Source organism: Drosophila suzukii (assembly GCF_043229965.1).
Source record: "Drosophila suzukii chromosome 2 unlocalized genomic scaffold, CBGP_Dsuzu_IsoJpt1.0 scf_2c, whole genome shotgun sequence".
Lineage (NCBI taxonomy): Eukaryota > Metazoa > Arthropoda > Insecta > Diptera > Drosophilidae > Drosophila > Drosophila suzukii.
In genome coordinates, this window is record NW_027255896.1 from 8,119,948 (window position 1) to 8,264,126 (window position 144,179).

The 144,179-nt window shown below is 39.1% G+C and overlaps 1 protein-coding gene and 3 long non-coding RNA genes across 9 annotated transcripts; 3 read left to right on the top strand and 1 right to left on the bottom strand.

The window, feature by feature from the left end:
- Positions 1-30,392: 30,392 nt before the first annotated feature.
- LOC139354541 (uncharacterized) lies at positions 30,393-31,776 on the top strand. The gene is made up of 2 exons (XR_011605513.1): positions 30,393-31,287; positions 31,366-31,776. It is a non-coding gene; the product is annotated as an uncharacterized lncRNA (long non-coding RNA).
- Positions 31,777-33,165: 1,389 nt separating this feature from the next.
- LOC139354539 (uncharacterized) lies at positions 33,166-36,334 on the top strand. The gene is made up of 3 exons (XR_011605512.1): positions 33,166-34,130; positions 34,334-34,947; positions 35,230-36,334. It is a non-coding gene; the product is annotated as an uncharacterized lncRNA (long non-coding RNA).
- Positions 36,335-40,167: 3,833 nt separating this feature from the next.
- Positions 40,168-78,218, top strand: ap (apterous). Of its 4 annotated transcripts, none has more exons than XM_070998752.1 (8): positions 40,168-41,168; positions 51,728-51,939; positions 51,996-52,212; positions 57,889-58,028; positions 76,324-76,497; positions 76,550-76,806; positions 77,031-77,227; positions 77,275-77,463. In XM_070998752.1, exons 1-8 carry the CDS (start codon positions 41,130-41,132, stop codon positions 77,320-77,322), a joined length of 1,284 nt encoding a protein of 427 aa, XP_070854853.1. In that variant the 5' UTR covers positions 40,168-41,129; the 3' UTR covers positions 77,323-77,463. The 4 variants fall into 4 exon arrangements, with proteins under 4 accessions (XP_070854853.1, XP_070854851.1, XP_070854852.1 ...); XM_070998750.1 differs by having other exon boundaries at positions 40,169-41,168; positions 77,303-78,218; XM_070998751.1 differs by having other exon boundaries at positions 40,169-41,168; positions 51,731-51,939; positions 77,303-78,218.
- LOC139354511 (uncharacterized) lies at positions 42,328-43,479 on the bottom strand. 3 transcript variants are annotated; one of them, XR_011605471.1, is made up of 3 exons: positions 43,237-43,479; positions 42,722-43,123; positions 42,328-42,575 (listed from the first exon to the last, which is right to left on the bottom strand). It is a non-coding gene; the product is annotated as an uncharacterized lncRNA (long non-coding RNA). The 3 variants fall into 3 exon arrangements; XR_011605470.1 differs by having other exon boundaries at positions 42,352-42,886; positions 43,004-43,123; positions 43,237-43,475; XR_011605469.1 differs by having other exon boundaries at positions 42,354-42,951; positions 43,004-43,123; positions 43,237-43,473.
- Positions 78,219-144,179: the final 65,961 nt, after the last annotated feature.

The following is a 144,179-nucleotide window of genomic DNA, read 5'->3' on the forward strand; positions in this document are numbered from 1 at the left end:
GAACTGTACTTTGCGAGATTCTCGCAGCGAGTCAGTATGGCGGTACGTTGCCACTTTTCACTCACGTTGCAACTGGGTATCGAATACAACTTAGGAATACCGAGTGTTACTTAGGAATATCGAGTACAGAAAGGGAAAGGTATTTGATCAGTAGGTGAGACCGCTTCTAGTAGTCCTTGTCTCGATCGGCCCTCCTGACGCAGGATTCGTCCCGAATGACTTCATGTACTCTGCGACGGTTGATGTCTTATACGGCCATCTCCTACCCTTTCAACTTCGTATCTTCCATGGTTTCCTACTTTAACTACTTTATACGGCCCTAGGTACTTTCCTTTCATTTTCAAACCAGTATCATACTGGGTGCGTTTAATGGCTACTAAATCGTTTAGAACTTCTTCTCGACCTTTCTTTTTGCATCAAAAGCTTTCTTGTTTTCCGCTTGGATACTCTGAATGTTCTCCCTTGCTTCTTTCCTGAGTTTGCCACGTTCATCATCTAGCTCCGAAATTAAACAATCTTGTATCAATGACTTGAGCTGGACATCTCCTGAGATACGCATATCTAATCCTGTTAGCAGTTTGAACGGTGAAACTTTGGTAGTCCTTGGCTCAGTGTTGTTTATGATCTGCTGTACCTTACCTACATGCTTATACCAGCACCCTGGGCTTTCAAAGTTTAGTTTGGAGAGCATCGGAACAACTATTTTATGCATGCGTTCTACTTGTCCGTTTCCCCTTGGTACGCCTGTTGCAATCAGCAAAGGTTGGATCTTCTCCCTTTCGCAGTACTCCTTGAACAGGTGGGATGTGAATGCAGCTCCACGATCTGAGACTATCCTATACGGATTTCCAAAACAAACAGCCTGGCGCTCCAAACAAGTCACCACTTCTTCAACTCATGTACTTCGTGTAGGATACAACCATACGTCCTTGGAAAAAGCATCTACAATTACGAAGATGTGATTATATCGTTTTTTGGTTAACTCCATTGGCCCAACATGATCTATATGGTATGTGGCGAGCGGCTTGTCTCCTTTGTCTATCGGTGTAAGGAACCCTTCTTGCCTACCAGCCTTTGCATTCACAAGGATGCATTCTACGCAGCTATCGACCACTCGCGCTACTTTACCTTTTAACTTCGGAATGTAGTACGACTTCTCAATCAAATCCTGAGTTTTCTTGAATGAGAAGTGTGCTTGCTTGTGACTGTTCTGGATGATTTCGGATTCCATGAGTGAAGGAACTACTAGCAACTCTTTGTTAGGATCCTTGAACAGAACTTCGTTCACTATGTAGAAGTCTTCATAGCCTTTGGTCTCAACGACACTTTTGAGCACCTTCGACCAATCATCTGGGAGCTGTGCTTCCCGCAAACGATGAAACAAACTGTCAGTCAACGTATAACATGACACCCAACTCAACGCATCGACATGTCTCATCTTCGAACCCGACCTGTGTTCTATTTCGAAATCTTGTAGGTACATCGCCCATCTAGACACTCTGAGCGGAATCTCTTTCTTCTTCATGGTCATGGCAAAGGCGTTACAGTCCGTAATAATTTTAAGCTTTTTCCCTAGAACGTACACCCGCCACTTTACCAAGGCTCCAATAACTGCAAGTACTTCCAGTTCATAGGAATGATACTTTTCCTCACATGGCTCGGTTTTACAGCTCATGTAGAAAACTGGATGCCACAAGTTATCACAGGGATCTCGTTGAAGCAAAACGGCTCCAAATCCGAACTTGGATGCATCGGTATGAATTTCTGTGTCAAAACTGGTCGACTGATCAACGCTTCTTTTAGCTTTTTAAAGGCTGCAAATTGTTGGTCTTGAAACTCGAACATCACCTCCTTGCGCAACATGTCGGACAACTGTTTGGCAATTACGGCGTATCCTTCCACAAACCTACGGAAGTACGACGTCAAACCTAGGAATCTTTGGACTCCTTTCTTGTCGCGCGGAATCGGAAAATCAGACACTGCTTGAGTTTTCTAATTACCTGGCTTGATGGTACCGTTTTCAACGACATAGCCTAAGAAGTTAACTTTGCGCTTCAAGACCTGTCATTTACTCCAATTAATGCGCAAACCATTTCCTTGTGCCACTTTCAAAACTCGCTTTAACTTCTGCACGCCCTCATCGATACTCTTGCTCGAAATGATCACATCGTCTATGTATACAACCGCATCCTCGTTCTTAATCGAATCACGCATAACTGCCATGATAAGCCTGGTAAACACTGCTGGAGAGTTTGTTATACCGAAGGGTACAAACAGGAACTCATACTGACCACTCTGAGTTACGAACGATGTATACTTTTGGGATTCTGGCTTAACAGGCACGTGAAAGAAGCCATTAGTCAAAGCTAGAGTTGTAACAACTTGCCCAACTTGTAGCTTTTCGATCACACAGTCCATTTGAGCTGTTGGGAAGTTATCTCGGACAATCTTTACATTTAACTTTCTATAATCGCAACACAAGCGCTTCTTCCCGTTCTTCTTATCTACAAGCACCACTGGCGAAGCAAACTCGGATGTACTAGGCTTGATTATCCCTTCCTCTAGCCATTCTTGAACCTGGTCATCGACAATTTTCTGATCGCAATAAGCTAATCGTCTCGGATGTTGGAAAATAGGCAACTCGTCTGTCAACAAGATCTTCATCTCAACTGGGGAAGTTATATTTCTTTCTGGCTTATAATTATCGATCAATGACTCCACTTCAGAAGCTACTTCATGACTCAAATGCTCCAAATGTACTGCCGAAACTGTCTTAGAGTCTTTCGTGCTGATCATGCACAGACTTTCGATTTCGCTAATTAGCTACATGCAAGTACTTTGCCCTTATGACGATTTGAAGATATCTAGCTAATTTGCTCAATTTCACCAGCTCTCTGCTTACGCACTCCACGTGTTTTTGCCGAGGTGAAAGCTCTGTCGAAAGGTAGGCTATTTCCCGGTTGAGCCCCCAAAAATTGCAGGGTCCTCTTTTTAGAAAAGATAACTCTGACTTTAAATATTATGATGATATGCTTTATTCACATTCGACTGATTAGCTTAGGTTTTACAAAAATATACGTGTGCTAATGAACTGTACTCTGCGAGATTCTCCCAGCGAGTCAGTATGGCGGTGCGTTGCCACTTTTCACTCACTTTGCAACTGGGTATCGAATACAACTTAGGAATATCGAGTGTTACTTAGGAATATCGAGTACAGAAAGGGAAAGATATTAGATCAGTAGGTGAGACCGCTTCTAGTGGTCCTTGTCTATCCAGTACCGCATCCCACATATATATGATGGACGTTGATGCACTACGAGCAGTACAAACACCAAGCACTTGTTTGTTACGCGCGGGGCCCTTTTATCATTTTCGGCAAAAAATGCGAGTTCGCGAGGAAGATACAAAAAACAAAATAGAGACGGGACACAAATGAAAATAAAAGAAGCAAATAAGAATGAAGCAAATGAGTTAAAATATTAGTTTTTAATACCGGGATAGAAGTTGAAGTGGAAAGTAAATGATAAAGGTTCTTATAATTATTATATAGAACGCCAAAGGGCTCGTGGAGACAACAATTTGATGTACATCGTGTCAAATTTAGGGGATAATAACTTCGTGTTAGTCTAACAGGAACATTAAAAGTAAGGCGTCTTACAAGTTCTACAGAATCAATATCACCTCTTATAAAATTTTGCATATAAATTGTTCTACGACTTACTTGTATATGTAAATTAAGCAATAGTAATCTCCTCTGATAAGAAGGTAGCCTTACCTTTTGATTCCAGTTCCAACTACGAAGGGCAAAAAGAAGAAATTTTTTTGTACCGACTCAATATGCACTTGATATTGCGGACTCCAACCCGAAGAACAATATTCAAAAATAGGACGGACAAGGGAGGTAAATAATAATTTGGTTGTATAAGGGTCATGGAATGGAATAGTAAATTTATAGTCAGGTGGATTTTCTTTATGGATAAAAATTTGGTTCTTAAATGCATTTATTGGGGAGTAAGGCTGTGCCCAGAGCTCACAGCGCTGTTGTGTTGCTGTCAGTGAGTTAATGTCAGTACCCTTTGGGATCCTGGATAAATGCGACAGATACTACATTTTCCTTTCCAGGCTTAGAAAACAACTCTTTATTATATTCGTCAAGGTATTATTACGATCTTTTAATCGCAATTCCTCCTTTCCAATTACAATCATGTGTTAGAGGTTCATGATCGGTGTGAATTTTTACTTTAGTACCACCGTAAAGGTATACTCTAAGCGATTTTACTGCCCAAGATATGGCTAACATTTCTTTTATCGCGGTTTCGTTGTTTTCTTCAGTTTGGGATAAAGTTCTAGAAATACAAGCTATGGGTCTGTCCTTTTGCGAAAGTACGGCTCCTATCGCATGGTCAGAAGCATCAGTAGTTAATACGAATTCTTAATTAAAGCTGGGATATTGCAATATTACGTATTTTGATATAAGGGTATTTTTTAAGCTAATAAAAGTCTGCATGGCTTCATCATTTAATGAGTAGCTCCTTGATGAGGTTGCCTTTGAAATTCGCCCAACTTTTCCTTCAAATATAGTTGTGAGAGGCTTAGCTCATGCGGCTTAGCTCACGCGGTTTAGCCCATGATAAATCTTCTTTAATACCCAGATAATCCAAGAAAGATCTTAGTTCCCTATTGTTTTGGGACATGGATAGTTAGCGATCGCTTCTACCTTTGCGGGATATGTCTCGATTCTTTTGGCCGATATAAAAAATCCTAAGAACTTAACTTTATTTTTAAAGAACTCACTCTTATCCAGTTGGAACTTAATATTGGCGTTATTCAAAGTTTCAAATATTTGTTTCTAAATTTTTGGAATGCGATTCTTCGTCCGGGCTAAAGACGATTATGTCGTCGATATAAATGTACCAAATTTTCGCTAGATGTTCCCTAAGAATGTCATCTAGGGCTCGCTGAAATATAGATGGTGCATTTTTCAGTCTTGTGAACTAAAATTTTCCGTTTTTCACAGAAAAGGATTTCAAAGGATTGATTCAAAGGATTTGATGGAATCCGCTCTTGAGATCTTAGTTCTACAAAAACTCCATTAAAGTCTGGTATAGGGTATCTGTCTGCAATAGTTACACCCTTCAAATTTCTTTTATACCCGTTACTCGTAGAGAAAAAGGTTATACTAGATTCGTTGGAAAGTATGTAACGGGCAGAAGAAAGCGTTTCCGACCCCATAAAGTATATATATTCTTGATCAGGATCACTAGCCGAGTCGATCTAGCCATGTCCGTCTGTCCGTCTGTCTGTCCGTCCGGGTGAACGCTGAGATCTCGGAAACTATTAGAGGTAGACTATTGGGACTTGGCATGCAGATTTCTGAGCTTCTTACGCAGCGCAAGTTTAATTCAGCAGCATGCAACGCCCGCTATAACGCCCAGAAACCGCCCAAAACTGTGGCTCCTACAGTTTTGATGCTTGCAACGAACTGATTTTTGTGGTCTGCTCGCTACGAGATTCGTGCGGCTAGCTCAGTAGATTGTTTGTCCCACCAAATTTATATAAACGCGACCAACCCAGTAGTTCAGTAAAAAAAAAAACAGAATTCACGGGTTGGTAGTGGGATTATTGCGGGATATTATTACAAATTTCTTTGTAGCTTGGTTGGCTTTGACTTGCCCCTTGTGGCCTTCGGTACTTCCGACGGTTCCGACCTCTCGCCTTGTTGACTCGGTGCTCCAGTCCGGCAGCTCCCTGAAGATCCTTGCGGCTCCTGACGCGTTGACTCGGTGACTGCTTGTGACGACTCGGTCTCGCGAGGGGGATCAGCCGTGCGGGCTTAGGGAAGCGTCACCGTTTGGGTGAACAGAAGCTGCGCTCTCCAGGATCACTCCTTTTGACGCACCGCCGCCTGTCCCTTGCTCTGTCCCGGATGAGCCCACTGGGGCTTCTGCTCAGCCCGCGCGGACAGTCAAGGCTGAACGCCAGGAAGCTTCCTCTCACTTTATTTCGCTTCTACGCCTAGTGTAAACGAACGTTCCACCCTAGCCTCATCTTCTGCTTGTTTTCCGGGACGTTTCCGCGTGGCTCTCTCTGTGTTGCGTGGCTGTCGTGATGTGGTGGCTGGCTTGCTGCTGACACTATCTTGCGCGCTGCTCCTGGCGGTGCCGGCTGCGTGGCTGGACGTAGCGTGGCTTTTGGTACTCGTGACTCGAGCGTACGCCGATCCGGGACTACACGGATCGAAGCCGTAGGGCTCTCCTGGATAACTCCACTCGAGACCGTACCGATCGACCGCTCTCCCTTCTGGCTTGTTATACTCGTTATTCTCCAGGCGTAACGCCAGGACTTAGTTGACCTAGCCTCTGGACCTCAGATACCTGCGTCTCAATTCGGAGATTCCTGGTATCCTAATCCCGAACGTCTTGACGTAGCAACCTTGCTCCTCGTAGGCTCCCACGGAGCTGCTTTTCCAACGACTCGACTTGCTGTTGCTCCCTTGTAGATCATTTGGTTGACTGACTGTTCACTTTGGTATCTGATTGATCTTGACGGTTTGACTCCTCGTGATCGACTGATCAAGCTGCCAGCGCTCTGCGGCCTTGTATAGGGCCTCCGGGAACCGTTATTTCCCTTTTGCGCACGGCCCGCTGAATCTCTCCACTCCGGGTCCAAAGTCCGTGACTCCTGTTTGACCCACTTGTCCTTCACGTACCGCTTCCAACCGATGTTCTGCCCACTGCTGCCGTCCCGCTGGTTCCGGTGATGCTTGTGGCATGCCTGTGTGCCGCTCCACTGCCGAGATGTGGCACTTCTTCTCCCGGTCCAAAGTTCACGGCAGAGTCCAAAGTCCGGTGGAGTTCCGTTATCCCCTTTCTCACACGGCACTCTTGCTCTGCCCGCGAAGTCTCCAATCTCTCATTATCAGCTCTTTGGTCTCCAAATTCTCTTGTTCTCCATCCTTGGTCTCCAAACTCTCTTGTTCTCCGTCCTTGGTCTCCTCGCCGCGCCGTTATTACGCGAATTCGACGCGTATCTGGTAAGCAGCCGGCCATCTGTTGCTGCTGCTGTTTAGACTTGTGGTGAGTTATTCAACTCCCCACATGCTAGACTAAAAATTTTTACGGAGAAGAATTGTTCTTATCAATACCCATCGATTGGTCCAAAAAAAGTTTTCCACGCCCACTTTTACACCCACAAACCACCCACAAACGTAAATATGAACGCTGATATCTCGAAAACTATCTAAGATAGAGAATTGGGTTTTCAGATTTAGATTCCGTAGCCTTGAGCGCAGCGCAGGTTTGTTACTCGAATATGCCACGCCCACTCTAACGTCCACAAGCCGCCCAAACCTGTGGCTCCTACAAAAAAAAATTTTAACTGAAATGAATTAGTCTCGTCAATACCTATCGATTAACCCAAAAAACTGACTGACGGACTGCCACGCCAACTCTAACGCCAATAACGCTTAAATTTGTCTACCGCCCACAAAATCATATATTGAAATCAGGGGTTGGATGCGCAATTCAGTCTCGCTTTGCTTGCATATCTCCATTTCCCTTTTGTCCCTTTAGCTGAGTAACGGGTGTATATGATAGTCGAGGTACTCGACTAGAGCGTTCTTCCTTGTCTATATTGGATCCATCCAATTTTTTGGTATTATACAAACTGGTGAATTATAAAGTGATCGAGATGGTCGTATTATATTGTTATCTAAAAGTTCTAATACTTATCGGTCTATTTTATCTTTCAGTGCCAATGGATATTCATAAATCTTTGAATAAATTGGTGTGCGGTATTTTTTCGGATTTCAGCTTTCACATTTGTCGTATAAGTCAATTTTCATTGGGTTCAGCAAAGAGTTTTGGAATCTTATGAAGAAGCTGGTTTATTTCTATCTTATTTTTTGTAAGATGGTCTGTCCAAGGAATTATTACGTTTACTACGTCAAGCTTTTGATCTTTTATAGCTATGATTTTGCCATTTTTCAAGGACATAGTTTTGGTATTTGTGTTAAATATTGCTCCTTATTCGTTAAAGCTATAGTTTCCTAATAGGGCATCGAAAGATAAAAAGAATTTAGTTGTTGTGTTAGGGTCATCATATAGATTGGCTGTTAATTAATTAATTCGAATATATCCGCCAACGGAAATGGCGTTAAAAGGTGATTTATTCTCTACTGGAATTTTAACAAATCTTGGTAAAATGGAGTTGTTATTTGAACCGGTGTCTATTAGTATCTTCAAAATTTCTCCACTCCTCAGCTTACACTCGAAATAAGGTAATGAGGAGTCGGTTATTCTAAAAAATTAAGATAAGCGTAGTCGTATTGTTATTCTTGGTCGGCTTGGTCTATGGCTATCTACGATCTGTTAAGATTAGAGGGTCTTATCAACGTCCATTGGCTCAGGCCGTGGTTGTGGCTTTGCAGCGGAAGGTCTAAATTGTTGATGGGTTACCGTGGGACGAGCCACTACATATGGTGGGACAGGTAAGGCCTAAATGTTATTATTGAATTGTTGACGTGTTTGGATAAAAGCATTCCCAGTCTGTTTAGGGTGCAAAAACGAGTTTTGAAACTGGGCCTTTCCAGTTGGGAACGATCATTGTGGGAGAGTTTAAATGGTTGGCTGCAATTCTGGCACGGTTCGAAGAGGTGCATTTCGGAAAGTCGATTGCTGCTCTTCATTAGTGGCATGTAATGCTGGTGGCAAATCTGTCGAGTCCTTTATACCAAGAAGGTGAGATAAATTTCCACGAAGTCCGCGAACAAAAGTATCTAAGGTTTTACCCTATACATTTTGGTCATTAATTGCTCAGCTTCCCTTCATAGTTCCATGTATCCTATTTTATGAAGTTCCATGCTTCCTATCTTATAATGTTTTAGCGATAAACTGCCTGGTGGAATTCTACTACAGACTGGTGAGCACCCCATCATATTGTTTTCATCTGATACTCGAGCTCCTATTTGTCTGCGTAGTGTAGGGTACGGCACTTTGAAATGGCACCCCAGCTTAATGAAATATTTTAGGATTCCAATTAATTTATTTAATTAAAATTAAATTTACCGATCGGTTGTCGTCTTCAGCTTCCAAAATTACTTTGCGAAGGAGTCCCTCTGTTTTGACTTAAAATAGCAGCGGAGTTTCACAGTAATTATTAATTTGCGCGGGTCGAACATAATCAGATTTCCTCACATGGAGTTGCGCGAATTAATTTTTGCACTAATTAAACGAAGGACGTCCTCGCGCTAGTCCCTGTTCGGCCGCCAGTTAACTTCCAGGATATTAAAAACCAAAATTTAAGTTTCACATTGTATTTTATTTGATGTTCAAATTGGGACTGATTTTTCTTTACTTAGAAATACTCTGATCTAAGCTGTGGGTTAGATCAGCGCCGTCGCTGCAAGATCGGCAGAATTGGCATTTATGGATTTGCGCTGTGGCAACTGACAAGATGCTCGTGTTTTTGTTATTGAACTCTAAGATCTGACTCCCGACGAAATTGTCACAATGTTGAAATGTTGTTGCCTAACAATGTTGCAATATTTCATGGAAAATTTTATAAAATAAAGCTGTGCTTAACTTACACAACACCCTTTAACACTCAAATGCGTCATAGTTATGCGGGGGTTGACGAATCCGTCTCGATCTCCGGACCGGAATATTTTGCCTCCGAGGGCCTGTCTCTTTGGCGAAACGCCTGCGGTACAAAATGTGGCATTGGCAGGATCACGCGATCGAAGAATAAATGAAATGAATCGTGTTCTCGATTGAGCAACAACTCTGCTGCCAAATGCCATAAATGTCTTAAATTCTTCGGATGTAAAGGCGATTCCGTTATCTGAAACAAGCTCATCTGGAATTCCGTAAGTGGCAAAGGCTTCTGGTTTTGATTTGGCCACTCTAACCTTGAGTCACTTGGAGTAGGGATCAACGACTAAAAGAAAAACTTTGCCTTGAAAAGGTCCTGCGAAGTCAACATGAAGGCGGGCTTTTTAGGCGATTCCCAGAAATACCCTAGCGATTTGTGTGGATAATTTCTTGTTTCCCGACACGCCTGGCAGCGTTTTACTGTCCCCTCAATATCCGCGTCGATGTTTGGCCACCAAACATAGCTCCGAGCCAATGCCTTCACTTTTATGATTCCTGGTTGAGTTGCATGATTTCTTGTCGACTATTGAACGAGATCCCCAAAACTCCTTTGTTTGATGATATTTCGTCGCGTCGCATGTAGGGTTTTGATGCTGGGCTATCTCATTAATACCCAATGAAGTACTTTCTTGAGAACCGATTAAGTAAGCAGTACGAGAAGCGAGCATTTATGCGTTGACAATAACTTGTAGCGTTAGGAAGCCTAAAACAATAAATAATAATAATAATAATAAATGTCTTCATTGGTGGGTGCTTGTTTGTTTGATATTGGGCAGCAGCTCGAAAAGCCGGCATTACTTATTTTCGCAACAGGTCGATGAACTAGCGTAAAATTGTATTCACTCAGATTAATTGCTCTTGTCAGCATCTGGTTTGAACAAAATGCAATGGGCTTTTGAGCTCCGTTTTCCAGTTTGTAACTTAATACGGCTCCAATTCCGGGTGGTGATACATCGCAAACTAAAACCAAGGGTCGATCATGGCTGTAATGAATAAATTCCGCAACCGATACGATGAGCGATTTCTGCTTTTTTAATGCTTCCTGATGCAGTCGCGACCATTTCCATGATGCGTTTTGGTCGAGAAGGCGATGTAGAGGTTCTATAAGGGAGAAATGAATGATACAATATGGTTAGACCCAGGAATGCTTGCAGTTGTTTTTGCCTCGACCTTGCAAGCCGAGGGCCGTATGCCAAGTCATTGATTTATGAAACCTAGGGACAATATTGTAGGCACTCCGAACTGGCATTTGACTTGCGAAGGCGATGTCCGGCTTTATCGAAACAGAATAGGACTTCTTCTGTGGCATGACCGACAGTGACAACGATGTCATTCAAATTGGCAGCACACCTGGAATGGTTTAAAGGATGTTTTCTATGCATCTTTGGAATATTCCTGGGGCTGATGATAGTCCGAATTGCAGACTGATTACTTTCAAAGCTCCATTGTGTGTATATTGTTTGCATCATTGAGGACGGTCGTCGAATACATGCTGCTTATAAGCTTGCGCTAGATCAATATTTGCGAATATTGACCCGACTTCTATCGATGCCAGAAGTATACTTACGGCGGGAATTTAATGGCAATGTGGTTATTACCACCGCAATTTAAATCTCAAAGCCTGTTGCCAAATCAAGTTGGCTACGTAGGCTAAAATAGCAGCACCAACAATAGAATAATATGGTAGCGTAGAGACTCCACTTGAGAAGAAACCAGAAAATCAGTAACACAAAGTTTTTTAAAGCTCTTTACCATTTTTTAGTTTAAATAAAACCACTACATAAATTGGTCACCCTTAAACTGCTTGGCCTTATCATTAACATCGGTGTCTCAACATTTCTCTTAAAAACTTTCGTACAGTAAGTATTGGGAACTAACTTGCGAAATCAATAAAGGCACACACATACATATTTGACTACACATGCACATAAGTGTAAAAGCCATGTGTTAGTAAGAAGTTACTCTGTAATACATACATAGCGGCGAACGGAACTCGTGGAAATTCAACTAAGCCAGCAAAATTACCCTGGAACAAGTCCATACAGTCTATTTGCGAAAAGACTCGTGTCTCTGCGGCATTCAAAATTGGGTGTTCCTTCCACTTTGTATGTGTTTGAGTGAACAGCGCTATTGCGCAACTGGTTTGGACTTGCGCCTTATGTAAAGTTCCGGAAGGTGATGCGGCTTCAACAAGCGGACTACAACATTAATTGGAAAAGGACAATCCTTTCGACATACAATATAATCAAGTGAATTTGGATGCCTCGAAACTGCAAGGCTCTGCAAAACCGATTGTGAATCCCACCAATACAAACACACCATGTCAAAATTACTTAGTTCTGGCAATGCTGGAAGAAACACGAGAATCTGAACAGAGATACATCGAGCAAAAATACATATTGCTCTCCCAGACATAGGGAGCAAAGGCTATGTCAAGTCCACCATTATTAATTGAACCAACTGCGTCTGAACTAGCCGGAAGACAGATGCTATCTCCGGATCTTCTAATCTATAATGGAAACGCAGAGGACTAGCCAATCTTCATCAGCATGTACGAGAATAGATGCTCAGTAGCCGGCCAGAAAACATGCAACGGTTCCAGAAGTACCTCAAAGGGGTCTCGAAGGAGGTCATAACGGACAGCGGAGTGCAGTTTGTAAGCCGTATCTTCAAAGTTTCCTGGCTGGGATGGGTATCAGACAACAATTCACTGCACCATACACACCACAAGAGAATCCGACCGAACGAGCAAGGAGAACAGTCTAGACCATAGATGCGCAATTCACAGGGCAGGTCCAGAGAAACTGGGACGAGAAGTGACCGGAGATTATGCAAGCAGTGAACACGAGCACATCGGAATCCACCGGCCAGCGTTTCTTACCCAGGAAACCGAAATGCTGTACGGGCAGAACCAATTTGGAAAATTCAGTATTGTCTAGGGAAGGGGCGCCACGATTTGTAGACGGTCGATTGTCTCTGGACGATAGTGGCGTTCGATGGGCGCAAAAGGTGAAAATGTCGCCACGAGCAGGTGACAACGCTTCATCGTCGGTATCGGTAGTCGAAGAAAAACACCGATCACGCACGGATGATGTGACCGAACGGAGGAACCACGGAAAGGAGTAGGATGCAGCAATGAGCAGCGAGCTGAGTATCAATGTCCCAGTGGGAACATGTGAAGTATCGGAGCGGGAGATTTTAAGTTGCTACGATGAGGACGACCAGCGCTGTAGAAACTCAATGGAGTTAAAAGCGCTCGAGGGCTCGAAGGCTAGGATATGCAAGGAAACGCTGGAGAGTGAGAACGAGCTTTTAAATATTTCCCGAAGTAAGGGTTCCCCCCTTACTGTGAGGTGTTGAATAACTCCCCACAAATTCCAGCAGCAGCAACAATAGATGGCCGGCCGCTTACCAGATACGCGGCGAATTCACGTAGTAACGGCGCGGCGAGGAGGGGTTGAAAGTTTGGAGACCAAGGTGCGGAGAATGAGAGAGTGGAGACTTGGCGGGACGAGCAAGAGTGCCGTGTGCAAAAGGGAATAACGGAACTCCACCGGACTTTGGACTCTGCCGTGAACTTTGGACCGGGAGAAGAAGTGCCACATTTCGGCAGTGGAGCGGCACACAGGCGTGCCACATGCATCACGGGAACCAACGGGACGGCAGCTTTAGGCAGAACTTCGGTTGGAAGCGGTGCGTAAAGCACAAGTGGGTCAAACAGGTGCCAAGGACTTTGGACACGGAGTGGAGAGCTTCAGCGGGTCGTGCGCAAAAGGGAATTAACGGTTCTAGAAGGCCCTATATAAAACCGCAGGGTGCTGCCAGCAAATCATCAGTCGATCACGAGAATCAAACAATCAAGATCAGTCAAGATATCAAAGCGAACAGTCAGTCAAGTAAACTACAAGGGAGCCACAACAATGCGAGTTGTCGGATGCAGCTCCGTGGGAAGCCTACAAGGAGCAAGATCCTCCGAATTGAGACACAAGTGGCTGAGGTCCGGGAGGCATCACACGGCTAAGTCAAGGCGTTTAGTTTCCAACTTTGTCACGTCCGCACCCTGGCAAGTCGCCCGGCGGGTCTGTCAGAGTCAAGCGTAAGAGGCCTGCGGCAAGGAACTGTGAGCTCGGGGGGAAAGTTATCTAAAACCCAGCGTACATTGCCCGACCAAGCAGGACCTGGCGTGAAGGACGAGCGGTGATCGATTTGTGGTTTCAAGAGGCGTTGTCCTCGGAACGGCGGTTGCCCAAGGACACGCAAGACAAGAAACAGCGCCATCAGACATCACCGGCAGCCACGACACCATCGCCGCGCGGAGCTCATTGGGGAGCGCAGAAACGTCTTTTGGGAATTTAAAATACACCTCATAAAATAATAAATACTTTTAAAGCTCATTTAAGCAACTTCCCTAATATACTCTTGAGGTTTTAAGTATTTTACTTCTTTTATCACTACAATGTAAATCAATAAATCAGTTTCTCTCTAGTATTCACGAACGTGTACCTCATACGAAGAGCCTACTTGAAGATCGGAGAATTCGGGTATGTAGACAAAGGAGCCGGCAATGTCTTGGAGAACGATTGCGATGGCTATAAACTAATATTGTGTACCATAATTGTAGATTAGGTGGTGCGCAGTATCGTGACGCCCGATATATAGCAACAAATAAAAGGGTACAGATTACAGGGATTCCTAGTGGGAGCACTATCTCATCATCAACAATACCTGGCTATCAGACTCATAGCAACGGGGAAAACTTTCAGGTTGCGTTACCCCAACAGTTTCTCGCTCATCTGCTCCGAACTGAAATCGTGCTTTCGCCTTTCTGGCATGGTGGTCGGTAGAGTGGGTTCCGCCTCCTCGAGCATTAGGGTGAAGCCGGGTGAAACGTTCGTCTGTGCGAGGAGTAAAGCAAAGTGAGCGGCTAGGCAGCTTCCTGGCGTCAGCCTTGACTGTCAGCGCGATTTGAGCAAGAACCTAGCGGGACCATCCGGGACAGAGCAAGGGACAGGTATGTTCACCCTAGTGTAAGAACGGTGACGCTTTCCTAAGCCCGCAAGGCCGAACTCTCTGCGAGACCAAGGTTCGACAAGCGACCCCGAGGCAGCGCGTCGGCCAGCGAGCAGAGCCAGCCACTACGGGCATCCCCAGACACAGGAGCCAGTGGTCGTCAAGTCATCGCGTCGACAAGCCTAGCCACACCCCCGCTGTATTAATAACACGAGAATAAAACCCACTGTTACCATTCGAACCGTGTTTTTTCTCACTGATCTACCTGGCAGTCACGTCATATAAATTTGGTGGGACGAACACACAATCTTCTGAGCTAGCCGCACGAATCTCGTAGCCAGCAGACCAACAAAATCAGTTCGTTACAGCGTTATTAACGGGTGCCTTAAATGTTTTTCAAAACGTAATTGTGGCGTCGACTATTGGCAGTCGAAGCACAGCCTCCTTCTTCACAGAGAAGCACCGAAAACAGAACTCGTTAGTACCCAGGAAAGCGACCGCGAAGAACAATACTTCACGCTAATGGACGAAAATATTTTGCGATAGAGTATTCAAGGAACAAGTAATTCAAAGCGTCACATCTCCTTGCACCATTGTGACTGTAACTGGGCCGAAGTCTACAGAGATATTAAGGAAAGCTTCAATGTGGACCAATTCGCACAGCGGTTCACTGTGAAAATGACAAAAGGCTAAAGGTATTCTTCTCAAAAGGCTAAAGGATACTTGTAAAAAAGTAGCTTGCCTTGGCGCGATGAGGAGGTAACTTTGCCAGAAAGTTATTCTACTCCATTAAAATGCATCAACTGTCTACGAGCAAAAATTAACAAGGATCCTGACCTGTTTGATCAAAAACAAATACAAATTGACAATCTTATTTGAAAAGGCTACGCAGTCAAGCTTCAACCCGAGGATGTAGCTGCCAAATGCGATCAAGCATGGTATCTCCCAATTTTCATTACCTTAGATCCTACCAAGTCAAATAAAATAAGGCTTGTATGGGATGCCGCTTCAAAAATCCACGGAAACTCGCTTAATTATTTTATGAAGAATGGACCCGATTATCTGCACACTTTGCCTGGTGTCAACTGCAACCGTAAATTGTGTGATCCTTTTTGGCTTTTTGGGATGTGTTGTTGTGTTGCTTCCAGTCGCAAGCTCCCTTTTGCTCAGCTCCTGTTCTTTGCAGCGAGAATTGGGAAAGTTCAAGAGCTCCTCCGGAGTGGGTGAATCTGTCTCCATGCTGCCCTCAATTCATAATAAGTGATCTAGATAAGTGATCCAACAATCGCGCACCGTTTAATTCACCGCATCCAATACACGAACAATTTTTCTTACTCCGTCTGAGACCTTCAGTAGAACTGTTTCATCGATCTTTGTAGTGGTTGGCGGGCTCATAAACAGCTCCAATACCGAGCTTATAATGTGCCGAGGACGATTGTATCTTTCCTTAAGACTTTCCCAAGCAGTATTCTACGCAGTGTCCGTAATGGTCAAGTGTAGTACCAAGTTGGCAGCCTCATCAGCGAGAAGTGTTTTCAAGTGATGCAACTACTGGGTGTTGGACAAATGCTGTTTGTTATGAATTATGTTTTCATATATGTATACACTCTGTGTAGTTGCCAGAGAACCGTTTGAGTTGATTTTCGTACTCGCTCAGGTTTGAATTCACCGTGAGAACCGAGATAGAATTCGTTAATATAACGTCACCACCAACATGATCAGGCCTGTTCGGTGTGTTCTGACCTACAGCAAGTCGCTCAAATAGTTGTTGGTTTTGCGGCAAGAAGTTTAGATTCTATCGTTGTTTAAATGGATCCCGTTGTTTCCATTCGAACTGCTTGTAGATGTCCCCGGTTGTAGACCATTACTTCTTTCCTTGACTATGTTGTTTGCCCATAGGTATTTTGCTTCGTAGACCGCGTTGTCGATCTCCGGATCGGCAAAATCTTTCAAAGATCCAATAAAATATATATATATGCTTGATCAGGCTCACTAGCTGAGTCGATCTAGCCGTGTCCGTCTGTCCGTATGAACGCTGTGATCTCGGAAACTATAAAAGGTTCAATACTGGGACTTTTTTTTTTTACTAGACCGAGCACTTAAGTGTCTAAAATAAATAGATTGAGAAACAGTATCTTTGAATTTTCTATAAAGTCTGGACTTCTTATTTCATAGGTATGTAAACTCCTTACTGAACAAAGCTGGCTTGTTGGAGACTGACGGATAGTATGACGGATCACAAGAATTGAAAAACGAATTTACTGTACTATAAAAAATATATCAGGCTTTGATTGGTCCGATATCTACTCATCCCAAAATATGGATGATACTATCATCCATATTTTGGGATGAGTAGATATCGGACCAATCAAAGCCTGATATATAAAGATTTAGGCGCTGAAATTTAGTTTTGTGGAAACAGTGTAATCGCTTACTTGACTTCTCCGATTTTTCTTCTAACACAGCACCAGAGTTGATTGAGACCTCGAAAGCAGGATGATATGGATCTTTGGGTTGAGTAAGAGGTTCTACATTGGACAAAAGAACGCCTTAGGAATTTTTAGTGTAGTTAACTTGAGATAAAAATATGTAAAGCAAACCATTAGTTAAATCATTATGAGCTAAAGGATATATATTAAAGTCTCCCAGAACTTCAAGATCGTTTAAAATACTCCGGGAACTCAGCTGCCGACGGAATGTACGAGCAGGTGATATATATAAAACTACCATTGATCGACAGCTTTACACATACGAATCCAGTAGTATTGAATTCCTCAACACTTATCTTTTCCGACTTGAGGGTGGAGTCCACAGCCATTAAGACTACACTTCCTCGCCTGGACGGTCAATCTTGCCTATAAATGGTGTACCTACCAGGGAAAATCTCTGAGTTTAGGATATCCGGTTTTAACCAAGTCTCAGTGAACGCAAAAGAAGGACTATCCGAAAACAATTTAGTCAGCTTGGTATGCAAGCCTTTGGTTTTCTGATAGGATTTAAGTTGGGGAGTCTTGTTTCTACAGGTATTTTTCTTTTACTTGAGTTTCTTTTCCTAGTTTCGAACATATGGTTGAAAAGAGATCGTTTAGAACAGAGATCCTAAAAGACGAGGTGTCCCAGGCTTAGGTAAAATTAAAATTTTCCAGGGTAATATTTTTGGCCTTTGTTTTATGTTGAATATACTCCAACACCACGGAGGCCATTTGGTCAGGGGAAAGCCGAGAAACAATTATTTGTTTATTTGGCAAACCACTGATAAGGGTTTCGGTGCGGCAGATTGTGTTACTGCAGAGCCAACTTGTGCCGGTAGAATAGGCTCAGTATTAACTGACGGAGTCACGATATTTAGTGAAGGAGGAATTGGTGAGTAAATTCAGACGATTCAGATTGCGTTTGTCTATATCTTTTCTATCTGCTGATCTTAGCAACATTTGCGGACTTTTTGTGGTCCATGATGGAGCTCTGATCGTCACTTTCCGAGGGTTGCTGGGTGTTCTCACTAGGCTGCCTACCACCAGTGCCTTTTTTACGCTTTGGAGACTCATCCAATAGCTTGAGGCCATTAAATTGTGAATCCAGCGCTCAGAGTAACTCATCTGCTCGGCGAAAACTATCTCTAGCTACGCCGAAGCTATTAAGCCAACTTTAGTTTGGCGCATAAAAGATCTCATCTCGTGTGCAACTTCTAGACAAGGGTCACAACAATATAATAAGTTATCACTAGTTCGACCGGTATACCCGGCACACTTGGTATGACCCATTTTTTCACACAGCCAACACGTCAGTTTTGACTGGTCAGCTCTGATCAATTGGTGGCAGTTTGTAATAGAGCAGACAAAAGTATCCATAGTTAGTGTTATTCGGACCACTGTACCAGAGGAATATAAAGTTAAAAATGCCAAGCAAATTGTGGGAAGAACACAAAATCTGACCGGTAAACCTTTCAAATCAAGGGAATCAGAAAAAAAAAAGTTAAGAGAGGGAGTGCGAGAGAGCGGGAACGTAATGCAGTTGATGCGCATGCAAAAACAAAAACAGCACAAGCAGCTACGACGGACAAGGCACAAAAGAAAACAATAGAAATCACAGAAACAAAATGTAAAGTGCATGCAGAAAACAACAGCACAAAATAGCAATGCAGCTTTACAGACATTGCACAAAGCAATATAAATCACAATAAAAAAAAAAGAACATAAATCTTAAATTGTAAATGGATTTACTATGAATTGGTACAGAATAGAATAGACTCACTCGCGAAGCGAACGAAGTAGTGTTCTGTTCTTACCAATACCTATCGAATGACCCAAAAAAAAGTTTGCCACGCCCACTTTAAAAAATCGTAAATATGGAACTATAAAAGATAAGGATAGATTGGGACTTCAGATTTAGATTCCGTAGCCTTGTACGCATCGCAAATTTGTTACGCGAATATGCCACGCCCAGGCTAACGCCCACAAACCGCCCAAGCCTGTGGCGCCCACAATTTTCATGCTAGAAAAAATAATGTTTACTGAACTTTATTATTCTCGTCAATGCACAATAAATGACCTAAAATGCCTTGGAATATAGGTAAAATTGGCCTTAACCTGGAGGTAAATCCATGTATGGCCTAAAATCTAGGACTCCATGACCTAAAACTTTTAAGTCACTAATGGCTTAAAATGTAAGCAATTTTGGCCTACATTTTAGGTAATTGGGTGCCTAAAAATAGTATATATAGTACAAAAAATTTCTTGTAACTTACAAAAGCATTTTGCCACAATATAAAAGCATATGGCTCAATATAAAAGCTCAGGGGGATAATAGATAAGTGGTGCGTCCCGGCTTTTTATTGTTCACGGGGTTTGAAGTTCGAATCCTGCTGAGAACATTTTATTTTATTTTTCTTTTCGAATAATTTAATCTGATATATTTTTCAATACAATTATTATAGTTAAAATTGCTAAGGAAATATTTAACGTATCCCAAAAACTAGCAGGTATCAAATAAATAAATTATATTAATATAAGAGTAAACATTATATACTTTATTTTTAGGGCTCAGTTCGTGTTTCTTAAAATAGTAACTTAAATAATTGATTAAAAAAATATGAGCAATACAATTATTATTTGGTTAGGTTCAACATCAATAAACAAGTATTACAGACATATTAAGGTTTAAGGCCCACGATGACCTAAAATATTAGGCCATTCGTGATAGATAGATAGTGAATAGTAGGGCAAAAAGTCAAAAGAATTTGTAGGCATTTATTTTTCTGGATGTACCATAAAAAAGGTTGCCACGGCCACTCTAAGGCCCATGGCCGACATGGCACTTTACTTTAGCTGAGTAACGGGTATCTGATAGTCGAGGTACTCGACTACAGCGGTCTTCCTTGTTTTATTCTTGACAGTTGCGAAGCCTATTTGATACTACTTTGAATTTCTCAAAAAGACTCCGTCGTAGCAGCGTTGCCAGAGGCGAACAAAATATATATATGTCGGTTTTCTAACCTATGTAAAGGTTAAGTATATAGGATAGAGATGGCATTATGCGCCTAAAGGTGAGAGTTTATTAAAGACGGCAACCGATAACAAGCCGTCCGATTTAAATAATTAGTGGCATGTGATGGATATTGATCATAAAGTAAAGCTCATTTAAACTTGGACAAAGTATTAAAAAAATGTGGGCGCAAGAAAATTGTGGGCGCCATAATTCTGGCGGAATTGTAGGCGTAAGAGTGGGCATGGCAACTTTTTTTTATATCAATGGATAGGTAAGCCGTCTTCCTTATATGTTATTCACTTTGTTGCACGGCTTACATCAAATGGCTCCATGCTGCCAACAGCAGATATTGTTCGGCGTGGACTGTAGTGCGAGATTTAACAACTGGCTGTTCTTTTGTTTGCCTTCAGACCTGTTACTAGTTGTTGACGTTACTTCGCACGTTTTAAAATATTTCATCCATATCGCATATTTCATATATGCGCAAGCTTATATTAAATGTTTATTCAATAATGTTCGTAGCATAAAGGAGTAATATAATAAGGTATTCAAGAGAACAAGGCATAATAATGTAAGTAGTATTAAATGTTTATTTAATAATGTTCGTAGCATAAAGGAGTAATATAATAAGGTATTCAAGACGAAATGAGAATAATGCATAATAATGTAAGCAGCAAAGCGAAATTGAAATGCGCCACGATCTCATTATATGGTTATGTGGGCGATAGACAGATTTAAGCGTTATGGGCGTTAGAAGGGGCGTGGCAAACATTTTTTTGGGTTAATCGATAGGTATTGACGAGACTAACAAATTTCAGTTAAAATTTATTTGTTTTGTGGTCGTTAGAGTGGGCGGGGCATATTTGCGTTACAAACTTGCTGCGTACAAGACTACGGAATCTAAATCTGAAATCCCAATGCTATATCTTTGAAAAATTCCGAGATATTCGCGTTCATACTTACGATTATTGGGCGTTACGATTTGTGGGCGTTAAAGTGGGCGTGTCAAACTTTTCTTGGGTCAATCGATAGGTATTGATGAGAACAATACATTTCAGTTTCGGTTTCCTAATCCCAGTATTGAAGCTTTTATAGTTTCCGAGACGATTCGAGTATACCCTATTACTCTAGGAGTAAATAGTATAATGGGCGCACAAAAATTGATTATAAGAGAAACCGCAATTGTACAAGTAAAATGTTTCAATTGTTCTTAGATACATCTCAATTAAAATTCGTACCTTTTTTTGTGCTAATATTTATTTAAGCGTACCCAAACAGATAAAGTATTGAACACCATCTCAGGTGTAAAAGTAAAGCCTATCTTAAAAGAACATTCCGTACTGGGTAGAGCAATCGACGCTTATCGATTATTCGACCTTTTTCGTTTTGGACCAGGTCGAGTGAAGATCGTTCTCTCCTGATAAAGGTGTAAACAGTTAACATAAGTTTTATTATACTCAAAATAAATTCTTAAAATATCAGCCATACTCCGTCATTGCTGTTTTTCAAGTATTGAGTGGCGAGTCCCCGATTCTCATAAAAAAATGTGTTTATAGGAAAATTCTTGGAGGTCGACCTTACTTCTTCACGTGGATTAGGGCCCGATCCCTAATTAAGGGTAATTACGGACCAGTTTGTAACCAGCTTTATCAGCACCGTGGAAAACTCCTGAAAGTGCAGTTTAATTTTTATATTGGTTTCAGTTTTTCCAGAAAATTTCACAAGGAGCCAGCGCAATTATCCGTTGCCCACGATTTAACCCGAGGCACATATAACCACGTTCAGCCCTCAGCATTCATAGTACACAGAGTACACGTTCACGGTTTGACAGTGCTCAGGTGGGCAGGCCCAAGCTGGCAACACCCGTTCAGCACAGTGTGATTCTTTTTCTCAGTTTAACAACAATTTTAATATGCCAAGTCTAAGTGAAACGCAAGTCACAACATAAAATAATCAACTGTATGTTCTTTAAATTAGCTGCATAATTTACTTGTAAAACTAAATCCATATCAGTAAATATCAATAATATAAAATTCGAACTAAGGTCAAAATAAACTGTAGTAAATCTCAGTAAAATTAAAAAATAATAAGGGAATAGGCAATAGGCATTAGAGCAAGTATTATCCTGTGATCTTAAATTCGAAAACAAATTACACCCCATAACACAAAAAAAAATTAAAAATTAAAAAAAAATTACACAAGTCCCCCTGACTAAATACTTGCTCTAGTGATTAAATTAAATTTTGTACTTAAAATTAAATGAATACAATAAATTTAAAAATAATTATTTAGCTGTTATCACCTGTTAATTTGTTTACATTCTTACATACTTATTCAATAAGAAACTGACTCAACCATTTTTAGCATATTGCTTTGTAATCTTTATGCTTCTTCTTCTGAAAACTACTTATCTTATATTAAAACTATTGTATTATAAATATGATTTGGTACATTTTTTTAATGGATGCTTGTATCAATGAAATAATAAATTATTTTTGTTCTTTTGGTAGTTTCATTACATCTAAATCAAAAAACAATGCTAAAAATGATTTACTTTTGAAAAAAATAATGCCAATGAAAAATAAATTCATTACTTCGAAAAATTTAATGATACTTTAAAAAAAATATTTCCAATGGAAAAACCAAACATTCCTTTTGAACTCGATGAAAAACAAGAAGGGAAGTTAACTTAGGCTGAAATAGAAATAATACTTTTAAGAAGGTTTCATTCTGACAGCTTTAAAACCGAGAGACAAGTTTGGGTAGATACGGACAGACGAACATGGCTAGATCGAATCGTCTAATGCTAATGAAGATTTATTTATTTATTTGTACACTGTAGGCTTACTTATAAAAATTAAGCTACAGGGAGGGATGACAGCCATAGCTGCTAAGGCTTTCGGCTGATTATATATTCTTCTATTTCTTATTAATTTTATAAGATTTAACACTTAACATTTAGCTTACGATTAACAAATAACACTTAATTAGGAAACATAGAGATCTTAATTTTAATACATGATATTAGAAAGTAGCTTTAAATTCTCTTATTGTAGCCTTATAATTCGTTCATGATGTTGGCTTTTTTTAGAAATTTAAGAAGGATAATTATGTTTTCAGGTTTTGGATTAGTTAAGAAAGGGATGAGATCGGAGTTTGGGGTTTTGGGTCTAATATTGTGGAAGGATGGGCATTCGTTCAAGATGTGTATAATCGATGTGTCCGTGCTATTGCAAAATTTGCATTGGTTTGATGGAGGTTGAACGAATCTGTTTGCATGGGTCAGTCTAGTGTGTCCAAGGCGTAACCGAATAAGCTTGGTTTGTTCATTTCTGGATAGTTTAGAAAAGACCGGGTTTTTTGTGTAGTGGGCAATGTTAAGATGGCTGACATTCGTTGTTTGGTACCAAGTGGAGGTTTTATTAATCAGTTGTGGAACATAATTAAGCAGTGTTGATTTTAAGTATCTATTCCTATCAAATTTATTTATGTTTGCTGACGCTATTAAGGGGGAAATTGTAGCTGCTTTAGCAGCTTCATCGGCGAATTCATTACCAGCTATACCCATATGGCTTGGCACCCAAAGAAGTTTTATTTTTGGGAAGTTGTTAATTATAAGACTTCGAATTTTGAAGATAAGATATGTCGAGTTTTCTATGTTTTTTATACCTTCCACTACTGACAGGGAATCAGTGCAAATGCATGTTTTCCCTCTAGTTTTTAGACTTATTTCGATTGCGTCAAGGATTGCTGTAGCTTCTGCTGCGTACACTGAAGAGTACTCAGGGAGCACTCCTAGTTTAATAGTTGAGCTTTCTGTTGTTATTGCATAGCCAATTATTTCTTTGGATAGAGATCCGTCCGTGTATATAAGGGTATAGTTTTTTAATTTGTGTTTAGTTTCTAAAAATTCTTTTAAAAATATTTCTTTTGGGGTACTTGCTTTTCTTTTTTTGTTAAGGTGTGTGTCTAATGACTCAGGTTTTATGTGCCATGGGGGGTTGGACTTAGGTAGTTTTTTAACTGGGGTAATTGTCAGTCCTAGATTGGTGCAGATGTCGATACATTCTTGGAGTACTGAGTTTTTGTATTTTTTATTCTGTTTGTTTATAATTTTGTTTACTATGGGATAAAGGGGGGTGTCCTGGGAGTGTACTATTGTATTCCAAAGTTTGGCTTTCATGAACAGGAGTTTTGTTTCTAAGGGGCATACATTCGCTTCAAGATAGAGGTTGTGGGTTGGAGTGGAAGGGAATGCTCCTAACGCTGAGCGGAGAGCTGAGTTAATGTATGTTTTAATTGGCCTTAACGTAGATTTTGGGGCGTTTCCGTATATTGGTAAAGCGAATTCAATTTTTGATATCAAAAGACTTTTTGCTATTTGGACTAGTGTGTGTGGGTGACTGTTGTATTTGTAGCTTGATAGACATTTAATAATGTTTAACGGCTTGGCCAGTGATTTTTTTAGTTTGTTAATGTGAGAGTTCCATCTGTACTTTGAGTTTAAGGTTAGTCCTATAATAGTTGTTTCTTTAGATGTTTTTATCGGACATAAGCTTGTTTCTATTTCGCATCGGCAGTTTGTTTTCCTACATATATGTAAGTGGTTGCATTTATTTAGGGATAATGATGCTCCAGAGATTGAGCACCATTTGCTTATTTCAGAGAACAGGGCGTCTAAGTTGGGTCTTACAGATTTGCTTTTTTTTAGGTCAATTATAATGTTAAAGTCATCTGCATAGGCAGTGAATTTGAGATCTCTGTGTTTTTCTATTATGTCTGCCAGGCCAGATAGTGGGGATCCTTGGGGAATGCCGTTGTGAAGATTTTGTATCGATGAGTGTGTCTGGTTCGTGCGTACTCGGATTTTCCTGTTCGTCATAAAATTCCTTACATAGTTTAGGGTCGTTTGACCGCAACCCCAAGCCTTCAATTGACCTATTATAGTGTGCAATCCTATTTTTTCGAATGCCTTTTCAAAATCTAATGAAATTATGGATGCGTGTCGTTTTTCGGATAGGGCTCGGCTGACCAGAGCGTCTACAAACAGTAGACAGTCTGTAACCGATTTCCCTTTCCTAAAGCCAAGTTGGTGACTATTAAGTAATTTGTTTGTTGTAACAAACCACCATAGTCTTTTGGAAATGATTTTATCTAATATTTTAGATATGCAGGGATTGAGCGATATAGGGCGGTAGGATTCGATTAATGTTTTGTCTTTTCCTGGCTTGTGGATTGGTATTATTGTACTGACTTTGTATGTTTGCGGAATGTTTGATCTTAAAATGCTGTTGAATAAGACTATTATTCTATTTTTTAAAGGTTTTGAGGCGTGCCTAATCATTGAGTAATTGATTTTGTCGTATCCTGGTGTGTTTCCCTTAAGACTATTTAAGGCTGCAGAAAATTCAATGAAGTTTATGTTTTGTTCCATGAATTCTGCGTTTTTGTGCGGTAGGTCATGGGTCCAGTTGGTAAATATATCGTTTTTAGCTTGTAGAAAAAGAGTCGAGAAATTGCTGTCATCTGAATGGAGAGACCAATGCTTGGAAAATGCGTTGGCTATATCCCCCTGATCTGTAAAGGTGTGATTTGCGTTGTGGTCCTTGATACAATGAATTGAGGTTGCCTTATGTAAGCCACAGAAAGTGCGTATTTTATTCCAGATAGTTTCACATTTAGTGTCTGGGCTGATGCTAGATGTTAAAATTTGTATGCTTTCTTTTTTACAAGCTCTAATTTCCCTTCTGTACAGCGCGTTAATTTGTTTAAAGTTTATAAGATTTTGCGAGCTCATATTTCTGTTAAATGTTCTCCAAGCTGTGTTTTTTTTGTTTTTTAAGGATTCTAATTTTCTGTTCCACCATGGTACGTTGTATTGTTGTTTAGGGGCCTTGGTTTGGGGGATGCTTTTGTATGCACTCTGTAAAATTATTTTATTTATGTTACTAGCTTCTTTGTTGGTGTTGGATGCTATTGGTAAACTAGTGTTTAATTTGTTCGTAAGTGTTTCGTATTTATCCCAATCTGCTAGGTTCATAATGAATCTGGGTAGGTACCTATTTGTTTTTTTATCCTGAAAGGGAAACATTTGTATAATAATGGGGAAGTGATCACTTCCTTGGAGTGTATCGCTAATTTTGAAGGTAGAGTGGATTTTAAGATCTGTAGAGCAAAGAGTTAAGTCAACGTGCGTGTATGAGCTATGTGTGGAGAAATGTGTGGGTTTGCCATTGTTTAGGATTATATAATTGCTGTTGTGTATGAATTTTCCTAGCGTGTTTCCTTTTTTATTATTCTTGGGCGATCCCCACAAGCTATTCCAACTGTTGAAGTCGCCTGTGATTATGGATGGTGTATTATTGTTTGGAAACATTGTTTCCAAGTCAGTTTGAGTGAACTTTTGATTTGGGGGAATGTACGCAGCGAATATAATAAATTTTTTGGCTGAATGAACTTCAAGAGCAATGGCATCGAATATACGCCCTGTAGGGATTTGTGTGTGTTGCAGTGATTTGTGGATTAGTAAGGCGACTCCGCCTTTGGCTACAATGGATAATGTGTGGTAAATTTCAAAGTTTACTGGGGTAGGGATGTTTTGGTAAGGTGTTATATGGGTTTCTTGTATAGAGATAATTTTCGGGTTGTATTGTTTTATTAAGATTAAGAGTTCGTTATAGTTGTTAGTGTATCCGTTCATATTCCATTGTAGTATGTTAAAGGCCATTGTAAAGTGATAAATAGAATTTAAGAGGCTAGGTTAGTTGTTTTCTTAACTTAGATTTTCTTAACTTTAGATCGGGTTTGTATTGGGCTTTTTGAGCCGTCGTTTTTTAGTATTCTTTTTTCTCTTTTGGTTAAGTTTTTTGGGTAAACTAGGCAATTAGGATTCGACTTATCATTGGGATTTTTTTCCGAACTGATAGAGCTGGTGGACATTTCGTCGTCGTCGTCGTATGTGATAATTTTCCGTTGGTTGCTTGTTGATGGTTGCTCCAGGGTTGTTGATGGTGAAGGTTCGGTTAAATTTTGTTGTACTTTTTGTTCTTGATTTGCTTGGATTTGTGTAGATTTGGCAACTGTTGAATACAAAGAGCCGTCGTGCTGATGTCTCTGCTTGTAGATGGACCATGCTTTTCGGTTGTCAACTTTTTGTAACGTTTTTATCGCTTGTACTTCCTGATGAGTTATAAAGACTGGACATTTCCTGTCCCTTGGAATGTGATTGGTGTTAGGGTATTTATTCTCCATGCAATTTATACAGCATGGGGTTTCTTGGCATTCTTCTCCTGTCATAGCGTCGGTATGGATTTTGCGGCTGCACTTAAGGCATGATCCTTCTCTTTTGCAGAACTTTGCAATGTGTCCAATACGCATACAGTTCATGCAACGCATTGGCTGAGGGATGTATGGTCGAACGTTTATTTTCTCATAGCCGATGTTAATGGTTTCTGGTAGGGTGAGCAGTGAGTATGTAAGTATTATGAGGCCCGTTTCGCTGGTTACACCAAAGCTGGCCCTTTTTGTAATTTTGTGGACTTCAATTACTTTTTGGGACTTTAAGTTCTCTAATATTTCAGCCTCTTCGATGCCTCTCAAGTCGTTGCAGTATATAACTCCTTTGCAGGAATTAAGTGATCTGTGTTCTGACACTTGAATTGGGATGTTGCCAGGCATTGTGGTAAGTTTCATGAGTTTTTCCGCTTGTAGATTGTTCTTCGTTTTGATCAGAAGGTTTCCGTCTCTAGTTTTCTTGCATTCTGCGACTTCTCCACCTACGGCAGAGTCAATAGTCTTCTTGATCAAAAACGGTGAGGTGTTGCTAAATGTTTCGCTGTCCGATCTGGTGATAACGAGGTACTTCCCGTCGGGTGCGGGGGGCCTCTTCCAGGGGGGGTCGAGCATTTTGAGTTTTTTGGCGACTTAAGCTGCACTTTTTGATTGACGAGCGTGTGTCGGATTGTCTTTCGATAAGATAAGCGATCTATTAATAGATTTACGAGTGGGTTCACTTCGGGTACTTGAAGGTTTTTACTTGATCTGTCACAAGAAAAGCACAACCGTTCGTATCGACTGTCGAAATTGAACTGTGGCTAATGAAGATAATATATATACTTTATGGGGTTGGAAACGTCTCCTTTAATGCGTTGCTAACTTCTGACTGAAATCAATATACCCTCTGCAAGGGCTTAAAAACGCATTACTTTTGGAAACTAATGCTATTGAAAAATTTTTTTTAATTATTTTCAATTAGAAATTATAATGGTAACGAAAAATTGTATAAATAGATAGAAATTGAAAATTAATTGAAACTAACTTGTAGGCAATTAAATCTGAGGTTATGACAAATTTAAACCAATACAATTTAAAACATATTGGTACCGCATAAAGGTCACCTTTTCCTTTTTTCGAGTAATGGCAAGTGGTAATGGCTGGACTTTTCTCTTTCTTTCTGATTATAGTACTTATCTCACCATTTCAAATTTTCATTAATCTAAAGCTCGTGCATAATGTGAAACAATAAAATCTTTTCATAAATCTAATAAAGGACATATAAGGAATCAAATGAAGCCGTAATGCACCGGATAAAATAATTTGTTTTTACATTTGATTTCTGATTGCATAAGGAATGGGTTGGTGTCGTTAACATGGTTTACAAAGTAAATCTGCTCTAAGGAATACATATTCTATGGTAAATCAAAAAGAAACAGAAACAAAACTTCCAATTGAAAAATTTTGGTGGTATGTTTTGAATTGGGTGTTTCACTTGGATGGATCAAAACACATTCTTCCACTTCCGACTTTTCCCAAGCTAAATTCATCCTCTCACACTTCCCCCGAAACTTGCATTTTCTTGTCTACTGCGTTAAGTATGCCATTAAAATTGTTGCGGTGAAATCTTTTGCTTTCTAGGTATTCGGTTGTAGTGTTTTTGTAAAAGGATTTCAAACGGCGGCTTTCGTTTTGCGTTCAGGGTTACTCCTGCATTTTCTCTTGGACAGATTTCTTTCTTTGAGTGCAGTGCCAAAGCGTAGTACTTGCTTAACAAGGAAGCACACACACTCGTGGGACCCGACGAATGGAAACGTAATATCGGATTTTCGTATTTACGTAACTGCGGTTCCCCTCACACCCGCCGAAGTGAAGCCAGTCACTGAGCCACCGTTGCCTTCGCCGACAGTAGCTTGTGTTGCATTAGTATGTTCTTTGCATTAAAAGGATGCTTTATAGGACGCAGACACCCCAAAAACAACCACCACCTCACCCACACCCCACATAATTCTTCGCCCAATCTCCTTTCCTTCACGTAGCTCCGTAGCACCAACAAAAAAGCAACACACCGTGCTCCACGTGAAACGTAACCTTTGCACAACCATAACGAAGGTAAGAGCGAAAGAGGCAGGGGCGGGCTCATTGTTAACGCTGTGTTTTTGCTGAATTTCAAAACGAAGAGGTTTTTTGTTTTTTTATTTGGGCGACCTCTTTTCACCCGCAGGCTAGGTCGTGGAGTTTTCTCTAGCACCTTCATCTGGCAACACATCCATTAAAGTTAAATAGACAGAAAATTTAACATAATTTTGTGAGCTTAGATTTTTTAATTCGTTGCCTAGCATTAATGACAAATAGCCGCGAAAATAGCGTGCGTTTCCAGCCGTATGCGATGAAAGGCTGGGCTACCGGGTTCGGGGACTTGGCCTCCATTGCTGTCTGGGCGGCAAGGATCCCTGACGCATCAAAGAAGGGCTGTTCCTAGCACTTTTTTTGAGGGTGGATAAATCCGGATTCGGTATAACTCGATGTGAAAATATAAGGGATGATAGGGCGGAACCGAGAAGAAAGAAAATTAAATAAAAACAAGGAAGAATGCTATAGTCGAGTATCTCGACTATCAGATACCCGTTACTCAGCTAAAGCGACCAAAGGGAAATGGAGATATGCAAGCAGCAAAGCGTTATGGGCGTTAGAGAGGGCGTGGCAAATTTTTTTTTGGATCAATCGATAGGTATTGACGAGACCAATACATTTCAGTTAAAATTTTTTATCTAGCACGAAAATTGTGGGCGTCACAGGTTTTCGCGGTTTGTGGGCGTTAACGTGGGCGTGGCAAACTTTTTTTTGTGTCAATCGATAGGTATTGATGAGAACATTACATTTCAGTTAAGATTTTTATTCTAGCATCAAAACTGTAGGAGCCACAGTTTTCGGCGGTTTGTGGGCGTTAGAGTGGGCGTGGCACTCTACTGAAACAAACTTGCGCTGCGTAAGAAGCTCAGGAATCTGCACGCCAAATCTCAATAGCCTAGTTCTCATAGTTTCCGAGATCTCAGCGTTCATCCGGACGGACAGACAGACGGACATGGCTAGATCGACTCGGCTAGTGATCCTGATCAAGAATATATATACTTTATAGGGTCGGAAACGCTTCCTTCTGCCTGTTACATACTTTCCGACGAAACTAGTATACCATTTTACTCTACGAGTAACGGGTATAAAAATTCATGTTATTCATACAACTTTTTTTGCTTAAGTTTTGCAAAACGCTTACTTAAATATGCACAACAAATCACTTGGTAAAATCAACACGTATCAGGTATTATTCATTACTACTATTGCGTACTATTTTTCAGAAATATGCACCAACATTTTTGTTTAAAATTTGAAACAACACCATCTTTACAAAATGCAACTAACATGAAAGTGAAACAATCGTTAAAATAGTAGTTAGTAATATCAAATAAAACAAGGAAGAACGACTATTAGATACCCGTTACTCAGCTAATGGGACCAAAGAGAAATGGAGATATACAAGCAGCAAAACGAGATAGAAATGCGCCACCTACCCGTGATCTCAATATATGGTTATGTGGGTGGTAGACAGATTTAAGCGTTATGGGCGTTAGAGTGGGAGTGGCAAACTTTTTAATCAGTCGATAGGTATTGACGAGACCAATACATCTTAGTTACAATTTTGTATCTAGCATGAAAATTGTGTTCGCCACAGATTTGGGCGATTTGTGAGCGTGGCATATTCGCGTAACAAACTTGCGCTGAGTACAAGGCTACGAAATTTTAATCTGAGATCCCATTTCTCTATCTTTAATAGTTTCCGAGATATCCACGTTCATATTAACGATTTTTTGAGGTTTGTGGACGGTTTGTGGGCGTTAAATCGATAGGTATTGACGAGCACAACACATTTAAATTAAAATTTTTATTCTAGCACCAAAACTGTAGGAGCCACCGTTTCGGGCGATTTATGGGCGTTAGAGTGGGCGTGGCACTCTGCTGAAACAAACTTGCCCTGCGCAGGAATCTCATGAATCTGCATGCCTAATCCCAGTATTGTAGCTTGTATAGTTTCCGAGATCTCAGCGTTCATACGGATAGACGGACAGACTAACATGGCTAAATCGACTTGGCTAGTGATCCTGATCAAGAATAGATATTCTTTATGGGATCGGAAACGCTTCCTTTTGCCTGCTACATACTTTTCGACGAATCCCTTTTACTCTACGAGTAACGGGTATAAACACCTCTTAACGAGGTAAAAATCTAGTAAGGATCGCAAACAAAAGTATCAACTTTTGTGACTAAAATGTATACGATCTACTAAATAAATACAAATTCTTAATTTTTTGACATTCGGCACGCTTTATCAGAATCATACAGCTAAACCCAAGCATATTGAAAAGCAACGTCCCGAATGTAAAAAAATTAAGAAATTGTATTTATCTAGTAGATCGTTAGAGTGGGCGTGGCACATTACCATACATGCGCTTCGTACAAAGCTAAGCAATCTGAATCTAAAAAACTCTCTAGCTTTTAAAGTTTCCAAGGTCTTAGCGTTCATACGGACAGACGGATATGGCTAGATCGACTCGGCCAGTGATCCTGATCGTATATATGTATTTTTTTTGGGTCAAAAACGCTTCGTTTTACATTTTACATAATTTCCGACGAAACTAGTGTATCCTTTTACGATGCTTGCTATATATATTTCTGGCCTCATAATGAAAATGCGAATACTTTTCTTAAAAAATGGTTGTATTGTTTTTCAAAGTCCTCTCCAGCAAGCTCCAATCATGGATTTTGAACGCTTCAACTGGCGAAAGCTTCTTCTGGCGACAAAAATCGTTGACCACGCATTTGTTTCTTAATGTGCGGGAATAAACAGAAATGATTGAGCTGTACGGCGGATGACCCATCAATTTAACGTTTTGGCCGGATAAAAAGGCGCTGGTTTGAGCTGATGTGTGAATGCTAGCATTGTCAAGGTGCACAATGATCCGTCTTCTCTAGATCTTTCTTCGAATTTCTCCGAAGACTTTACGCAAACCAATTGTGGTATACCACTCAAAATTGACTGTCCTTCGTTGCTTAAGCGGAACAGTCGCAATATGACCAGTTTTACCTAAGAAACAAGCGACCATTTGTGCTTCATCCACGAACAACTTTCGATTGATTTGGCTCGTCTTCGAAGACTCACAAGATCGATTACTGTTTTGTTTTGGGCTCATAAGCATAGTTCCATCATTCGTCACTTGTGCAGATATTATAAACGAATTTTGAAACACCGGGATTGTATGTTTGCAAAATTTCTTTGCACCAATCTACACGAGTCTTTTTTTGAGCGTTTGTCAAATTGTGCGGAATCCAACGAGAACAAACCCATTTTACGCCCGAAGTTCATGCATTATCGAAAGTATGCTGGTGGAAGCAATGCTACTTTCCTACACAGAGAAAATTATGACGTTTTCAAATTGAGTACTTTTATTCTCAATTTGAGGATGTACTCAATTTAAGTACAAAATTTGTGGAAAAAACTCATGTTGAGAAAAGTGGCACTCATTTTAAGAAAAAGGTCTTGAATTGATCAAAAAAATTCTAGGCTTGAGGAAATGTGTTTTTCAATTTCCAACTTGAGAATTAATATTCTTATTATGAGTAAACGAAAAATTAAAAAAGGATTTGCGAATTCTCAAATTGAGTTCTAGATTATTCCGTTCTGCGAACGAGACAAGATATGAGCGGATTTTAATTCGTTGCGTCTATGGTTGTCTCTCTCTCTCACGGTTTCGAAATGCACCGCGCGTTAAGTGGCTGGTGCCGCATTCGTTTGTGGGTCACTTTCAGTGAGGTTTTCCAAGAATAAGACTTGCGGGTTGTCGCTTAAAGATCTTTTAGAGGAATTTTACATGTGTGATTTACCAAAGTGAAGACGTGCGCGTAACACAACCCAGTCGTAAGTTGCGGAACGTGTTTTAAAAAATCATAGTTCTAGGTCGTACCTTTTTTACGCAAAACAACACGCATGCAAATTTTCCAAGGCAAATGTGCGTGCTGGGTGCATTCTATTGCGGTGCCTTCTAGAAGTGTTTCAGAATAATGCATCCAGAAGCATGCCCAAACACCCGTTTTGGGAACGTATTCCGAAGGAAATAGTTCTGGGTCGTATCTTTTTTACGCAAAACAGCACGCATGCACATTTACCCAGCAAAATGTGCGTGCTGGGGGCAGTCTTTTGGGTGCCTTCTAGAAGTGTTTCAGAATAATGCATCCAGAAGCATGCCCAAACGGGATTTCGGGAACGTAAAAATAGTTCTGGGTCGTATCTTTTTTACGCAAAACAGCACGCATGCAAATTTACCCAGCAAAATGTGCATGCTGGGGGCAGTCTTTTGGGTGCCATCTGGGTGTATTTCAATATAATGCATCCAGGTGCATTTTAGTGGGAATGTAAAAAAACCAAACTCAAACCCGAAGGTTGCCGATGCCCATTTTTTTACAATCGTCTTTTTTCGGAACTGTTCTCTTGACAAACAAATAATAAAGACAAAAGGGAACATGCAAGGAAGCGAGCGGTTTTTCTTGTCTCTTGCATTTCTCGTCAGTTGCATTTTTAGTTCTGAAAAGTGAAGTTCGTGCCACGTGTTTTGAAAAAGTTTGTTGCTTTCTGCCACCAATTTTACATCAATATTTTCACAGGTAAGTAAAGTGTAGATAATTTAGTTCAATATGAACACAATAAAATAACACAGTACATGTACACTGAACATTCAAACTAAAAACATATTAAACAAATAAAATAATAACTATTTGTATGTAAATTGTACATACAATATAAACATATTGTATATTTGTAATGTATATACACATATTTCATATTCAATTTGCTTTATATTTTTCAGAAACGCAAAAAATGAATGGGCACACCAAGGACTGAACTGCGTAAATGACAAAAGTACATAAACAAGAAGGAAGCACCAAAGCACCGTACAGAAAGGGAGTTACTCCGATTAAAAATTAGTTGCGTTTTTGAATATTGAAATGAAAATAAATATGAAATTGAAATCCAGTTTTATGTATTCCTGGGGAAAACTTCCAGATATTTCGTTTTTGAATGCTTCTAGGTGCATTCCTGGGTACATGTTACAGGTGCATTAAAAAAGAGTACACCCAGAAGGAGTTTAGTATGTTGCTTCCACGTGCATTAAAAAATAATACACCCAGAATGTGTTTAGTATGTTGCTTCCAGGTGCATTAAAAAAGAGTACACCCAGAATGTGTTTAGTTTGTTACTTCCAGGTGCATTCCAGATATATGCTTCCAGAAGCATGCAACGGGTGCATTCTTTTATGTCCCGCAGCCGTGTAAAAAGAATGGACAGACTCATAACTTCCGGAACACCTTTTTGATGCCATTTCATAATGAAAGAACGCATGCTGGAATGCTGCCATTTACGACTGGGAAAGCTAAAAAACTATTTAAGTGAATTGGACATTAGTGAGACCCTACCTCGAGTGTAAGTTTTTTAATTTGAACTGTATTTATAATGTGCTAAATAATAATGCAAAAATATTGCCAAAGCGTGTACATTAATATGTATGTATGTGTTATTGTGTGTAAGTGGCGTGAAGCAGTCTAGTTTTGTTAGTTTCTTTGTACATTGTACATACATACATACACATATAATTTTTTAAATGCGTTTTAAATGTACATTTAATAACATTAAAATTTTATTGTTTCATGCTTATATATACATATATATTTACAATTTTTGCTAACAATAACGTTTTTTTTTCAGCCCCTTTGCTCTTCGCTAGACCAGACAGCTAAGGGAAAAAATATCATAGCCTAGAACATGGAACACAAAACTTAAATAAAACAAGGAAGAACGCTATAGTCGAGTACCTCGTCTATCAGATACCCGTTACTCAAAGGGAAATGGAGATATGCAAGCAGCAAAGCGAAATTAAAATGCGCCACCTACCGGCGGTAGACAGATTTAAGCGTTATGGGCGTTAGAGTGGGCGTGGCAAATTTATTTTTGGATCAATCGATAGGTATTGACGACACCAATACATTTCAGTTAAAATTTTTTATCTAGCATGCAAATTGTGGGCGTCACAGGTTTTCGCGGTTTGTGGGCGTTTAAGTGGGCGTGGCAAACTTTTTTTTAAGTCAATTGATAGGTATTGACGACACCAATACATTTCAGTTAAAATTTTTTATCTAGCATGCAAATTGTATGCGTCACAGGTTTTCGCGGTTTGTGGGCGTTTAAGTGGGCGTGGCAAACTTTTTTTTAGGTCAATCGATAGGTATTGATGAGAACAATACATTTCAGTTAAAATTTTTTATCTAGCATCAAAACTGTAGGAGTTACAGTTTTGGGCGGTTTGTGGGCGTTAGAGTGGGCGTGGCAGTCTACTGAAACAAACTTGCGCTGCGTAAGAAGCTCAGGAATCTGTACGCCAAATCTCAATAGCCTAGCTCTCATAGTTTCCGAGATCTCAGCGTTCATCCGGACAGACAGACGGACAGACGGACAGACGGTCAGACGGACAGACGGACAGACGGACAGACGGACATGGCTAGATCGACTCGGCTAGTGATCCTGATCAAGAATATATATACTTTATGGGGTCGGAAACGCTTCCTTCTGCCTGTTACATACTTTCCGACGAATCTAGTATACCCTTTTACTCTACGAGTAACGGGTATAAAAATATATTTATGTATATATATAACTGTATTAGAAAATAAAATGAAAAAAAACTATTTGTATCCTTTTTTCTGGGAATGGGTGGACCGGGTTAAAGCACCAAAGGTTCTTCATTTGAGAATTTAGAAGTTCACTATCAAGAACTTGTTTCTCATTTTGAGCGCTTGAAATTTCTTAGTATGAGAAAGGGGGATACTCGTTTCTAAAATTCAAGCTAAATTATTTCTTAAAATGAGTGCAGTTTGTACTCATATTGAGGAAAAATTTTCAAAAAAAAAAGCACAAATGTACTCAATTTAAGTACAATTTTTTTGAGAAATTTGTACTGAAAGTGATTATTGTGCACTCAAAGTTACAATTTTTGTTCATGTTGAATTTTTGTACTCAAATGAGTGCAAATTACTTGAATAATTCTCTCTGTGTATATGTACAAAGAAAAAAAAAGAATGTAAGACAAGTGCTGCGTCATGCAACTAATTTAAAACGTATGATGTTCTTCCTTTCAAATGTACATTTATAAACTTTATAATTTTTTTCGTATAATTTGCTTTGAATGTTTATGTTTTTGTATACATTTTGTATAGTCCAGTCATTGAAATTAAAGCAGGAACTGGAAGCATCCCAAAAAATAAAAGAGTTGCAACAAATGGTAAACATTACAAAAACATAACTCCTGGTATTATAACAAATATTTTAAAAAAACTTTTAGCACAAGACAGTCCAAAACACTTTGTCTACAGTAGCTTCCAAACGTTCATTATACCCGTTACTCGTAGAGTAAAAGGGTATACTAGATTCGTCGAGTCGATCTAGCCTTGTCCGTCTGTCCGTTCGTCCGTCTGACCGTCTGTCCGTATGAACGCTGAGATCTCTGAAACTATAAAATCTACAATGCTGGGATTAGGCACGCAGATTCCTGAGATTCCTGCGCAGCTCCAGTTTGTTTCAGCAGAGTGCCACGCCCACCGTAACGCCCACACACCGCCCAAAACTGTGGCTCCTACAGTTTTGATGCTAGAATAAAAATGTTAACTGAAATGTGTTGTACCTTAAAAAAATTTGCACGCCCACTTTAACGCCCACAAACCGCCCACAAACTTCAAAAAATCGTAAATTTGAACGTGGATATCTCGGAAACTATCGAAGATAGAGAATTGGGCTCTCAGATTTAGATTCCGTAGCCTTGTACCCAGCGCAAGTTTGTTACGCAAATATACCACACCCACTCTAACACCCACAAACCGACCAAACCTGTAACGCCCACAATTATCATGCTAGATAAAAACTTATATTATTATATACGCCCACTCTAACGCCCATAACGCTTAAATCTGTCTACCGCCGATAGGTGGCGCATTTCAATCTCGCTTTGCTGCTTGCATATCTCCACTTCCCTTTAGCTGAGTAACGGGTATCTGATAGTCGAGGTTATTGACTATAGCGTTCTTCCTCGTTTTTAAATGAAAACTTAGTTCTGAAACAGGTAAGAGCTAATTATTATGAAATGAATTGCTAACAACGATGGTTTCTTTTTCAACCTCAACGTTCTTATACTTACAGTTACGACCATGAAAATAGTAGTGCAACTTAGAACAACATTGGAAAGGAAGATTTCGGTACTTTTATCGTTATCCTTGGAACGTGTTTCCACTTTTTGCTCAGAATGGAACATAAGTAAGAGGAAAGAGGGAAAGTTCCGTTAGATTTGCCACGGGAAGAGTTTTTTTTGATTATATTTAGAATATGCAAGCTAAATTGGCCGCTCATTAAAATAGTAGTGCTTGATGTGAGAAGTTCTAAAAAAAACTTAAGAAGTTAAGAACGCCATTAGTAAGTTAAAATATGTGTTATTTTTTTTAATGATGAAAATTAAAAAAAAAACATTTTTTAGAAATTTAAATATTAAATTAAAAAATGAAGGTAGAACGTACAAAAAAATTGAAAACATATTTGGATGCTCATCTACCATGATATTTAACGCCATTCACTATAAATTGAAGCCAGAAAATCGGGGTGGAAAGCTTAAAACTACTGCGGTAGACGATAGACAGATTGTGCGATCCGCCACGATCATCCCATTTGCTTCTGCAGGGAAGATTAAAAAAGAACTAAATCTGGCGGTTAGTCTTCAAACACTTCGAAGACGTCTGGGAGATAAAAATTTATTTGCCAGAAGTCCAAGAAATGTTCCCCTTTTGACACAGAAGCACATAGTTGCAAGAATGGAGTTGGCGAAAGTGCATAGAGACTGGCCGGTTAACAAATGGCGCAATATACTTTGGACTGATGAGAGTAAATTTTTTCTGTTTGGTGGTACTGGTTCTATAGAGTATGTTCGACGTCCACCTAACCAGGAATTTCGCCCAAAGCTCACAAAAAAGACTGTTAAACACGGTGGCCTGAGCATCATGATTTGGGCATGTATTTCTTATGCTGGGGTTGTTCCGATACATAAGATAGGTGGCAATTTGGACAAAAATTTTTACCTTGAACACTGTGCTACCTTATGCCAGTTGGGAAATGCCCTTAAAGTGGACTTTCCAACACGATAATGATCCGAAACACAGAAGTAAGCACGCGAAGGCTTGGTTTGCATCCCAAAAGATCGACGTAATGACATGGCCAGCTCAGTCTCCGGACTTAAGCCCTATTGAAAACTTGTGGGAGGTTGTTAAGAGAGCTGTATCTATTATAAAACCAATAAGCGAAAGTCAACTAAATATTAGATTCTAGATAATATGAGATTATGACTTTTGGAGATTTTTTGGAGTTTTTAGTAAAGTTTTTTTATTTTTTGTAGTCACTACTATTTTCATGAGCGGCCAAATTTTGTGATTTTTTGTTTATAGGCCCGGAAGTGATAACTATAATAATTTATAATAACAAAATCAGCTGAACTGATAAAATTAAGTATGTAAATTGTTATTTTGAAAACATTGTTGAAATAAATTGTGGTTATCAATCGATTTTCCTGCCTAACGTGGTGAGCTCAAGTTCACTACTATTTTCATGATCTTAGCTGTATATACAAATGAAATTTCTTTTAAATTTGTTTTTAAGCTCTATAAAAAATAAATTAAGGAAGATGTTCTGTGTATATCTAAGTAAAAGTACTTTACAAAACAAAAAAAAACAAAATATTTTGCCCAATTTTCCATCTACTATCAAGAACTTTTTCTCAATTTGAGCGCTTGGAATTTCTCAGTATGAGAGAAGATACTCGTTTCTAAAATTCAAGCTAAATTATTTCTTAAAATGAGTGCAGGGTGTACTCATATTGAGGAAAAATGTTCAAAAAAGAGCATAAATGTACTCAATTTAAGTACAAATTGTTTGAGAAATTTGTACTGAAAGTGAGTATTTTGCACTCAAAGTGAAAATTTTTGTTCATGCTGAATTTTAAAGTACAAAAATTCTCAATTTGGGTGCAAATTACTTGAATAATTCTCTCTGATTAAGTTGATATTTTTTTAGCTTCCTGCCTTTGATAAGTTTATTGTTGTGGTGATGTCGAACAGAAGCAGCATCGGACGTAAGAGAAACAGTATTAATAAACAGACACCAAGTATATAACTAGTTACAAGCAAAGATTTTTCTGTGTTTGCATACATCCTTTGCGAGTCATAATTTCTTGAAAGAGCTCCACATGAATTCTTCCGCTCTGTTCCTGCTCCACCTGACTGCTGTCGTTGAAATATTTATGTTCGGCAGCCGGCCAACTGCCCAAACCAAAATGATGGGCGGGTCACTTGGGGTGGCGGTCTGGCGAGAGCGCCGCGGGCACACCACGCCCTCTCTGGCCAATGGCAGTGCGCTAGAGTGGGAGAGAGCTACTAACGCAATCAGTTGAGAGCGACGCCATTTGCCACTTCGGAGAGCTACCCGCTGAGCGTGTGTGCAAGCAGGCCGAAAACACTCACACAACATCGCGCTCGCATTTGCTCACACCGGCGCGCCCACCACACACAGGCGAATGGGGCGGTTTCGGCTTCTGTTTCTGCGCTCGCGTTGCTTTCAAACATTCCCAGTTTCTCAGCTGCGCCGACTGGTTGTCTCGCGCCTTGAGCAGTTCGGTTGCTTTAATCGGTAAACGAATTTTGAATGCAAGTCGGCTTTTAATTTGACGGTCTACGCGAGCAAAGGAATATCAATATCGAAGGAATTATCGCGGATCGGGATCTTGTGTTTCTTTGAATTGGCCTAATTTTTTGGATGGCCGGAACAAAACCTTGAAGGGTATACGGACCTTAGTAGCCTTTTGAGCTTAACGTCTAAAGTACCAAAAGAAAAGGCAGTTAACGGAGAAAAACTAAAGCTTGCTTGGGGAGGGCCTGGCCATATCGCTCTAATGCCTTATTTATATGACGCATCGTCGCCTGCCGTAGGAGACCCCGTCTAAAACTCAATTTGGATCTGAAGTACCGATCTCGTGCTGACTTGTAAATAAATGTAACAAATCGAAAATTCGAATCCCTGACCGCTTGTTGTCACCGCCCCGAAATCAGCTGTCAAACCTAGCGGTCGGTGCTAAAAAACGATCCCAACTCGAACTGTTCATCTTACCTGTCGCTAAGTAATGTGTTTGAGTGAGTGTCTTGTACATGCTCATGTGTGACCCTAAGTTTCTTAAACTACCTTGCTGCTGAAGCGGAAGTTAAATAAAAAGACGTCAGTAAATTAAATTAAATTATTCAGAAATATGAGGTGTCAATCTGTAAAACAACGATGAAGTGATGCTTGCCTGCCAAGTAGTAGGTAGATCTTGTCATATTTACACATACTCGGCAGCTTAAATCGGGTCAATCCCGTCAAGTGTCAAGTATCATTTGCATATCAAGGCCAGGGCCAAAGGATAAGCCAGGACAAACGTAATACCACAGACTAGGCCTGCACAACGTACCGCACAGCCTAAACAATCATACCACTCTCGACGCGTATCATCCTTGGAAATAGACCTCGAGTCATTCCAAAAGACGCACATGGGCGTCTGCACCGAGGAGCGCCCTGTGATGCATTGGGTAAGTTCTTCCCTGAGACTCAAATAAATATATGGCTGCCTGACTACCGCACGCCTCAATCAGTAGGATACACTTAGTGTTTTCAATTGCGTTGCAAAGGTGTAATCTTTGTAAGTTCTCTAGGCAAGAATTGTCAACGCCCTTATATACGAAATCCTTGAAGGACATTGACGCACAAAATAAAGCCATATTTTAATTTTTTATGTTGCACAAAGTATTCGTTAAAAGAGTAGAACTGAAATAAAGAGAAGGCTATGAAATTTTGCATCTGTCATTAAAAGAAATTTGCTTTTACACGTGTAAAATGTTCATTTCAACCAGTGTAGATGCTAGACCGCAGCATCCAGTGGATAAACAAATTGATGAAATAATGAAAGCCATTACGCTCATAAAATTATTTTTCTTAGTACTAGAAAAATCGACCTAAACATAGCCAATCGCCAAAGAAAATATTTATTAAGGTTATTTTTCTAAAATGCCAAATTTTTTAATGTTTTTAGTCTAATTGCACAGAGAAAATAAAATACCAAAACTGTTCATCAATCGTGTATTTTTATACCCTTGCAGAAGGTATTATGATTTCAGTCAGAAGTTTGCAATGCAGTGAAGGAGACGTTTCCGACCCCATAAAGTATATATATTATTGATCAGCATCACTATACGAGTCGATCTAGCCATGTCCGTCTGTCCGTCTGTTTCTACGCAAACTAGTCTCTCAGTTTTAAAGCTATCGGGCTGAAACTTTCCCAAAAAACATATAGCTGTCAAGGACACAGTCAGAGAAATAATGAAATACTTCTTTTTTTTAATATCACTGAAGCTAGCAACAATCCTTAAAAATTTACCATGGCGTTACTAACATTGACTATTTCTTATAACTGCAAGGGTATACTAACTTCCGCTTGCCGAAGTTAGCTTCCTCTCTTGTTGCAAATCAATTTTGGTCCCTTATGTTGCTATATCATATTGACATTTTTGAACATGTCAAAATGACATTTTCGAACACATCAATAGGGTATTTTTCATACCACTTGATTATCAAATTTATGACAAACAAAACCGGTACGGTATTTTTCAATATCAAACTGATATTCATTTGTAACTTTTCGTATCAGATTAATATAATTGTAATATCAATATTACACAGTTTTAATTTTACTTCTTTGCTTCTTGTTAAAAATGAAAATCAAAAGCCCTTTAAATTTGCTTAAATTATTTATTTTAAATACATTTTTTTTCAATTACAAACATATTTTGGGGACCTAGCAGGCAGATCACTCTTAACTCGAACCACTCATGTAGGTTAACAACAGCGCCAGGAAGTCCTTCTCCTGTCCTCGATAGATTTCTCCCAGCGAAGTGGTGGACAACAAATTGCCCAGCTCGGCATCCTGGCCAGCCATTTGACTTTGTGGTAGTGCAGTGTGTGTAGACCAGCCACCGAAATGCACGTTGCGGTGTCCAAGAAAAAAATAAATTTTAATTAGACAAAAATCAAGTACGGTTTAAATCGTATATTTTGGTTTATAGGCATCTCCAGGTCGCCGACAAACCTTAAAACGGCCATATGATCCAAATATATTATATATAGACTCGTCAGTGAAAATAACATTTCTCCAGAACTCAACAGGATGATTTTTGTAGGCTTTAGCGAATTCAAGTCTCTGAAGGCGTAAAGCACGGTGGAGGAGGAGTAATGGTTTGGGGTTGTATGGGGTCTGCAGGCGTCGGGAACATGGAATTCATTGACGGGGTTATGGATCACAAAATGTATATCGAGATCCTTAAAAGGAACTTAAAGCATAGCGCAGATAAGCTTGGAATTGGATTTTTACCTTTATCAATATAATGATCCAAAACACAAGGCCTTAAATACTCGCCTATGGCTACGGTATAATGTTACACCACCTCCGCAGAGACCCGACGTAGTTCCCATAGAGCACGTATGGAATCAACTTGAAAAAAAAAAATTTTAATAAAGGAGTTATTGTTAACTAAAGTATAAATAGTCTGCTGTATCATGAATTAAGTGGCACACTGTAAATACAATTAAATTTGAGATACTAACCATTTGCAAAATCAAAAAAAAAAACGGCAACAAATGTTCCACTTTCAGATAAAAACTTTTCGTTAAATGTCACACTGACTGCGGCAATTCTGTCAAAAATATCTTTAATACTAAATACCATAAATACACAAAGCATACGATGGCACAGTCGTAATGTTTTTTCAAAGCCTTTTCAAAGTTACGTTTGATAAGATAAACATATCAAGTTGAACGAATTTATATCAATGGTCGCGTTCAGCACAACAACATGATACCTGATCACTGATGGAATTCTGCTGAACGCACTATATTACTAATCATGATGCAAGAATTTTGCATCATGATTAGTAATATAGTGCGTTCAGCAGAATTCCATCAGTGAGCGTAAAAATAGTACGCTACCTTTTCGTGATCATTGATACATTGCTGCTGGCGTGTATCGATGAGTTAAATATCGATAAGAATTAACACAATTATTATTAAAAAACCATGAAGTAAGTTAAATTCTTTACAACTGTTCAGGACTTTTTGATTTTTACGTGTCCATGATTGGTGTGTGCAATGCTACAGTTGCGGTGGCAACCGATATCGTTTTTATAAACGCAATTTTAAGTAAATTTTCAACTAACCTTACACTAAAACTAATTAAAAAAGACATTTGAATTGCATAGTGGAGTTTTGCAGGTCAAAGGTTTTACTTTTTTAACTTCGTTATGTATCATGAGCGTTCAGCAGAACAAACTTGATCACAGTTATCATGTTATTCTGCTGAACGCAGCCAATGCCCTAAAACGGGGGTCAATGGCGACTAGGTAACAAAATAAGAGCAATATTTTCTAAAATAGTCAAGTATTGGTCTTACATTTACGGCGATTTTCCTAGATGTATAAAAAAATCGTGCTTGGACATGTTTTTACTGGTGCTTGGCAAACATTATCTGCGGTACTTTTTTTTGGAATTTTTGACATAGTGTCATTTCTTACTATAATTTGAGAGGGTGAAAAGGCCAAGCTATTAGTCGGCCGCTCATCGTGTTGGTAAACTACTAACTAGAATCATAAGAACTTAAACTAGTCATTAAAACAATTTACTTTTTGAGAAAAATCTTCGTGGTCGCTGCGAGAATCGAACTTACGATCACTGGGTCCGCAGTCGAGAACATTACCGCTGCACCACAAACACATTGCGTTAGGCGACGCGTAAAAAGGGTTCAAATCTCAATTTGTTCTAAGAACAAATTTTTGATTATATAGAATGCCCTTGTGATGGTATGTGTGTGCCGACCACTGGTTTTAAACCAGTGCACAAGGGCATTCTATTACCTGTAAAATGATTCTTTGATGACCGAATTCGGTTTATCAAAACTCGAGTTAGAAAATAAAAAAGGGAGAAAAGCGTTTTTTAACCTTTTGAAAAAATTGGTACCATAGAAAAAATTTTAAGTGTCCTTTTCTTAATCAGGGAGATATATCTTACCGGAAAACAAAGGTTTCCTGAAAGGCGTATTTCATCAATTTTTTTTTTTAAACTTGTGTAATAGAACAAATCTGCCATTTTAGAAAAATAAACCCCAAAAAAAATTTTTTTTTTAGCGATTTTCCCTATATTTAGGTCGATTTTTCCTAATTTTAGGGCGATTTTTCTAGGGTTTAGAAAAATAACTTTATGGGTGCATGATTATGTTTAAATATTATGGACAAACTGTCTTTATTTTTATTTTTTTTTTTTTTTCAAAAATGATTTCAGCTTAAACTTAAACTGTATAACCCTTGAGATTGATAGCACTGAATTTTGTACGTGCTTATCCAAACGATATTTTAATTATTATACCCGTTAGTAAAAGGGTATACTAGATTTGTCGGAAAGTATGTAACAGGCAGAAAGAAGCGTTTCCGACCCCATAAAGTATATATATTATTGATCAGGATCACTAGCCGAATCGATCTAGCCATGTCCGTCTGTCCGGATGAACGCTGAGATCTCGGAAACTATAAGAGCTAGGCAATCGAGACTTGGCAAGCAGATTCTTGAGCTTCTTACGCAGCGAAAGCTTGTTTCAGCAATGTGCCACGCGCACTTTAACGTCAAAATATCGTAAGTATGAACGCGAATACCTTGGAAACAATAAAAGATAGAGAATTGGGATTTAGGATTTAGATTCCGCAGCCTTGTACGCAGCGCAAGTTTGTTACGCGAATATGCCACGCCCACTTTAATGCCCACAATCCGCCCAAATCTGCGGTACCCACAATTTTTATGCTAGATAAAACATTTTAACTGAAATGTATCAGTCTTGTCAATACCTATCGATTGCCACGCCTACTCTAACGCCCACAAACCGCCCAAGCCTGTGGCGCCCACAATTTTCATGCTAAAAAAAAATGTTAACTGAAATTTATTAGTCTCGTATTGATTGGCTCCAAAAAAGTTTGCCACGCCCACTCTAACGACCATAACGCCTATATCTGTCTACCGCCCACATAACCATACATTGAGATCGCGGGTAGGTGCACTCATAGAAATTTTACTGTAAAATCGCCCTAAAAACAAGGAAAATCGGCCTAAAACGGGGGTCAATGGCGACTGGGTAACAAAATAAGGGCAACATTTTCTAAAAATAGGCATGTGTTGGTCTAAACAAAATTGGTCCCTAAAAACAAGAGCAAGTGCCCTAAATATTAAAACTAATTTTTACAAAAGAAACGTGTTTGGTTCTCAGCAAACATTATCTGCGGTACTTTTTCCAGGAATTTTGACTTAGTGTCCTTTTTTTACTATAATTTGAAAGGGTGAGAAGGGCAAAGGTTATTATTTGGGCGCTTCACGCACGTTGGTAAACTGCTGATTAGAGTCATACGAACTGAAAGTAGTCATTAAACAGAATCAGGGAAATAAGATAAATATAAAAGAACTTACTTATTGAGAAAAATCTTCGTGGTCGCAGCGAGAATCGAACTCACGACCGCTGGGTTCGCAGTCGAGAGCACTACCGCTGCACCAAAGACGCATCACGTTAGGCGACGCGCAAAAAGGTTCCATGTCTCAATTTGTTCTAAGAACAAATTCTCAATTTAATTCTAAGAAATTGTCTCACTAATGACAACAAATTATGATTTATTTTACCCAATTAGACTTCATCATTAAAAACGATTTTTTTAATGTAATATACATTTTTATACCCTTGAAGGAAACGTTTCCGACCCCATAAAGTATATATATTCTTGATCAGCATGCCTAGACGAGTCGATCTAGCCATGTCCGTCTGTCCGTCTGTCCGTCCGTTTCTACGCAAACTAGTCTCTCAGTTTTAAAGCTATCGGGCTGAAACTTTCCCAAAAGTCTTATATCTTTTGCAGGTAGTATATAAGTCGGAACCAGCCGGATCGGACAACTATATCTTATAGCTCCCATAGGAATAATCGGACAAAAAAATTTAAAAAAATTATATCTTTGGTGTTTTTTAGCATATAACCTCCTTGGAAATAACATTTTTTAATTAGTTTTGAATTTTGAATAAAAATTTTATCAAAATCGGACGACTATATCATATAGCTGCCATAGGAGCGATAGGAAAATTGGTGGGAAAATAAAATGAATCAAATTATAGCTTCGGTGTTTTCTGACATATATACTATTTAATAAATATAACTGCAAGGGTATACAAGCTTCGGCTTGCCGAAGTTAACTTCCTTTCTTGTTTTCAATGTCTTTTATTAAGTTGAGTGTGGTCCACACAATCTGTAGAAGCTAATCCTCTACATATTAAGTTGGTCCCATTTGTTTTGAAGAATGCCCAAAGCAAAAATATCATCTGCAAGGAGGCAGAAGGCCAGTATAACAATTTTGGTTTTCAGGACACTCCTTTGTGTTCTTTTTGTAAGTTTATTCAAAAAATCGGCACAGGAAAACCGTGGTTTCAAAATAAGTTCTATTTTGATCAAAAAAACAAAATTATATTTGATTTTTATTATAAAACTCAAAAATAATCATTATTTTTGAAAAATATTATAAAAAATTAAAAATTTTAAAATCTTGTGAAAACGGATAGGCAATCCAAAGAGAATCACTATGGTATTTTCCTTTTCCGTGTGTGTCGATCCTAAGCGAGTGATTTTTTATTCAAAAAAGAGATCAATAACCAATATTTACCGTCCCTGGTTTTCAGGACCCTAAAATATCGTTTTGGGACAAACTGATAAACAAAATACAATTTTCATTTTGGGAAGTCCCCAAAAATCTTGTTTTGCGTATTTCTTTTGAACGGAGCATCCGATATTGACAGTTGAGTTGTCATTCGACGCGTATTTTAAATGAGAATACAACAGATCCTATTTTCGAAATGATTAACTTTTGCACTTCGCCATCTTTTCCGCGCCATTTGCAGTCCAGCTCAGAATCCCAATAGGCATATTGGACCTTCAGGAAGTTGGAGCCGGACTGGGAACGTGGTTGTTCCGCCTGATGCTGCAGGAAGTCGACCAGCTTTCTGACAATGGCTGGTAATGGTTCTTCCAGATGCCCCTTAACAGGCACCCTTTTTTTCTCCTCCCTATAGAAGCCAGCGCGTCCGCCATATGCGCTTTAGCTGCCAAGATGCTGGTGGAGGTGGAGTCCTGAGTTTCCCCAATGGAGAGCTCGTTGGAGATAGTTCTGGGGGTTGTGCTAAAGAGATACTCTAATATTACAAAGTAACCAAATTCTTTTGTCCAGAACTTACTTTGTGAGGACACGCCCGGTAGATGTCTTACTGGGATCCTCTACACTCATAAAACTATTTTTCTAAATACTAGAAAAATCCGCCTACACATGAAATTGCCCTAACATTAAGAAAAAACACCCTAAATATAGGAAAAATCGCCATAGAAAATATGTTTTAGGGTTAATTTTTCTAACATGCCAATTATTTCCTTTTTTATCTGCACTGACCTCCTGCATGTGTTTTTGGCGTTTTCCTTCAATATTTCTACACGTTACTCGTAGAGTAAACTACATCCGTCGGAAAGTATGCGACAGGCAGAAGGAAGCGTTTCCGACACCATTAAATGTACGTATTCTTGATCAGGATAACAAGCCAAGTCGATCTAGCCATGTACGTCTGTTTGCCACGCCCACTCTAACGCCCACAAGCAGCCTAAACTGAAATGGTCTCGTCAATATCTATCGATTGATCCAAAAAAAAAGTTTGGCAAGCCTACTCTAACGCCCACAAACCGCCCAAGTCTGTGCGCCTACAATTTGCATGCTAGATAAAAAATTTTAACTGAAATGTATTGGTCTCGTCAATATCTATCGATTGATCAAAAAATTAGCCACGCCCCCTCTAACGCCCATAACTCTTTAACCTGTCTACCGCCCACATAACCATATATTCAGATCACGGGTAGGTGGCGCATTTCAATCTCGCTTTGGTGCTTGCATATCTCCATTTCCCTTTGGTCCCTTAAGCTGAGTAACAGGTATCTGATAGTCGAGGTACTCGATTATTTGAAATCTGAAAACATTTTAAATGCAACTTTGTTATTAAGGAAATGTAAGATATTATTTTATTATTATATAATATATATAATATATATATATTATTTAGGGTCAAATAGGATTTTTCATACAATGTAGTATACTTTTGAAACTTATTTAGGATCCCAATTATTTTATCCTAGGTGTAGTGTCATTTTCAACCACACTTACTATATTACCATTTAGGGGCTGTCCATATATTTCGTAATCATTTGGTGTCGGTCAAAAGGTTCATGTTTTAAGACAAATACTTTGTTCTTTGAAAGTAGTATTAAGTGGGAAAATGCGTGCCAAAACGCTTAACATTTTTTGACGATCTTTGAACGTCCCTCCCCCATTTAATAATTTAAAAAAATTTATTTATTTGTCTTATAACAATAACCTTTTGCCTGACAACAAATGAGCACGCAATACATGGACAGCCCCTTATGTAGTAAGTTTAGCCATTTCTAGCTTCTTTACCGCTAGGCTAGCGGGTTTGGCAAATGTTGTAGAACAAATGTTTTTTAGATCAATAGGTTTAATACGACAACAATTTTCCCAGGACTGTAACACAAACATAGTTTTTTGTCTTAATTTGAAAATGGTCTAGAATTTATTTAAATTGCATAACTTTGCAATGGAGTATCGTATTGCAATTTTGTTAGTATACCCATAAAAACAAATGACCTAAACTGCCCAAAACTTGCATAGAATTTAGGTAAAATTGGCCCAAACCTGGAGCTTAGTCCATGTATGGCCTTCAATTTAAGACTCCATCACCTAAAATTTTAGGTCACTAATGATGTAATAATGATGTAAGCAATTTTGGCCTAGGTTTTAGGTAATTGGGTGCCTAATAGCGTCTTCCCACAGAGATCCATCTACGGATGGTCTATAAGGTTTTGCCGTTCCGAAAATTTCCCAGTTAGTTGCCCATCGAAATTTGACGGACTCTTTTATGCGATAGTAAGGTGATGTTTGTTCGGCGCAACTCTGAGGTCTTCTTCTTGTGAGTGGAAATTGAATCATTCACTACGAACACGTAAACAGTGACAGGGAACAATCGAAAATGGAAGGCTCAGAAGCAACAGGCTTGGTTCGATTAGCCAGATCAGCAGTTATCGGACGGTAGATGGTGGATGTGCTCTGTTGGAATCGGAGTTTCACATTTGAAAATGGGAGGCGTAGAAGCAACAGGTTTGGTTTGAAGGTCTTCACGAAGAAGGAAGGAGGTATAAAAATAGTATATGTTGTACAAAAATAATTTCTTGGAACTTACAAAGGCATTTTGCCAAGATACAGAGGCGTAGTGACTCGGCTCAGGGAGATAAGTGGAGCGTCCCGGCACATTTTCGTTCTCGGGGTTCAAAGTTCAAGTCCTGCTCAAAACATTATATTTTATTTTTCTTTTCTAATAGTTTAATATGATATATTTTTCAATACAAAATTTACAGTTAAAATCGATAAGGCAATATTTAATGTATCCTAAAAACTTTTGACTTGCTTTGGGCCTAGCGGGTATCCGAACCGGGGTCCTTTCACATCAGAGGCAGACGCCTTATCCATTTAGCCATTGCACCATGGTAAGTAACGCATTGGACTCTCTCGCGGAAGACCCGGGATCGATTCCTACCGCAGACAAAATAGATTTTTTTGTTTTAGGAACATACAATATTATTTGGGAGATAAGCTAAAATAAAAATTTTTTATTATTATCACGAGTAAGCACTAAAGCTTTTTAAAAAATGTCAAATTTTTAGGGCATTTTTTGGCCTAAAATGTTTAATTTTGTAATATACGAATTTGGTTAGGTCCAATATCAATATATAACAGACATATTAAGTTTAAAAGGTTTTTAGTTCTCAAATATTTTTAGGTAAAATGCAATAATTTTTAAGCCCATGATAACCTTAAAAGTTAGGCAAAAAGTAAAAAAATGAAATTTTTAGGAAGTCCATGGCCTAAAAAACAACTTTTAGTCCATTTTATATTTTTAGGGCATGCATGACCTAAAATTTGGTTCATTATTTTTTTGGCAATTATAGCAAAGATAGAGGATTGGGTTTTTAGATTTAAGTTCCTTAGCTTTGTACATGAGCATGTCACGCCCTCTCTAACCCTCACAAGCTGCGCAAGACAGGGCAGTTTTATTGCTAAACAAATTTTAACAGAAATGTATTTGAATCGTCAATACCTGTCGATTGACCACGCCCACGTTAGCGCCCAAAACTCTTAAATCCCACATAACCATATATCGAGATCGCGGATAGGTGGCGCAATACAATCTCGCTTTGCTGCTTGTACATCTCCATCTCCCTTTTACTTCCTTTAGCTGAGTAACGATTATCTGGTAGTCGAGGCAATCGACTATAGAGTTCTTCCTTTTTTTTTATTTATATTTTTAGATGGTGCTACCACCTTGTTAAAGGTGGCTTTCATAGCTATTATCGAAATTGGTCTAACGACACTAATCAGCATGGTGAAGCTTTGGGACTAATGGGAATCCAAAATGAGCATAACGATTCCGGTTTTCATAAGTATACAAATCTCGATAAATGTTCAACTAAAAGTAGGTACGTGGTCCAAGCGTGGTGATAAGTCAAAAGTTATACTGACAATGAAATCCTTGCATTCCAAAAAGGGGTAGGTGGAAATGTATAGCCTAACATTTTCAATTTATATCCAACTAATCAAAAATATGTACGCTGGAGCGTCGATGGCTCGTGGCGACAGGTCCAGGCTTAGATGGCTTGGAAATGAATGGTGCGAGATAAGCTGGATCCGTCGAAAAGACTACTAGGTACACGCTGGGTGTCTTTCATATGTTGATGTTTCTCAAATGTCGCGCAGCGCTTTCTCGGAAACAGGAAAAATCCCTTTTCTTTTTATTGAAGTAAACATTAGACTCCCCCATTTATTTTTGGAAAACAGCCAAGCCTTTTGTTAGGCTGTAGGATTACCCCCCATATTTTTTAATGTATATCTACATATATAACTTTTTTTCCGATAAATGTAGCAGCAGAGCGCAAGATTTCTTGGGCCCGGCGCAAGGGATAAAAGTCCAACACCACCTGTAGCACATCAAGGGAGCAGTCATTGTGGCAGTGCTGCAGGTGCAGATAACAATCACCCATTGTTCCGCGCATGCACCCTATCCTCGTGTCCAGATGTTTGTGATCATAGTACAAAGCCATTTGGCAATGTTTACGGCTCGGAGTCATTTAAAAGGTAAAGATACTTTTTTCACCAATCTCTAACCCTTGTAATAATACATAATTCTGCAGCTATGAAATAGCGGAACACGCTACCTTTGAGGACTCCGCGGCCAAATTCTCTATCAGCCGCAGTCGTACAGATTGCACGGAGGTGTGCGACGAAACGGCTTCGGGTATAACATTCAAAACTGAACCCTTCGGACCGCCCAGCAGTCCCGAGTCTACCAACGATAGCAAAACTGCGCGCTATTTTGATGACTGCTCTGGCTGTGGGCGACAAATACAGGTAGAACTGCTCTATTTCGATTTCACAAATATATTTTTTTAATTATTATGTGACTTGTTCTTACGACAAACATTTAGCCAAGCAAAAACACCATTTACATACAAAACGGCAGCACGCATTAAGATAATACTAACAAATTGAATTTTTAATTTAAAATGCTATATTTTTAAAGTATTTAAATGTTTCTGTTTTAAGACCTATTTAAGGAATTTAGTTTAAACAAGAGAAAACGTTACAGTCGATGGGCTCGACTATTAGATAACTGTTACTCAGCTTAAGGGAGTGCGAGAGGGTTGGAGAAATGCTTAAAGCAACTCTGCTGTTTTTACTAACACACCTAGACTATAGTGCAACCTATCTTCTTCTTCTATACCGCCACTTGGCCTACAGCGTCAACTAGCTTATAGCGCCCCTACACTCATAAAATTGTTTTTCTAAATACTACACCTAAAAAAAATCTTTGAGTGTCAATTTTGTGAGTGTGGGTAAAAATGACACTACACCTAGGATCAAATTGATCCCAACAAGTAACTACTACATACTAAATTTTATGAAAAATCCTATTTGACCCTAAATAGTGTCATTTTGATAACAACCGTGTATACTTTGATACCGATAAAAGCTTTTTTTGATTGTTCAAGTTTCAAACTGCACTCAAGTATCGGTTATCATGGCATTTGAACTAAGCCCCCGCGGAATCCGTTGTGCGATAGACACATGGGTACACTCATAGAAATTTTACTGTAAAATCGCCCTAAACACAAAGAAAATCGCCCTAGAACGGGGGTCAATGGCGACTGGGTAACAAAATAAGGGCAAAATTTTCTAAAAATAGGCTTGTATTAGTCTTGCATTGAGGGCTATTTTTCTTTATTTATTTCTTTAAATTATGGTGACCTTCTTATTTTAATGGTAAATTTCTTTAAATTGAAGGCAATTTTTCTTGAATGTATTGTGCTTTTTTTGATTTAAAGCTAAAGCGCTCTAAAAAAAAGAGCAAGTGCCCTAAAATTTAAAACAAATTTGTATAAAAAAATCGTGTTTGGACATGTTTTTGCTGGTGCTCGGCAAACATTATCTGCGGTACTTTTTCTAGGAATTTTTGACATGGTGTCCTTTTTTTCTATAATTTGAGAGGGTTAGAAGGCAAGGCCGCTCATCGCGTGTTGGTAAACTGCTAATTAGAATCATAAGAACTGAAAGTAGTCATTAAAAACAGAATCACGGAACTCTAAACATAGATATCCAAACAACTTACTTTTCGAGAAACTCACGACCGCTGGGTCCGCAGTCGATAACACTACCGCTGCACCACAGACACATCGCGCTGGGTGACACGCAAAAAGGGTTCATATCTCCATGTAATAATTGTCGATTTTATTCTAAGAAAGATTCTCACTAATGACAAGAAACTATGTTTTTTTACCCAATTAAACTAAACACATGAAAACACTGTTTTTTTAATATACTATACATTCTTTTGTTTATATTTTTTGTTTATTTACATTTTATTGTTTAAGAATTAAATTCTTAAAACTTGCTCAAAAAATACAAATAAATGTTGACTCTTTGTGGGTTCGAGGCCACGCCATTTTGATTAGTTTTAAAGTTCAACGCACTAGACCGATAGGCCACCGATTATCAAATTACAAAGTCGATTTTGTAGTTTCAACGGCGATTTTAGATGACTTTTTGTTCTACGAAATATGGCGATTTTGCCCTAAACACGAAAAAACATTAATAGCATATGCTCGGAAAAATTCGACTTGAATAATAAAAAAAATAACACTTAAAAATATGCTTTATTTCCAAACATTTAGGCCGATTTTTTTAAATCTTAGGGTGATTTCTTTTTTAGGTTAATTTTTCTAGTATTTAGAAAAATAATTTTATGAGTGTAACACCAAAGATAGTATAAGCTACAAGATGAGTTACGGCCATACATCGGAATGTACGTCAAAATTTTTGGTGTCGATTTCGACGTGGATTTTCGATCTTGCTAGTGTGCGTTGTCCGTGTTAAGCTCCTTGGTTGTGTTGGTGTATCATTTCGTGTGGTCTGCTGCAACAAGGGCTCAATGTCGCATTTGACCAACGCTAGGTGTCAATGGCCTGTAGGCCAGGAGTCTAGTCGCTCAACCGCGGGAATTGCAGGTCGGAGTTTTTCAACTCCGACTGGGAACAATTTTTTTTTTTTATGCAACCGTTCTTTTTTTTAACAATTAAATAAAATGAAAATAAACAATCTCCAATTAAATAAAATGAACATGGTGTTCATGGTGTTTTAAACAATCTCCAATCTAAATATACTTATAACAGTATATACTTTGAACAGTAAAGCTTTAATCCATTTATCGAACATTAGCATTGTATATGGAAAACCTTTGATATGTAATTTACACAAAAAAAAATATCTATATCTATGCGCGTTAGAGTGGGCGTGGCAATCGATAGGTATTGTCGAGACCAATACATTTCAGTTAAAATTTTTTATCTAGCATAAAAATTGTGGGCGTCACAGGTTTTCGCGGTTTGTGGGCGTTAGAGTGGGCGTGGCATATTCGCGTAAAAATCTTGCGCTGCGTATAAGGCTACGGAATCTAAATCTGAAATCCCAATTCTCTATCTTTGATAGTTTCCGAGATATCCACGTTCATATTTACGATTTTTTTAAGTTTGTGGGCGGATTATGGGCGTTAGGGTGGGCGTGAAAAACTTTTTTTTGGGTCAATCGATAGGTATTGATGAACATTACATTTCAGTTAAAATTATTCTAGCATCAAAACTGTAGGAGCCACCGTTTTGCGCGGTTTGTGGGCGTTAGAGTGAAACAAACTTGCGCTGTGTAAGAAGCTCAGGAATCTGCACGCCAAATCTCAATAGCCTAGCTCTCATAGTTACCGAGATCTCAGCGTTCATCCGGACGGACAGACAGACGGACATGGCTAGATCGACTCGGCTAGTGATCCTGATCAAGAATATATATACTTTATAGGGTCGGAAACGCTTCCTTCTGCCTGTTACATACTTTCCGACGAATCTAGTATACCCTTTTACTCTACGAGTAACGGGTATAAAAATCTTACAGCGTACTTCTCATCGGCGCGTACTTGAACCGGGGACCTTTTGCATCAGAGACAGACACTTTACCAACTGCTCAATCGCACAACTGATACTTGAGCGCAGTTCGAAACTCTAATAATCAAAAAAAGCTTATATTGGTATCGAAGTATCTAAGATTGTTGTCAAAATGACACTATTTAGGGTCTAATAGGATTTTTCATACAATGTAGTATACTTTTGATACTTATTTAGGATCAAATTGATCCCAATGATTTTTTCCTAGGTAAAGTGTCATTTTCAACCACACTTACTATATTACCATTTAGGGGCTGTCCATATATTTCGTAATCATTTGGACAAATACTTTGTTCTTTGAAAGTAGTGTTACGTGGGAAAAAGCGTGCCAAAACGCTTAACGGGCTGAGAATAACATTTTTTGACGATCTTTGAACGCCCCTCCCCCATTTAATAATTTAAAAAAATATATTTACTTGTCTTATAACAATAACCTTTTGCCTGACAACAAATGAGCACGCAATACATGGACAGCCCCTTATATAGTAAGTTTAGCCATTTCTAGCTTTTTTCCCGCTAGGCTAGCGGGTTTTGCAAATGTTGTAGAACAAATGTTTTTTAGATCAATATGTTTAATACGACAACAATTATCCCAGGACTGTAACACAAACATACTTTTTTGTCTTAATTTGAAAATGCATAACTTTGCAGTGGAGTATCGTATTGCAATTTTGTTAGTATACCCATAAAAACAAATGACCTAAACTGCCCAAAACTTGCATAGAATTTAGGTAAAATTGGCCCAAACCTGGAGCTTAGTCCATGTATGGCCTTCAATTTAAGACTCCATCACCTAAAATATTAGGTCACTAATGACCTAAAATGTAAGCAATTTTGGCCTAGGTTTTAGGTAATTGGGTGCCTAATAGCGTCTTCCCACAAAGATCCATCTACCATCTGTTGAACGGATGGTCCATAAGGTTTTTCCGTTCTCAGTAAGTTGCACATCCAAATTTGACGGACTCTTTTATGCGATAGGCGGCGCAGAAGCAACAGGTTTGTTTTGATTAACCACAGGTATTCAGGGGGAAGGAAGGGGGTATAAAAATAGTATATGTAGTACAAAAATAGTTTCTTGGAACTTACAAAAGCATTTTTCCAAGATATAAAAGCATATGGGCTTGGCTCAGGGGGATAAGTGGAGCGTCCCGGCACTTTTTTGTTCTCGGGTTTCGAATTTCGAGCCTTGCTCAATATATTCTATTCTATTTTTCTTTTCGAATAATATATAATGTATCCTAAAAACGTTCGACTTACCGGCACTAGCGGGTTCTGAACCGGGGTCCACTCACTTCCGAGGCAGACGCCTTACCCTTTGAGCCATCGCACCATGTTACGCGCAAGCGTGTAAGTTTAAGTCATAAGTAACGCATCGGATTCTCGCGCGGAATTTTTTAGGAATATTCAATATTAATATGGAGATAAATTAAAATAAACAAATTATTATTATCATGAGTAAACATACAACTTTTTTTTATAAATACCCAATTTTTGGGGCATGTATGGCCTCACATTTTCCATTTTGTAATAATACGGCTCAGTTCAGTTTTCTTAAAATATCATCTTAAATAATTGATGAGCAATACAATTATTATTTGGTTAGGTCGAACATCAATATATAACAGCCATATTGCAACGCCCAATCTAACGCCCACAAATGTATATAGCGCTAAAACCCGCCTAGAGCCCTCATTTTAAATATTTTGTAAATATTTAACTGTGACTTTATTTTTACTATCAATACCCATATACATGCCAAATTAATTTAATCGGCTTATTACTATACCCGGGTATACTAGATTCGTCGGAAAATATGTAACAGGCTTGACCAGGATCACTAGCCGAGTCGATCTAGCCATGTCCGTCTGTCCGTTTGAACGCTGAGATCTCGAAAACTGTAAGAGCTACAATACTGGGATTAGGCAGGCAGATTCCTGAGATTCCTGCGCAGCTCAAGTTTGTTTCAGCAATGTGCCACGCCCACTCTAACGCCTACAAGCCGCCCAAAACTGTGGCTCCTACAGTTTTGATGCTAGTTATTGAGATCACGGGTAGGTTGCGCATTTCAATCTCGCTTTGCTTTCCCTTTGTACTCGAGGTACTCGACTATAGCGTTCTTCCTTTGTTTTATTATATTTTTCATATTTATTAACTGGCAAGTATATATATTCTTTAACAGGATCACTAGCCGAGTCGATCTAGCCATGTCCGTCCGTCCGTCACATTTTTGAAGATTTTGTAAAAGTTTAAATTGAAATTGATTTTTTGTTCGTACGAACTGGATTGCTGTTTTAATAGCTGTAACTTACTAAGTTCAACAGGCTTTGGCATGGTTAGTAGTACTGCTACCGTCCGCGTGGTGCCGTGGCGCTGCCATGTGTGGTGTGTGCGCTAAGAAAAAATGACTTTCTTTTAATTGAAATTCGAAACACGGTTACGGGGATCTGATAGTCAAAGGACTCGACTTTATCGATTCTTCTTGTTACATTTTCATCAAATGCATACGTTATTTACAAAAAATTGTCTGTCATATTCCTAGGATCGATTCTACCTCTCCGCTGTGGAAAAACGATGGCACGCCAGATGCTTACAGTGCTATGTTTGCCGGCAGCCGTTGGAACGGGAGTCCTCATGCTACTCACGAGATGGCAACATTTATTGCAAAAGCGATTATTATAGGTAAGCCAGTTATCCATTGAGGCCAGCGGCTAAAACTGCGGCTTGGAGTTTCTGCGATGTCTTGGCTTTTATTAATCAGATAAACCACCGACTGCATGCTAAGACATTGACTAGAAAATTATTTCCAAACACGCAAGTTTCTATGCACGCGGATGACTTTAGATCAGAAACCCGTCATTGTTTTTGGGCCACTGTGCAAAGACAGAGGGGGAGGCAAACGCGATCGCGAATTCTCGACTGGAAGCAGACCGTAACGAAGATACTAGCGACCGTCCGCTCGTCAATCTATCCCTCCATTGGGTGAGGGGCCCTGCGTGTGGTCCGCTGTTTGCTTTTCATTCTTAAGAGCGCCCTACTAACCTGCTCCCGCCTCGACCCGGAGCGACCTGCCGTATATAGAGGCTCGCCTTAAGTTTTAGGATAAGATATTTTCTATTTTATAGGGTAATTTTTACGAAACTGTAGGGTTGATTTTACTTAATTAGAGACCAATTTTTTTCAAAAGAGAAAACAATTCTTTAATGCCCAAAAAATTGTTCTAAAAAATATAAATATTTTCTAACAATTAAAACATATGCATTCGTGATATATTTTTGTATACGCGTATATATTTTGATGGAACATTTTCAGCAATCTTAGGCTAGTATGTGTGCTACGATGTTAGGGTTTTTAAAATGTGGTTTGAATATTAAGTATGCGCGCGCATGTGCCTGTGGTTACACAAGTAACTAACGCTATAAATGAGAACTGCCGGGGAGAGTGATAGAGAATGTTGACAATTTTCGTTATTTAATAATCACTGTGGACAGTCCACATAATGTCGAAGCGCACCACGAGAGTTTGCGAAGGCGACTACTATATATACACGAAGAAATGAAAATCTACTGTGATCGTTCGATCGTTACGAGTGATACATCAATCGAAAAACTAAAAGAATTGCATATCAAGACTTTTAAAAATTCAGTTGGCTTGGGAGAAAGAACAGTGAAAGTGTAAATGTAAAAATTTAGAAAACTTGATATGTTGGGGATAAATTCACAAGTTCATTAATCTAGTTATAATCTCACTAAAAATGCGATTCGAATAACTCCATATTTGTTAAAATCATATGCTCCGTTCAAAAGTAATTCGCAAACAAAGATTTTGGGGGACTTCTCAAAATGAATATTTTATTTTGTTTGTCAGTATGTCTTGAAACGGTACTTTAGGGTCCTGAAAATTAATTTCAACAGCTTAATAAAAGTTCTACCACTTTTGTAAAAACTCGCTAGCTTGGCGGAAAAACAGCTATAAACAAGCTTTTCTAACAATATTTGTCTAAATACCAACGTAAAAAATTATAGTCAAAGCTTCTTTTATTCCGACTTTTTTTTGGATTTTTTAAAAACGGTTTTTCCGTTTTTGGATTAATCCTGAAGGGTTTAGGCTTGAGATTCCTCAACTTTTAACATACGACACGTGGTTTTAAAAAGTCACGACAACATAGTGTGCCACATTTACCAGTTCAGGACATCTGACATTGCCAGACCATTCAACTTTTTTGTGAGTACTCAAACTCTATTTTAAGGTCCTAGAAAGTTTAGATGATGTATGTGTAAGTCTAGTAGGTATCAGAACTTTGGTTTGTTGAAGGTGCGATCGTCACTAGATTTTTATCTCGTTAAGAGGTATTATTGTTTGATTTATCTTTCTGAAAAACTTACATTTTAATTTGGCCGCCGGCAAAGATGTGAATTCTAGAACTTTGTGCCATTCGCGTTTTAGGAATCAATGGATTTTACGATTATTTTACGTGTAACCACATTAAAAAAAAATTTTTTTTAAATACTAAAAAAATCGACCTAAAATAGAAATCGCCCTAAAATTAGAAAAATTCGCCCTAAATATAGGGGAAATCGCCATTGAAAACATATTTTAGGCTTTATTTTTCTAGGATGCCAAATTTTTATACCCGTTACTCGTAGAGTAAAAGGGTATACTAGATTCGTCGGAAAGCATGTAACAGGTAGGAGGAAGCGTTTCTGACCCCATAAAGTATATACTCGTATATTCTTGAACAGGATCACTAGCCAAGTCGATCTAGCCATGTCCATCTGTCCGTCTGTCCGGATGAACTTGAAAGTTGTGATTTGCTATGTAGATTTCTGTGCTTTTTACGCAGTGCAAGTTTGTTTCACAAGGGTGCCACGCCGGCTTTAACGCCCACAAACCGCTCACAAACTTCAAAAAATCGTTAATATAAACGCGGATAACTCAGAAACTATCAAAAATACAGAATTGGGATTTCAGATTTAGTTTCCGTAGCCTTGTACGCAGCGCAAGTTTGTAACACGAATATGCCACACCCACTCTAACATTTTAATTTGACCGCCGGCAAAGATGTGAATTCTAGAACTTTGTGCCATTCGCGTTTTAGGAACCAATGGATTTTTCGATTATTTTACGTGTAACCACAATCATAAAATTATTTTTCTAAATACTAAAAAAATCGAACTAATATAGAAATCGCCCTAATATTAGAAAAATTCGCCCTAAATATAGGGGAAATCGCCATTGAAAATATATTTTAGGCTTTATGTTTCTAGGATGCCAACTTTTTATACCCGTTACTCGTAGAGTAAAAGGGTATACTAGATTCGTCGGAAAGCATGTAACAGGTAGGAGGAAGCGTTTCTGACCCCATAAAGTATATACTCGTATATTCTTGAACAGGATCACTAGCCAAGTCGATCTACCCATGTCCGTCTGTCCGTCCGTCCGGATGAACTTGAAAGTTGTGATTTGGTATATAGATTTCTGTGCTTTTTACGCAGTGCAAGTTTGTTTCACAAGGGTGCCACGCCGGCTTTAACTCCCACAAACCGCCCACAAACTTAAAAAAATCGTTAATATAAACGCGGATAACTCAGAAACTATCAAAAATAGAGAATTGGGATTTCAGATTTAGTTTCCGTAGCTTTGTACGCAGCGCAAGTTTGTAACACGAATATGCCACACCCACTCTAACGCCCACAAGCCGACCAAGCCTGTGGCGTGAATAATTTTCATGCTAGGTAAAAAATTTTAACTATCATGTATTAGTCCCGTCAATACCTATCGATTGACACAAAAAAAAAGTTGGCCACGCCCACAAACCACCTAAGACTGTGGTTTTTTTTTTGTGTCAATCGATAGGTATTGACGAGACTAATACATTTCAGTTAAAATTTTTTATCTAGCCTAAAAATTGTGGGCACCACAGATTTGGGCGGTTTGTGGCCGTTAAAGTGGGCGTGGCATCTTCGCGTAACAAACTTGCACTGCGCACAAGGCTACGGAATCTAAATCTGAAATCTTAATTCTATATCTTTGATAGTCTCCGAGATATCCGCATTCATATTAACGACTTTTTGAAGTTTGTGGGCGGTTTGTGGGCGTTAGAGTGGGCGTGGCACGCTGCTGAAACAAACTTGCGCTGCGTAAGAAGGTCATGAATCTTAATAGCCTAGCTCTTATAGTTTCCGAGATCTCAGCGTTGATCCGGACGGACAGACAGGCGGTCAGACGGACAGACGGACATGGCTAGATCGACTCGGCTAGTGATCCTGATCAAGAATATACGTATTTTATGGGGTCGGAACATTTCCTTCTGCCTGTTACATACTTTCCAACGAGTCTAGTATACCCTTTTACTCTACGAATAACGGGTATAAAAACACCGAAGTTATAATTTGTTTAATATTATTTTCCCACCAATTTTTTGATCGTTCGCATGTCAGCTATATGATATAAGCGTCCGATTTTGATAAAATTAAATTCGAAATTCAGAACTATTTAAAAAATTTTATTTCCAAGCGTAGGAGTTTTTATGTTAAAAAACACCAAAGAAATAATTTTTTGAAATTTTTTTTTCTGATTATTCCTAAGGGAGCTATAAGATATAGTTGTCCGATCCGGCTGGATCCGACTTATATACTACCTGCAAAAGAAATAAGACTTTTGGGAAAGTTCCAGCCCGATACCTTTAAAACAGAGAGACTAGTTTGCGTAGATGCGGACGGACAGACTGACATGGCTAGATCGACTCATCTAGTGATCCTTATCAAGAATATACATACTTTATGGGGTCGGAAACGTCTCCTTCACTGCGTTGCAAACTTCTAACTAAAATCATAATACCCTCTGCAAGGGTATTAAAAAATTCCTGGAAAAGTAATAAACAAAATGTTTGCCGAGAAGCAGCAAACATGTCCAAGCACGAAGGAACCGTTTGATCAGGATCACTAGCCGAGTCGATCTAGCCATGTTCGTCTATCCGTAAGAATGCTGAGATCTCGCGAACTATAGGAGCTAGGCTATTGGGATTTGGCATGCAGATTCCTGAGCTTCTTGAGCAGAGCAAGTTTGTTTTAGCCCGGTGCCACGCTCACTCAAACGCCCACAATCAGCCAAAAGCTGTGGCTCGTACAGTTTTGATGCTAGAATATAAATGTTAACTAAAATGTATTGCTCTCATCAATACCTATCGATTGACCTAAAAAAAGTTTGCCACGCCCACTTTAACGCCCACAAACCGCCACATAACTCAAAAAATCGTAAGTATGATTGCGGATATCTCGGAAACTATCAAAGATAGAGAATTTGGATTTCAGATTTAGATTCCGTAGCCTTGTACGCAGCGCAAGTTTGTTACGCAAATGTGCCACTCCCACTCTAACGCCCACAAGCCGCCCAAGCCTGTGGCGCCCACAATTTTCAAGCTAGATACGAAATTTTAACTGAAATCTATTGGTCTTGTCAATACCTATCGATTGATCCATCCGTTTTTCCTTATTTCATATGTAAAGGGTATTTGAAAACTTTGAAAACAAAAAAATCGTCCTAGTTTTAAGAAACTTACCCTAGACTTAGAAGAAATGGACCTAAATATAAGACCAAACCTATTTTTTGAAAATGTTGCCCTTACTTTGTTACCCAGTCGCCAATGACCCTTGTTTTAGAGCGATTTTACTTGTTTTTAGGGCGATTTTGCAGTAAAAATTCTATGAGTGTAGAACCAGCTTACGCCTAAGGCACAAGTTCGTCTGCGCTAGTCCCTACTGCCCTGATTCGACTGGGGATGTCAGCAAAAGACACCAGAATAATTATAATTCTCGAGATCCGACCCCTGATTATTTTTGAGATTGTCAGTGGCGCCCCGCGGTCGCGCTGCTGAAATCTAGGAATCGGGTCTATACTTATTTGTATACTATATCTTATAAGTATTATATATATAGATAGTGCGACCCCAAATCTCTGTCACTCCCAATCCAACCGAGAATCTTTTGAAATATGGAGCGGTAATTAATGTCACTAGAATCGTTTGAGAGTATGTATATATGAGTAACAAGCGTGACTTCCATGGGATTTATTGAAATATTGAATTGAAACTTACATATTTGGTGCAGTAGAACATGTGTTGGCCCTTCCAATCTCGATCTTTCGTTACGGAGTGTACTCATAAAATGATTATCCAAAATACTAGAAAAATAGCCCAAAAAATGAAATAGCCCTAAAAAAAATCGCTCTAAATAAGAGAAAACCGCCATAGGAAATATTTTTTAGGGTACATTTTTTTAAAATGCCAAATTTTTTCTTTTATTTAAGGTGAATCTTTCCGAGCATATGCTATTAATATTTTCTCATATTTGGGGCCAAATCGCCATATTCCGTAGAACAAAAAGTCATCCAAAATCGCCCTTGAAACTAGAAAATCGACCTTGAAATTTGAAAATCGGTGACCTAGCGGACTAATGCGTTGAACTTTCAAAATCATTTAAATGGCGTGAGTTCGAGTCCACGAAGAGTCATAATTTATTTTTTTTTTTTTTGTGCTAGTTTGAAGAAATGGATTTTTAAACAATTTTTGTGTGCAAAAGCTAATAAAACTTTAGAACACCTTAAAAACTAGTCAAAAAAATTTTTAAAAAGTATACAATAAAAGACCAGATTTTAACTGGGCTGTCATTAGTAAGAATATTTTGTAGACAACAACAAATTGAGATATGAACCGTTTTTGCGCGTCGCCTAGCGCTATGTGTCTGTGGTGCAGTGATAGAGTTTTCGACAGCGGACGCAGCCGTCGGGAGTTCAATTCTCGCAGATCGACCACGAAGATTGTTTTCTAGAAGTAAATTGTTCGGTTTTTATGTTTATTTCCTTGATTCTGCTTAATAACTTCTTTCAGCTTTTATGATTCCAATTAGGAGTTTACCAACATGCGTTGATCGGCCGAATAATAACCTTGCCTTTTCTCACCCTCTCAAATTATAGTTAAACAAGGAAGAACGCTATAGTCGAGTACCTCGACTATCAGATACCCGTTAAATGGCACAAAAGGATATGCAAACAGCAAGGGTAGTCTAAAATCCGCCACCTACCAATGATTTCAATAAATGGTATACAGATTTAGCCGTTATGGGCGTTAGGGTGGGCGTAGCAAACTTTTTTTTGGGTCAATCGATAGGTATTGACGAGACTAATACATTTCAGTTAAAACTGTTTTTTTAGCATGAAAATTCTTGGCGCCACAGGCTTGGGCGGTTTGAAAATCGAAGTCTGAAATCCCAATTATCCATCTTTGACAGTTTCCGAGATATCCGCGTTCATATTTACGATTTTTTGAACTTTCTGGGCGTTAAAGTGAAAGTAGCAAAATTTTTTTTTGACGAAAACAATTCATTTCATTTAAAATTTTTACTCCAGCATCAAAACTGTAGGAGCCACAGTTTTGTGTGGCTTGTGGGCGTTTAAGTGGGCGTGACACGCTGCTGAAACAAACTTGCGCTGCGCAAGAAGCTCAGGAATTTGCATGCCTAATCCCCGTATTGTAGCTCTTATAGTTTCCGAGATCTCAGCGTTCATACGGACAGACTGACATGGCTAGATCGACTCGGCTAGTGATCCTGCTCAAGTATATACATACTTTATGGGGTCGGAAACACTACCTTCTGCCTGTTACATACTTTCTGACGAGTCTAGTATACTCTTTTTCTCTGCGAGTAACGTGTATAACTATAGCTATCTATTAGAAAACTTTAAACACATTTAGAAATGTAAAATAATTGCAAGTTGTTGTGGAAATTGTATGATGTATGTATGTATGAGCTTTTAAGTGCTGATAATGGTCGAGGACTTTATATTACTATATAGTGCGCCGCTGAAAAGTTTGAAACAATGTCAATTAAATGTGATCGCTTTAAATTAGACTCACATATAAAAATTGATACAAAAAATTGAGTTTTTAAAAGTTTGTTACAAAAAGCCAATGTGAAATTGAATCGTTTACCAAATGTGGGCGTGTTGATAGCTCTCGCTTCGGTTTTTGTCGATTTAAAATTTTAAGACGCAGAGTTTGCAGTGGCGGCGTTCTAAAATATTATTGCGGTTTTTTAAGCTTTTCTCCTATTTTCTTTGCGAGGTACAGCAAATATTTTATTGCATAACCAACGACATCAGAGAGGCCACAAATTCGGTGCTCGAGTCTTCTGGTTTTACTTACAACAATTAAGTGGTCGCGCTTCGGTTACTTTTCAAATTTTGAGCAATATATACTAACCTATTTCTTCCTCTCGCATGGTTTTCTGCTCACTGTAGTCAACACTTCCTACATGGAGTGTTTTACGAGGCGTAGAGAGAGCTCATAATCTTCGCTGATGAAAACATTTCATCGACCTCGAGGTCTGCACTTTGGCTTGGCTCTCTGATAGTGGAGCAGACAATCTCCCCGACTTAATTTCGTTGTGTCACACAAAATAAAAATTTTGACACTGCCTCTGACCGGAGGAACCCCCTTTTTAGGAAAATCCTCCTAAAACGGGGGTCAATGGCGACTGGGTAACAAAATAAGGGCAACATTTTCTAAAAATAGGCATGTATTGGTCTTACATTTAGGTCGATTTTTCTTAGATCTAGGGTGAATTTTCTTTAATCTAGGACGATTTTTCAGTTTTTATAGGTAAATACCCTTAACACATGAAAATAAAATTTAAGCATCAACGGCGGTTTCTTGAAATTATGGCGAAGCGCCTTAAAAACAAGAGCAAGTGCCCTAAAAATTAAAACAAGTTTTGAAAAACAAATTCGTTTTTGGACATATTTGCTAATTCTCGGCAAACATTATCTGCCGTACTTTTTCCAGGAATTTTTTTTAGAATTATTTGACTTAGTGTCCTTTTTCTTACTATAATTTGAGAGGGTGAGAAGGCCAAGTTATTACTTGCCCGCTCCACTCAAGTTGGTAAAAGTGCTAATTAGAGTCATATGAACTAAAAGTAGCCATTATACAGAACCAGGGAAATAACATAAATTTATATTTGCAACTTACAACAAATTACTTCTTGAGAAAAATCTTCGTGAATCTTCGAAAAATCTTGTTCTAAGAACAAATTCTCAATTTAATTCTAAGAATTATTCTCACTAATGACAAAAAATTATTTTTTTTTTACCCAAATAGACATTAAAAACTATTATTTTAATGTACTATACATTATTTTTATACCCGTTACTCGTAGAGTAAAAGGGTATACTAGATTCGTCGGAAAGTAAGTAACAGGCAGAAGGAAGCGTTTCCGACCCCATAAAGTATATATATTCTTGATCAGGATCACTAGCCGAGTCGATCTAGCCATGTCCGTCTGTCCGGATGAACGCTGAGATCTCGGAAACTATAAAAGCTAGGCTATTGAGATTTGGCGTGAAGATTCCTGAGCTTCTTACGCAGCGCAAGTTTGTTTCAGCAATGTGCAACGCCTGGCTACTACAGTTTTGATGCTAGAATAAAAATGTTAACTGAAATGTATTGTTCTCATCAATACCTATCGATTGACCTAAAAAAAGTTTGCCACGCCCACTCTAACGCCCACAAACCGCCCAAGCGTGTGACGCCCACAGTTTTCATGCTAGATAAAAAATTTTAACTGAAATGTATTGGTCTCGTCAATACCTATCGATTGATCCGAAAAAAAAATTTGCCTCATTAATGTAATTTTATGAGTGTAATTTCTCTAAATTGGTTTGAACGATTTCTTTTTAAATTTTCTCAAGATTAAGATTCCTCAACTTTTAATGTGTAACACTTTTTGTCATAACAATTAACGTTTGCAAGATATTAAGCGATAAAAAGTGCAACCCGTGTTAGTGTAGTACACTCATAATATTATTTTTCTAAATACTAGAAAAATCGCCCTAAACATGAAATCGCCCTAACATTAGGAAAAATCGCCCTAAGTATAAGAAAAATCGCCATAGAAAATATGTTTTGGGGTTAATTTTTCTAAAATTTATATTTTTTAGGGCGAACTTTTCCGGGCATATGCTTTTAATATTTTATCATATTTCCATCCAACCATCCAAAATCGCTCTTGAAACTAGAAAATCGACCTTGAAATTCGAAAATCGGTGGCCTAGCGGACTAATGAGTTGAACTTTAAAACTAATCAAAATGGCGTGGCTTCGAACCCACAAAGAGTCAATATTTCTTTTTCTTTTCTTTGCAAGTTTTTAGAATTGAATTCTTAAACAATTTTGTGTGCAGAGGCAAAAAAAATTTTAGAACACGTCAAAATAACAAGAATAAAATGTATATTACATTGAAATAATAGTTTTTAATGATGAAGTCTAGTTGGGTAAAATAAATCATAATTTATTGTCATTAGTGAGAATATTTTTTTAAATTAAATTTAGAATTTGTTCTTAGAACAAATTGAGACATGCACCCTTTTTGCGCGTCGCCTAGCGCGATGTGTCTTTGGTGCAGCGGTAGTGCTCTCGACTGCGAACCCAGCGGTCGTGAGTTCGTTTCTCCCTGCGACCACGAAGATTTTTCTCAAGAAGTAAGTTGTTTTATATTTATGTTATTTTCCTGATTCTGTTTAATGACTACTTTCAGTTCATATGACTCTAATTAGCAGTTTACCAACAAGCGTGGAGCGGCCAAATAATAACCTTGCCCTTCTCCACCCTCTCAATTTATAGTAAGAAAAGGACACTAAGTAAAATAATACAAAACAAGAAAAAAAGTTAGCTTCGGCAAGCCGAAGCTTATATACCCTTGCAGCTATAATTATTAAATTTAAAAACACAAAAAATGATATTCCCAATAATATAAGATAATATGTCAAAAAACACCGAAGCTATAATTTGTTTCATATTATTTTCCTACCAATTTTCCGATCGTTCCTATGGCAGCTATATGATATAGTCGTCCGATTTCGATAAAATTTAATTCAAAATTCAAAACTAATTAAAAAATGTTATTTCCAAGCTTAGGAGGTTATATGCTAAATAACACCAAAGATATAATTTTTTTTTATTTTCTTGTCCGATTATTCCTATGGGAGCTATAAGATATAGTTGTCCGATCCGGCTGGTTCCGACTTATATACTACCTGCAAAAGATATAGGACTTTTGGGAAAGTTTTAGCCCGATAGCTTTAAAACTGAGAGACTAGTTTGCGTAGAAACGGACGGACAGACGGACATGGCTAGATCGACTCGTCTAGTCATGCTGATCAAGAATATATATACTTTATGGGGTCGGAAACGTCTCCTTCACTGCGTTGCAAACTTCTGACTGAAATCATTATACCCTCTGCAAGGGTATAAAAACACCGAAGCTATAATTTTTTCATATTATTTTCCCACCAATTTTCCGATCGTCCCTATGGCAGCTATATGATATAGTCGTCCGATTTTGATAAAATTAAATTCAAAAAAATTCAGAACTAATTAAAAATTTTATTTCCAATTTTACGATCGTTCCTTTGGCAGCTATATGATATAGTCGTCCGATTTAGGCAAAATTAAATTCGAAATTCAAAACTAATTAAAAAATGTTATTTCCAAGGAAAGGAGGTAATATGTTAAAAAACACCAAAGATATAATTTTTTAACATTTTTTTTCCAATTATTCCTATGGGAGCTATAAGATATAGTTGTCCGATCCGGCTGGTTCCGACTTATATACTACCTGCAAAAGATATAAGACTTTTGGGAAAGTTTCAGCCCGATAGCTTTAAAACTGAGGGACTAGTTTGCGTAGAAACGGACGGACAGACGGACAAGGCTAGATCGACTCGTCTAGTGATGCTGATCAAGAATATATACATATACTTTATGGGGTCGGAATCGTCTCCTTCACTGCGTTGCAAACTTCTGACTGAAACCAATACAAGGGTATAAAAATTCCTGGAAAAAGTAACACGAATAATTTTTGCCGAGAACCAGCAAACATGTCCAAACACGATTTTGTTATAAAAATTAGTTTTAATACTTAGGGCACTTGCTCTTGTTTTTAGGGCGCTTCACAATAATTTCAAGAAATAACGCCGTTGATGCTTAAAATTTTTATCATATGTTAAGGGTATTTGCCTTTAAAAGCAGAAAAATTGCCCAAGACTTAAGAAAATTAACCCTAGATCAAAGAAAAATCGTCCTAAATGCAAGACTAATACGTGCCTATTTTTAGAAAATGTTGCCCTTATTTTGTTACCCAGTCGCCATTGACCCCCGTTTTAGGGAGATTTTCCTTGTTTTTAGGTCGATTTTACAGTAAAATTTCTATGAGTGCATGAAAAACATTTCTTGCTTACATTGAACGCCCAAAACTATGCAACCTTAATTTGATGAGAAGAAATTGGTCTTAGATAAAAAAAATTAATAGGGTATTACAATTAGAATATGTGTTTTATTCCAGTTTATTGATTTCCACTTAACAAATTCTTGTGCATCCCCCACAACAAAATCCTCGATCCGCCACCGATAATAATTATTAAATTTTTATAACAGTTAAACCGTCAATGTGTTGAGGCCACACCACAAATCCATCGGACAGTTATCCAAACTAATTTTAAAAAGCATTAAACATGTAAAAAAAACAAATCTTCAATCAATTTTAGAGCTTGCAGTTCCAGTCAAAACGACAGCAAACACACAAAACCAAAAATTCATATGATTATTATATACGTTTAGGCAGCATGTCGCCGAGGTCCTAGAATCAAATTATCGCAACGGGATGTCATGAAAAGGGGGAATTGTAGGGTTAGAACCACGAGTCAGGAGTACGGCGCTCAAAATGATCTCACGATAACTGTCGAACGGGGAGGGAAACCGCTGCTGTCGGTCGTGGCGTGGCAAATCTGGGAAACCCGCTGTTGTTGTTCCTGGTTAATTTATACATTTATAATAGGGAGAGCAGATCCCAGCGGGTGACTCTTGAAGTGCAATCCCTCAACGCGTTACAAATGCTCTCACGTTACAAAACGTGGCCGCCCTGTTCCCGGAGGTTTAGCCGCGTCAAAACAGGCCACACGTCTACATCCACTTCAGTATGCACAGCGCAGCTCACTCGCCCTCCAAAGAGAGCTCAGCCAGACCTGCGCAACGTCACGGAGTTTCAGCCAGGGTAGTGAGTGGTTCGAGTGGAGCGCCGCTGCCCTTGGCCACTATCCAGTAGGGCTTTGATTTTGTTTGTTGATTTTAACATACACTCGGAAAAACAAAATTGTATTTGCTTCCATTTATTTAAAAAAATTTTACCTCGATTTACCCCGACTTATAGTTCAACAAGCGACTGTTCACACCATAGTCAGACGTCTTGCAGACGTAAGAGTCCGCGTGGTAACATTTTTAGGGCCAATTGATAGGTATTGACGTGAGCACTACACTAAGGCTTAAATTTTTGTTCTATCATTGAAACTATAGTAGCCCAGTTTTAGTTGGTTTGTGGGCGTTAGAGTGGGCGTGGCACTATAATAAATCAAACTTGCACTGCGCAGGAATCTCTAGAATCTGCATGCCTTATCCCAGTATTGTAGCCTTTTAAGGTTCCAAGATCACAGCGTTCACACGGACAAACAGACAACCGGACAGACGGACATGAATAGATCGACTCGGCTGGTGATCCTGATCAAGAATATGTGTTACTGTGGACGGTTTAAAGGGAAACTTTGAAGCTGTTGGGGCTGGTGGGGATAAATGCCCCATGGTATGGCCCAAGTTTTATTCTTACTGAGAATGCGAGTCGAATGACACCTCATTTGCTAAAAACCCACTGCTCCGTTCCAAAGTTATTCCACAATCGAGACTTTGGGGGACTTTCCAAACTAAAAATTTTCGTCCCTTTGCTTGTGGGTTTTTATGAAAACCTTTTTGTTTCTAGAATTTTGGGTGTATTAAGAAGCCCGATGTATAAAACTTTTGTTCTATCACTCATATAAATTTTACTGTAAAATCATCCTAAAACCAAGAAAAATCGCCATAAAACGGGGGTCAATGGCGACTGGGTAATAAAAAAGGGGAATATTTTCTAAAAATATGCATGTATTGGTTTTACATTTAGGGCTCTAAGTTTAGAGTGAATTTTCTAAAATCTAGGGCGATATTTCTGCTTTCAAAGGTAAATTACCTGTTAAAAACAAGGGCAAGTGCACTAAAATTTAACACAAGTTTGTACATGTTTTCTTCCTTCCTGCTTCTCGGCGAACATTTTATTCGGTACTTTTCCAGGATTTTTTTTTTCAAGATTATTTGACTAGGCCTTTTTTAACTATAATTTGAAAGGTGAGAAGGCAAGGTTAATATTCGGCCACTCATCGCGTGTTGGTAAACTGCTAATTAGAATCAAAAGAACTGAAAGTAGTCATTAAAAACAGAATCTGGGAAATAAACATAAAAATCGAACAACTTACTTTTTGAGAAAAATCTTCGTGGTCGCTGCGAGAATTGAACTCACGACCGCTGGGTCCGCAGTTGAGAGCACTACCGCTGCACCAAAGACACACACACAACTTGTTTAGGTCTAAGAAATATTCTCAATAAGGACCACCCAGTTAAGCAAAAACATTAAAAAAATGATCTTTTAATTTACTGTAAATATTTTTATACCCGTTACTCGAAGAGTAAAAGGGTATACTAGACTCGTAAAAAAATATGTAACAGGCAGTAGGAAGCGTTTCCGACCCCATAAAGTATATCTATTCTTGATCAGGACCTCTAGCAGAGTCGATCTAGCCATGTCCGTCTGTCCGTCCGGATGAACGCTGAGATCTTGGAAACTATAAAAGCTAGGCTATTGAGACTTAGCTTGCAGGTTCCTGAGCTTCTTGCTCACCTTATAAGCCGTATAAAGTATAAAAAAAACACCTCTTAACTAGATGGAGGGTCGTGACAATAGCACCTTCAACTTACAACAGTTACACATGACCTAGCGTTAGTAGTTCAGATCTAGTAAAAGTACCCCAAGAAGGATGATGGTACTTCCTGGTAGAGTTGGAGCCGTAGATCAATAAAAAGAAGTCAAACATTTTTTAAACAGATATGATTTTTTTTAAAGATTTTTAAGCAATATTTTTTTTGATAACTCCGTCTTTAATTGTATCTTGAGTTGCACTTAACAATTTTAGGTCAAATATTTTTATACCCGTTACTCGCAGATTAAAAGGGTATACTAGAATTGCCGGAAAGTATGAAACAGGTGGGAGGAAGCGTCGTATCCGACCCTATAAATTATATATATTCTTGATCAATAAAATGTCGTCGGTGAAATGAAATTTTTTAAAATTGAAAACGGGAATCGTTTGTCAACCGTTAGTCACCTTTTGTTTACCTTTTAGTTTTTTTTTGTCGACGTCCAGATTCAAAAAAAAACTTTTCCAAACTTTTCGAAACTCAAAAAGTCGAATTTTACAAAATTTATTTTTGTCGACGGTTAGTCCACGATTGTATACCCTTTACAATTTAAAAACGTGAAAACTTTAGAATATATGTCAATTTTTAGTTTTATCACCTAATTTCAAAATATCAAAAAGTCTAGTTTTTCAAAAGTTTTTTTCATGGAATGAATTGTTGTCGGATATCCCACGTTTTTCAACATTTTAGAATTTTACAAAAGTGAAGGCTTGAGAAAATTTGTTAGTTTTTCACCTAATTTCAAAAAATTAAAGATCTAATATTTTAAAATTTTCATGGCCATATGCCACTTTTTAGTTTTTCACCTAATTTCAAAAAATAAAAAAGTCAAATTTTGCAATATTTTTTCATGGAATCGATTTATGTTTGTTAGCCTACGTTTGTCTACCCGTTAGAGTTTTAAAAACCTGAAATTTTTAGAAAATATGCAACTTATTTGTTTTTTGCCAAGTTTTTAAAACCAACAAGGAAGAACGCTATAGTCGAGTACCTCGACTATCAGATACCCGTTACTCAGCTAAATGGAGATATGCAAGCAGCAAAGCGAGATTAAAATGCGCCACCTACCGGCGGTATACAGATTTAAGCGTTATGGGCGTTAGAGTGGGCGTGGCAAATTTTTTTTTGGACCAATCGATAGGTATCGACGAGACCAATACATTTCAGTTAAAATTTTTTATCTAGCATGGAAATTGTGGGCGTCACAGGTTTTCGCGGTTTGTGGGCGTGGCAAACTTTTTTTTGGGTCAATCGATAGGTATTGATGAGAACAATACATTTCAGTTAAAATTTGTATTCTAGCATTAAAACTGTAGGAGCCACAGTTTAGGGCGGTTTGTGGGCGTTAGAGTGGGCGTGGCACTGTGCTGAGACAAACTTGAGCTGCGTAAGAAGCTCAGGAATCTGCACGCCAATCTCAATAGTCTAGCTCCCATAGTTTCCGAGATCTCAGCGTTCATCCGGACAGACGGACAGACGGACATGGCTAGATCGACTCGGCTAGTGATCCTGATCAAGAATATATATACTTTGTGGGGTCGGAAACGCTTCCTTCTGCCTGTTACATACTTTCCGACGAATCTAGTATACCCTTTTACTCTACGAGTAACGGGTATAAAAAGTCTAATTATACCCGTTAACGCCCACAAACCGCAAAACGCTGTGACGCCCACAATTTTCATGCTAGATAAAAAATTTTAACTGAAATGTATTGGTCTCGTCAATACCTATCGATTGATCCAAAAAAAAATTTGCCACGCCCACTCTAACGCCCATAACGGTTAAATCTGTATACCGCCGGTAGGTGGCGCATTTTAATCTCGCTTTGCTGCTTGCATATCTCCATTTAGCTGAGTAACGGGTATCTGATAGTCGAGGTACTCGACTATAGCGTTCTCCCTTGTTTGTTTATGGAATCGTTTGTCCGCAGTTATTCCACGTTAGAGTTTTGAAAAACTTTCCAAGCGTAGGAGGTTATATGTTAAAAAAACCCGAAGCTATAATTTTTTTCATATTACTTTCCAACCAATTTTCCGATCGTTCCTATGTCATCTATATTATATAGTCGTCCGATTTGGATAAAATTAAATTCGAAATTCAGAGCTAATTAAAAAATGTTATTTCCAAGCGAAGAAGGTTATATGTTAAAAAACACCGAAGCTATAATTTGTTTCATATTACTTTCCCACCAATTTTCCGATCGTTCCGACCGATTTTGATACAATTTAATTTGAAATTCAAAACTAATTAAAAAACATTATTACATATTACGTTACATATTATTTTCCCACCAATTTTCCGATCGTTCCTATGGCAGCTATATTATATAGTCGTCCGATTTTGTTTAAATTTAATTCGAAATTCAAAACTATTCTGTTATTCCAAGCTTGGAGGTTACATGCTAAAAACATCAGAAATATAATTTTTAAAAAGATTTTTCGATTATTCCGATGGGAGCTTTAAGATATAGTTGTCCGATCCGGCTGGTTCCGTCTTATATACTTCGTGCAAAAGATATAAGACTTTTGGGAAAGTTTCAGCCCGATAGCTTTAAAACTGAGAGACTAGTTTGCGTAGAAACGGACGGACAGACGGACATGGCTAGATCGTCTCGTCTAGTGATTCTGATCAATAATATATATACTTTATGGGGTCGGAAACGTATCCTTCAATGCGTTGCAAACTGACTGAAATCATAATACTCTCTGCAAGGGTATAACAAAGACCGTTATATTTCGTTTTCGGTAAACGTATACGGTAGTAAATTGAAATGGAACAATTTTTACTCTACAAGTAACGGGTATAAAAAGTAGGTGAGCTGGTTAGGAGTCTTAGACCTGAGCCTAGATGTGATGTAGATTGAAGTCGGGTCACAACGCAAACATGAAAAGAGCAAAAAAAAAGAGAGTTCTGTATATTTGTGAAAGTATCAAATTTCGAGACCTCGAAAACACAATCATTTATTTTACGTTGTCACTTTGACATTTCTCCTGCTATTTTACATGGCAATAATCATAATTCATTTTTCTCGGCTATCACTCGTTGCTCTTTTAAGAAGGGGCGTGTCAGGGCAGTGGATGTTGCTCGAAATGGACTGAACTTCACCAAAACTGCGGTCTGGGACAGTTTTATGAGTTGGTAGCTACGACCGCATCGCCGTCCTTAGCATACATGTTTTATATTATTTATGGGGCAACAACATAAGGTACGTACATATTCGTACAGACGAACTTAAGTACATATGTACATTCATCTGAAGGGCGTTTCTGGAGACGGAGCCCGAGTGAATAATCACCATAGATCAGCAGCCGCACCGACACGTGTAGCAACAAGAAGGGGATGTTAGAAAAATGTCAGTGTCACTTCCCAAATAATTTTTAAACAAAATCAAAACACAGATGCGTAAAGGAAACTAGAAAAGGTATGGGATAAGATGTAAATGCTTCTTGAAATGCTTCTCGAAATGCTTCTTGTATGATGAATTCGTATGGAATTGAAATTGGCTTTTTGTTTTCAGTTGACTGAAAATTGTGAGAATGAGTCTGTTGAGCGTCGCTAATGCTGAAACGAAATGCGCCAATTATTTTGATTAATGTCAAAAAAATCGCGTGTCTTGCGCATTTGATGTTGGTCTTGGTCTTCGATCTCCGGAGTTCCGCCGAACAGGTACTGGCTCATTTCTGACACGAAAGCAGCGACTCCCCAGTGATTACGGATGGATGCTGATAATCTTTGATCTGTCATTTGCGAATGTGAAAACAGTAGCCGGCTATGAATCGAAACCATACCAAGACAAAGGTGCAGGCCGTCATCATCTTGGGATGACTATTAAATTAACGATGAGTAGGCGTTTATGGGAAAGCCATTGGGTTGGTACTGAACCGTCGATGGGCCTTAATTATTAAGCGCAGCTTCCTGCCAAACATATGATTACTGGTTTCGGGGGGAGACTTGCGCAATCGGACACGATTTCCTAACCATCATGCCATTGCGCGTGCTCAGGGGTCGTAGAGTATACTCGATTATGCTGCTGGCTTGCACTCTTCACATAATTTAAATGATAGTAGTCAATCCATTTTATTGCCCGCAGTTTTTTTGGTACTCGCCGCTGCTCGCGCTGCCTGGCTTCGATTAGCTCCAATGAGTTAGTGATGCGCGCCCGGAACCTTGTATTTCATATCAATTGCTTTTGCTGCACAATCTGTCACACGCCACTGACAAAGGGAGATCAATATGGTATAATCGATGCGCTAATATACTGCAGGTAAGCCGCCCCTAATTCGTATAGTATTTCCCATTCTAAAGGTTATCTGCAGGATTCACTACAATATAGCGAGGGAAGGTGACGCCGCTTCGTCCAGCATGAGCGCCACACACCCGTACAGCGCCCAGTACGGCTCGCCGCACAACGACTCCTCGAGCCCGCACTCGGACCCTAGTCGGAGTATTGTTCCTACGGGCATCTTTGTGCCCGCGACCCACGTCATTACCGGACTGCCACAGCCGGCTCGTCAAAAAGGCAGGCCGCGCAAGCGCAAGCCCAAGGACATTGAGGCGTTCACCGCAAACATAGGTAGGTTGTTAATATCACTCTTTTTGGAGATCAGGCTACCAACCATAAAAGTGGCATCATGCGGTCAGGCTTTTTATGACCACAGCACAGCACATCTAGAGGTACCACGAAATCTGGATACTGGCGCCATTAAATATGCGACAGCAGTCGATTTTATATGGCCTCATAAAATTCAAAAGGTGCTGTAAAATCAAAAATAACAAGGCTTTTTGGATTGATTTCAGATCTCAACACTGAGTACGTAGACTTTGGTCGGGGCTCGCACTTAAGCTCCTCGTCGCGGACCAAACGAATGCGGACCTCGTTCAAGCATCACCAGTTACGTACCATGAAGTCCTACTTCGCCATTAATCACAATCCCGACGCCAAGGATCTGAAGCAATTGTCGCAGAAAACCGGTTTACCAAAGAGAGTCCTACAGGTGAGTAATCCCAACTAATCTGGACCAAGCATACCAACTGATGCCAGTGCACTGGCAATTCATTTCTTTGTATAGGTCTGGTTTCAAAATGCTAGGGCCAAATGGCGCCGCATGATGATGAAGCAGGATGGCAGTGGGATGTTGGAAAAGGGAGAGGGCTCCTTAGACCTCGACAGCATCTCAGTGCACAGTCCTAGTTCGTTCATATTAGGCGGCCCTAACAGCACCCCGCCACTTAACATGGACTAACGGATACTCAGGAAATGAGGAAAGAAAATAATAGTGTCAAACGAACATGGCGCTGCATTAAACTTCCACATCAATCGTCCAGATTACACTACGTTTGCCCTAGTCAAGATCCCGAACCAAGACAGTTTCAAGATCCAGCATGAAGAACTCTTGAATGGTATTGACTCGTTGGATAGAAATCAAGTGGAAAAATAAGCACGGCACTCAAAAAACCGATGGAATACGTATCGTAGAGCATATTGTTTGACAAGCTGACGGGCCATTGAATGATATACTCTTGTAGTAGGCACTCGAATATTTTTAGTATATTAGTATTATTATTCAAAAAGCTCTTTACATTTTGTACGTATGTATGTATGTACATAAAGTGTGTATATGTACTTGTACGGTGGTGTCACAGAAAGCTTTTCGGGTGAAATTCGGGGGAAACGTACGTAAGCATCAATACAAGATTCCCGCAAATCTCGCCCGAAGAGATTTTCATATATGTACATACATATTTGCATGTATGTATCCAATATTTATTGCCCAAATTGAATAGTTAGAGATGAATTTAGTTTAGCGATAGTAGTGCATATGTACATGTAGTGTCACAATAAAGAAATAGCTTCGCTAACGCCGACTGGCAGATTCAATGAACTGTCATCATAGTCGATGCACTGGACACAAAGAATTTGTACTTACAAATAGTTTAATTATAAGACTTACCATAGAAGCCAAATAAAAGTTATTGAAACAATCAGCCAGCTTAACTTTTTATTTTAATGGACTATTAATATTATTACTATACGATGTATCCATTTCTTTATTTAATTAGCTTTTATAGTATAGTTTCCAACTACTTGCTCGAAAAGAAAATATTTAACGGCCATTTATTATAAGCCAAAATGTCAAATATCATTAGCACCGATAAAACATTTTTTTAGGAAAAAACGTTAAACGGTTATATATTTGTTATACTAATATTTATGGTTGGTACAATTTTGTTAAAATTTAAGTTGGAAAATGTAGCCCAACGGTGAAGGCAGATGCGTTTTTAACTTTACGACTTCTTCAATTTTCAACAACAGAAAACTCTATAGTCGACGGCTTCGACTATCAGATACCCGATACTCAGCTAAAGCGAGATTTCACACCACTCGAAAGCGTCACCTAGCGTTAATTCCTATTTCAATAACACCCCATGTAGCTTTCATTACTATACAGGTGGCGTGTTAATAAAGTCTCGTAAGCAGCCCATTATCTGCATGAATATATCTCCGTCTCGCACTCTGTTGAATTATTATTATTTGGTTAAAACTTTATAATGAAAGGGTCGATTTGAATAATTCTTGGCATGTAGATAGGTATCGATAATAAGAACAATTTTCTTTACACTTTTGCAAAATATTTAAAAATGTGGGAGCTAGACTTTAGCGTTATGGGCGTTAAAGTGGGCGTGGCACCCTGCTGAAACTGTCGCTTATTTCTATCAGCTGTTTACGAGATTTCACTATCACGCCACATAACGTGAAACCTAGCTGTTGCTAGGGAACTTTTGTAAGCAGTCGCTTTTCTGTAGAAATATATATCACTGTGAACGGCAGTCCACGTAGTGACGAAGCGCACCAGGACGGTGTGCAAAGGAGATTACTACATATAGCCGCAGATATGAAAATTTTGAAAATTCGATCTGTTGGGGCTGGTGGGGATAAGCACCCCCGCTATTAACTTACTTGTATTCTTACTTAAAATTCTTACTTAAAATCGGGTGTTTCGTCCAACGGAACAACAAGATTTTGGGGGTCTTCTCAAAATGAAAATTTTATTTTGTTTTCGTTAGCTTGGCAGAAAAACAGCTATAAATAGCTATCACTGTGGATGGCAGTCCACGTAGTGACGAAAGCGACTACTATATATACACGAGTAAATGAAAATCTACTGTGATTCTCCGGTTTTTACGAGTGATATATCAATCGAAAAGTATTGCAAAAACTAAATGGCATTACATACCAAAATTAAGAAAATTTGATCTGTTGGGGCCGGTGGGGATAAATACCCCTGGCTTTTAACCTAGTTGTTTTCTTACTCGCACACATGACCGATGCGAGTGCCAAGTCACTTCGCGTTGGGCAGCGAGACCACTGACCACGCAAAGCCTGTTTAACATAGTTAGTCATAACTTTTAAAATCATTATGCGATTGGGTAGTTTATAGGTAGATATTTACAAATAAAACCTATTTCATTATTCACTAAATAAAAATCTTTAAGACTGTTGACACCAAACAGATTTAAGCGTATAAGATGCGGAATTTAGTGGTACTTTGCATATTTTTATACCCGTTACTCGAAGAGTAAATATTAACTTCTACTCTTTGAAATATCATTCTTTTAATATTTTAACGGACGACTTCATCATATAGCTGCTATAACGATAGGATAATTAATGTCAAAATAAGACATAGACATCTATACTTCGATTTCGGTAGACATACACGGTAGTAACTTTAAATGGAACATTATCTTACTATTTTTGTAATTAGTTTTTTGTTATACTAGATTCGTCGGAAAGTATGTAACAGGCAGAAGGAAGCGTTTGCGACGCCAAAAGTATATATATTCTTGATCAGGATCACTAGCCGATTCGATCTAGCCATGTCCGTCTGTCCGTATGAACGCTGAGATCTACAATACTGGGATTAGGCATTCAGATTTCTGAGGTTCCTGCGCAGCTCAAGTTTGTTTCAGAAATGTGCCACGCCCACTTAAACGCCCACAAACCGCCCACAAACTTCAAATAATCGTGAATATAAACGTGGATATCTCGGAAAATATCAATGATAGAGAAATGGGATCTCAGATTTAGATTTCGTAGCCTTGTACGCAGCGCAAGTTTGTTACGCAAATATACCACGCCCAATCTAACTCCCACAAGCCGCCCAAGCCTGTGGCGCCCACAATTTTCATGCTATATACAAAATTTTAACTGAAATGTATTGGTCCCGTCAATACCTATCGATTGATCCAAAAAAAAGTTTGCCACGCATACTCTAACGCGCGTATACGCCTATACTTTGGCACTCTGAAGAAAGAGGACGTGTCTCGTGCGTGCTCCGCGAAAAGTGCAAGAAAGTTGATAAACTAAATGCAAAAAAAAACAAAAACTAAACTGGTTGATTTCAAAAAAGCGAAAAGACGCTAAAACCCTAAGCAATTTATGTTTCAACTCACAAAATCGGTGTAATGACTTAAACTAGCACATAATTATTTTATCTCATATTTTATAAAAGCTCAATGAGCTAAGAACAAAATAAAGAGCGACTAAGCTCCGCGAGTCGAAGAGACGGTTACTTTTCGTATGTCTCAACGCGTGATAGCGAAGTGCAAAAAACGACTCTACTGTCGGTCGATAGCCAAAGAGCACGATCTTGCTCACCATGCTTACTTACGGCTACCCGCTCTCCGACGGCGTGGAGTCAACAATGCAAAACCCCCCACCATCAGTTTCGACCCCTGGCGCACCAACAACATGCAACGGTAAATCTTTTGCATTCGCAATAAATTTGTCAGCAACAACTACAACTACGGCAAAAAAACAACAACAACCACAGCTACGGCTATTACTTCGGCTGCAACCGCAGCTCTAAATACAACGGCAACAAAAACCACGACAACAAACCAAAACAAAATTCAGCAAGCGGGTCCGGCCATACAGACCGGACTAGATCGGTACATCCTTATCAAGCATAAGCTTAGCCCGCAGAATACCGCGGTGGGTAACAAGTCAAAAATAAACCGTGTCCAAATAGAAAACAAATTACCCGGGAGATCCAACAGCAATAGATTTGCGCTTCTAGATGAAAATGAACCAGAACAGGCTCAGGAGACCCAACCGAAACCCAAGCCCCCAACAATTTACATTAGGGAGAAAATCTGGAACGCTCTGGTCAACAAAATTATTGCGCTGACCGGGGACGGAAACTTTCATGTTGTTCCGGTCACAAAAGGGGATATCCATGAAACCAAGCTTCAGACCAAATCTGCAGAACATTTCCGAGCTGTATCCAAATACCTGGAATAAGCTAGGAAAAGCTTGTACACGTACCAACTAAAAAGCAGCAAGGGCTTGCAGGGCTTGGTAGTAAAAGGAATCGAGCCCGACGTTACCGCCAAGGAAGTTATCGATGCTCTCAAGGAAAAAAGTGTTTTCTGCAAAGAACGTCAGTAACATCAACGTGGAAGAGCCACATAAAAGGATCGGCCCAGTGCAATGCACAAATTGTCAGGAGTATGGACACACCAGGTCATACTGTTCACTTCGAACAGTTTGTGTAGCTTGTGGAGACTTCCACAATTCGTCTAACTGCCCTGCCAACAAAGAAGACCCCAAAAAGAAAAAATGCGTTAACGGCCAAGGTAACCACACGGCAAACTACAGGGGCTGTCCGGTTCACAAGGAGATGAAGGACCGCATGCGAAAAGTGACAGCAACGCGTCATCAGAATACCCAAAATGCGTACACTTACTCGCATACGACGCCGGAAGTATTTTTCGGCACGGCTGCAAGATCCTCATTTGGTCAACTAAACACCCAGAAGGGCTTTTCATACGCCGATGCCCTTCGATCAGGGACGGAAAACCCACTCCAGTCTAATCTAGGAAATGCTCAGCAGATCCAAGTACAATCACAAAGCACTCTGGAATCTATGATGGTCACCATGCAGCAAAGTATGATGGAATTCATGTCATTCATGAAAACGACCATGCAAACACTAGTTCAAAGCCAGAACATGGTGTTACAGCTACTTGCAGGCAAGTAGTCTAAATAACAGATGGCAAATCTACGAATAACAATGTGGAACGCCAATGGCGTTTCACGGCACACCCTTAAAGTAACACAGTTCCTGAAGGATAATCATATCGACATTATGCTACTGGTAGAGACGCACCTCAAATACAACTTCCAAATAAGAGGCTACACTTTCTACCGCACACACCATCCAGATGGTAAGGCCCACGGCGGAACCGGCATCCTAATCAGGGAACGCATCAAGCACCACTTTCATCAAAGATTTGCAACTAATTGCAAACCTCACCATAGCCGCTGTCTACTGACCGCCTGGCTTTACAATTTCTGAAGGACAATTCATGGACTTCTACAACTTGTTGGAGATCGCTTAATAGCTGCAGGGGACTATAATGCCAAACACACGCACTGGGGATCACGCCCGTGCTAATAAAAGCACAAAAACTACAGATCACCCTCTCAGGCTGACGTCTCACAGAACCAACTGGTTAAAATATAAAAAGTATGTAAGCTCATCCAATTAACCCCTCACTTCAACATCGAAGCGGACATCGACTGCTCTACCGATGCTCTTGAAGAAGTATTCGTGGAGGCAGCCACTATCTCAACACCACAAGGCAGGGACGTGCAAACCAACCACTTCAAAACAAATCTGCAAATTGAACGGCTAGTCCTAGAAAAGAGGCGCCTGCGAAGTGCCTGGCAAACCAACAGATCACCGTCATCAAAACGTGTTAAGGAAGCCACTCGCACATTAAATAGAGCTCTAAAGCAAGAAATAGAAAATGCACAGCTGCGGTACATTAAAAAACTTTCGCCAACCAGTACAAAGCATCCTCTGTGGGGGGCTCACACAAATCTGAGCCCACCAATCGAAACAGTCACTCCGATAAGAAACTCATCTGGCAGCTGGGTCCGCAGCGACGAAGATAGAGCCGAAGCTTTTGCCTTACATCTCAGAAACGTCTACCACCCGAACCCTGCCACTGGTTCATTTGTCTTACCACAAATCGAATCAGAATCTATTTCCCTACCACCATTGCTTCAGCCAAAGGAGATCACGAAAGTCATTAGGGAACTGAAACCGAAAAAGGCCCCTGGCGGTGACCAAATAACCCCAAAAATGTTAATTGAACTTCCAAACTCTGCCACTGAGGTTATTTGCGAGCTCTTCAATGGGATCATAACTCTCGGCTACTATCCGAAAAAATGGAAAAAATCTATTATCATTATGATACCAAAGCCCGGAAAAGACCACACAATTCCGTCATCCTACAGACCAATTAGTTTATTATCGTGTCTGCCTAAGTTGTTCGAAAAATGCCTTCTTACTCGCATAATACCATATATAGGAGCACACAATGTTATCCCAGCTCATCAATTTGGCTTTCGTCAAAACCATGGAACAATCGAACAAGTAAACCGAATAACATCAGAAACACGCACAGCATTTGAGCATCGGGAATACTGCAGCGCAATATTCCTCGATGTATCTCAAGCCTTCGATCGAGTATGGCTAGGTGGCCTCATGCACAAAATTAAAACACACTTGCCTGATTACACTCACAAGCTTCTTGAGTCTTATCTACATATACAACAAAACCTTCCCAGTAAGGTGCAACACAACAACATCCGACGACTACATTAACAAAGCTGGAGTCCCGCAAGGAAGCGCGCTAGGGCTTACTCTTTTCCTCCTATACACAGCAGATATTCCCACGAACGAGCAGCTAACAACATCTACGTTCGCTGACGACACCGTAATTTTAAGTCGCTCGAGGTGCCAAGGCCGAGCCACATCACAGCTAGCAAACCACCTCTCCGTAGTAGAGAGGCTGCTGATTGGCGGATTAAAATAAATGAACAAAAATGTAAACACATAACGTTTACTCTCAACAGGAAAACATGCCCTCCACTATCATTGAATAATACGCAGATTCCCCGAGTCAACGATGTAACGTATCTCGACGTCCACCTTGACAGACGACTAACCTGGAGAAGACACATCGAACGCAAGAAAGTACATCTAAAACTAAAAGCCAGCAGCTTCCACTGGATTCTTAACGCTCGCTCGCCCCTGCGTCTGAACTACAAGGTTTTGCTCTACAACTCCACTCTAAAGCCCATCTGGACATATGACTCCCAGCTATGGGGTAACGCCAGCAGCAGCAACATAGACATTATACAGCGCTGTCAATCGAAAATCCTGCGAACTATCACTGGAGCACCATGGTATATTCGCAACCAAAACATCCACAGGGACCTAGGCATCCTTACCGTAAAAGATGAAATAGACAAACAAAAAGCGTCCTACAATGAAAAACTCTCTGTGCGTCCCAATCGGCTCGCAAGAGGCTTGACTTGGGCCGATCACGTCTACATCGCAACGACCAGCCAAGCCAGCAATAACTCTCGGGCCCCCTTTAGCATAATATCAGTCATATGACTGTTACTTAGATTAATTAGTTTAGGATTTGATACACTTATTGTTAGTATCCAAAGGGAGGATTCAATAAATAAAAAGCAAAGCATAAAAAAAAAAAACTCTAAAAATCTGTCTACCGTCAACCTAACCACATATTGAGATCACGGGTAGGTGGCGCATTTCAATCAGTCTCAAGTTCGTAGGAGTAGTATTTCGATTGAGAAGGTGGTGTGGATTTTCTAAAATATTTAACAACATGGGGCTCTTTATCTGTTCTATGTGGCAATATTGCCCTATAGCCGAATGAGCTGACATCTGTTTCGAGTGTTGAGGGTCGAATATTGTTACCAACGGCTCCTGGGTTAAAACAGATTATTTTCTGCCGATTTTTTCATGCTCTAACAGCCAATTTTAAGGATTCTAAAAATTTTTACACTAACAGGGGTTTTGTTATATCAATTTCGTTATTGTATTTGGGGGTGGCAGTTCTGTCAACACCTGAATTTATCTGCAACAGTTTTCTTAATTAATGAACATTCAGCTCCCGAGTCAAAATGAGCTAACCGGATACAATCGTTTGCGCTGGTCCGGAGTTTTGGTGTCTGCATAGATTTTACTAGCTTCATCTAAAACCTGTTCTGCGCTTCCAACGCTGCAATATATTGTCCAGAAGTATTGTCTGTAGGCGAGGTCGATCCCACTTCTGATGTTGGAGAGTTATTCCGTGTGTCAAAGAATTAGGTGTCCAGCAACGACACCAAGCACGTGCTTGTTACGCGCGGGGCCCTTTTATCAATTTGGGCAAAAAATGCGAGTTCGCGATGAAGATACATAAAACAAATAGAGACGAGACACAAATAAAAATAAAAGGCAAAACTTAGAATGAAGAAAATGAGTTAAAATAATAGTTTATAATACCGGGATAGAAGTTGAAGTGCAAATTAAATGATAAAGGTTGTTAAAATTATTAAATAGAACGCGAAAAAGCTCGTGCAGACAAAAATATGATGTACATCGTGGTTAATTTTGAGGATAATAATTTCGTGCTAGTCTAACGGGAACATTGAAAGTAAGGCGGTTTACAAGTTCTACAGAATCAGAATTTAAAATAGTACCAAGCCTTGTTCTACGATTTACAAGTGTAGGTAAATTAAGCAATAGTAACCTACTCTGGTAGGAAGATAGCCTTACGTTTGATGCCAGTTTGAATTGCGAAGAGCAAAAAGAAGAAATATGCACTTGATATTGTGGATTCCAAACCGAAGAACAATATTCCAAAATACGACGGACAAGGGAGGTAAATAATAATTTTGTTGTATAAGGGTCATCAACTTCTTTTGACCAACCCAAGAACCCTCATGGCTTTGTTGACAGTGGACTTTATGTGGCAGTCAAATTTAAGTTTTGGGTCCAGAAGAACCACTAAATCGTTAATTGAATATTTACGGTCGAGTGGCGTATTTTGAAGAGAGTAACTAACACTTTAAAAAGTCGTTAAATGCTTTAGGAATTGCCGACAATCTAGAAATAGCACTATAACTCTGGGCATCCGCCTTAGCACCCTATCTGAGAAGTAGAATAACAAAAGAATCCTTCCAGATAGTAGGAAAAACTGATGATGAAATATACAAATTGAATAGTATAAGATTTGGTTTTCAAATGGTTGACGTACAAAACTTAAGCACACACCCAGGGAGTCCAACTGGACCGGGAGAATAAGTTGGCGTTGGTGTTGCTAAATCTCTCAAGAAAGAACTTTCGGTAATTACAAGGGTAAAAATACAATTTGCCTTATTTAAGGGATTAGGGTAGTTCGATTTTGACCAAGCAGCCGGACTATAAGTAGTTTGGAAAAACTCGGAAAATAAATCAGCAATTTCAGAATCCGTCGATGCCTCCATTGAGCTTAAACGTACCGATGAAGGCAATGTCGATGACTTACGCTTGGCATTAACAAAGTTATAAGACTGCTTCAGATCATTTCAAAATTCAAATTTATATCGACTTAAATACATAGAATAGCAATGACTGTTGAGAACATTAAAATTCGATTCGCCACTACATATTTTAGCCACTACCGATTTTTTATAGTTTTTATAAGTGTTTGTTTTAAGGATTTTATGTCTTTGAAGCGCATTGGTAATCCAGGGAGCCCTGCTTAGCTTTGAAGGAACGCATTCATTAAAAAAAAGTATTAAACACTATATAGAATAGTTCAGTGGCACTTTCAATATCCATACAATTGTACAAGTCTGTCCAATTATATTTAGAAATCATGTCGTTAAGTTTAATATAGACACATTTTCGAAAACATATCTTTTTAGTTGGAGAAACTAAAGGACAAGTCAGGTACAATAAGATCGTCAATTCTAGATACCGGGACTTCATACGGGCCTGAAACACACACAATATCTATTTGTCTATTTAATGAATTGAATCTTTATTCAATTACTTGCTGTAACGATAATTCTAAAAGGCCATCCACAAAGTCATGGACGGATAAAGGTATACCGACAAGTGAGTCAGTTGGAGGAGACCAAGTAATATCAGGGAGATTAAAGTCACCCAAAACAATTAAATGGTCTCTGTTAAAAAGAAGGTATGGAACAGATTTTATTGCAGACAGATGGTGCTTATAAATTATTATATCAGGGCCAGGTTGAATATATGAACGTGTAACAAAAATTCAATTTCGTTACGGATATAAGAGTGAGTTCTCTCAGATGTTAGGCTAGAGGTAACGGCAATCAGCACACCGTCCCCTCTACGTGAGGAGCGAGCGGTCCTATCCAAAATATCTTCAGTAAATCCAGAGGAGTCAGCATAAAGCTTGGGTAGCTTCATATTTAGTCCCTTAACATTTTGATAAACTAAAACTAAACTTTTTAGATTTTTGGAGAAGTGGAAGGTCTGTTATTTGTTCTCGGTTTATTGGGAACAAATTATTTTATCATCATTAAGCCAAAAGCTTTAAGAAAGTAGAACATTAAACACATCAGGCGAAGCAAGTATTTTAAAAGACGATATACTACGAGCGTATAAAAATCGAAATTGTTCAACTGCAATATTCTCAGATGGGTATTTTTCACGTGTAAATTCTAAAACATCCTCAGATGTTGTATCTGGGGTGAATCTAGAAACAGAATCTGACAGTTTCTAACGTCCCCAGCAGCAGCCTGAACCTCACTAAGCTGAGAGCCAGAAACGGTACCCACTGTACCTATGGGTTCAGTCGGCACCGAGTTGCTTGACTTAGCCAGCACTGACGATTTTTGTACAGCCAGACTTCCAGAAACAGGGACTCCACCGGAGTTAGTAGTATCCATAGGCACATTTGGCTTGCACCTGTGTCAACAGAAACTGCTGCAGCTACCATGTTCGCATTTGGGGTAAATACCATGCTGGCTTTTTGCGTTCGGGCGACTCAGTTAGCCATTTTTTATTATTAAGGCCAGCAGAAAATAAAATGGTCCTTAGTTGAAGACAGAAGAGTACAATTTTTCTTTGAACAGACAAGAGCCATTTAAAGAAAATGAAATAAAATAAAATAAAATATGAAAAATACCTGAAGTAAATTTGCATTGTGATCAAATTCCAAAACCACAAAGGCACAAAACACAAAAAAAACAAGGAAGAACGCTATAGTCGAGTACCTCGACTATCAGATACCCGTTACTCAGCTAAAGTAACCAAAGGCAAATGGAGATAGCAGCAAGGCGAGATTAAGATTAGACAGATTTAAGCGTTATGGGCGTTAGAGTGGGCGTGGCAAACAAATTTTTGGGTCGATCGATAGGTGTTGATGAGAGCAATACATTTCAGTTCAAATTTTTTTTCTAGCATCAAAACTGCATGAGCCACAGTTTTGGGCGGTTTGTGGGCGTTAAAGTGGGCGTGGCACTTTGTTGAAACAAACTTGCGCTGCGTAAGAAGCTCAGGAATCTGCACGCCAAATCTCAATAGCCTAGCTCTAATAGTTTTCGAGATCTCAGCGTTCATACGGACAGACGGACATAGCTAGATCGACTTGACAATTTTTTGTTTTGGATTAATAGATAGGTATTGACGAGACCAATACATAACAGTTAAAATTTATTATCTAGCGTGAAAATTGTGGGCGTCACGGGCTTGAGCGATCGATAGGTATTGATGAGGACAATACATTTCTGTTAAAATGATTATTCTAGCATCAAAACTGTATGAGCCACAGTTTTGGGCGGTTTGTGGGCGTTAGAGTGGGCGTAGCACATTGATGAAACAAACTTGCGCTGGGTAAGAAGCTCAGGAATATGCATGCCAAATCTCAATAGCCTAGCTCTTATAGTTTCCGAGATCTTAGCGTAGTGGCTAGATCGACTCGGATAGTGATCCTGATCAAGAATATATATATATCCTTTTGCCTGTTACATACTTTCCGACGAATCTAGTATATCCTTTTACTCTACGAGTAACGGGTATAAAAATAAGAGCGCGAGATCGCGTATAAAATCAAATGTAAGAGAGCACGAGGGAATAAATCTTCTATCGACTGAGCATTGCTTGTGGGACACTAACAACTTTACGCACGAGCAGTTACAATGTAAAGCAAGCAAGAGAGAGAGAAACGAGAATAGCACACCAAAAGTCTACGAGAAGTTCGGCAGGTTCAGAGAGAGTGTTAATTAGAGTTGTAATATAGAGCGGGAGAGAGAGAGGGAATAAAAGAGTTGTATCAAGCTTAGATAGTGTAAATTCCACTAACAAAGCAAGGAGATAAAAGAAATCTAACAGAAATGTTAAAATAACTATAACCGCGTACCCGTTTACTGGGAGATCTAGTTAAAAACACTAACGCAACTGTTAGGCTAAGCTTTGTTTATAAGCAAACAGAAGACACTCGCAAAAAATCACTGAATGAAAAAAAATCTCAGAGCAAACACAACTGTTCACAAGCGAGGCTAAATCGAAAGGATGATGATCAGCTTATCCCAAACGGTTCAACCCTTAAGTGCTCAACAGGGAAATGCGACATCAGGCCAAGTTAGCGTAGGGAGCACAGCAGGTACACCGGCTGCCTTGGAGCAACAACGTCAGGGACACACGTTAGGCATACCATAGCTATGAATCTTCAGACGTGTTCAGAACTATTTAGGTCTCTAGACATTATGGAAACAGTGCAAACACTTCAGCAACAAAGTGTCTCTTCTCAGTCTGTTTACACGAAAGGACAAGATGTAGCAGGCGTCGAGGCTAAAATCAAAGGACCGAAAGGTTTGTTAGCTGCTAAGTGTCTTGATCCGCAGAAAAATCCACGCTGTTCAATATGTTCAAAGATTGGGCATGAAGCTATGGATTGCAGGGTAAGGTATCTTCAGTCGCTCAAGTAGACGCAGCAAATACCAAAGAGTATCCACCCATAATGAAGACGGTTCAGCTTGGAGGAAAAGACCTTTCAGCATTTGTCGATACTGGCAGCGATCATACGCTTAATAGAGAGTCGGCTTATCCAAATGGCTAAATTAAATATATAAATAAATGGACATCAAGGTGACAACGGCAACACTGATACTGGGTCGTCGATACCAAGTTGCATTTTTAAAAAGGGATGCACTCCGATCTCAGTTAGATCTCCTACTCAAACACAACGTCATCAGTAAGAGCACCTCACCATATCCATCATCGGCGATATTAGTCGTCAAATCAAACGGAGAAAGTCGATTGTGCATCGACTACAGAGCTGTCAACGCAGTCACTGTAAAAAAACGATGTCCAATGGCAATATAGAGGAAAAATTAGCCATGCTGTCTGGAAACTCGAACCTTACAACTATGGACATGACTTCAAGATACTACCAGATTTTTATGGGCCAGGAAAGCACGAAATTTACTGCATTTCTGACTCCCGATGGACTATACGAGTTTAACGTAATGCCTTTGGCTTGCTAAAAGAACCAAGGTTTTTTTTAGGAGGTCACCATGGATTTGCTAAGCAATCTAGAACACAGTCGCACTATAATAAGTTATGTAGACGAAGTCATTATACCATCAAAAACAGTTGACAAAGGACTTGTCATTCTAAACGAGTTTCTGCAAGCAATCCGATCGGCTAGTCTATTTTTACGGCCATCCAAATGTTTCTTCCTGAAGACTAAGCTCAAGTTTTTAGGACACTTAGTAACGGCAATAGAGAAAACCATATGCATCAGCAATTATGGAACGCCACAAGCCGATGCTGATGTACGCAAAGTTCTGGGCATTACTGGATTCTTCCGCAAGTTCGTCAAGGAATAAAGCATGATGGCAGCTCCTTTGAGTAAGCTTCTGAAGAAAAGTCAAGACTTCCTGTGGGAAGCAGGACAAGAAACAGCATTCCGAAACTTAAAGGAAGCTATCACATCGCAGCCCGTACTACAGAAGACTAACTATCGTCAGAAAATGCCGAGATGTCAAAAATAGGGCAGTATAGTTGGCAACGTCAAAGGAGTTAGACATGTGCTCATAGCCCAACAAGATTTCTTTATACTTTGTGTTCTTTGTATATTTTATTAAATTCCTTGTCAATAACCATCCTGAACGAGCGCCGAGATATTTTTGACATGTACGATTTTTTTTTCCATTTTTTCAATAAAAATTTTATTTTTTGTGTACTGAAAAAGCATATCCAAATAATCATGTTATATGTACGTGGAGTGCGGTCTATAGAGGACTCATGATTTTAGTGACGGCCAGGAACGATCATAGCCATCCACGTCCCCCACCATTTTAATGCAGCAAATAACACTTCAACAATTTGTATCTTTATATTTATTTAAATAATTTCAATGAACACTTTTCCGAATCTTTGAGGTAAAGTTCCAGGCGCGTAACGAGATTTTAGTGACGGCCAGGAACGATCATAGCCATCCACGTCCCCCACCATTTTAATGCATCAAATAACACTTCAACAATTTGTATCTTTATATTTATTTAAATAATTTCAATGAACACTTTTCCGAATCTTTGAGGTAAAGTTCCAGGCGCGTTTTTTATAGTTGTGTCCTCAATAGGCCTAGTTCACGTTTCAGATTGACGAGACCAATACATTTGAACTTCAATGTATAAAATATAGAAAATATATCTATTTAGTACATTTTCGTCCCAAAAGTTGATATCAGAACTCTTGCTTGCTGAAGGTGCGGTCGTTACTAGATTTTTACCTCATTAAGAGGTGTTTTTGTTTGATATCAGAAGGTTTTGTTATAAACATATAGCACAAGCCTGTAGCTGTAGTAGTTCACAAGTTACGGGTATACAAAATGTAGCTATTTATAGCTATTTTACCGCCAAACTAGCTGGTTTTTCCCAAGTGTTGAAACTAATGTTTTATATATTGAGCTGTGTAACATCATCTTTAATTTCCAGGACCTTCAAATAGAGTTTGGATACACAAAAAAAACGTCAATGCTCAGGTAGTGTAAGATTTTTTGAATGTGGTCTGGTTATCAGAAGTTTTTGTTTTAAACATTAATTTTATAATTAATCTAATTTCCCAAAAACCGTAGAGTTCGTGAGTAGTATGAAAACGTGTATTAATGGACTCCCGCCCCTCCCCATAAGCGTGTGCGGGTTCTAGGACAATTAGCATAGTCTTTGAAGTTGTAAAAATTTCACTATCATGTCCATAAAGAGTATACTTAATTGCCCGCATCGCCCCCACATCCCCATTTGACAATATTGTTCTTGTATCCTTCCCCTCATTATGAGCAATTAAGAGTCACGTGGGAAGGGTTGTTGTTTTAGAGGAGCATATCCAAACATTTTGGGGAATGATGTGATCACGAACCCTTTTGCTTCATTATCACAGGTGTTGCATGTGAGAAAGATCGCACACCCAAAGTATCCAAAGATAGTTATCTTAGAGGAACATGTCCGATCGTGTTGGGGAATAATGTTTTCTATGATTGTAATCCCTATTTAGAAATCAAATGAACCCCAATAAAATAAATCTCACAAGTTAGTGATGTAGAATGTTTTTAAGCACACATTTTTGTTTCCGCCCCAGAACGTTCAACTGGTAAATTCTCTAGGATTCTCTCCTTTCCACAAATGGTTTATAAACATGTCATAAAAGGGATTCAACCAAGAGCTACCCAGACATGAGCCCCTGTTCATTGCCTGTCCGCAATAAAAAGGACACGTGCAATTTAAATTCGTCGTTTGATTTTAAAAAAACTATTTTTTATTTTTACACTCGGGTGTTAAACCTTTATTCTTAATACACAATTAATACAAGACACTTTTAAAACTTGCAAACCGATCGCGGTCTCGGACAAAATAGGACTGCCTTCTTATTTCTAAAAATTTATCCAATCAACCTCGGCCAGAAGCTTTTCTTTTTTAAGCTTCCAGAACTTTAATTTTTGCTTAAAATAAAAGCTCCTCCTGAAACTGTCGCATCTCGTTGTGAAATGAAATTAAGCTGACGGATGCAATTTGATTGAAAATCGGAACGCAATATGATTTGAACTTAGAACGCAATACTGTGGGCTTTGAACGAAAGAGTTTGGGCTTCGAACGGAAGCTTGTGTTTACTTTACGATTGGTTTATTTATCTCAGCAGAACCGTCCTGCGCGGCCCTTGAAGTTAATGGAAAAGACAAAGGCAGAATCTTAAACAAAGGCAAAGGCAATGTCGCTGAAGGCAAGGGCAACATAGCTGAGATTGAATTCAAAAATTTCTTTATAAATTCCATAAGTAAAACCGTTTCGCAAGTTGGATAACTCTCCCCCTTCTAAAATGGATGGTCCCGATTCAATATGAAATTCATTTAATTGATCTCTTAATTCTATTAAAAAATTTTCTTGGTTGACAGATTTTTCTGGTTCTGGCCGTTGTTTTTTGGGTACAAATAAAATAGCATTTTTGTATATTATAATAAGTAAAAAAATCAAATAAACAAGGGTGGTCAAAAGTATTTTCACAAAAAAAAAGTTAAATATATTCATAATTTGAACTTACATCTTGTTAACTTTGGCATCAATGGAAAGGTAATTTAAATGCCGTTTGAATACTATAATACATTTCTTAACCCATTCAGTACTTATTGAAAAGGACGAATTTGTGTGAAAATGTCCTTTTTGAACTTTTTTCCTCGACTTGAAAACTTAAATTTTTTGATGGAAAAAGTTTTTTCAAACAAAAATAATAGTAACTGCAAAAAGAATTTTTCAAAAATCATTTTGCTTATACTTTTTATGATTTTTTAAAGGTGACAATGTCGGAAAAAATTTGTATGAAAAAGAGAAAAATATGGCTAAAATGCATGTTTCTAAGCATTTTCAAAAAATCATAAAAAATATAAGCAAAATGATTTTTGAAAAATTCTTTTTGCAGTTACTATTAGTTTGCCGATGCTGATGTACGCAAAGTTCTGGGCATTACTGGATTCTTCCGCAAGTTCGTCAAGGAATAAAGCATGATGGCAGCTCCTTTGAGTAAGCTTCTGAAGAAAAGTCAAGACTTCCTGTGGGAAGCAGGACAAGAAACAGCATTCCGAAACTTAAAGGAAGCTATCACATCGCAGCCCGTACTACAGAAGACTAACTATCGTCAGAAAATGCCGAGATGTCAAAAATAGGGCAGTATAGTTGGCAACGTCAAAGGAGTTAGACATGTGCTCATAGCCCAACAAGATTTCTTTATACTTTGTGTTCTTTGTATATTTTATTAAATTCCTTGTCAATAACCATCCTGAACGAGCGCCGAGATATTTTTGACATGTACGATTTTTTTTTCCATTTTTTCAATAAAAATTTTATTTTTTGTGTACTGAAAAAGCATATCCAAATAATCATGTTATATGTACGTGGAGTGCGGTCTATAGAGGACTCATGATTTTAGTGACGGCCAGGAACGATCATAGCCATCCACGTCCCCCACCATTTTAATGCATCAAATAACACTTCAACAATTTGTATCTTTATATTTATTTAAATAATTTCAATGAACACTTTTCCGAATCTTTGAGGTAAAGTTCCAGGCGCGTAACGAGATTTTAGTGACGGCCAGGAACGATCATAGCCATCCACGTCCCCCACCATTTTAATGCATCAAATAACACTTCAACAATTTGTATCTTTATATTTATTTAAATAATTTCAATGAACACTTTTCCGAATCTTTGAGGTAAAGTTCCAGGCGCGTTTTTTATAGTTGTGTCCTCAATAGGCCTAGTTCACGTTTCAGATTGACGAGACCAATACATTTGAACTTCAATGTATAAAATATAGAAAATATATCTATTTAGTACATTTTCGTCCCAAAAGTTGATATCAGAACTCTTGCTTGCTGAAGGTGCGGTCGTTACTAGATTTTTACCTCATTAAGAGGTGTTTTTGTTTGATATCAGAAGGTTTTGTTATAAACATATAGCACAAGCCTGTAGCTGTAGTAGTTCACAAGTTACGGGTATACAAAATGTAGCTATTTATAGCTATTTTACCGCCAAACTAGCTGGTTTTTCCCAAGTGTTGAAACTAATGTTTTATATATTGAGCTGTGTAATTTAAGTTTTCAAGTCGAGGAAAAAAGTTCAAAAAGGACATTTTCACACAAATTCGTCCTTTTCAATAAGTACTGAATGGGCTAAGAAATGTATTGTATCATTCAAACGGCATTTGAATTACCTTTCCATTGATGCCAAAGTTAACAAGAAGTAAGTTCAAATTATGAGTATATTTAACTTTTTTTTTGTGAAAATAATTTTGACCACCCTTGTATAATGATAAAAATTAATAATATAAAAGAAAGTGATGTTTTAGTATTATTAATATTAATGAAACGATTTAAAATGTTTATATTATCTAAAGAAAGTTCTGAGTTATTTGATAATGTGTAATCGGATATCGTAGTTATGTAGTTAAGAATTTTGTTTTCCAAATTGGTATATGAAATATTATTAATTTCGGTTGTACCATTAAATGTTATCAAAAATGAACCGTTTAAATGGGAGTTGTTAACAATATTGTTACCATTTATAAGAATGGCACCATCTTGTATGATGTCTATTTTTTTGTTTTGTTCTCTTATTTTTTTACAAGTGGATTTCTCACCATTAAATAAGCGGGTAAAACAAGTTTTTTCATAATTTAAAGTGCAATAATTATTAAAAAGTTCGTTCTTAAAGTTAGATATTTCATAAAACATATTTGCGCATTTTGCGACTTGATTGCTTAATACTAGTTTTCCATCGATTTGGGAAATCGCTCTAGCGTGATATATTTCGCATCTGTTTTTTATTATTGGGTATTTTATATAAATTTTTAAAAGTTCATTGTGCAGTGCGATTTTAAAAACAGAGATGTCCATTAAGTCAGCAATAATTCCTGGTTTTTGTTCATGTTTTAATATTTCCATGATGTCATTATTGTTTAATATTTTGGTATTAAAAACGTCAATTTTTGCTAGTGTGATTGTGTCAATTAAATTTTGCAGATCAAATGTTAATAATCGTAAGCGATGTTTTCGCAAAGGTAAATCTTGATCAATAAAAACATTTTTAAAATCATTAGAAAGAAATTCTATTTCTTTGAACAACTTGGAATTGGTAATAAATTGCTTATTATTATTTTCAATTAATTCATCGACTTTATTCTGAATTTTAATAAAATCATCATGATCCGGAGTTCCACCTAACTATTTCCACACAGTGCCTATCTCATTTATCCCCCTTTTTGATCTAGTTGATATTTATTGTGATAAAATTAATTCGATTACTTCTAGGTCATATTTATTTTCCGATTGTGACCTTTTATTAGTGTCCCTTTTTAAATTTTCTGATTCCAATTGTATTATTTCTTTAAAAAAAGTTAAGTTAGTTACGTGGAATAATTCTGCGTATGAATCGTACGTCAATACGTCTTTATTGTCCTTGAATAAAAGATACTCGTTACTTGTATAGTAAATTATTATAAATAAAATAAGGTTTAGTATGAGCACCTGATAAAACATTTTCAGGAAGAGGTAAAAAAAAGTAACATATAAATATTTAGAATTTTATATTTATATTTTATATTATATTTATATTTTTATATTATATATATATCTTTATAGAATAATTATATTTCTATTGTTGATTATTATTTTGTTAGGTAAATATTCTTTAACTACTTGTTTTTATATCTAGTTTTAAAATTATTTCTTTCCCCGTGTTTCTCTTACCTGTTCCACATGATACTTTTTCTTTTCTGTTTTCATTATGTGTTTTTAACATTTTCTCTTGTGTATTTTTAAAATTTCAGGAATGTTATCGTGCTCTATTTTATTATATAGTACGTCAAAAGGTTTTTTGTTCGTTGTTGAAAGAATGCTCTGATTATATTCTTGAGCGGCTCTTATTACTATTTCGGAATAGTCGGTTAAATTAAATTCTTCTTTAATGCATCGAGCTAATTCTGTTAATGTAGAATGTGCCCTTTCAGCTTGTCCGTTTGAGGTACTGTGCCTCGGGTCTGCGTAATGTAAAGTTAAACCGCACCTTTGTGCAACAGATTTAAATTGGGCCGAGGTAAAGCTTGGTTAATTATCGGTCATTATTACTTTGGCTTGAGGAAATTGTTGAAGAAGTTCCATTACTTTGTTTTCGATATTTAATTTATTTTGAATTTATTTTACTACTAAAAATTTTGAGTAAGCGTCAATACAAGTTATGAAAGTAAGACTTTGCCCGTAATATATATCGACGTGTAAGTCTTCGCCTTCTTTACTCGGGATTGGGGCTTCTCCAAGGGTGTCTGTTATATTTGTTTTTATTGCAAATCTTACAATTTTTTATATATTCTTTTAATTTTTTAAGTAAGTTTGGCCAATAATACAATCTACTGATTTGTTTATAATTTTCGTCAAGTCCCCTGTGTGCTCTGCAATGTGTTTCTTCAGAATTTTTCACATCTTGGACAAATATTGTTGTATACATAAATTTTCTCACAATATTATCTTTAAATGGTTTTTGAATTCTTTAAAAGTCCTCTAAAGTAGAATTAATACCTACCGTTAAATTAGGAGGAATATATTCCCTTAAGATTGATATCAAATTTTCGGGAGTGTCAAGTTCTATTATATGTCTGGTATTTTCGAATATATTAATCGAATATATACTCTCTGCTGAATGCTGAGTGTTTTGATCTGAGACCGATTCGTTACTGTCAGTTAACCTTGACAGGGCGTCTGCATCTACATTAGTTGTATCTGGCTTATATATGACTTTTGGAGTGAAACGTTCTATGAAGGAGTACCAGCGTTTCAGTTTGAATTTCAATTCCAATCACTCCGTATAAGTAGTTTCTTAGATTTTTAAGAGCCCATACTATGACTAAAAGTTCCTTCTTATTAGTTGCATAAACTTGTTCCGTTTTAGTCAAGGTTTTTGAAATAAAAGTAATTGGTTTACCTTCTTGAGATAATACTGCACCAATTGAGACTTCCGAAGCTTTGGTGGTCAGGGTAAATTTTTTATTATAATCCGTTTGAACTAGTTCTACTTGAGCAACGAGATTTTCCTTCAGCTCGTTAAAAGTCTTGATAGCTGGGTCACCCAGCTGAATTAACATTTTTGTTGACATTCATTTTGAAATTTTGCCATTATGACCTTCAAGATATTTTGTTATTTGGCTATAAAGGCGTAATTTAAAACAAATTTTTTATAATAGCCCGTAAGGCCTAAGAAACTTCTGGGTCTGTCTTGATGACGTTATAAGATACGATGTATCCTAGAAAACTGGTTTCGCGTTTAAAAAACTTTGATTTTTCTAAAGATATTTTCATGTTTTGTTTAAGTCTATATAATGTTGTTCAATCGAGTTTGAGAATATTATAATGTCGTCCATGTGAACATGACATGTTTTCCCTATTTGTTCTCTAAGGATGTCGTCCATTGCTCTCTGAAAAATTCTTGGTGCATTTGTTAGTCCGAATGGCATTCTTAACAATTTGTATTTTCCGTTATTTATTTTTTTTTTTTCCACATCAGATTCTTTCATTAATATCTGATGAAAACCTGATTCTAAATCTATTGTTGAAAAATATCTTGCTTTTCCCAAATTATATAAAATTACTGATGGGTCTTGCATTGGGTACCTGTCTGGTATGGTACTTTAATTTAATTTTTTATAGTCAATGACGAGTCTTAATCTACGGCTTCCGTCTTGATTTTCTCCTTTCTTTGGGACTACCAGAACTGGTGAATTATAAGGGCTTCGGCTAGGCCTTATAATTTCTTCTGCTAACATTCTACTGATTTCGCTATTCCCGAAGTCGGTGAGAGATAAAGCATACGGATATTGTTTCCCGTAAATTGGCCTGTCGGGGATAAGATGTATTTCCCCCTTTATGTCTGTTCTAAAAGGGATTTGCATACTTATCTTTGAATGCTATTTTTCAATATAGTGAACTATTTTTTCCATTAGTCCGTCTAATTGATCAGTACCTATATTATTTATCTGTTGTTTGTCGGGTAACTCAACAACGGCGGGCTTGATATATTTACATTTCAAACAATTTTTATGTTTTCGACTTTTGACGGCTTTTACTTCGTCGGCACTCTCAGGACTTTAAATTCCCAAGATATTTTTTTTTCATTGCCGGATATTTCTACGTCGGCACTCTCAGGATTTTTAACTCCCAAGGTATTTGTATTTTTACTGACGGATATTTCTACGTCGGCACTCTCAGGATTTTTAATTCCCAAGATATTTGTATTTTTGTTGACGGATATTTCTACGTCGGCACGCTCAGGATTTTTTATTCCCAAGCTTTTCTCACTATTTTCCACAAATAATGAATCTGTGTTTTCGCTATTTTTATCACCAAAATATTTTTTTATAATAAATTCTTTTAACGGAAGAATATTATTTTCTTCAATTAAACTTATATCATTTTTTCCTCATTATCATAATATATTAACTTTTTTGTTTTCACTTTATATTCAAAGACTCCCTTTTCTATATTTATTATAGCTCCAATTTTTCTTAATCAATTGAATCCAATTAGGAGATCAGATTCTAATCCTTCGATTTCATAAAATAATTGTCTTGTTTCAAATATATTTATAATATGGTAATACCTAATAATTAAATACCCATGAACTGAAGTTATCTTTTTGTATATTGATAACTCATTTTTATTTTCGAAAATTCCTATATTTATATAACAAGCAGTGGCTCCTGTGTTTATTACAATCTTTAACTGTAGGGGTCTGGTCTAAAAAATTATCTTCATTGATATTATTTAATCTGGTTACTTTATTAGCTGGCTGATTAACTGTTCCATCTGGTTCCCTTTTCTGAGCTTGAGTTTGCCCTCTATTTTGATTTGTGCGATAGACATTTGAACGATTATTATTTTGATAACAATTATTATTATGTCTACCTTGATTATTATTTGCCTGCCAATTATTATTCGGCTGCCGACTGTAATTAGGTTCATTCTGGAGTTGACTCGATGGACCAACTTCCATTGGCTCGACGGCTTGTTGCTTTTGATTGTTATTTTGATTATTGTTTTGCCAAAAATTTCCCTTTTGTGGCCAATTATAATTCTGGTTATTACTCCAATTATTTCCCATTTTATTAGTATTATTATTCTATCGTTTTTCATCAAATCGTAAGTTGTTTCCGTGGTATTTATTATCATTTTTAAATCCATTAAACCTGATTGCAAATTGAGCACGGAAATTGTTTGATTTCAACTCTTGGACCTTTGCCAAAGCATAGGGAAAATTTGGTGGACATAATGAGAAAAGAGTTTCTGAGATAGATCCATTTAGCCCGGATATAAATATTCGTAGAGCATTGCCACTTATTGTTTTGTTTGTTTCCTTGGTAATTAAGCTGTCCTTTCCGTATGCCATTATGGTTTTGTTTATTCATAAAGACATTTTTCATTGTCTTCATTATAGTATTCAGTAACTGTCATTCGTCCCTGCCACAGGATACTTAGTTCTGACTCGTGAATATGTTTTGGTTGTTTATCGCTATATATAAAGTCCAATCTAGATAAGATTGCTCGAAAGTATAAGACGGTGCCATGATTGGTAAGAGCATCACGGGCAGTTCCCATAATTTTATTTCGTAAACTTTTAAGGCGATAAAATATTGTTCACTTTGAATTTTATAAAGACTCATTACAGTTTATGCGGCTTCCCTCCAACCTACATATTGTGTTGGTTCCCCGGTGAATTTTGGTAAGGATTTTACCACTTCAAGTGTTGTATCGCATTTTATAGTTGGGTCGATTGTTTGTATTTTATAATCCTCCACAGAGTTTGCATCTGTGGTTAACCTTCCTTCTTCACCTTTGTTTGTGCCTAACCGAAGTAGACACTTCCGGGTCACACCGCGGGACAAGGGGGTAATGAGCACTTGTCGCTGGCACGGGGGCGCTTTGCTGGCAGGACGATCGCGTCGCGGCAATGGTAACGATGGTTACTGCGTTGCCGAACCACAGGCGATGCGGAACTGCGCTGATGTTGAGCTATTAGTATTACGAGCCCTATTCCCAGAGGTAGGAAATAGAACCGCGGAGATATGAGACGCGTTGATAACTGATTTATTCTTCATTTGATACATGTTTAAATACTACTTGGAACACTGAAGTTTAGTGTACTGATTAGTGAAGTAAGCTATATTCTAAAGAAGTTAGGTAGGTCAGGGAGTTTTGATTATGGTAGCAGTTTGTGTCGTTGGCTTGGCAGACACTGCAAAATGTGCTGACTGCATTGGCGGGTCAGTGTGCCGTTGAGTCGGTGAGACGGTGAGTCAGTGAGACATATAATATGCTGATCAGCAATTCTCATATGCATTGGGTGCTTCTGAGCGCCTGGTACTGTTCCCAACTTGGCTATTGCTTGATTTGTTGGGTGTGGTCATGTTGAGCACCTTTGGGTACGAACATTCTCCCCCCCATTAAGTCGTGATGTCGGTCAGCCCTTGACCGAATTGTATAGGAAGCACCTAACAAATCATTGACCGAGGTGGATCCTTCCTTCTACTGTGGCGGTTCCTTTATTTTATGATCCATCAATGTTAAGTTCGTTAAATGAATCCTTTCTTCATCGAGTGAAATCTCATTTTGCCGTTTGCTATCTTCTATATCAAAATGATTATCATTCAATGGATTTTTATCTTTCGTTGGCTCATAAACAGCATTCGGTCCTGAAAGATCATCTCTGTCTTCTACCAGAATAGGGTTGATTTCCGTATCAGATGAGGTTTCTTTATTGAGATAACCTGTGATTACATAACCAAGCCTAATGCCTTGTTCCAAAGGTTCATTAGGTCCTAGTTCAAGAAGTTCACCGGTTAATACACGAGAATACACCTCAACCCCTAAGGTTAAGTCAATGGGTCCAGGTTGCCGAAAGTCAGGATCTGCTAACGGCAGTCTCTCGCGAATATTAAGATCGGTTGCAATCGGTACTGACGGTTGGTCTGTGAGCATAATAAAAACCTCTAATAGTGTTTCAAACCCTGATGTACATGATGAGAGCTTTAGTTTTGATTTGATTGCTGTTGATATTTTTTCTCCGATTCCAGATATTTCAATCGGTGACATTTCCTTAAGAGATAGCAGATCTGCCATCCTCCTTGAGATAAGATTCACCTGTGATACACCATCTATTACAACGCGACATAGTAGTTGACCGTTTTGTAGTTTTGCTATGGCGGCGATTAATAGTATTTTTCCGTTCTGGTACGTGGCCTTTAATCGCAACCAGGTGTCGTCATAGCCACCCTGTGAGAAGGTTGTGTCTGTCAAGACGTTCCTCGCTTCACCACGAAGCGAACTCTGTAGAATATGTAGTTTTTTACTGGTTATTATGTACCGATTCCACAAAGAGATCATCGAACCGTGGCCAGTCTAGATACTCGCCGTTGAACTCCGGAATGCTAATTGGCGGAAGTGTCAAGTTTAGGCTCATTGGCGCGTCGTTTTCCCGAAGCAGGTTCATTTCGTATTCCTCGTATAATGTGTGGAACTGAGCTAGCTCTGCTTCTGCCAGGGCTGCGGCCCCAGGTGTGCTGTCCAATTCGTCGTGGGCCTGCCTCAGTAACGCCCAATGGAGATCCAGGTGCCTTTGTAGGGCTGGGGTGACGGTTGGGGCGTTCGAGGCTAATGTTAATGATGACTCCAATTCGTTGTATCTTCTCTGCAAGTGTCGGATCACCGTGTCAATTGCGGAATCTCCTTTGACTTGATCTCTTTTTGTGATCTTGATGTTGGCCGACGTTCGTCTCGGGGCCTTTGGAAGCCCGCTTACAGTCGGCATGTTGTTCAGAAAGATATTCTGATATTTTTCGACCAGCTCCTTAAGTGCTACTAATCGTGAAGAGTACTCACTTCCAGTGAGTAATGCCGCTTGGTGGACGTCTTCATCTAGGTCGCAAAACTGTTGCCAGAGATCGTTTAACTGATTTAGCTTACCGGAATAATAGCCGTCTCGGTGGCGTCGGTCGGCAGAATCCTTGCCATAATTCTTAATGAGCTGTTGGATTTTCCTTTGCAGCTCGTTTTGGGTGTCTAGTAATCGATTGTGTAAATAGATTCTTGTGTGACTTGTTTCCTCAATGAATGAAGTAGACATATTGTGTGTCTTGGAACCAAAGAATCCTGTGAAGCCGGATAACGCGGTGTGTCCTGTGAAGCTGGATGATGCCGAGTATCCTGTGAAGCTGGAAGAAAAAGCGTATCCTGTGAAGCTGGATGAAGCTGAAGTTCCTGTGACGCTGGAAGAAGAAGCGTATCCTGTGAAGCTGAATTAAGCTGAAGTTCCTGTGACGCTGGAAGAAGAAGCGTATCCTGTGAAGCCGGATTAAGCTGAAGTTCCTGTGACGCTGGAAGAAGAAGCGTATCCTATGAAGCTGGATTAAGCTGAGTATCCTGTGAAGCTGGATGAAGCTGAGTATCCTGTGACGCTGGAAGAAGAAGCGTATGCTGTGAAGCAGTCAGAGGTTCAGCCTTTGGTGGGAAGGGGGTTGCTTAAGTGTGATCCATTGTTGTTAAAGGATCACGTCGGGGTCACCAATGTTTGTGCCTAACCGAAGTAGACACTTCCGGGTCACACCGCGAAACAAAGGGGTAATGAGCACTTGTCGCTGGCACGGGGACGCTTTGCTGGCAGGACGATCGCGTCGCGGCAATGGTAACGATGGTTACTGCGATGCCGGACCACAGGCGATGCGGGACTGCGCTGAGATTGAGCTAGCGTAGGTTAGCTGCTGGTGGAGATAGTGTGTTACGAGCCCTATTCCCAGAGGTAGGAAGTAGAACCGCGGAGTTATGAGACGCGTTGATAACTGATTTATTCTTCATTTGGTACATGTTTATATACTACTTCGAAGAGGGAAGTTTAGTGTAATGATTAGTGAAGTAAGCTATATTCTAAAGTAGGTAGGTAGGTCAGGGAGTTTTGATTATGGTAGCAGTTTGTGTAGTTGGCACTGCAGACACTGCAAAATGTGCTGACTGCATTGGCCGGTCAGTGTGCCGTTGAGTCGTTGAGACGGTGAGTTAGTGAGACATATAATATGCTGATCAGCAAATTCTCATATGCAGTGGCTACTGAGCGCCTGGTACTGTTCCCAACTTGGCTATTGCTTGATTTGTTGGGTGTGGTAATGTTGAGTACCTTTGGGTACGAACAACCTTCTATTTTTCTGCTCACTTCATTTAATTGAACATTTATCAATCTATTTGTTAATTCCACTGTTAAGCCGCCAGCTGTGGCTATACTACCTGCAGAAAAAGTTAATGCTAAACCTCCGCTTGCCATTTTTAAATTTATTTCACCAAAGCTATTTATCAAATCTTCCAGATTGTTTCTTGATATTATTTATTAAATCGCGAATCTATCTTACTTTTTATCAATTTTTAATCTTATATTACTTTTCTCGAATTTCCTGATCTTAAATTATAATCTTTAATTTTTTATTATTGTAAATTAGTTTCTTACGAGACTGTCCCGATGGGGTCTTCTTTCTGCGAGGTTGTGGGTTAAACTTCCTTCCTGGATTCAGTAAAGATTAAGGGCTATAGAATGCCCTTCCTTCTTTCTTCAGTTTTTCTTGTTTCAGCGAGTTGTGTTTTATTTTGTTGTTGCTTTTGTTAGTTCTTGTTTGTTTAAATGTTTTAGTTCAATCTGTTTCTGGTTTTAAATAATTTTTTGCGTTATTTTAAATTAATTTATTTTGTGAGTTGTTTTACTTATTTTGTGTTCATGTATTTTTTTTGGTTTAAGATTTTGGTCCACCTTTATTTTAAATTCACCTTTAAATGGATTATTGTATTTATTAATTTCCATTTAATTGTTGTTAACGATCACTGTCATTTTGTTGTGTCTTTTGGTGGATTTTTTAATTTCTCCACTAGAAATGTTGAGTTGTTGGCCATGCGAGCTCCGTTTATATTTAACTTATTTTTCATTAAAAAATTTTTGGAACTTTTTTTTAACGCGGCCCCACGGTGGGAGCCAATTAAATTCGTCGTTTGTGAATGCTTAAAAAAAAATTATTTTTTATTTTAAAACTCGGGTGTTAAACCTTTATTCTTAATACACAATTAATACAAGACACTTTTAAAATTTGTTAACCGATCGCGGTCTCGGACAAAATAGGACTGACTTCTTAATTCTAAAAATTTATCCAACGAACATCAGTCAGAAGCTTTTCTTTCTTAAGCTTCCAGAACTTTAATTTTTGTTTAAAATAAAAACTTTTGCTAAAACTGTCCCATCTTGTTGTGAAATGAAATTATGCTGACCGATGCAATTTGATTGAAAATCGGAACGCAATATGATCTGAACTTAGAACGCAATACTGTGGGCTTTGAACGAAAGAGTTTGGGCTTCGATCGGAAGGTTGTGTTTACCTTACGATTGGTTTATTTATCTTAGCAGGACGGTCAAGCGCGGCCCTTGAAGTTAATGGAAAAGGCAAAGGCAGAATATAAAACAAAAGCAAAGGCTGAAGGCAAGGGCAACATAGCTGAGATTGAATTCAAACACGTTTCCGATGTCAATTCAAGATTACAAAATGTAAAGTGTTCACCATTATTCGTAGTTTTGAGATCACGTTCACCTCGATTCATGAACATAGTTTTTGTGTTTGGAAGATATTGAAAAATGCTGTCCTTTATGATGTTCAATAAAATGGTCTGACCGTCATAATGGTCACATGCCCTAGACTCAAGGCGCAGGACCACTGATAAGATCATACATCCCAAGACCATCGATAAGGGATTGCACGACCGTGCAACAACTCGCAAAAAGCCGACGTACCTCCCATCTTTCGTACCTGTAGTTTTAATTACAGTCAGAAACATATTTTGTAGGATCATTTAATATTGGGGTATGGCAGTCACCACAGCTGGAATGTGAAATTGTCGACTAACTTGTCACTTGAATTCTGAGTCATATGCATAGAATAACCTGAATGTCGATTTTAGTAAGAATCAGTATGCTCACCTATATGAAATGTATACAATATTTCAATTTAGTAACTATAATCGTGAGTCAAAACCATTTTTGACACCAAATTAAATTAAATTAAAGGCCCCTATTGTTACGGTGATCTCTCACATCAAAACGAATCAGTGAAAACTGATGAGAGAATTTCAATAGAACTGAGGACACCAAGTCGTGAAAACACCCAATCTTATTGTCTCCTTATACATGACCGTTTGGTAGAATATAACCTATTAAACCGACTAGTACAACGAGTTGATTAACATTAGTGAAATGTTGAAAGATTCGGTTCGATTGATGTGCAAGGTTTCTTTAATAATAATAATTTTATTGTAAAGGAAATTGGAATCGTATTCGAAAAAGATCCATGCTTGAAAAATAGGCCTTTAATAGAATTACCATGTGACTTTACTTTGCTTAATACAAAATCTCGTGCTCTTACCAATGCATACAATATTTTGATATTTTTGCAAGTTTGCACAACAGTTAAGTCATTTTGATACATCGTTATACCCGTTACTCGTAGATTAAAACGGTATACTAGATTCGTCGAAAAGTATGTAACAGGCAGAAGGAAGCGTTTCCGACCCCATAAAGTACGAGGGTGGTCCGATAAGAACTTAGCCTCCAAAAGAAAAACGAAAATTTTGGAAAAGTGGCGATTTATTTCCCAACGTAATCTCCAACTTCTGTAATCCGTCTTAATAATACGTTTTCTCGAGGTCTGCATGATAGGCCTCTGTGGCGGCGTAGACCTTCTCATTCGACGCAAATTTCTGTCCAGCGAGTGACTTTTTCAAGTTTGGAAACAAAAAGAAGTCACACGGGGCCAAATCTGGAGAATATGGTGGATGGGGTAGCAGTTCGTAGCCCAATTCGACCAATTTGGCCTTGGCGAGGGCGGAAGTGTGAGCCGGTGCGTTGTCATGATGGAAGAGCACTTTTTTCTTCGCCAAATGGGGCCGTATTTTCTGCAGTTCTGCGGTGAATAGGCCCAATAATTCGGCATAGTACAGCCCTGTGACCGTTTTGCCCTCCTCCAGGTAGTCGATGTAGATCACACCTTGTGAATCCCAAAAAACGGTGGCCATCACCTTTCCCGCCGATGGGACAGTCTTTAACTTCTTCGGAGCAGGTTCGCCACTGGTGAAGCCACTGTTTCGACTGTTCCTTGGTCTCTGGTGTGTACCAGTGGATCCATGTTTCGTCGACAGTCACGAAACAAGGCAGAAACTCATTCGGATTGCGCTTAAACAGCGTCAAACACTGCTTTGGAGTGGTCTCACGGTTGCGTTTGTTGTCCGGAGTGAGGAAACGTGAGATCGTGGTTTTTTCGTCACGTTATCCTCCGTGGTAGACGTTTTCGGGGCACCTGGGCGTGGCTCATCAAAAACCGACGTGCGACCACGTTGAAACTCGTTAAACCGATTTTTGACGGTCGCCATCGAAGGAGAAGTGTCACCGTACACAGCATCCAAGCGCTCTTTGATTACGCTGAGCGATTTCCCTTCCAAAAAAAAAAAATCGAATCACAGACCGATATTGCTCTTTCTAAATTTTTCTAAAATCCGCGGACACGTCCGATTCCACACGCACTCAAAATAAAACTACGATTCCGATTCGGCTGAAATTTTGACAGTAGCCGTCTACGATAATGTACTACACGATAGTAAATTTCTCTTGCGATAGTGACGCCATCGGCGGTGAGGCTAAGTTCTTATCGGACTGCCCTCGTATATCTATTCTTGATCAGGATCACTAGCCGAGTCGATCTAGCCATGTCCGTCTGTCCGTATGTCCGTCTGTCCGTATAAACGCTGAGATCTCCGAAACTATAAGACCTACAATACTGGGATTAGGCGTGCAGATTCCTGAGATTCCTGCGCAGCGCAAGTTGCAGCGTGTCGAATGTAAAAAATGTAGAAAATGTAATTATTTAGTAGATCGTATAATACAGTTTCGTCAGAAAAGTTGATATAATAAATTTTGTTGGTTGAAGGTGTGATCGTCACTAGATAAATACCTCGTTAAGATGTGTTTTTGTTTGAGTTCATATTTCTTATATGGAACAGTTAATAGCAATTTAAATGATTCCATGGCAATAAAATGGCGTTTCGATACCACATAAATAATTCAATGTTGTCCAAAATTGAGAAATCTCAAGGGCTATTTTGTGTAAGGATTTACCCGAAACCGTCAAAAAAAAATAAAGAATCGAAATAAAACAAGGAAAAACGCTATAGTCGCTAAAGGGACCAAATTGAAATGGAGATATGCAAGCAGTAAAGCGAGATTGAAATGCGCCACTAGCCGCGATCTCAATATATGGTTATCTGGGCGGTAGACAGATTTAGGCGTTATGGGCGTTAGCATACTTTTTTTGCGGTCAATCGATAGGTATTGACGATACTAATACATTCCAGTTAACATTTTTTTCTAGTATGAAAATTGTGGGCACCACAGATTTGGGCGGCAGTGGGCGTGGCACATTGCTGAAATAAACTTGAGCTGCGTAAGAAGGTCAGGAATCTGCATACCAACTCTCAATAGTCTTGATCCTATAGTTTCCGAGATCTCAACAGGAATCTGCATGCCAAATCACAATAGCCTAGTTCCTATAGTTTCCGAGATCTCAGCGTTCATCCGGACGGCCGGACAGACGGATATGGCTAGATCGACTCGGATAGTGATCCTGATAAATAATATTTATACTTTAGGGGTCGGAAACGTCTGCTTCACTTCGTTGCAAACTTCTGACTGAAATTATTATACCTTCTGCAAGGGTAGAACAAAAACTTGTGATATCAAAGAAAAACACCCTTTAAAACACCCGTGTTAAAACAGATATTATTTTCTAGTGAACTTTTTTTATGGTCTAATAGCCAATCTAAATCACAGTTTCTCTTTGAGGTGGGTACCTCTCGTACGTCTGCTATCCAATGCCTGAACTCTACGTGGACGGGGAGCCATTTTCCTGGTTAGAGTGTGGATAAGGAAAAAATAAACAGTGCTGATTAACAATGTCGTGGATAATGGTTACGGACTAAGGTGTATAAGAAACGCGGCTCGTTACTAGGTAGTTTTGGAAGGCTCTCTTGGAAGAGGAACCACCTTGGTCACTGGACGTTTGACAATGCGTGCCGTACGAATGTCATCGTTTCCCGGAAACACGGAATCTATTCTTCCAAGTCGCCACTCATGTGAGGGCAAATTGTCAACCTTAATGACAGCCATGTCGCCGACGCGCAGATTTTCTGTGGAAGCTTGCCACTTGTTGCGCTTATGGAGCTCCTTAAGGTACTCATTCTTCCATCGAGTGCGAAATTGTTGATGGAGAGACTTTAAGTGCTGCTACCGGCTTAGAATGGACTTGGATTAACCCTTTACTTCAGGTTTCACTATGGATAGAAGAGGTCCACCGACAAGAAAGTGCCCTGGTGTCAACGCTAAGAGATCATTTGGATCCTCGGAAATGGGAGACAGCGGTCTGGAATTCAGACAAGCTTCGATTCTCGCTAGGAGGGTGGACAGCTCTTCAAAGGTGTACTTCCGTGTAGCGATGACTTGTTTAACAAGGTCTTGAAGCTCTTGACACCAGCTTCCCATAGGTCGCCCATATGGGGTCCCCCAGGAGGAATGAATTGCCAGGTGAGCTGCTGATGACTATACGCATCGGTCACAGACTCTTTAACGGCTTGCAGGAAGTTTCGGGAAAGCACGGTGTAAGCGCCGACGAAGGTCTTCCCATTGTCGGACTGGACTTGGCGAGGACACCCCCTTCTAGATACGAAACGAGCAAAGGCGGCAAGAAACTTTTAAGTCGTTAAGTCGGATGTAGGCTCTAGATAGATGGCCTTTGTAGAAAAACAAACGAAAACCAACACATACCCTTTTGTAATGAGACAAACTCTTCCGGTATAATTTCCCTGTGTACGTAGTTCATCCCTGTGTACGTGAACGGAAGGGAAAAAGACACTCGCTCTTTCGGAAAACTTCCCACCATCTGGACTTGCAATCTCTTTTTGTAGACAACGCAGATTTTTCAGAAGATAACTACTGCCTTCACCAAGTTCTTTATTCTCGGAACCCAGTATCAGGACCGGGTGAGACGCACCACTTACTGATTACCCCATGTAATGAAATGAGATGCGTAAATTTTACCAGAAGCCGCGAGAGTGCACATTCGTACGGTAGGATTATAGGATGTCGTTCATCATACCGCAAACTGTCGGAGGCCGTTACGCGGCCGCATGCCCTGATTAGCCCTTTCTGGTCTAAAAAGCGGTTCAGGAAGAGAATCGAACTTGCCGCGGGCACAAGACGCTTCTGACTCAAGCAGCGTTATTCTGCAGAAAAATACTTACGCTGAGTACAAATTGTCATGAGCCGTGCCTCGGCGGCAACGTCCTGGGCCTCAAGACGGACCCCGGAAAGCGGTGATTGTCTTCGACATCGCTGGACAAATCGCAATGCTTTATCTAATTTGGAAAAGCGATCCAGGAAATCTCTGTCGGCATAGATGCCACATGGGCTTTGACGTCACGATTTTCGATCTCGGTCACCGGCAGTTCGGTTCCCTGGCTGGGCCAATGATCTCGTGGTCGTTGCAGCCTAGTGGGTTCATGCCACTAAAGCGGGTTATCCACAAGCTCTCGAAGGGGAACTCCTCGACTAGCCAAAACAGCTGGATTGTGTTCGGATCGAACGTGTGACAAATTGGCTGCCTCTGTGGACTCGGTGATCTTCGTCACCCTGTTGGCAACGAACGTTGTCCAATGGCACGCTGGTTTGACTAACCATGCTAGCACAATCGTGGAATGTCCAACAATGGAGATTTGAGGTCAGCCTCGGCATATTAGGAAGAATGGCTTCGGCCATCTCGGACAAAAGGAAAGCCCCACGGAACTCCAGCCTGGGAAGGGACACCTTTAAGACTGGCGTCACACGCGTCTTGGCCATCTTCGGCATCGTCTTATGGCCCACCTCTACGCGCACATAGATCGCAGCTCCGTATGCCTTTTGCAAGGCGTCACAGAATCCGCGATGCTCTACGTCGATCTCGAGAAAGTCTGTTGTCAGAAGATGATCGCTTTGGATATGAGCTTATATTTCTTTGTGGTTGGAGGTTCATTTTCTCAATGGAAACCCCGCGGAATCTAGAGCACTTTGTAGCTCGCGAACAATGAGCTTACCGTCCTCGGCGGAGTCAGCTCCCGAAAGGACATCGTCTACATACATATGATTTCGAATGACATGGCTCGCTCTTGGATGGCTGCGCTGCACGTCAGTTGCCAGGTGTTGCAGAACTCGGATGGCCAGGAATGGCGCGCAATTGACTCCAAAAGTTACCGTCTGTAATTCGAAATCTCGAATGTGCCCCTCGCTGTTTCGGAATAAGATGCGCTGGAACGGGGAATGCTTCGGATCTACCCATATCTGTCGATACATTTTCTCGATATCGGCACTGTAGACGTATCGGAAATATCGCCACTTCAGCATCTGGATAGTTAGATCGGACTGTAAGACTGGGCCAGCATGAATGATATCATTTAAACTGACCCCATTCTCTGAAGGTCTGGAGGCATTGAAAACCACACGCAGCTTGGTGGTTGTACTTTCCGGCTTAAGCACGGCATGATGCGGAAGGTAATATCTGGCTGAATTATGGGTAGGACGGACTTCTCTCATGTGATGGAGGTCGAGATACTCTGGAATCACGGAGTCGTATTTGGTTTTCAGCTGACTGTCCCTCTTTAGGCGTTGCTCGGTTCTTAGGAACTGCGACAACGCGGAGGATCTGGAGTGACCGAGGGCGGATTTTACGTTTTCAGGATCACGAAACGGAAGACTTACGACATACCTGCCGTTATCGTCTCTCGTAGTTGTCCGGACAAAATTTTCCTCACAGGTCAAATCGAAGGATTTTGTCATTTTTACTGGCAGGTCCTCCACCTCCCAAAATTTGGTGAGAAGCTTATTCAGGGACGTGTCAACCGTGTGGGAGATTCGCGTGGAAAAAACGGAAATCTGATTTTCCCTTGCAGCAAGAACGGGTCCTGTTAGGATCCACCCGAAAATGGTTTCTTGACCGAGGAGAGAGCCACAAATGATCGGCCGGGTGCCGCTTAGGAGAATGGATGGCAGTGCGTCAGCCCCGACCAGAATATCTATCTGTGCGCTCTCGTAGAACTTTGGATCCGCTAGTGGCAGTTCGGCAAAATCCCTTAGAAACTGTTGCGGAATCGGACAAGACGGGAGGTTTCCAGCTAATTGAGGAAGAACATAGGCCGTCGTGTTTATTTGCAGGCCAGGCCTGGTCGGAGAACGGATGGTAAACTGACAGAGCTGTTTAGATTCAGCGGATACTGTCTGGTTTAAGCTTGATACTTGGGCTCGGAGTACTTGGTGAGGCAACTTGATTAATTTGAACAGCCCCTCAGAAATAAAGGTTGCCTCTGATCCTAAATCGATCAAGGCACGAGCTTGAAAATTCGATCCCAGGTGACATATGTCAATTATGGCGGTGCCCAGCAAGACGGATCTATACCCCGTCGCGAAGTAATTTTGAACTGTACAGTCCGTGGACCCGGTAGCGGTGGCAACTGGGGTATTTGGTCTTGGAGTTACCTCTGTGTAGTAAGGTGTGATGGCGGCCGCGGCTCATAAAGCAACTATGAGTGCTTTCACAATCACGCAGCTGATGCCCTCGTGCGAAGAAGTTCAGGCACAACCGCTCGTCGACTGTCATCTGGAGAAATCGTGCACATGTGCGGACGGGATGGTTTTCCTTCTTACAAAGGTCACATCCTTTGGGTTTGGGTGTTACCCTTGTCTCGTAAGAATTTATTCTTCGAGGCGCTGCACTGGGGGCGGATGCTTTTGGCAGAGATTGACTCGAGCCTTACGGCCGTACGTCGTCTATGGCTTCTAAGGTCCGGTGACGCTAAGACGCAATCCCAATTTTCGGACTGCACATCGAAAAGTATTTTTAATTTGATATTTACTAACAACCGCTTGTTTTCGAAACGCTCAGTTAGGTTAGCCCAAGCTGAGCGAAAGCCATCGTTAGTAAGGGGGGAATTCGGATTGGATGTTGTTTGTTTGATTGTTTATATAAATGGCCGTAAACAGATCCCTAAAGGTCGACCACCGGAAATAATCTCCGGTGAAAACCTCGGTATCGCACGGAGACAGCCGACAGCCAGAGTAAATGTAGGTCTGGGTAGGAACAGCTTGAACTTGGGGAATTTGGGCTATCATATCCGCGATCTGCGCCCCACATCTCTCGTAAACGGAAAAGCAGTAGGCGTATTTAGCTTTGAGAAATGGCAAACTATCAGCTGCACTGTATCCGGCTTCTCCTATGCACCCGGTGCATTCGTCGTATTCTGCCTTGATGCGGTTCCATAATGCGCGTATTTCTTCGCGGCGAGGCGAATGTTAAGCATGGAAAGAGTAGGAGGGACCGGCGAAGGAGTGTTTGTCCTGGATTCAAATTCACTCAGCCTATCTGTACCCCCTATATATATAGGCTTAGAGCAATTTGGGAAGCTGCTAGTTCCCTTTTTACGTTTGCACGGGTGACCCTTTTAGTTCGAGCGTGGGCGGAGCTACGGATATGCCTGGGACTATGGCAGGTGGAACAGACAAATTGTTGTTATCACTTCCAAAGGACATTTTAAAAAATTACCTTTTTTGGGTCAGAATCTGCTCGCCTTTGTTTATGTCGAATAAATAGGAAACCTGGCCCACTTCTGGAACAGTGGAACGAGGTGTCGACAAAAATGTCGTGGATCGGAGAAATATGAATTGGAGCACGTACAGGCCTGGCTACTTTGCGGAATTAAACCCAATAATACGGATTAGGAACGGTGAGTACGGAGTTCGCATGTCACCGGTGGAAAAATATACTATGGTATTTAACCATTTTGGTATATGTATATTGTAATATGGTATAATTGGGATCAAGTTTGGTTTTTTTTTTAGTGCTGGTATTATTTTTGCTTTTGAAATAATTTGAGGGGGCAAAAAAATCAAATATTGGTTAATATGTATTATAGTCCCGGCGGAGTAATAGTATTATTTCGCCTTTACTTAAACTTCTAAGTGAAGAAAAAATACCAAAATATGCCAATAAGTTGTTGGCCGGAGTATGCTATTTGTTGATTATTTAAACCTAGTGTATTCTTTTAATTTTATTTAAAATTCCGAGGGAAAAATACTTAAATATACAAAAAAAAATTGGTGGACGGAGGATGCTGCGCATGCGGTGGATAAATAATTCTTACGTAGTAAATACTAAATACCGAAAAAATACTACATAATTTGGTGGTTGTTAAATAAAACACAGTGACCGAAAAAAATGTTCACGTCAGCTGGTATAATTTTTATTTTATTATATTTAACGAAAGAGATGGTGGGAATTAAAACAAGGAAGAATACCCGTTACTCAGCTAAAAGGACCAAAGTGAAATAGAGATATGCAAGCGAGATTGAAATGCGTAACTAATTGAACTAACTAATTGAATTGAACTACCCGTAATCTCTATATATGATTACTAATTAATAACTAATAACTAATTGAACTAACTAATTGAATTGAACTACCAGTAATCTCTATATATGATTATGTGGGCGGTAGACAGATTTAAGGGATACGGGCGTTAGAGTGGGCGTGTGCAATGTGTTTTGCATCAATCGATAGGTATTGACGAGACCAATACATTTCAGTTAAATTTTTGTTCTAGCATGAAAATTGTGGGCGCCAGAGGTTTGGTCGGTTTGAGTAGGCGTGGCAATCGATTTTTTGGATCAATCGATAGGTATTGAAGAGACCAATACACAGGAGTGGGCTTGGCATATTAGCGTGACAAACTTGCGCTGCGTACAAGGCTACGGAATCTAAATGTGAGATCCCAATTCTCCATCTCTAATAGTTTTCGAGATATCCGCGTTCAAACTTACGATTTTTTGAAGTTTGTGGGCGGCTTGTGGGCTTTAAAGTGGGCGTGGCAAACTTTTTTTGGATCAATCGATAGGTTTTGATAAGAACAATACATTTCAGTTAAAATTTTTATTCTAGCATTAAAACTGTATGAGCCACAGCTTTGGGCGGTTTATGGGCGTTAGAGTGGGCGTGGCACGCTGCTGAAACAAACTTGCCATGCGTAAGAAACTCAGGAATCTGCATGCGAAATCTTAAGAGCCTAGCTCCTTCCCGGAGTCAGCTCCCGAACGGACATCGTCTACATACATATGATTTCGAATGACATGGCTCGCTCTTGGATGGCTGAGCTGCACGTCAGTTGCCAGGTGTTGCAGAACTCGGATGGCCAGGAATGGCGCGCAATTGACTCCAAAAGTTACCGTCTGTAATTCGAAATCTCGAATGTGCCCCTCGCTGTTTCGGAATAAGATGCGCTGGAACGGGGAATGCTTCGGATCTACCCATATCTGTCGATATATTTTCTCGATGAAATATCGCCACTTCAGCATCTGGATAGTTAGGTCGGACTGTAAGACTGGGCCAGCATGAATGATATCATTTAAACTGACCCCATTCTCTGAAGGTCTGGAGGCATTGAAAACCACACGCAGCTTGGTGGTTGTACTTTCCGGCTTAAGCACGGCATGATCCGGAAGATAATAGCTGGCTGAATTATGGGTAGGACGGACTTCTCTCATGTGATGGAGGTCGAGATACTCTGGAATCACGGAGTCGTATTTGGTTTTCAGCTGACTGTCCCTCTTTAGGCGTTGCTCGGTTCTTAGGAACTGCGACAACGCGGAGGATCTGGAGTGACCGAGGGCGGATTTTACGTTTTCAGGATCACGAAACGGAAGACTTACGACATACCTGCCAGCGAACGCATCTCGGATGTAAGTTCGCCTCAGCTTCCGGAGCTCCTAAAGACTCGCTTCGAGGAACAAACCGAGAAAATTGAGTCGGCCGTTCGGGAAGCTGAACAGCGAATGCTCAGAAGCCTTATGGATCGCTTGGACAAAATCGCCGGGGAAGTAAAACAAATGGATGCTCGTGTCCTGACGTTGGAGCGCGAGGTTGCCGATCTTCGCTCCATGAGGGACCGAATGGGTGAGCGGGTTGAGACGCTGAACCGGTAGGTTGAAAATCTACAAGCAGCAGGTCAGAGGTTGGGTGCACTGGAGGCCAGGCTGGCAACGCAATGCAGGGAGACTAGCTCGTGTGATCTGAGGGTTCATGGAGTTCCCTATGTCGAAGGTGAAGATCTCAGAGCGCTCTATCACAAGCTATGCTTTAATCTCCAGCTGACTCCACCACCAAAAGTCTGTGATATCTTCCGAGCAAGGAAATCACAACAAACACATGTGGATCCGGTAATAATAATTAAAATGCTAAACCCACGCGAAAAGATCAAGCTGCTTGGTCAAGTCGGAATGTACAGGCGCGAGCACAAGAAACAACTTAGCTTGCAGTTTCTGGGTTTCAATTCAGAAGCGTTAATTTATATTAATGAGCAATTGTTAAAAGAGCATTATCTCATCTTTAAAGAGGCTATGCGCATGAAAAAACATAAAATCCTTACGGCTGTCTTTACACGACGCGGCCTTGTGCACGTACGCTGCACTCGAAGAGAGGGTGTCTGTTGCATTAACAGTATGGAGGAACTTTCGTCCATTAATCTTTCGCCTGATCCACTTTCTACATCTCTCACCAACGCTTCGGCTGGACCTGAAGCTGATAGCTTTCGTTCTTAAGCGTATAAATCGTATCCTCTTAATTAAGATAGGTTTAAGACTAGTTTACTTTAAGAAAAGTATAAGATACGCATTGAATATTGAGATTGCGCCCCTAATAATCATTGATAACAACAATGCAGGATGAGGAAGTTTGTTCCATAGCTAGTGCCTTGATAAAAACTATAAGTAGTTATAAAATTGGTCTAAAAATTGTTCACTTAAACGCACAAAGTTTGCTAAAGAAGATTGATGAGTTTAGATTCCTTTTCACTCAGTCTAATGTCGATGTGATATGTGTGTCTGAGACGTGGTTTGTAAATGATCTATGTGATTCGTCTATTATTTGTGAAGGCTTTAATGTTTATCGGTCCGACCGTACTGGTCATGCAGGAGGTGTTGCTATATACGTGAATGTGAAGCTGAAATGTAAAGTGGTACTTAAACAACCAAGTGACAGTAGTTAGAACTTCCCAATAAATCCCATGGAAGAACCCTTCTAGGTTGCATATATAGACCGAATCGGACAATTGACTACGGGTCATTACTTAATGTTGTTTCAGACATTTCGTTGGAGTACACTGACATCATATTGGCAGGTGATTTTAACAGCAACCTATTGTCAGAAAGCCATCTCGTATATAACTTTAAGTCCCTAGGTTTGTTTTCCGTAAACGAAACGATTCCCACGCACTATAGCAGCCACTGTGATACATTACTTGACTTATTTCATATTAATGACCCTAGCAAAATCATACTTTATGACCAGGTTTCTGTACCAGCCTTCTCCAGACATGACCTAATATTTTTAACATACGACTTGACCTTTGACAGCAAAATCAATTCTTTTACGTATAGAGATTACAAAAATATAAACTATAATGAATTAAAAACGGAATTTTTGTGTTGTAACTGGTCATGTATTTACCATCTTAGTCATGTAGATTGTCAATTAGAGGTTTTAACCAACAATGTCCAGTATTTGTTCAACAAGTTTGTGCCACTAAGGGCCAAGGTGATTAAGCCAATGCAAAATCCATGGTTCAGTAGTGAAATTAAAAACCTAACCCGTCAGCGAGATGTAGCTTACCTCCGGTGGAAGCGATACAAAACTGATGAATTTCGAAAACAATACAAAGAGGCTAGGGTAAAAGTAAACAAAAAGATAAGATCAGCAAAGAAAGAGCATTATAACATACAATTTAATAACTGTGTTAACTCAAAAAACAGATGGAACAAACTAAAACGGTTAGGTATTGGAAAGTGTAAGCAACAGACAGAGTCTGAGGTGGATGTCGAATTAATAAACAAAAAGTTTTTGGAAATAGATGTACCTGAAGCAACATGCAATCCGTACCTGAATACTCAACCCCTCTGTGATAATAGTTTTAGCTTTATATGTATAAACCAAAGTGATGTCCTAGCTAGTATTCTGCATGTCAAGTCTGATGCTGTTGGTCTCGATAATATGAGTCCAAAATTTGTTAAGCTTTTGCTCCCCTTAATGTTGCCCCACGTTACATATATTTTTAACACGGCTATTACAACGTCTTCATTTCCGTTAATATGGAAAAACGCCAAAAATTTTCCCAATTCCTAAGCCAAACAATGACTATAGACCAATTTCAATATTACCTTTTCTATCAAAAGTCTTTGAAAACCCTATGTCCTCACAGATTCAACTATACTTAGCTAATAATTCTCTACTTGACGAAAAACAATCAGGATTCCGTTAGAAAAGGAGTTGTATTACTGCAATCACTAATATTGTAGAGGATATAAGACAAGAACTGGACAGTAACTGCGTAACGTTTTTGACGCTCCTTGACCACAGCAAGGCTTTTGATTCTGTGACTCATAACATTCTCTGTACCAAGCTTAGGAATATGTTTAATTTCTCAACTAATGCGACGAAGCTTATTAGGTCGTACTTAACGAATAGGTTTCAAGCAGTCGTCTCTGGAACGCAAGTTTCTTCTCTTCGGAACTTATCCAGGGGAGTGCCACAGGGATCTGTGCTAGGCCCTTTATTGTTTTCTATATATGTCAATGATCTCCCTAGTATCCTGTCTGAGTGTGAAGTACATTTATATGCTGATGATGTCCAAATATATGTTAGTAGACCCGTAACTGAAATACATGACTGTGTCCGTATAAGTAATAAAATGTTGTGGCTAATTGAAAAATGGGCAAAGGAAAATGGCTTGGGTATAAATCCTAAAAAATCGAAGTGCTTGGTAATTGGTAAAAAGCAACTTTCAACGCTTTCACTTATACAAAATTATATATAAACCATACGCCGATAAGCTATGAAGTGAATGCAGTTAATCTAGGCATAACATTTAACAATACTTTATCATGGAGCAACCATATAGTCAAAGCGACAGGGCGTACATATGCTCTGCTGAGAAAATTTTCATTCTCCAAATCGTTCTTAACTGAGGAAGTTAGACTATTAATCGCCAAAGTTATCCTCCTGCCCACTCTCTTTTACGGCATAGAAATTTTTGGAAATTGTGATGTTCGGGATTTGCGTACATTAACTGTAGCTTTTAATTCAGTTGTCCGTTATGTGTTTAACTTAAGACGTTTGGACCATGTATCAGAACTGACATATAAAATACTTGACCTTAACTTGACCTCCTGGATCGATCTCAGAATTTTAATCTTCTTTCACAAAATAGTGACGAGTGGAGAACCAAAATATCTTTTCAATAAACTTACCCCAGCCACATCTGTAAGAACCAAAAATTACATATGCCCTCGAATACAAACACTGTGTTCTAGAAGGCAATTCTTCATAAATGGTATCCGGCTATGGAACAATCTACCGCACCAATATAAAACAATTAGAAGCGCAACTCAATTTTACAATAAAGTTAAAGATCTCTTAAAATAGCAGTACACATAAGTATAAAAATTAAATAAAATGAAATAAAACAAAAACAAAAAAAATAAAAAAAAATAAAAAATAAAAATATATATATTTTAAGAACAATAATAATTGTAACTAAGAAACTACGAAAATTTGATGTTAGTCATTAATATTAATTAAGAGCGAGAGAAATTGTTAACTATAACTTAAAAATAATAATAATATAAAATATCAACTCAATGTGACTAGCGCGATAATTATAAGTGTGCACTTGTAGCGCTAGGATATAAATAAATAAATAAAAAATAAATAAATACCTGCCGTTATCGTCTCTCGTAGTTGTCCGGACAAAATTTTCCTCACAGGTCAAATCGAAGGATTTTGTCATTTTTACTGGCAGATCCTCCACCTCCCAAAATTTGGTGAGAAGCTTATTCAGGGACGTGTCAACCGTGTGGGAGATTCGCGTGGAAAAAACGGAAATCTGATTTTCCCTTGGAGCAAGAACGGGTCCTGTTAGGATCCACCCGAAAATGGTTTCTTGACCGAGGAGAGAGCCACAAATGATCGGCCGGGTGCCGCTTAGGAGAATGGATGGCAGTGCGTCAGCCCCGACCAGAATATCTATCTGTGCGCTCTCGTAGAACTTTGGACCGTTAGTGGCAGTTCGGGAAGATCCCTTAGAAACTGTTGCGGAATCGGACAAGATGGGAGGTTTCCAGCTAATTGAGGAAGAACATAGGCCGTCGTGTTTATTTGCAGGCCAGGCCTGGTCGGAGAACGGATGGTAAACTGACAGATCTGTTTGCATTCAGCAAATACTGTCTGGTTTAAGCCTGATACTTTGGCTCGGAGTACTTGGTAAGACAACTTGACTAATTTGAACAGCCCCTCAGAAATAAAGGTTGCCTCTGATCCTAAATCGATCAAGGCACGAGCTTGAAAATTCGATCCCAGGTGACATATGTCAATTATGGCGGTGCCCAGCAAGACGGATCTATACCCCGTCGCGAAGTAATTTTGAACTGTACAGTCCGTGGACCCGGTAGCGGTGGCAACTGGGGTATTTGGTCTTGGAGTTACCTCTGTGTAGTAAGGTGTGATGGCGGCCGCGGCTCATAAAGCAACTATGAGTGCTTTCACAATCACGCAGCTGATGCCCTCGTGCGAAGAAGTTCAGGCACAACCGCTCGTCGACTGTCATCTGGAGAAATCGTGCACATGTGCGGACGGGATGGTTTTCCTTCTTACAAAGGTCACATCCTTTGGGTTTGGGTGTTACCCTTGTCTCGTAAGAATTTATTCTTCGAGGCGCTGCACTGGGGGCGGATGCTTTTGGCAGAGATTGACTCGAGCCTTACGGCCGTACGTCGTCTATGGCTTCTAAGGTCCGGTGACGCTAAGACGCAATCCCAATTTTCGGACTGCACATCGAAAAGTATTTTTAATTTGATATTTACTAACAACCGCTTGTTTTCGAAACGCTCAGTTAGGTTAGCCCAAGCTGAGCGAAAGCCATCGTTAGTAAGGGGGGAATTCGGATTGGATGTTGTTTGTTTGATTGTTTATATAAATGGCCGTAAACAGATCCCTAAAGGTCGACCACCGGAAATAATCTCTGGTGAAAACCTCGGTATCGCACGGAGACAGCCGACAGCCAGAGTAAATGTAGGTCTGGGTAGGAACAGCTTGAACTTGGGGAACTTGGGCTATCATATCCGCGATCTGCGCCCTACATCTCTCGTAAACGGAAAAGCATTAGGCGTATTTAGCTTTGAGAAATGGCAAACTATCAGCTGCACTGTATCCGGCTTCTCCTATGCACCCGGTGCATTCGTCGTATTCTGCCTTGATGCGGTTCCATAATGCGCGTATTTCTTCGCGGCGAGGCGAATGTTAAACATGGAAAGAGTAGGAGGGACCGGCGAAGGAGTGTTTGTCCTGGATTCAAATTCACTCAGCCTATCTGTACCCCCTATATATATATCCTTAGAGCAATTTGGGAAGCTGCTAGTTCCCTTTTTACGTTTGCACGGGTGACCCTTTTTCGGGGCGACGAGGACTTAGCGGTTAGTTCGAGCGTGGGCGGAGCTACGGATATGCCTGGGACTATGGCAGGTGGAACAGACAACTTGTTGTTATCACTTCCAAGGGACATTTTAAAAAATTACCTTTTTTGGGTCAGAATCTGCTCAACTTTGTTTATGTCGAATAAATAGGAAACCTGGCCCACTTCTGAAACAGTGGAACGAGGTGTCGACAAAAATGTCGTGGATCGGAGAAATAGAAATTGGAGCACGTACAGAATTAAACCCAATAATACGGATTAGGAACGGTGAGTAAGGAGTTCGCATGTCACCCGTGGAAAAATATACTATGGTATTTAACCATTTTGGTATATGTATATTGTAATATGGTATAATTGGGATCAAGTTTGGTTTTTTTTTTAGTGCTGGTATTATTTTGGCTTTTGAAATAATTTGAGAGGGCAAAAAAATCAAATATGGGTTAATATGTATTATAGTCCCGGTGGAGTAATATTATTATTTCGCCTTTACTTAAACTTCTGAGTGAAGAAAAAATACCAAAATATGCCAATAAGTTGTTGGCCGGAGTATGCTATTTGTTGATTATTTAAACCTAGTGTATTCTTTTAATTTTATTTAAAATTCCGAGGGAAAAATACTTAAATATACAAAAAAAAAAATTGGTGGACGGAGGATGCTGCGCATGCGGTTGAGAGCTGGTATTCCCTGGATAAATAATTCTTACGTAGTAAATACCAAATACCGAAAAAATACTACATAATTTGGTGGTTGTTAAATAAAACACAGTGACCGAAAAAAATGTTCACGTCAGCTGGTATAATTTTTATTTTATTATATTTAACCGGATGGCCGACGAAAAACTTTAAATAGTGGGAACGGGATGGGGGAAATTAAAACAAGGAAGAATACCCGTTACTCAGCTAAAAGGACCAAAGGGAAATAGAGATATGCAAGCGAGATTGAACTGCGCCACCTACCCGTAATCTCTATATATGATTATGTGGGCGGTAGACAGATTTAAGCGATAAGGGCGTTAGAGTGGGCGTGGGCAATGTTTTTTGCATCAATCGATAGGTATTGACGAGACCAATACATTTCAGTTAAATTTTTTTTCTAGCATGAAAATTGTGGGCGCCAGAGGTTTGGTCGGTTTGAGTAGGCGTGGCAATCGATTTTTTGGATCAATCGATAGGTATTGAAGAGACCAATACACAGGATTGGGCGGTTTGTGGGCGTTAGAGTGGGCTTGGCATATTAGCGTGACAAACTTGCGCTGCGTACAAGGCTACGGAATCTAAATGTGAGATCCCAATTCTCTATCTTTAATAGTTTTCGAGACATCCGCGTTCAAACTTACGATTTTTTGAAGCTTGTGGGCGGCTTGTTGGCTTTAAAGTGGGCGTGGCAAACTTTTTTTAGATCTGTTTACGTCAAAAGAGCGTTTAATTTCAGGAGGCAGGTTCGAGCGGCAGTTTTATCCAGATGTCTACATCTCGCGCGCTCGCACTGCCGTCCGCTCTCCCTCTCCATCTCTCTTTTAAGTCTCCGCTCTGCTCTGGAGCGCTTAAGTTAAGTTAGGCTTAAGCAGTTCTTATTTCAAAGTGATCCAATAAACATTTACGCACGTCGCGTAAAAACCCCAAAGTACTCCCGTGTGTTTTGGGTACCACTCGATCTTGGGGCTTCACCTATTTTGATCGATCAAGCCACCCCGCCCCAACATTTTGGTCCAGTCGAAGCCGGATTTTAAAATCTTACTATTTGCCGGTCATACAACCAGTTTTTTCGAACCCTATTTCGACTAACTTTCTGTATGATATAATGTCTAAATCCAAAAATTCCAGTTTCCTTTGCCCACAATTGTACAATTGAAACAATTCCAGTAGATATTTCAGTGCTAATATTCAACTACAATATTAATATCAAAAATATTTTCAATTCTAATTGTGTATAAAATATAACTCAGCCACAGTAAAAAATTCCGGATCATAATTTGTCCTAAAAATTTGTACTCTTTATTTTTTACTGTGTTCCAGCTGCGTGTGTATATTTACATAAATATTCTAATACAGTCCACTAACTACTCGTTCTAATACAGTCCACTCCAACTATTTCCAATATTAAAAACAAAGTTACAATATCCACAAATTTACTCCAGCAAATCGTTTGCAATTTAGTTGTGCAGGTGACAAACAAACGCACCGACATACAAACATAAGCGAAGTCTTTCCAATTCCCGCAACGTTACTCCGCTATTCGCACCCCACATATCTACATATGTACAGTGTACATACATACGTATATCAATATTTTCGACAGTGCACAGTGGGTCAAGAGCTCACAATAAATGTGCCTTCCAAACATACAATATTAAAGTCCGTAATTCTTAACATAAGTCCGACCATTCGATATAATAAATATTTATTGACTCTGCCTATCCGACAGTGTGACCGTATATATTTACAATCTTGATTGGTTCCTAAATTCCAATTGGATTTAAGCCCGTTTCCTTACTGAATTAAAATTCTAAATTATTTTACGTCATGGCAACATCAGTAAAATCCGCTTTAACCCGATTTATGGCCACAGTTGATTGTCTGATCCACTTTGAGGCCACTGTGAACGCTCCAGGTGCTCCTACCCCAACGTTATCCGCCTTTAAAATCCGTCGCGATCACCTCAATTCCTTGTGGCAAACGGTAAAGGCAGCATACGACATATGCTCCGACTGCATTATAGCTGCAGGCGAGAGCGCCGCAGACACAAAATCCGTACTAAAGTCCAACTATTACCAAACGTACTCCACTTACGAAATATTTGCCGCGCAGCTGATAGAACAAATCCAAAAAGGCTCCTCCCAAATACCTCAAGCTCCAGTAACTCCGTCCCAAAATTCCACGTCTTATGGCTGTCGGCTCCCTCCTATAGACACAGAGGTTTTCTCTGGCGATTATCTTCTCTGGCCGACTTTCCGGGACTTTTTTACGGCAATATGTTTGTGCAATATTGTCTATGTAATCCGTCTAACGCCCGTTGAAAAATTATTTCATTTAAATTCAAAAACTAGTGGCGAAGCTCATTCCATAGTTTCGAGATCCCCACCAGAGAAAGTCTTCTCAAAATTTAATATTGAAAACATTGACGTGATCATATTTGTAACAGATAGGGGCAGCAACATGATAAAAGCTTTAAAAAACAACATCAGGCTTAACTGCAGCAGTCATCTTTTAAACAATTGTTTAGAACAACCATTTTCAGAAACAACGGATCTACTTCAAAAAAGCCAATTTGCAGCATAAGTTAAACACATCTCTAAAGAGTTCATGCCCAACAAGGTGGAACTCAAACTACGCAATGTTGAAATCTATCGATGATAATTGGGTGGCTGTCTACAATACATTAAGCGAGAAAGGGGCCGAAAGATTGATGGATGTCAATAGGTCAACATTAAAAATGTTAGTTGGGTTGCTGGAATTCCTGTCCTGGATTCAAATTCACTCAGCCTATCTGTACCACCTACATATATATGCTTAGAGCAATTTGGGAAGCTGCTAGTTCCCTTTTTACGTTTGCACGGGTGACCCTTTTTCGGGGCGACGAGGACTTAGCGGTTAGTTCGAGCGTGGGCGGAGCTACGGATATGCCTGGGACTATGGCAGGTGGAACAGACAACTTGTTGTTATCACTTCCAAGGGACATTTTAAAAAATTACCTTTTTTGGGTCAGAATCTGCTCGCCTTTGTTTATGTCGAATAAATAGGAAACCTGGCCCACTTCTGAAACAGTGGAACGAGGTGTCGACAAAAATGTCGTGGATCGGAGAAATAGAAATTGGAGCACGTACAGAATTAAACCCAATAATACGGATTAGGAACAGTGAAATATACTATGGTATTTAACCATTTTGGTATATGTATATTGTAATATGGTATAATTGGGATCAAGTTTGGTTTTTTTTTAGTGCTGGTATTATTTTGGCTTTTGATATAATTTGAGAGGGCAAAAAAATCAAATATGGGTTAATATGTATTATAGTCCCGGTGGAGTAATATTATTATTTCGCCTTTACTTAAACTTCTGAGTGAAGAAAAAATACCAAAATATGCCAATAAGTTGTTGGCCGGAGTATGCTATTTGTTGATTATTTAAACCTAGTGTATTCTTTTAATTTTATTTAAAATTCCGAGGGAAAAATACTTAAATATACAAAAAAGAATTGGTGGACGGAGGATGCTGCGCATGCGGTGGAGAGCTGGTATTCCCTGGATAAATAATTCTTACGTAGTAAATACCAAATACCGAAAAAATACTACATAATTTGGTGGTTGTTAAATAAAACACAGTGACCGAAAAAAATGTTCACGTCAGCTGGTATAATTTTTATTTTATTATATTTAACCGGATGGCCGACGAAAAACTTTAAATAGTGGGAACGGGATGGGGGAAATTAAAACAAGGAAGAATACCCGTTACTCAGCTAAAAGGACCAAAGGGAAATAGAGATATGCAAGCGAGATTGAACTGCGCCACCTACCCGTAATCTCTATATATGATTATGTGGGCGGTAGACAGATTTAAGCGATAAGGGCGTTAGAGTGGGCGTGGGCAATGTTTTTTGCATCAATCGATAGGTATTGACGAGACCAATACATTTCAGTTAAATTTTTTTTCTAGCATGAAAATTGTGGGCGCCAGAGGTTTGGTCGGTTTGAGTAGGCGTGGCAATCGATTTTTTGGATCAATCGATAGGTATTGAAGAGACCAATACACAGGATTGGGCGGTTTGTGGGCGTTAGAGTGGGCTTGGCATATTAGCGTGACAAACTTGCGCTGCGTACAAGGCTACGGAATCTAAATGTGAGATCCCAATTCTCTATCTTTAATAGTTTTCGAGATATCCGCGTTCAAACTTACGATTTTTTGAAGCTTGTGGGCGGCTTGTTGGCTTTAAAGTGGGCGTGGCAAACTTTTTTTAGATCTGTTTACGTCAAAAGGGCGTTTAATTTCAGGAGGCAGGTTCGAGCGGCAGTTTTATCCAGATGTCTACATCTCTCGCGCTCGCACTGCCGTCCGCTCTCCCTCTCCATCTCTCTTTTAAGTCTCCGCTCTGCTCTGGAGCGCTTAAGTTAAGTTAGGCTTAAGCAGTTCTTATTTCAAAGTGATCCAATAAACATCTACGCACGTCGCGTAAAAACCCCAAAGTACTCCCGTGTGTTTTGGGTACCACTCGATCTTGGGGCTTCACCTATTTTGATCGATCAAGCCACCCCGCCCCAACATTTTGGTCCAGTCGAAGCCGGATTTTAAAATCTTTGGACTTTCCTCTCCTGGAGTTTCCTTTGATTTTGTCCCAGCAGGCTTGAAACGCTCCAGATAAGTTTTACTTACTATTTGCCGGTCATACAACCAGTTTTTTCGAACCCTATTTCGACTAACTTTCTGTATGATATAATGTCTAAATCCAAAAATTCCAGTTTCCTTTGCCCACAATTGTACAATTGAAACAATTCCAGTAGATATTTCAGTGCTAATATTCAACTACAATATTAATATCAAAAATATTTTCAATTCCAATTGTGTATAAAATATAACTCAGCCACAGTAAAAAATTCCGGATCATAATTTGTCCTAAAAATTTGTACTCTTTATTTTTTACTGTGTTCCAGCTGCGTGTGTATATTTACATAAATATTCTAATACAGTCCACTAACTACTCGTTCTAATACAGTCCACTCCAACTATTTCCAATATTAAAAACAAAGTTACAATATCCACAAATTTACTCCAGCAAATCGTTTGCAATTTAGTTGTGCAGGTGACAAACAAACGCACCGACATACAAACATAAGCGAAGTCTTTCCAATTCCCGCAACGTTACTCCGCTATTCGCACCCCACATATCTACATATGTACAGTGTACATACATACGTATATCGATATTTTCGACAGTGCACAGTGGGTCAAGAGCTCACAATAAATGTGCCTTCCAAACATACAATATTAAAGTCCGTAATTCTTTACATAAGTCCGACCATTCGATATAATAAATATTTATTGACTCTGCCTATCCGACAGTGTGACCGTATATATTTACAATCTTGATTGGTTCCTAAATTCCAATTGGATTTAAGCCCGTTTCCTTACTGAATTAAAATTCTAAATTATTTTACGTCATGGCAACATCAGTAAAATCCGATTTAACCCGATTTATGGCCACAGTTGATTGTCTGATCCACTTTGAGGCCACTGTGAACGCTCCAGGAGCTCCTACCCCAACGTTATCCGCCTTTAAAATCCGTCGCGATCACCTCAATTCCTTGTGGCAAACGGTAAAGGCAGCATACGACATATGCTCCGACTGCATTATAGCTGCAGGCGAGAGCGCCGCAGACACAAAATCCGTACTAAAGTCCAACTATTACCAAACGTACTCCACTTACGAAATATTTGCCGCGCAGCTTATAGAACAAATCCAAAAAGGCTCCTCCCAAATACCTCAAGCTCCAGTAACTCCGTCCCAAAATTCCACGTCTTATGGCTGTCGGCTCCCTCCTATAGACACAGAGGTTTTCTCTGGCGATTATCTTCTCTGGCCGACTTTCCGGGACTTTTTTACGGCAATATGTTTGTGCAATATTGTCTATGTAATCCGTCTAACGCCCGTTGAAAAATTATTTCATTTAAATTCAAAAACTAGTGGCGAAGCTCATTCCATAGTTTCGAGATCCCCACCAGAGAAAGTCTTCTCAAAATTTAATATTGAAAACATTGACGTGATCATATTTGTAACAGATAGGGGCAGCAACATGATAAAAGCTTTAGAAAACAACATCAGGCTTAACTGCAGCAGTCATCTTTTAAACAATTGTTTAGAACAACCATTTTCAGAAACAACGGATCTACTTCAAAAAAGCCAATTTGCAGCATAAGTTAAACACATCTCTAAAGAGTTCATGCCCAACAAGGTGGAACTCAAACTACGCAATGTTGAAATCTATCGATGATAATTGGGTGGCTGTCTACAATACATTAAGCGAGAAAGGGGCCGAAAGATTGATGGATGTCAATAGGTCAACATTAAAAATGTTAGTTGGGTTGCTGGAATTCCTGTCCTGGATTCAAATTCACTCAGCCTATCTGTACCACCTACATATATATGCTTAGAGCAATTTGGGAAGCTGCTAGTTCCCTTTTTACGTTTGCACGGGTGACCCTTTTTCGGGGCGACGAGGACTTAGCGGTTAGTTCGAGCGTGGGCGGAGCTACGGATATGCCTGGGACTATGGCAGGTGGAACAGACAACTTGTTGTTATCACTTCCAAAGGACATTTTAAAAAATTACCTTTTTTGGGTCAGAATCTGCTCGCCTTTGTTTATGTCGAATAAATAGGAAACCTGGCCCACTTCTGAAACAGTGGAACGAGGTGTCGACAAAAATGTCGTGGATCGGAGAAATAGAAATTGGAGCACGTACAGAATTAAACCCAATAATACGGATTAGGAACAGTGAAATATACTATGGTATTTAACCATTTTGGTATATGTATATTGTAATATGGTATAATTGGGATCAAGTTTGGTTTTTTTTTAGTGCTGGTATTATTTTGGCTTTTGATATAATTTGAGAGGGCAAAAAAATCAAATATGGGTTAATATGTATTATAGTCCCGGTGGAGTAATATTATTATTTCGCCTTTACTTAAACTTCTGAGTGAAGAAAAAATACCAAAATATGCCAATAAGTTGTTGGCCGGAGTATGCTATTTGTTGATTATTTAAACCTAGTGTATTCTTTTAATTTTATTTAAAATTCCGAGGGAAAAATACTTAAATATACAAAAAAGAATTGGTGGACGGAGGATGCTGCGCATGCGGTGGAGAGCTGGTATTCCCTGGATAAATAATTCTTACGTAGTAAATACCAAATACCTAAAAAATACTACATAATTTGGTGGTTGTTAAATAAAACACAGTGACCGAAAAAAATGTTCACGTCAGCTGGTATAATTTTTATTTTATTATATTTAACCGGATGGCCGACGAAAAACTTTAAATAGTGGGAACGGGATGGGGGAAATTAAAACAAGGAAGAATACCCGTTACTCAGCTAAAAGGACCAAAGGGAAATAGAGATATGCAAGCGAGATTGAACTGCGCCACCTACCCGTAATCTCTATATATGATTATGTGGGCGGTAGACAGATTTAAGCGATAAGGGCGTTAGAGTGGGCGTGGGCAATGTTTTTTGCATCAATCGATAGGTATTGACGAGACCAATACATTTCAGTTAAATTTTTTTTCTAGCATGAAAATTGTGGGCGCCAGAGGTTTGGTCGGTTTGAGTAGGCGTGGCAATCGATTTTTTGGATCAATCGATAGGTATTGAAGAGACCAATACACAGGATTGGGCGGTTTGTGGGCGTTAAAGTGGGCTTGGCATATTAGCGTGACAAACTTGCGCTGCGTACAAGGCTACGGAATCTAAATGTGAGATCCCAATTCTCTATCTTTAATAGTTTTCGAGATATCCGCGTTCAAACTTACGATTTTTTGAAGCTTGTGGGCGGCTTGTTGGCTTTAAAGTGGGCGTGGCAAACTTTTTTTAGATCTGTTTACGTCAAAAGGGCGTTTAATTTCAGGAGGCAGGTTCGAGCGGCAGTTTTATCCAGATGTCTACATCTCTCGCGCTCGCACTGCCGTCCGCTCTCCCTCTCCATCTCTCTTTTAAGTCTCCGCTCTGCTCTGGAGCGCTTAAGTTAAGTTAGGCTTAAGCAGTTCTTATTTCAAAGTGATCCAATAAACATCTACGCACGTCGCGTAAAAACCCCAAAGTACTCCCGTGTGTTTTGGGTACCACTCGATCTTGGGGCTTCACCTATTTTGATCGATCAAGCCACCCCGCCCCAACATTTTGGTCCAGTCGAAGCCGGATTTTAAAATCTTTGGACTTTCCTCTCCTGGAGTTTCCTTTGATTTTGTCCCAGCAGGCTTGAAACGCTCCAGATAAGTTTTACTTACTATTTGCCGGTCATACAACCAGTTTTTTCGAACCCTATTTCGACTAACTTTCTGTATGATATAATGTCTAAATCCAAAAATTCCAGTTTCCTTTGCCCACAATTGTACAATTGAAACAATTCCAGTAGATATTTCAGTGCTAATATTCAACTACAATATTAATATCAAAAATATTTTCAATTCCAATTGTGTATAAAATATAACTCAGCCACAGTAAAAAATTCCGGATCATAATTTGTCCTAAAAATTTGTACTCTTTATTTTTTACTGTGTTCCAGCTGCGTGTGTATATTTACATAAATATTCTAATACAGTCCACTAACTACTCGTTCTAATACAGTCCACTCCAACTATTTCCAATATTAAAAACAAAGTTACAATATCCACAAATTTACTCCAGCAAATCGTTTGCAATTTAGTTGTGCAGGTGACAAACAAACGCACCGACATACAAACATAAGCGAAGTCTTTCCAATTCCCGCAACGTTACTCCGCTATTCGCACCCCACATATCTACATATGTACAGTGTACATACATACGTATATCGATATTTTCGACAGTGCACAGTGGGTCAAGAGCTCACAATAAATGTGCCTTCCAAACATACAATATTAAAGTCCGTAATTCTTTACATAAGTCCGACCATTCGATATAATAAATATTTATTGACTCTGCCTATCCGACAGTGTGACCGTATATATTTACAATCTTGATTGGTTCCTAAATTCCAATTGGATTTAAGCCCGTTTCCTTACTGAATTAAAATTCTAAATTATTTTACGTCATGGCAACATCAGTAAAATCCGATTTAACCCGATTTATGGCCACAGTTGATTGTCTGATCCACTTTGAGGCCACTGTGAACGCTCCAGGAGCTCCTACCCCAACGTTATCCGCCTTTAAAATCCGTCGCGATCACCTCAATTCCTTGTGGCAAACGGTAAAGGCAGCATACGACATATGCTCCGACTGCATTATAGCTGCAGGCGAGAGCGCCGCAGACACAAAATCCGTACTAAAGTCCAACTATTACCAAACGTACTCCACTTACGAAATATTTGCCGCGCAGCTGATAGAACAAATCCAAAAAGGCTCCTCCCAAATACCTCAAGCTCCAGTAACTCCGTCCCAAAATTCCACGTCTTATGGCTGTCGGCTCCCTCCTATAGACACAGAGGTTTTCTCTGGCGATTATCTTCTCTGGCCGACTTTCCGGGACTTTTTTACGGCAATATGTTTGTGCAATATTGTCTATGTAATCCGTCTAACGCCCGTTGAAAAATTATTTCATTTAAATTCAAAAACTAGTGGCGAAGCTCATTCCATAGTTTCGAGATCCCCACCAGAGAAAGTCTTCTCAAAATTTAATATTGAAAACATTGACGTGATCATATTTGTAACAGATAGGGGCAGCAACATGATAAAAGCTTTAGAAAACAACATCAGGCTTAACTGCAGCAGTCATCTTTTAAACAATTGTTTAGAACAACCATTTTCAGAAACAACGGATCTACTTCAAAAAAGCCAATTTGCAGCATAAGTTAAACACATCTCTAAAGAGTTCATGCCCAACAAGGTGGAACTCAAACTACGCAATGTTGAAATCTATCGATGATAATTGGGTGGCTGTCTACAATACATTAAGCGAGAAAGGGGCCGAAAGATTGATGGATGTCAATAGGTCAACATTAAAAATGTTAGTTGGGTTGCTGGAATTCCTGTCCTGGATTCAAATTCACTCAGCCTATCTGTACCACCTACATATATATGCTTAGAGCAATTTGGGAAGCTGCTAGTTCCCTTTTTACGTTTGCACGGGTGACCCTTTTTCGGGGCGACGAGGACTTAGCGGTTAGTTCGAGCGTGGGCGGAGCTACGGATATGCCTGGGACTATGGCAGGTGGAACAGACAACTTGTTGTTATCACTTCCAAAGGACATTTTAAAAAATTACCTTTTTTGGGTCAGAATCTGCTCGCCTTTGTTTATGTCGAATAAATAGGAAACCTGGCCCACTTCTGAAACAGTGGAACGAGGTGTCGACAAAAATGTCGTGGATCGGAGAAATAGAAATTGGAGCACGTACAGAATTAAACCCAATAATACGGATTAGGAACAGTGAAATATACTATGGTATTTAACCATTTTGGTATATGTATATTGTAATATGGTATAATTGGGATCAAGTTTGGTTTTTTTTTAGTGCTGGTATTATTTTGGCTTTTGATATAATTTGAGAGGGCAAAAAAATCAAATATGGGTTAATATGTATTATAGTCCCGGTGGAGTAATATTATTATTTCGCCTTTACTTAAACTTCTGAGTGAAGAAAAAATACCAAAATATGCCAATAAGTTGTTGGCCGGAGTATGCTATTTGTTGATTATTTAAACCTAGTGTATTCTTTTAATTTTATTTAAAATTCCGAGGGAAAAATACTTAAATATACAAAAAAGAATTGGTGGACGGAGGATGCTGCGCATGCGGTGGAGAGCTGGTATTCCCTGGATAAATAATTCTTACGTAGTAAATACCAAATACCTAAAAAATACTACATAATTTGGTGGTTGTTAAATAAAACACAGTGACCGAAAAAAATGTTCACGTCAGCTGGTATAATTTTTATTTTATTATATTTAACCGGATGGCCGACGAAAAACTTTAAATAGTGGGAACGGGATGGGGGAAATTAAAACAAGGAAGAATACCCGTTACTCAGCTAAAAGGACCAAAGGGAAATAGAGATATGCAAGCGAGATTGAACTGCGCCACCTACCCGTAATCTCTATATATGATTATGTGGGCGGTAGACAGATTTAAGCGATAAGGGCGTTAGAGTGGGCGTGGGCAATGTTTTTTGCATCAATCGATAGGTATTGACGAGACCAATACATTTCAGTTAAATTTTTTTTCTAGCATGAAAATTGTGGGCGCCAGAGGTTTGGTCGGTTTGAGTAGGCGTGGCAATCGATTTTTTGGATCAATCGATAGGTATTGAAGAGACCAATACACAGGATTGGGCGGTTTGTGGGCGTTAGAGTGGGCTTGGCATATTAGCGTGACAAACTTGCGCTGCGTACAAGGCTACGGAATCTAAATGTGAGATCCCAATTCTCTATCTTTAATAGTTTTCGAGATATCCGCGTTCAAACTTACGATTTTTTGAAGCTTGTGGGCGGCTTGTTGGCTTTAAAGTGGGCGTGGCAAACTTTTTTTAGATCTGTTTACGTCAAAAGGGCGTTTAATTTCAGGAGGCAGGTTCGAGCGGCAGTTTTATCCAGATGTCTACATCTCTCGCGCTCGCACTGCCGTCCGCTCTCCCTCTCCATCTCTCTTTTAAGTCTCCGCTCTGCTCTGGAGCGCTTAAGTTAAGTTAGGCTTAAGCAGTTCTTATTTCAAAGTGATCCAATAAACATCTACGCACGTCGCGTAAAAACCCCAAAGTACTCCCGTGTGTTTTGGGTACCACTCGATCTTGGGGCTTCACCTATTTTGATCGATCAAGCCACCCCGCCCCAACATTTTGGTCCAGTCGAAGCCGGATTTTAAAATCTTTGGACTTTCCTCTCCTGGAGTTTCCTTTGATTTTGTCCCAGCAGGCTTGAAACGCTCCAGATAAGTTTTACTTACTATTTGCCGGTCATACAACCAGTTTTTTCGAACCCTATTTCGACTAACTTTCTGTATGATATAATGTCTAAATCCAAAAATTCCAGTTTCCTTTGCCCACAATTGTACAATTGAAACAATTCCAGTAGATATTTCAGTGCTAATATTCAACTACAATATTAATATCAAAAATATTTTCAATTCCAATTGTGTATAAAATATAACTCAGCCACAGTAAAAAATTCCGGATCATAATTTGTCCTAAAAATTTGTACTCTTTATTTTTTACTGTGTTCCAGCTGCGTGTGTATATTTACATAAATATTCTAATACAGTCCACTAACTACTCGTTCTAATACAGTCCACTCCAACTATTTCCAATATTAAAAACAAAGTTACAATATCCACAAATTTACTCCAGCAAATCGTTTGCAATTTAGTTGTGCAGGTGACAAACAAACGCACCGACATACAAACATAAGCGAAGTCTTTCCAATTCCCGCAACGTTACTCCGCTATTCGCACCCCACATATGTACATATGTACAGTGTACATACATACGTATATCGATATTTTCGACAGTGCACAGTGGGTCAAGAGCTCACAATAAATGTGCCTTCCAAACATACAATATTAAAGTCCGTAATTCTTTACATAAGTCCGACCATTCGATATAATAAATATTTATTGACTCTGCCTATCCGACAGTGTGACCGTATATATTTACAATCTTGATTGGTTCCTAAATTCCAATTGGATTTAAGCCCGTTTCCTTACTGAATTAAAATTCTAAATTATTTTACGTCATGGCAACATCAGTAAAATCCGATTTAACCCGATTTATGGCCACAGTTGATTGTCTGATCCACTTTGAGGCCACTGTGAACGCTCCAGGAGCTCCTACCCCAACGTTATCCGCCTTTAAAATCCGTCGCGATCACCTCAATTCCTTGTGGCAAACGGTAAAGGCAGCATACGACATATGCTCCGACTGCATTATAGCTGCAGGCGAGAGCGCCGCAGACACAAAATCCGTACTAAAGTCCAACTATTACCAAACGTACTCCACTTACGAAATATTTGCCGCGCAGCTGATAGAACAAATCCAAAAAGGCTCCTCCCAAATACCTCAAGCTCCAGTAACTCCGTCCCAAAATTCCACGTCTTATGGCTGTCGGCTCCCTCCTATAGACACAGAGGTTTTCTCTGGCGATTATCTTCTCTGGCCGACTTTCCGGGACTTTTTTACGGCAATATGTTTGTGCAATATTGTCTATGTAATCCGTCTAACGCCCGTTGAAAAATTATTTCATTTAAATTCAAAAACTAGTGGCGAAGCTCATTCCATAGTTTCGAGATCCCCACCAGAGAAAGTCTTCTCAAAATTTAATATTGAAAACATTGACGTGATCATATTTGTAACAGATAGGGGCAGCAACATGATAAAAGCTTTAGAAAACAACATCAGTCTTAACTGCAGCAGTCATCTTTTAAACAATTGTTTAGAACAACCATTTTCAGAAACAACGGATCTACTTCAAAAAAGCCAATTTGCAGCATAAGTTAAACACATCTCTAAAGAGTTCATGCCCAACAAGGTGGAACTCAAACTACGCAATGTTGAAATCTATCGATGATAATTGGGTGGCTGTCTACAATACATTAAGCGAGAAAGGGGCCGAAAGATTGATGGATGTCAATAGGTCAACATTAAAAATGTTAGTTGGGTTGCTGGAATTCCTGTCCTGGATTCAAATTCACTCAGCCTATCTGTACCACCTACATATATATGCTTAGAGCAATTTGGGAAGCTGCTAGTTCCCTTTTTACGTTTGCACGGGTGACCCTTTTTCGGGGCGACGAGGACTTAGCGGTTAGTTCGAGCGTGGGCGGAGCTACGGATATGCCTGGGACTATGGCAGGTGGAACAGACAACTTGTTGTTATCACTTCCAAAGGACATTTTAAAAAATTACCTTTTTTGGGTCAGAATCTGCTCGCCTTTGTTTATGTCGAATAAATAGGAAACCTGGCCCACTTCTGAAACAGTGGAACGAGGTGTCGACAAAAATGTCGTGGATCGGAGAAATAGAAATTGGAGCACGTACAGAATTAAACCCAATAATACGGATTAGGAACAGTGAAATATACTATGGTATTTAACCATTTTGGTATATGTATATTGTAATATGGTATAATTGGGATCAAGTTTGGTTTTTTTTTAGTGCTGGTATTATTTTGGCTTTTGATATAATTTGAGAGGGCAAAAAAATCAAATATGGGTTAATATGTATTATAGTCCCGGTGGAGTAATATTATTATTTCGCCTTTACTTAAACTTCTGAGTGAAGAAAAAATACCAAAGTATGCCAATAAGTTGTTGGCCGGAGTATGCTATTTGTTGATTATTTAAGCCTAGTGTATTCTTTTAATTTTATTTAAAATTCCGAGGGAAAAATACTTAAATATACAAAAAAGAATTGGTGGACGGAGGATGCTGCGCATGCGGTGGAGAGCTGGTATTCCCTGGATAAATAATTCTTACGTAGTAAATACCAAATACCGAAAAAATACTACATAATTTGGTGGTTGTTAAATAAAACACAGTGACCGAAAAAAATGTTCACGTCAGCTGGTATAATTTTTTTTTTATTATATTTAACCGGATGGCCGACGAAAAACTTTAAATAGTGGGAACGGGATGGGGGAAATTAAAACAAGGAAGAATACCCGTTACTCAGCTAAAAGGACCAAAGGGAAATAGAGATATGCAAGCGAGATTGAACTGCGCCACCTACCCGTAATCTCTATATATGATTATGTGGGCGGTAGACAGATTTAAGCGATAAGGGCGTTAGAGTGGGCGTGGGCAATGTTTTTTGCATCAATCGATAGGTATTGACGAGACCAATACATTTCAGTTAAATTTTTTTTCTAGCATGAAAATTGTGGGCGCCAGAGGTTTGGTCGGTTTGAGTAGGCGTGGCAATCGATTTTTTGGATCAATCGATAGGTATTGAAGAGACCAATACACAGGATTGGGCGGTTTGTGGGCGTTAGAGTGGGCTTGGCATATTAGCGTGACAAACTTGCGCTGCGTACAAGGCTACGGAATCTAAATGTGAGATCCCAATTCTCTATCTTTAATAGTTTTCGAGATATCCGCGTTCAAACTTACGATTTTTTGAAGCTTGTGGGCGGCTTGTTGGCTTTAAAGTGGGCGTGGCAAACTTTTTTTAGATCTGTTTACGTCAAAAGGGCGTTTAATTTCAGGAGGCAGGTTCGAGCGGCAGTTTTATCCAGATGTCTACATCTCTCGCGCTCGCACTGCCGTCCGCTCTCCCTCTCCATCTCTCTTTTAAGTCTCCGCTCTGCTCTGGAGCGCTTAAGTTAAGTTAGGCTTAAGCAGTTCTTATTTCAAAGTGATCCAATAAACATCTACGCACGTCGCGTAAAAACCCCAAAGTACTCCCGTGTGTTTTGGGTACCACTCGATCTTGGGGCTTCACCTATTTTGATCGATCAAGCCACCCCGCCCCAACATTTTGGTCCAGTCGAAGCCGGATTTTAAAATCTTTGGACTTTCCTCTCCTGGAGTTTCCTTTGATTTTGTCCCAGCAGGCTTGAAACGCTCCAGATAAGTTTTACTTACTATTTGCCGGTCATACAACCAGTTTTTTCGAACCCTATTTCGACTAACTTTCTGTATGATATAATGTCTAAATCCAAAAATTCCAGTTTCCTTTGCCCACAATTGTACAATTGAAACAATTCCAGTAGATATTTCAGTGCTAATATTCAACTACAATATTAATATCAAAAATATTTTCAATTCCAATTGTGTATAAAATATAACTCAGCCACAGTAAAAAATTCCGGATCATAATTTGTCCTAAAAATTTGTACTCTTTATTTTTTACTGTGTTCCAGCTGCGTGTGTATATTTACATAAATATTCTAATACAGTCCACTAACTACTCGTTCTAATACAGTCCACTCCAACTATTTCCAATATTAAAAACAAAGTTACAATATCCACAAATTTACTCCAGCAAATCGTTTGCAATTTAGTTGTGCAGGTGACAAACAAACGCACCGACATACAAACATAAGCGAAGTCTTTCCAATTCCCGCAACGTTACTCCGCTATTCGCACCCCACATATGTACATATGTACAGTGTACATACATACGTATATCGATATTTTCGACAGTGCACAGTGGGTCAAGAGCTCACAATAAATGTGCCTTCCAAACATACAATATTAAAGTCCGTAATTCTTTACATAAGTCCGACCATTCGATATAATAAATATTTATTGACTCTGCCTATCCGACAGTGTGACCGTATATATTTACAATCTTGATTGGTTCCTAAATTCCAATTGGATTTAAGCCCGTTTCCTTACTGAATTAAAATTCTAAATTATTTTACGTCATGGCAACATCAGTAAAATCCGATTTAACCCGATTTATGGCCACAGTTGATTGTCTGATCCACTTTGAGGCCACTGTGAACGCTCCAGGAGCTCCTACCCCAACGTTATCCGCCTTTAAAATCCGTCGCGATCACCTCAATTCCTTGTGGCAAACGGTAAAGGCAGCATACGACATATGCTCCGACTGCATTATAGCTGCAGGCGAGAGCGCCGCAGACACAAAATCCGTACTAAAGTCCAAGTATTACCAAGCGTACTCCACTTACGAAATATTTGCCGCGCAGCTGATTGAACAAATCCAAAAAGGCTCCTCCCAAATACCTCAAGCTCCAGTAACTCCGTCCCAAAATTCCACGTCTTATGGCTGGCTCCCTCCTATAGACACAGATGTTTTCTCTGGCGATTATCTTCTCTGCCGACTTTCCGGGACCTTTTTACGGCAATATGTTTGTGCAATATTGTCTATGTAATCCGTCTAACGCCCGTTGAAAAATTATTTCATTTAAATTCAAAACCAAGTGGCGAAGCTCATTCCATAGTTTCGAGATCCCCACCAGAGAACGTCAAGGGTGTCACTTTTTGGCACCCGAACCACACTTATAAGTTTGGAGTGCTTGCCGCACTCACAAACAACAAGAATAGAATAACACCCAAACGCACAAATCGCTTTCCGTGTTTCGTGTTTTTGCATTTCGTCACTCACTCAAAAAGTAAGCGTAGATTATATTTCAACAGACACTCAAAAATTTTTCGCAGATAAGTGAACTGCACAGTGCACCCAAAGCAAATGTACCAAAAGCAACGGTAGATCACAAAAAGCAATGCGCAATAATGCGCTGTGAGCGAAACACTCATGTTTTACAGTTATCGTTTTCGAGTGTCCTTAACTTGTATGTATGCATGATCGCTGGTTTGTTTTTTGGTCGCTTGAATTCAGTTGTTAGTTGAAGCCTTAGAAGGAATAAGCAAAATGACTGAAACGCCGGACACTATAAAAAGTAAAATTGATTGCGGAACGTACACTTTAACACAAAAACATAAAGCAAGAAGTGTTATGTGGAACATTTTACATTCTATTCTTAAAGAAGATGAAAGAGCCGTGGAAGGGTGGCTATTTTGAAGCACCTGTCGAAAAGTTCTCAAATTTGTGACTGGCCACGCATCAAATTTGTCTCGGCATAAATGTTGTATGACATTAAGGCAACCAAGAGAAGTGACGAAAGTGTCGGCGACAGACAAAGCAGAAGCTATTGAAAAATGCAGTCAATGGATTGTCCAAGATTGTCAGCCGTTTTCATCAGTGGCCGGGCCCGGATATAAAAGCATGGTGCAGTTTTTTATCAAAATTGGTGCCGCCTATGGGGATCACATAGATGTGGATGACTTGCTGCCTAGTCCATCAACGTTAAGTCGAAAGGTCCACAAAGACGCTGAAGAAAAAAAAGGGTTGATATCATCGGAAATTCAAATTGCAGCAGATACTGCAGGATTAGCTGCCACCGTTAATATGTGGTCTGACCAATATCTACAACGAAACTTCTTGGGCATCACAATTCATTATCTTAAAAACAATGTTCTTTGTGATTTAATTTTGGGCCTTAAGTCAATGGATATTGGTCAGACCAATATCTACAACGAAACTTCTTGGGCATTACAATTCATTATCTTAAAAACAATGTTCTTTGTGATTTAATTTTGGGCCTTAAGTCAATGGAATCAGAGAAAAGCAGCGGAGAAAACATTTTAACTAAAATTAAAAAAGTCTTCTCAAAATTTAATATTGAAAACATTGACGTGATCATATTTGTAACAGATAGGGGCAGCAACATGATAGAAGCTTTAGAAAACAACATCAGGCTTAACTGCAGCAGTCATCTTTTAAACAATTGTTTAGAACAATCATTTTCAGAAACAACGGATCTAATCGAAACAGTGACGACATGCAAAAAAATTGTTAGGTACTTCAAAAAAGCCAATTTGCAGCATAAGTTAAACACATCTCTAAAGAGTTCATGCCCAACAAGGTGGAACTCAAACTACGCAATGTTGAAATCTATCGACGATAATTGGGTGGCTGTCTACAATATATTAAGCGAGAAAGGGGCCGAAAGATTGATGGATGTCAATAGGTCAACATTAAAAATGTTAGTTGGGTTGCTGGAATCCTTCGAAAGGATTTTTAAAGAACTTCAAACTTGCAGCTCGCCTTCAATTTGTTTTGTGCTGCCTTCAATTACAAAAATTTGTGTGCTATGCGAGCCAAATATATCAGACATCTCATCAATTGCAACATTAAAAGAAACAATAAAAACAAAAGTTGTTGGCATATGGACAGCAAATTTGACCATATGGCACAAGGTGGCGTTTTTTTTGTATCCCCCGGCTGCACATATGCAGGATACAGACCTGGCCGACATTAAACAGCAGTGTGTTTCAGAAATGTGAAAAATTTGTATTTCAAAAGAAAGTGATACAACCCATGTTTCTAGTCCTTATACGTCCTGCACAGAAATGTCCACTTTATCAGAGCCGTCACCAAGCACATGATCTGTTTTAAAACCAGAATTTTTTTTCCCAACAACTCTAGAGAATCCCCAATAGAAGAAATAGAACAATATTCTAATATATATATGATGGACGTTGATGCACTACGAGCAGTACAAACAAGTGGCCCAACGACACCAAGCACGTGCTTGTTACGCGCGGGGCCCTTTTATCAATTTGGGCAAAAAATACGAATTCGCGAGGAAGATACAAAAAACAAATAGAGACGGGACACAAATGAAAATAAAAGAAGCATCTAAGAATGAAGCAAATGAGTTAAAATATTAGTTTTTAATACCGGGATAGAAGTTGAAGTGCAAATTAAATGATAAAGGTTGTTATAATTATTACATAGAACGCGAAAGGGCTCGTGCAGACAAAAATTAGATGTACATCGTGGCAAATTTAGGGGATAATAATTTCGTGTTAGTCTAACAGGAACATTGAAAGTTAGGCGGTTTACTAGTTCTACAGAATCAATATCACCTCTTATAAGATTTTGCATAAAAATAGTACCAAGTATTGTTCTACGATTTGCAAGGGTAGGTAAATTAAGCAATAGTAATCTACTCTGATAGGAAGGTAGCCTTATGATTTGATCCCATTTCAAACTACGAAGGGCAAAAAGAAGAAATTTTTAAGTTTTGGGTCCAGAAGAACGCCTAAGTCATTAACTGAATATATACGGTCGAGTGGCGTATTTTGAAGAGAGTAACTAACAAAAGTTGGAGTACCCCTATGAAAAGTCATAACGTTGCATTTAAGGCAGTTCAAATTTAAAAGGTTATACTCACACCATCCCTGAAAACAATCAATATCTGACTGTAAGTTGAAACCCGACGCTATATCATTATGTGATAAACAAAGCTTAACATCATCAGCATACATTAGTACGCTAGAGTGTGTTATGATAGAGGGAAGATCGTTAATAAACAAAGTAAACAGCAAAAGGCCCAAATGACTACCCTGAGGCACTCCAGATGTCACATAGATCAGTTTTGAGGCAGCGTTCTTGAATATAACCCTCTGAGTCCTACCATTCAAATAACTTGAAATCCAAGTTAATAGATTACATGGAAACCCAAGCTGATTTAATTTGAATAAGAGAAGAGAGTGGTTGACAGAGTCAAAGGCCTTACTAAAATCTGTGTATATAACGTCAGTCTGCATTTTATTCTTAAATCCATGTATTACAATAGATGACAATTCCAGAAGGTTGGTGGTGGTCGATCTTCGCTTAACAAAACCATGCTGACACGGTGATATTAGTAAGGAACATAAATGTTGCAAATGAGAAGTAATAATACGTTCAAATGCTTTAGGAATTGCCGACAATTTAGAAATACCTCTGTAATTCTGGGCATCCGCCTTCGCACCCTTTTTGTGAAGTGGAATGATAAAAGAGTTTTCCAGATAGTAGGAAAAACTGACGATGAAATAGACAAATTAAAAAGTTTAAGAATCGGTTTACATATGGTTGACGCACAAAACTTAAGCACACACCCGGGGAGTCCATCAGGACCGGGAGAATAAGTTGGCGTTGTTTTTTCTAAGTCTCTTACGAGAGAAATTTCCGTAATTTCAGGGGTAAAGATACAATTTGCCTTATTAAAGGGATTAGGGTAGTTAGAATTTGACCAAGCAGCCGAACTATAAGTAGTTTGGAAAAACTCGGCAAATAAATCAGCAACTTCAGAATCCGTCGATGCCTCCATTGAGTTAAAACGTACCAATGAAGGCAATGCTGACGACTTACGCTTGGCATTGACAAAGTTATAAAACTGCTACGGAACATTTGAAAATTCAAATTTACATCGACTTAAATACATAGAATAGCAATGACTATTGAGAACATTAAAATCCGATCGAGCCACCACATATTTCGAAAAATCAGATGGCTTACCCGATTTCTTATACTTTTTGTAAGTGTTTGTCTTAAGGTTTTTAAGTCTTTGAAGCGCATTGGTAAACCAAGGTGGCCTGTTTGTCTTTGAAGGAAACCTATCAGGAACGCATTCATTTAAAAAGGTATTTAACACTATATAGAAGTGTTCAGTGGCACTTTCAATATCCATACAATTGTACAATTCTGTCCAATTATATTGAGAAATCATGTCGTTAAGTTTTTTATAGTTACATTTTCGGAAACATCTCACTTTAGTTTGAGAAACTAAAGGAGAGAGGGTATCAACGCATGGGAGGCAGATTGTCAATTCCATTGTTGGATGATATCGGTCTTCAGGTACAACAAGAGCGTCAATTCTAGATACCGTGACTTCAGACGGGTCTGACACAAACACAAGATCTAGTTGTCTATTTAATGAATTCCGTATAAAGCTTACTTGCTGTAACGATAATTTTAGAAGACCATCTACAAAATCATGGGCGGATAGAGGTATAGCGACTAGTGAGTCAGTAGGAGGAGACCAAGAAATATCAGGGAGATTAAAGTCACCCAAAACAATCAAAAGGTCACTGTTAGAAAGAAGGGATAGAACAGATTTTATCGCAGACAGGTGGTGCTCATAAATTATTAAATCAGAGCCAGGTGGAATATAGGAACATGTAACAAATATTGAGAATGATTGCAAGGAAACTTTCACACTAACAAATTCAATTTCATTAGGAGTATCAGAGTGAATTCTCTCGGATGTTAGGCTAGTGATAACGGCAATCAGCACACCGCCTCCCCTACGTGATGAGCGATCGGTCCTATAGGCATTAAAATTGTTTGACAGAACTTCATTGTCAGACATTTTTGGTTTCCGCCAA

Excerpts from the sequence above, each read along its gene's own strand:
- ap (XM_070998750.1), top strand. The coding sequence starts at position 41,130 with ATGGGCGTCTGCACCGAGGAGCGCCCTGTGATGCATTGG. Across the intron at positions 52,213-57,888 it reads GCTGTGGGCGACAAATACAG|GATCGATTCTACCTCTCCGC; the intron begins GTAGAACTGCTC and ends TCATATTCCTAG. Across the intron at positions 76,807-77,030 it reads GGCGTTCACCGCAAACATAG|ATCTCAACACTGAGTACGTA; the intron begins GTAGGTTGTTAA and ends GATTGATTTCAG.